The following is a 111,813-nucleotide window of genomic DNA, read 5'->3' as shown; positions in this document are numbered from 1 at the left end:
AAAGTGGCATCATTGCTTTTCCTATGCGAAGACACAAAACAGTTGTGTTGCGCTATTTCCCTCCCCCCCCCAACAACCACCTAGACCAGGCATGTCCAAACCGCGGCCATCCAGCTGTTGAGAAACTACACATCCCAGCATGCCCTGACACAGCTTTAGCATTCTCTGACAGCAAAACTGTCAGGGCATGCTGGGATATGTAGTTTCACAATAGCTGGGGGGCCGCAGTTTGGACATGCCTGACCTAGACCATGGTTTCTCAAACTCTGTCCTCAATGCACCCTATTGGTCCAGCTTTTAAGGATATCCAAGGCTGCGCCCAAAAAGTATAATCAAACTGACTGAGTCTTAAAATAAAACCTGGATTGTTAGTGTGCCTCGGACTGAGTTTTGCAACCACTGACCCTAAATGTACTTTGTGGTTCTTGGTTTCGTATTATTCCACCTTTCTAGTAACCACAAGAAATGGATTCTAAAGTAGAATAAATGCATGATCATTTTGAATGAAATACAAAATGTGTAGGAATTACACAGTAGTCCATGCTAGTTTGAAGAAAGCCCAAAAAAACCCAACCTACCACATCAAATGAGAGGACCTTGTGTTTATGGATGCCAGGATCGGGTAGAATCCCTCATCTCTGTGTTACTTTGTAGTGATAATGTAGATATTATCTTAGACCGCAAAGCTATACCTTTAAATACACTATTACCGTGGAGCCGTTAATGGCCGGTAGACTGAATACACGTGCTACGCACTTTGTACGCTATTTGCGTACAGAGTCCCGCACATGGTACGTACTTGGCGTACACGCCGCGCTGAGTGTACGGAGTACACACAGCGAGCGCACACACAATTGATAACCTTTAAACCTTGTTAATGATACAATGTAATGATATGCTTACACTTTAAACCCTTAACAGCAAAGTACTGCAACAATGTTCTATCTTAAACCTTAAGTAGCGCTGACGGTATAAAGTACCCGCAGTGCGTACACCTTATCAATGCTTATACACCTTATACAGATAAATCTACTTTAAAGCCCATGCAGGAAAGTGAAAACACAACACTGTTTCTGTAGTTGAAACCACAGGGTTCTAAGGCCACCGTGGATTTGTTCCAAAAAGGTAAACAATACAATTTATACACTACAGGCTAACAAGTAAATCTAAACAGAATGATGGCTACAGAGAATGTACATACGTGAGAATGTTTCGCAAGCGCAACCCGGCCGGTCCTCCGCTGGTCATACAGATAGCGTTTAGAGTCTTCTGACCGGCCAGGCAACAATGGTCTATTTATACACAACATGCATACACAATACAATGGTCACTGTAATCTCATTGGACACAGGGATGTGTCTCTACATTACAGAAAAGGTCATAGGTAGATTTGAACAGGTGGGCTGTGTCTTTACCCAACTGCTCTGGTGGGTGGTATCCTCGGGATTCCCGCCGCATATATAAAATACAGTTAATGTTCATATTCTACTTTTGTACATAAATATACGCTGGAACATGCGATCTTTCTCTAACGAACACCGGAATGTTACCCTCAAAATACCCTACAGCTGGATACTAGATATCACCTTCCAACCTTTATCTGACCCTTCCTATCATGCAAAGGCGAATCCCTCCGTCCAGGAACTGTTTAAACTATCAATACTCGCTGACATGGTGAAAGGGAACTATGGGTACAAAATGCACTATTTGGGTTAAATATGTAATGTTCTAATAACCCGCTACGCGCTCACAAACCCCGCCGTAAATACTCATATCATGCGCATGATCGCCGGAGCGATCCTACGCAAAATGCGGATATGTGCACGCACGGCTGACTGAGTGCACGAGCAGCGGGCATGTGTATGGGGTTAATACAAGGCATATGCATTACGATATTTTTCGACTTTGACAGTAGTCCAGCGTGGTGTTGATCACACAGTATGTAAGAGGATGCCCCTGAATGTCTAGGAGCTAGTATGGGATAAATTGTGAATGTCAAGTGCCCTCCCCATCTGCCAGCATCACTACTATTTCTGTAGTGCGAGTTGATATTGACAGGTGATCTGACCATAAACACAGACAGATGTTCTCAAACGCGGTCCTCAAGTCGCCCCAATGGTCCAGGTTTTAGGTATATCCAAGGCTTGGCACAGATGACTTAATCAAATTGACTGCTGTGCTAATACCTGGACCTTTTGGAGTGCTTTGAGGACTGCGTTTGAGAACCTCTGCACTAAGAGGTTACATCACTTTAAACAAAGGTGCCCCTGAGTTTATTGAAGCCAGGATCTGGGATAGATTCCCCATCCCTGGCCTGTCTAATGATTTCTGCAGTGCAATGGGGCAACACTATCACCAAAGAGCAACTTCTTATGGGTCCCATCATTTGAAAGGGGCTAACTGTATGGGGGATGTGAATTTTAAGTATCCTCTCATACACACTGGAACCCCTGCAGTGCTTGGGGTGGTTCCCACGTGTCCCTAAGAGTGATGGGGTTTTAGATCCTGCAGATTTGTCAGCTGCCTAGTCATACTGCGAGTCTCCCTTTCTACCCTGTCCCGTGCTTTAGATCTGGTGACTGGAGACCAGTGACGTACGCTGAAACAAGGTTGTAATGTTGCTTTCTGACACCACATAATCTTGCTGTAAGACGATGAGTAGGCTGTGGCCTTAAAGGGACACATATGGCCAGAACAAATACTCAGAAGGACTGTGACAGTTTAAATGATGGCATAAGGTTTACCAAGAAATCCTAATCCCCCCCCCTCCCCCCAAAAAAAAGCCTGCTTAGCTGCCATCACTGCTGAATCCATTGCTGCCCTGGCCTAGAGCGGACTGACATCACAAGGGGGGTTTACAATGTTCAGTCAAGTGATCATACTTCAAACTGACGGCATTTCACCAATGTTCCTGCCGGGGTTAAAGGATTGAAAGGTTCCATTGGGCATTTCTCCGACGTCCTAGTGGATGCTGGGAACTCCGTAAGGACCATGGGGAATAGACGGGCTCCGCAGGAGCCCGGGCACTCTAAAAGAAAGATTTGGTACTATCTGGTGTGCACTGGCTCCTCCCTGTATGCCCCTCCTCCAGACCTCAGTTGGATTTCTGTGCCCGGCTGAGCTGGATGCACACTAGGGGCTCTCCTGAGCCCCTAGAAAGAAAGTATATTTAGGTTTTTTATTTTACAGTGAGACCTGCTGGCAACAGACTCACTGCATCGAGGGACTAAGGGGAGAAGAAGCTAACCTACCTGCTTGCAGCTAGCTTGGGCTTCTTAGGCTACTGGACACAATTAGCTCCAGAAGGATCGACCGCAGGACCCGTCCTTGGTGTTCGTTACCGGAGCCGCGGCGCTGTCCCCCTGACAGAGCCAGAAGCATGAAGATGGTCCGGAAAATCGGCGGCAGAAGACTTCAGTCTTCACCAAGGTAGCGCACAGCACTGCAGCTGTGCGCCATTGCTCCTCATACACACTTCACACTCCGGTCACTGAGGGTGCTGGGGGGGGGGGGGGGGCGCGCCCTGAGCAGCAATAAAAACACCTTGGCTGGCAAAATAACCACAATATATAGCCCCAGAGGCTATATATGTGGTAATTACCCCTGCCAGAATCCATAAAAAAGCGGGAGAAAAGTCTGCCGAAAAAGGGGCGGAGCCATCTCCCTCAGCACACTGGCGCCATTTCTCCCTCACAGTTCCGCTGGAAGGAAGCTCCCTGGCTCTCCCCTGCAGTCTACACTACAGAAAGGGTAAAAAAAGAGAGGGGGGCCACTAAATTTAGGCGCAGTATAACTTATAGCAGCTATAAGGGGACATAATTCAGTTAGTCCCTGCATTATATAGCGCTCTGGTGTGTGCTGGCATACTCTCTCTCTGTCTCCCCAAAGGGCTTTTGTGGGGTCCTGTCTCCTTTAAGAGCATTCCCTGTGTGTGTGCGGTGTGTCGGTACGGCTGTGTCGACATGTTTGATGAGGAGGCTTATGCGGAGGCAGAGCAGATGCCTATAAATGTGATGTCACCCCCTGCGGGGCAGACACCGGAGTGGATGGACTTATGGAAGGAATTACGTGCAAGTGTCGACTCCTTACATAAAAAATTTGACGATATGCCAAATGCGGGACAGCCGGCTTCTCAGCTCGTGCCTGCCCAGACAACTCAAAGGCCATCAGGGGCTCTAAAGCGCCCACTACCTCAGATGGCAGACACGGATACTGATACCAGTGTCGACGACGATGAGTCAAATTTAATGTCCACTAGGGCCATTCGTTGCATGATTGAGGCAATGAAAGAGGTATTACACATTTCTGATATAAACCCAGGTACCTCAAAAAAGGGTATTATGTTTGGGGAGAAAAAACTACCAATAGTTTTTCCCCCATCTGAAGAATTAAATGAAGTGTGTGAAGAAGCGTGGGCTTTCCCCGATAAAAAATTGGTGATTTCAAAAAAATTACTAATGGCGTTCCCTTTCTCGCCAGAGGATAGGTCACGTTGGGAAACTCCCCCTAGGGTGGATAAAGCGCTCACACGTTTGTCAAAAAAGGTGGCACTACCGTCTCCGGATACGGCCGCCCTAAAGGAACCTGCTGATAGAAAGCTGGAGGCTATCCTGAAGTCTATATATACACACACTGGTGTTATACTGAGACCAGCTATTGCTTCAGCGTGGATGTGCAGTGCTGCTACTGCTTGGTCAGATTCCCTGTCGGAAAATATTGACACCCTAGACAGGGACACTATATTGCTAACCGTAGAGCATATAAAAGACTCAGTCTTATACATGAGAGATGCACAGAGGGAGATCTGCCGGCTGGCATCTAGAATAAGTGCATTGTCCATTTCTGCTAGGAGAGGCTTATGGACTCGGCCGTGGACAGGGGATGCAGATTCAAAAAGGCACATGGAAGTTATGCCTTATAAGGGTGAGGAGTTATTCGGGGATGGTCTCTCAGACCTTGTTTCCACAGCAACAGCTGGGAAGTCAGCATTTTTGCCCCATGTCCCCTCACAGCCTAAGAAAGCGCCGTATTATCAGGTACAGTCCTTTCGACCCCAGAAAAACAGGCGGGGAAAAGGCGGGTCCTTTCTGTCTAGAGGCAGAGGAAGGGGAAAAAAGCTGCAACAAACAGCAGGTTCCCAGGAACAAAAGTCCTCCCCCGCTTCTTCCAAATCCGCCGCATGACGGTGGGGCTCCACAGGCGGAGCCAGGTACGGTGGGGGGCCGCCTCAAAAATTTCAGCGATCAGTGCGTTCGCTCACGGGTGGATCCCTGGATCCTTCAAGTAGTATCTCAGGGGTACAAGCTGGAATTCGAGGCGTCTCCCCCCCGCCGTTTCCTCAAATCGGCCTTACCGACAACTCCCTCGGGCAGGGAGGCTGTGCTAGAGGCAATTCACAAGCTGTATTCCCAGCAGGTGATAGTCAAGGTACCCCTACTTCAACAAGGACGGGGTTACTATTCCACACTGTTTGTGGTACCGAAACCGGACGGTTCGGTGAGACCCATTTTAAATTTGAAATCCTTGAACACATACATAAAAAGATTCAAGTTCAAGATGGAATCGCTCAGGGCGGTTATTGCAAGCCTGGACGAGGGGGATTACATGGTATCCCTGGACATCAAGGATGCTTACCTGCATGTCCCCATTTACCTTCCTCACCAGGAGTACCTCAGATTTGTGGTACAGGATTGCCATTACCAATTCCAGACACTGCCGTTTGGACTGTCCACGGCACCGAGGGTGTTTACCAAGGTAATGGCAGAAATGATGATACTCCTTCGAAAAAAGGGAGTTTTAATTATCCCGTACTTGGACGATCTCCTAATAAAGGCGAGGTCCAAGGAGCAGTTGCTGGTCGGAGTAGCACTATCTCGGGAAGTGCTACAACAGCATGGCTGGATTCTAAACATTCCAAAGTCACAGCTGGTTCCTTCCACATGCCTACTGTTCCTGGGGATGGTTCTGGACACAGAACAGAAAAAAGTGTTTCTCCCGCAGGAGAAAGCCAAGGAGCTGTCATCTCTTGTCAGAGACCTCCTGAAACCAAAACGGGTATCGGTGCATCACTGCACACGAGTCCTGGGAAAAATGGTGGCTTCATATGAAGCAATTCCAATCGGCAGGTTCCATGCAAGGACCTTCCAGTGGGACCTCTTGGACAAGTGGTCGGGATCGCATCTTCAGATGCATCGACTGATAACCCTGTCTCCAAGGACCAGGGTGTCTCTACTGTGGTGGCTGCAGAGTGCTCATCTTCTAGAGGGCCGCAGATTCGGCATACAGGACTGGGTCCTGGTGACCACGGATGCCAGCCTTCGAGGCTGGGGGGCAGTCACACAGGGAAGAAATTTCCAGGGACTTTGGTCAAGTCAGGAGTCGTCCATACACATAAATATTCTGGAACTGAGGGCCATTTACAATGCCCTAAGTCAGGCAAGGCCCCTGCTTCAAAACCAGCCGGTACTGATCCAATCAGACAACATCACGGCAGTCGCCCATGTAAACCGACAGGGCGGCACAAGAAGCAGGATGGCGATGGCAGAAGCCACAAGGATTCTCCGATGGGCGGAAAATCACGTACTAGCACTGTCAGCAGTGTTCATTCCGGGAGTGGACAACTGGGAAGCAGACTTCCTCAGCAGACACGACCTACACCCGGGAGAGTGGGGACTTCATCCAGAAGTCTTCCAACTGTTGGTAAACCGTTGGGAAAGGCCACAGGTGGACATGATGGCGTCCCGCCTCAACAAAAAGCTAAAGAAATATTGCGCCAGGTCAAGGGACCCTCAGGCGATAGCTGTGGACGCTCTAGTGACACCGTGGGTGTACCAGTCGGTTTATGTGTTCCCTCCTCTGCCTCTCATACCAAAGGTACTGAGAATAATAAGGCGGCGAGGAGTAAGAACGATACTCGTGGTTCCGGATTGGCCAAGAAGAGCTTGGTACCCAGAACTTCAAGAAATGATATCAGAGGACCCATGGCCTCTACCGCTCAGACAGGATCTGCTACAGCAGGGGCCCTGTCTGTTCCAAGACTTACCGCGGCTGCGTTTGACGGCATGGCGGTTGAATTCCGGATCCTAAAGGAAAAGGGCATTCCCGGAGGAAGTCATTCCTACGCTGATAAAAGCCAGGAAAGAAGTAACCGCAAACCATTATCACCGTATTTGGCGAAAATATGTTGCGTGGTGTGAGGCCAGGAAGGCCCCTACAGAGGAATTTCAGCTGGGTCGTTTTCTGCACTTCCTACAGTCGGGAATGACTATGGGCCTAAAATTGGGTTCCATTAAGGTCCAGATTTCGGCTCTATCGATTTTCTTCCAGAAAGAACTGGCTTCACTGCTGGAAGTTCAGACTTTTGTAAAGGGAGTGCTTCATATTCAGCCCCCTTTTGTGCCTCCTGTGGCACCTTGGGATCTCAATGTGGTGTTGAGTTTCCTGAAATCACATTGGTTTGAGCCACTTAAAACTGTGGATTTGAAATATCTCACGTGGAAAGTGGTCATGTTATTGGCCTTGGCTTCGGCCAGGCGGGTGTCAGAATTGGCGGCTTTGTCATGTAAAAGCCCTTATCTGATTTTCCATATGGATAGGGCAGAATTGAGGACTCGTCCCCAGTTTCTCCCTAAGGTGGTATCAGCTTTTCACTTGAACCAACCTATTGTAGTGCCTGCGGCTACTAGGGACTTGGAAGATTCCAAGTTACTGGACGTAGTCAGGGCCTTGAAAATTTATGTTTCCAGGACGGCTGGAGTCAGGAAAACTGACTCGCTTTTTATCCTGCATGCACCCAACAAAATAGGTGCTCCTGCTTCTAAGCAGACTATTGCTCGCTGGATTTGTAGCACAATTCAGCTAGCGCATTCTGCGGCTGGTTTGCCGCATCCTAAATCAGTAAAAGCCCATTCCACAAGGAAGGTGGGCTCATCTTGGGCGGCTGCCTGAGGGGTCTCGGCTTTACAACTTTGCCGAGCTGCAACTTGGTCAGGGGCAAACACGTTTGCTAAATTCTACAAATTTGATACCCTGGCTGAGGAGGACCTTGAGTTCTCTCATTCGGTGCTGCAGAGTCATCCGCACTCTCCCGCCCGTTTGGGAGCTTTGGTATAATCCCCATGGTCCTTACGGAGTTCCCAGCATCCACTTAGGACGTCAGAGAAAATAAGATTTTACTCAGCGGTAAATCTATTTCTCGTGGTCCGTAGTGGATGCTGGGCGCCCATCCCAAGAGCGGATTGTCTGCAATACTTGAATATAGTTATTGCCTAACTAAAGGGTTATTGTTGAGCCATCTGTTGAGAGGCTCAGTTATATTTCATACTGTTAACTGGGTATAGTATCACGAGTTATACGGTGTGATTGGTGTGGCTGGTATGAGTCTTACCCGGGATTCAAAATCCTTCCTTATTGTGTCAGCTCTTCCGGGCACAGTATCCTAACTGAGGTCTGGAGGAGGGGCATAGAGGGAGGAGCCAGTGCACACCAGATAGTACCAAATCTTTCTTTTAGAGTGCCCAGTCTCCTGCGGAGCCCGTCTATTCCCCATGGTCCTTACGGAGTTCCCAGCATCCACTACGGACTACGAGAAATAGATTTACCGGTGAGTAAAATCTTATTTTGGCTGAGTGCTCATCATAAATTATGCTCCCTGATTTATATTCTCAGTCCTCATTGAGGAAATAAGGAAGGAGGAACTCTGTGTCATTCTTTGGTATTAAATAAATTAAAATGTGTTTTGTTTTGTTTTTTATCGTTGAGCACAAATCCCAATAAAGGGCGCACATTGTGGGCACACTAGCAAATGCAATGTTTGTTTTTGCTATGTAGCTAAAACAATGCCTGTGCTTCTTATATGTAGTACACAAGATGCTGGGAGGTTTGTTTGTTTTTTTTTGTGTTTTTTTTTTAAAGTGTGATTTAGAGTTGACTAGGATGTCTGCAACACATAATAATTTTGCCAAGGTGTGAAATTGTACTTTGTCGCTGGATGTTCTTAATGAGGCGCTTGCCGGTTTTCACTGGACAGTATAGAATACTACAAAAATATTCTACACATTAAAACTCTTATATATAACTTCAAATGACATCAACTGACGTGGAAGGAAATTCAAATGACATCACCTGACGTGGAAGGAAATCCAATTTCTGTTTTTCCCATGTCGTATAGAAACGTAGAATTTGTTGTCTGATAAGAACCATATGTTCAGCCATCTTGTTTAATGGATAAAGTGCTGGTATGCATGTACTTCATTGTGATAGATCTCCGCCGCCCCGTGTGGAACGCATGTGTGGACCTCATTTCCGTCACTTCCGGAGGGAGGAGATGCATGCGGCTCGGCCACGACAGGAAGCGGATGCGAGACAGCGCCCATGTGACTTCCGGTTGGCGTAAACGGAAGCACAGACGCGGCGGAACTTTGGCTTCTTTGGACATTTTTGAAATATAATGAAGTGGTGTTGTTATACAATGAGGTAGCATATTATATATGAATAGAGAGAAGTATTTTAAGGGAAGGAATTTTTGTAAGAACGGCACTGGAACGCAAACATAGCACTTCCGTTTTGAAAAACAGGAAGTGACATCATAACTAATTAATCAATTTAGTAGCTCATAAACCAGGTATAAAAGACACTACAGGATAGGAATCCTCATCCAATTCTTGAGAAAGGTTCTGTGGAACCGAAACGCGTTGTTTTTGGACTGAGGAGAAGCACATGTGAACTGGAAGTAAATCCATGCTGATAAATCTTCTGCGGTGGTGCTAGGCTAATTCAGCCCAGGACCACACCAGCTTATTTTATAAGCTAGCCCACCGCACCACAGTAAGAGGGTGAGAGCATCTTTGTGGACTAAAAAAGCACAAGTCACTTTTTTGGATTGTTCATGACCACCATGCACTTTCAGTGTTCACGTATTGTATGTTTTTAACATTAAATATTTTCATGTGATTTTATATTAATTGTTATTGAGCTACTTTTTACCACCGAAAGGACCTAGTCCCATTTCAGGGATATAGGACCCCGTCATTGGGGGCCCTCACACATCCTTACGGATTGAGCGCCAGTGACACTCTTTTCACCAGTTTTTTCTTTATGCTACATTGGGAATTGGTGTTTTTCCCCCACTGAACAGTGTGTCTGGGCAGCTCTTTTTGTTTCACTGCGCAATTCTGGTATTGTATTAATTTTCTTTTGTTGTATAAAACTGTAGTAAGGCATGCTGGTATGTGTAGGTCAACAACAGCTGGAGTGCCAAAGGTTCCCCATGGGTTAGGGTGTTAGAATTAATGTTTAGGGTGGGAGCGTCATGTTTCACATGCAATTGGTATGTATTTCATGATTTTCAAAGGGCCAAGAATAATTGCCAGATGTAACCATTTTATCTGTTGAGCACCAGTTTATGAATGTTTTGTACGGCTTTGCAGCGCTGGAAGTCAGCAGATTGTTGGTAATTCCATCTGTTGCCTATTGTCAGTGCAACTTGCCTAAGGGGGTCATGTACTAAGCAGTGATCAAAGTGGAGTAATGAGCCAGTGCAAAAGTTGCCCATGGCAACCAATCAGCATTGATGTAACATTTAGAATTTGCATACTATAAACATATACAGAGCAGCTGATTGGTTGCCATGGGCAACTTCTCCACTGGCTCACTTCTCCACTTTTATCACTGCTTAGTACATGTCCCCCTATATCACATACTCATAGTACCTCAATAAATGCAACTGGATTGGATATTCTGTTGCTGGATGCTCACAGATTGTAGATTGTATTTAATATATAACACAGTTGTCGCCAATTACCCCCAAAACCTAAAAAAAAAGTATTAAAGAAAATGTATATTTTATTGTGTTTCTTAAAATTCAATATATGGCGAGGGAAATATAACTAAATGAAATTCTGAACATAATAAGACCAGATATTATGAAAGTTTAAATAAAGTTCTCTATTTTACTTCCGTTAAAGTATAAATACTCATAAATAAGTTGTGTTTCGGTAAGTAAGCCTCTGATTACTGTATATAAATTATGAGTAAATACATTGCAGTTAAATGGGAAAATGGCCAACGTAGGTGGTGGGGATATGGCTGAGTGATGCCCTTTGAAGCCATTGTAAGTTACCAGAATGTTGAAATGGCATTTCAGCTTGTTTACCCCGTGAGGTGGTGAGGTGGTGAGCTGAAATGAGCGAAAAGTGACCCATTTGGGTGCCCAAACAGGACTTTACGGGTTATGCCCATTACTTTGGTCGGCTTTAGCTGCTTTACATGGATAAACCTGACCTCTCTGGGTACTATGTGCGCAATACAAAAAAGAACAATTGAATATCGCCCCACAATCTCACGGCACTTTAGATGAGAGTGGGCACAATATAACAATTGAATTTTGCCCTGTGGGTTTTTTTGTATGTCATAAATGTGAGGTATAGCCTCTTCCTACAGTATACATCAATTGATATAGCTATGAGTAATTTCCCCATGAAATGTTTAATGCATACTTACCTACTCTCCCGGAAGCTGCTGGAGGCTCCCGTTTTTTGGGGTAGCCCCCCGCACCCCCGGAAGAGTGGGCAGGTCTCCCGCATCCTGCTCGCACCCTAGTGATGCGAGCAGGATGGAGAGATAACCTCTCGCATTCGCGGGTCCGTCGGGTGGAGAAGGGGTTAAAATGACGCTAATCGCGTCATTTTAGCCCCGCCCCCTTCCAGCGGACCCGCGAATCGCGGCATTTCCCGATGTGGGGGCGGGGCTTAGTGATGTCACATCCCAGCCCCGCCCCCGAAGGAACCTGCAGCGTCTCCTCTCCGGGCTTCTCCCGGAGAGGAGAAAAACAATGTAGGTAAGTATGGTTTAATGATGTGTACTACTGAGGTGTCTGTGGAATGGCCCATTCATTCAAACACTCTTTCTCTCACGTCCTAGAGCAGCGGTGGCCAACCCATGGCTCTTGAGCCGCATGAGGCTCTTTCTTTATTTAAATGTGGCTCCCAACACTCTAAATCATGTGACCACAACAGATACAGAAACTGCTGCACTCCAGCCAGACATGCAGCAGCACTACAGGGACTAAAAATTGAAGGAGCCAGATACTAGAGGCAAGACACCCAATGGCAAACAGAGAACACATTAGGGGTTGCAGCAATGGCACGACTTGGTTGGGGAACTTTAGTGACATATGAGGGTGGGCTAGAGTGACACAAGGCGGAGCTGACTGGAGTGACACAGAAGGGTCCGGGCAGGAGTGACACATGGAGGAGCTGACTGGAGTGATGAAGGAGGGTGCGGGAAGTAGTGACACGTGGGAAAGCTGGCTGGAGTGACAAAGGAGGGTGGTAGCAGGAGTGACACAAGGGAGAGCTGGCTGGAGTGACATTGGGGGTGCTGGCAGGAGTGTCACATGGGGAGCTGGCTGGAGTGACATAGGAGGGTGCTGGCAGGAGTGTCACATGGGGAGCTGGCTGGAGTGACACATGGAGGAGCTGACTGGAGTGATGAAGGAGGGTGCTGGAAGTAGTGACACGTGGGAAAGCTGGCTGGAGTGATGAAGGAGGGTGCTGGAAGTAGTGACACGTGGGAAAGCTGGCTTGAGTGACATAGGAGGGTGGTAGCAGGAGTGACACAAGGGAGAGCTGGCTGGAGTGACATTGGGGGTGCTGGCAGGAGTGACATAGGAGGGTGCTAGCAGGAGTGTCATATGGGGAGCAGGCTGGAGTGACATAGGAGGGTGCTAGTAGGAGTGTCACATGGGGAGCTGGCTGGAGTGACATAGGAGGGTGCTAGCAGGAGTGTCACATGGGGAGCTGGCTGGAGTGACATAGGAGGGTGCTAGCAGGAGTGTCACATGGGGAGCTGGCTGGAGTGACATAGGAGGGTGCTAGCAGGAGTGTCACATGGGGGAACTTAAGTTTTTTTATGTGAATCTGGCTTTTTCAATTATTTTATGTGAAAGTGTTTTTTTCAATGGATCTGACTTTAATTTTATTTTATGTTGTTCTGGCTTTTTCATTGTATTTTATACCAGGGGCGTGGTCTAGCAGGCACAAGGCTACATTCCATTTTTGCATGCGCTCCTTCGGCTCGATGTCGGCTCTTTGACTTACCTAGTAAGGTTTTTTGGCTTTGTCACTGACTGGTTGGCTGTCCCTGTCCTAGAGGATGCTGGGGTCCATATTGGTACCATGGGGTATAGACGGGTCCACCAGGAGCCACTGGCACTTTAAGAGTTTAACAGTGTGGGCTGGCTCCTCCCTCTATGCCCCTCCTACCAGACTCAGTTTAGAAAATGTGCCCAGAGGAGCCGGTCTCAGCTAGGGGAGCGCTACAGAGCTTTAGAAAAGTTTATTTTAGAGGTTTTGTGTTTTTTTACAGGGAGGCTGCTGGCAACAGCCTCCCAGCATCGAGGGACTGAGGGGGGGAGCAGTGTCCACCCTGCGGGTTCTGAGCCACTTCTCCGCTGACTGGACACTGAGCTCCAGAGGGGATAGATCGCTCCCCGCCGCAGGGGGACGCTCACCCCAGCAGCATGCCATCACCCCCTTACAAAGCTGAAGTGTGAGTTATCGGCTCCCTAACAAGCAGGGAGCCGATGTGAAGATGGCGGCTACAGGGTAGGAACGCAATACTTTCCGCTTCGTGGAGCTCAGCGGTACTTAGGTGCGGCGCTGTGAGGGGCGCCCTGAGCTGGCGCCTTAACCCTACACTTACCAGAAAGCATGTCGGGGTCCGCGGATCTCAGCCAGCATTAAATCCTCAGGCAAGTATAATCTAGGAAGAGCGGGAAGACAGCGCCATTAAGGGTGCGGAGCTTCTCAGAGCGGATCCAGCAGCGTTCAGTGCCATTTTCCTGCCTGCAGACACGCTGGCAGTGGAAGAGCAGTCTCTCCAGAGCACCTCCAGCTATCTGTACAGTACCAGGAAGTTGTAGAAGGGAGGGGAGGCTGTGTAAAGACTGTCACCTATTAAGGGACACAGTCAGCGCTGGTTAAGGGTCTCCCTATACCTATATAGCGCTGTGTGTGGGTTGGCTCCAATCTCTGTGTCTCTCTGCCATTCTTGGGGGGGGGGGGGAATTCTGCCCTGTACCCTGTGTGTTTGTGTGGGGTGTACAAGCAAACATGTCTAGAGACTCTGTCTCATATGCTGCAGAGGATTTATCTTCTCAGGAAGATCCCATCCCATGTAATCAGGATTGCACTGTTGTAGCGCAGATCCCAGCTAGAGAACCAGAGTGGTTAACCTCTTTCAGGGGGTCTGTTTCTCAGATTTCTGAAAGGGTTGCAAGGACTGAGCATGCTACTCAGGTATTGCAGTCCTCTATGGCAGTATGGTCCGATACTGCTCCCTCCGGGCCCCCTGCGGTACATTCTCACAAACGTGCTCTTGCCCAGATTATGCAGGATGACACGGATACCGATTCTGACACAGCAGACAGTGATGGGGATGTGTCGAGGGGGTCGGCATCACTTGCTAAGGGGGTGCAGTTGATGATTGAGGCCATGTGGGATGTGTTACATATTTCTGACACACCTCCTGAGCAGGTTGAGGAGGCCTTTTTCACAGACAGTAAGTAAAGCCCCTCTCACCTTTCCGGCATCTAAGGAATTAAATGCTATATTTGAAAAAGCCTGGGAAAACCCGGAGAAAAAATTCCAGATCCCTAAAAGGGTTCTGGTTGCTTTTCCCTTCCCGGAAGATGATAGAAAAAAATGGGAGTCTCCGCCTATAGTTGACGCCTCTGTCTCTAGGCTGTCAAAACAGGTGGTCTTACCAGTCCCGGGATCTACTGCGTTGAAAGACCCGGAAGATCGCAAAGTGGATGCTACTCTCAAATCCATATACACTGCTTCAGGGGCTACAATGCAGCCTACTATTGCCTGTGCATGGATTTCAAAAGCTATAGCAAAGTGGTCAATCACTCTGCAGGAGGACTTGACTACGATGGATAAAGGTGATGTTGATTTATTTTTACATAACATACAGGATTCTGCAGGGTTCCTGGTAGAATCCATGAAGGATCAGGGTTCCATGGCTGCGGGGATCTCCTCCATGTCCGTCTCGGCTCGCAGGGGTCTCTGGCTGCGCCAATTGTCTCTGGACACGGAATCCAGGAAAAGTGTGGAGAGCCTATCCTATACAGGTCAGGCTCTGTTTGGGGGAGGCACTGGATGCATGGATTGCCACGGCTACAGCGGGTAAATCTCCTTTTCTCCCCTCAGCTGCACCGGCTACGAAGAAGCCTTTTACTCCCAACACGTCACAGTCCTTTCAGCCCACTAGGCCTAGAAAGAACAAGCCCTCTCACACCTTCTTTAGAGGTGGTCGTGCCAAATCCAAAAAGTCTGCTCCCACAGGTTCCCAGGACCAGAAACCTGCTTCTGGTACCTCAAAGTCCTCAGCATAACGGTGGACCGCAAAGCATGGAGGAAGTTCAGGTGGGGGAAAGACTCCGGCATTTCAGCCACGTGTGGGTGTCGTCTGGCCTGGACCCCTGGATGCAGGATATGGTGTCTCGGGGGTACAGGCTGGAGTTTCAAACTCTCCCACCTCACAGATTCTTCAAATCAGGCTTGCCGGCAGACAGAGCTATTCTACTGGACGCTATCCGAAAATTGATAGTGTCCAAGGTCATTGTTCCAGTTCCACCTCATCAGTTGACCAAGGGTTACTATTCAAACCTTTTTGTGGTTCCGAAGCCAGATGGTTCAGTAAGGCCAATTCTGAACTTGAAATCTTTGAACCCTTATCTCAGAGACTTCAAATTCAAGATGGAGACTCTGAGGGCAGTTATCTCAGGCATGACGGAGGGGGAGTTCCTGGTGTCCCTGGTTATCAAGGATACGTACCTCCATATTCCCATTTGGTCGCCGCATCAGGGTTATCTCCGGTTTGCACTGATAGACGATCACTATCAGTTTCAAGCACTGCCGTTCGGTCTCTCCACGGCACTGAGGGTCTTCACAAAGGCGATGGCAGAGATGATGGTTCTCCGCAAGCAGGGGCTGAACATAATTCCGTATCTGGATGATCTGCTGATCAAGGCATCATCCAAGGAGAAGTTGTTAAGATCCATTGCTCTCACGACGCATCTGCTCAAGGAGCACTGTTGGATTCTGAACCTTCCAAAGTCTCATCTGGAGCCGACAAGGAGGCTGTCTTTCCTGGGGATGATCCTCGACACGGAGGTGCAGAGGGTGTTTCTACCGGTGGAGACAGCGTTGGTGATTCAAACCATGGTTCGGGATGTCTTGTAGCCTGCCAGGGTGTCGGTTCATCAGTGTCATGACTGTGGTTTTGTGAACCCGGTGTTAGTGAAGTCTGTGCGGGCGACTGGAGGATTATATGAATACTACCACTGACCTGGTTTGGGAGTGTTGTGAACTCGGGGTTTCTTCCGGTGACTGGGAAGAGGAACCGCAGCAGAGATGGCCGAATCTAGGTTCTCCTCATGCAGGCTTAGGTCGGCAGACAGGAGGCACGTGTGGACGCTGAAGGTCTCCTGAAAGACAGAACTGCAAAGGTGCTGATGAATCGGTGAAGATACCAGGTACAACTGTGCTAAAGTGCACTGTTGCTTGGAGACACTGAGATGCTTGGAGAAACTAAGGTGCTAGGAGGCGCGGAGGCGCGTGGAGACACTGAGGTACTAGGAGGCACGGAAGTGCTTGGACGCACTGAGGTGCTTGGAGGTACTGGGGTGCGAAGAGACACTGGGGTGCGTAGAGACACTGGGGTGCGTAGAGACACGGAGGTGCTGGAGGCACGAGGTGCTGGAGGCACGAAGATGCTGGGGGGAACGGAGGTGCTGAGGCACGGGGTGCTGAAAGCACGGGATGCTGAAAGCACGGAGGTACTGAGTCACGGAGATACTGGAAGCACGGAGGTGCTGAGGCACGGGGTGCTGAAAGCACGGAGGTACTGAGGCACGGAGATGCTGAAAGCACGGAGGTGCTGAGGCACGGGATGCCGAAAGCACAGAGGTACTGGAAGCACGAGGTGCTGAGTCACGGAGATGCTGGAAGCACGGAGGTACTGAGGTACTGAGGCACGGAGGTACTGAGTCACGGAGATGCTGGAAGCACGGAGGTACTGAGTCACGGAGATGCTGGAAGCACGGAGGTACTGAGGCACGGAGGTACCGAGTCACGGAGATGCTGGAAGCACTGAGGTACTGAGGCACGGAGGTACTGAGTCACGGAGATGCTGGAAGCACGGAGGTACGGAGGTACTGAGGCACGGAGGTGCAGAGACACAAAAGCCACAGGGATACGGGAGCTCTGGAGATCACAACTACAACAGCAGTAAAACTGAAACACGACAGTTGTGGTTTTCAGTGGAGAATACGGAATTCAGTACTGTGCCTTTAAATTGAGAATCATGGAAATGGTGAAATCAATGGCAACACAAAAGTAAACCAAACGGTAACAAGGGAACAGAGTTTCCACAGGAACTTAGGTACAAAGATTACTTTTAGAGAGCTCAGCTTGAAGACTCACACAAAGCTGTGTGTGACACGAGGAACTGGCCCAGTTTCTAACTCAGCCTCCTGATTTATACTTCCTGGTCCTTGGTGATTGGTGAGCAGGATTAGGTGATGCAGAGAGTCTCAGGCTGGCAGAGGATTGAACAACTCAGGGTCAGGTGAACAGTCACTGTCATGTGACTACTCTAGCCAAGGCTGTGATGTAGAATGAGGCCTAGCAGGCCGAGAGAACACTGAAGCCTGAACTTCTGCAAAACACAGGATGCTTGCTTTTAGACCTAAAGTTCAGATTACTGAATTCAGCCTCACACAGGAGATCACCACAGGTGGAGCTAATTAACTATTACCTCTCAGGCAGAGAACTCAGGAAAACTCATAGTGCTGACAAGCTGTTTAACTCCGTGAGTGAAAAGACACAGGATCCAGGACAGATGGCAGGGGTAAGTCACCAAATATAAAATCTGTGCGGGCGACTGGAGGATTATATGAATACTACCACTGACCTGGTTTGGGAGTGTTGTGAACTCGGGGTTTCTTCCGGTGACTGGGAAGAGGAACCGCAGCAGAGATGGCCGAATCTAGGTTCTCCTCATGCAGGCTTAGGTCGGCAGACAGGAGGCACGTGTGGACGCTGAAGGTCTCCTGAAAGACAGAACTGCAAAGGTGCTGATGAATCAGTGAAGATACCAGGTACAACTGTGCTAAAGTGCACTGTTGCTTGGAGACACTGAGATGCTTGGAGAAACTAAGGTGCTAGGAGGCGCGGAGGTGCGTGGAGACACTGAGGTACTAGGAGGCACGGAAGTGCTTGGACGCACTGAGGTGCTTGGAGGTACTGGGGTGCGAAGAGACACTGGGGTGCGTAGAGACACGGAGGTGCTGGAGGCACGAGGTGCTGGAGGCACGAAGATGCTGGGGGGAACGGAGGTGCTGAGGCACGGGGTGCTGAAAGCACGGGATGCTGAAAGCACGGAGGTACTGAGTCACGGAGATACTGGAAGCACGGAGGTGCTGAGGCACGGGGTGCTGAAAGCACGGAGGTACTGAGTCACGGAGATGCTGAAAGCACGGAGGTGCTGAGGCACGGGATGCCGAAAGCACAGAGGTACTGGAAGCACGAGGTGCTGAGTCACGGAGATGCTGGAAGCACGGAGGTACTGAGGTACTGAGGCACGGAGGTACTGAGTCACGGAGATGCTGGAAGCACGGAGGTACTGAGTCACGGAGATGCTGGAAGCACGGAGGTACTGAGGCACGGAGGTACCGAGTCACGGAGATGCTGGAAGCACTGAGGTACTGAGGCACGGAGGTACTGAGTCACGGAGATGCTGGAAGCACGGAGGTACGGAGGTACTGAGGCACGGAGGTGCAGAGACACAAAAGCCACAGGGATACGGGAGCTCTGGAGATCACAACTACAACAGCAGTAAAACTGAAACACGACAGTTGTGGTTTTCAGTGGAGAATACGGAATTCAGTACTGTGCCTTTAAATTGAGAATCATGGAAATGGTGAAATCAATGGCAACACAAAAGTAAACCAAACGGTAACAAGGGAACAGAGTTTCCACAGGAACTTAGGTACAAAGATTACTTTTAGAGAGCTCAGCTTGAAGACTCACACAAAGCTGTGTGTGACACGAGGAACTGGCCCAGTTTCTAACTCAGCCTCCTGATTTATACTTCCTGGTCCTTGGTGATTGGTGAGCAGGATTAGGTGATGCAGAGAGTCTCAGGCTGGCAGAGGATTGAACAACTCAGGGTCAGGTGAACAGTCACTGTCATGTGACTACTCTAGCCAAGGCTGTGATGTAGAATGAGGCCTAGCAGGCCGAGAGAACACTGAAGCCTGAACTTCTGCAAAACACAGGATGCTTGCTTTTAGACCTAAAGTTCAGATTACTGAATTCAGCCTCACACAGGAGATCACCACAGGTGGAGCTAATTAACTATTACCTCTCAGGCAGAGAACTCAGGAAAACTCATAGTGCTGACAAGCTGTTTAACTCCGTGAGTGAAAAGACACAGGATCCAGGACAGATGGCAGGGGTAAGTCACCAAATATAAAATCTACAGTCAGGATTGTGACAGTATCCCCCTCTTCAAGGGTGGACTCCGGACACCCATCTTGAATCTTAGAGGAACTTGATGAATAACTTGTACACAAAGCTTCTAAAAAGTGGAAACCAGAGGGTCCAGAAACAAAATTTAAGCTGGATTCTTTAGAAGTCTTCCTGATCTTCATCTTCAGAACAGGTAGACCATCCATCATTGACAAAACTGGAATTTCCTTCATCTGAAAGGACTGAGGAATAAACTGTAGAAGGTTTCTTTCCTAGATTAGTAGTACGAGAGGATTGTGCTTTTGAAGCTAGCACTCCACTGAGGCTTAAATTAATTCTTGTTCTATAGTGAGGACTTTTCATACCGAGACCTGTAGAGTTTTTTGGTAATTCTGGATCCTCTTCATGCGTTAAAGTATAACAGGAACGAATGGGACCTCCCAGGAAAGGAGTAGAATCATGAACTGAATCAAATTCAGAGTCTGAGTCTAAGTCTATTGGAAGATACCAGTCTTCTTTGGGAGTAACTACATCCGTTTTGTAAGCTGCATTAACAAGTTCAGAATAACACAAGGAACTTGGAGTGGAATCAATGGAAACATAACCAACTCTTAAATCAACAGGCTGTTGCCTTTGTACAGTTCCCCAATTCTTGGCATCACTGAAATTCTTAAGGTATTGGTTCATCAAGGCATTATCTTGCTCAGAAAGCAAGGAGTCAAAAAACGGAGCATTGGCTGAATGTTCAGAAGACTGAGTGGAGGATGAAATTGGACTCAAGGAAACAGATGTCACTGACACATTAGACTGAGGTACACATTCAGACATTAGGTCAATAGCCTTGGTATTTTTTTTTACTTTAGATGCTACAGCAGAATTATCCCGACATTGATGAGAAAATATCCTTTCTGAAGTTGCCTCACTGGAATCCTCAAATGAGACTGAAAAGTCACTTGAAATCTCATTCTGGATGGTGATGCTAGTAATTTCCCCTGAAGCTGCGACACTCGCGTCTGCGACTGAGGCAAATGACTCTGATGACTGGATTGAGAAAGCAACATCAGTATCCTTCTCAGCAATATTAGTCTGATGTCCTTTATCCGAATCAGCAGATGGACCATTAGGTTGCTCAGACAAGCTTAGGGACAAAGCTGAGAAAACTGTACTCAGATCGGTATCCGGCTCTGTAGCACATTCAGACTTTAAGTGAGTAGCCTTGGGAATTTTCTCGACTTTGGTGGCTACAGCAGATTTATTCTGACATTGATGAGAAGATGTATTAGATTTCCCTGCAGAAGTTGTGGACTCAAAGCTGGAAGACGAGGAAACAGAATCAGAGACAGACTGAAGTCTAATTTTAGAACTAGATGGTGGAAGTCCTTTACTGGGACCAACTGACAAAAGTTCTTTACTCGGACCAATGCTTGGAATCGGTTTGAGTCCAGATGAGTTTGAACAGACTGAAACTGGAGAAATCTCTGGCTGGACGAGTAGGACTGGATTAGATCCGAGGATACTTGAATTGGCTGGAGCCAAAGGAGACTAACCAGGCTGGTCCTGGAGTATCGATGGACCAGCTGGAACCGGAACGGACTGACCAGGCAGGGCCTGGAGTATTGCTGGACCGGCAGGAGCCCCCTCTTCACGGGGCTGGGCTGAGGCAAGAGCCCCCACTTCACGGGGCTGGGCAGCACTCTGTAGACTCTCTGGCTGGGCAGCACTCTGTAGACTCTCTGGCTGGGCAGCACTCTGTAGACTCTCTGGGGCTGGACCCTTTGAACCCCTCACAGGGGCTGGAGATACGGACGCCCCTCCTGGGGCTAGACACTCTGAAGACGCCCCTCCTGGGGCTGGACACTCTGAAGACGCCCCTCCTGGGGCTGGACACTCTGAAGACGCCCCTCCTGGGGCTGGACACTGAAGACGCCCCTCCTGGGGCTGGACACTCTGAAGACGCCCCTCCTGGTGCTGGACCCTCTGAAGATGCCCCTCCTGGGGCTGGACACTCTGAAGACGCCCCTTCTGGGGCTGGACACTATGAAGACGCCCCTCCTGGGGCTGGACACTCTGAAGACGCCCCTCCTGGGGCTGAAGACATGGACTCCTCTGTGACTCTAAATGGCTTAAACATTCTTCTCTGGACACCCAACTTGGGATAAGGTCTTTTAATCACAGGATCCCAGTAATAAATTTGAGTCTCTTTCAGAGTAGCCATCTTGATACCCCCGTCAGCAGTAGCAGGATCGGCTACTGTGGATGACTTGTAGACATGAGCACTGTGATACTGAGATTTGTCACCATTCCCTGGCTTACGAAGAATGCAGTCTTTAACAAAATGACTGAAATTTCCACAGTAAAGACAGAGGTGTAGCTCCCTACGCCGCTGACGTTCAGCTTCAGAGAGTTTGGGCCGTGGATAGCTCTGATGAACAACTTTTCCTTGCACAGAGGAAGAGACTCTATTAACTGGATGGGACAAAACAGGATCAACAACGTTGGTAGTATTCCTGAAGAGATCAGGCATCACAGAAAGAATACTAGACAAAAGTTCTTGTAACTGTAATAACATCTGGAAGAAAATCTGCAGTTGGTCAGGAGTCTTAGTGCAGAAGGTCAGAGAATCTCTGGAGAAAGAATTCCGCTGCAGACACTGTGCTAATTGATGCTGAGTCGACTCCAGACCTTCCAAGCGTCCTGCAATATTGCTTAGGAGGTCCTGCGTCAGACAAACACTTTCGGCCGGGTCCATGTGGCCAGTTCCTACTGTCATGACTGTGGTTTTGTGAACCCGGTGTTAGTGAAGTCTGTGCGGGCGACTGGAGGATTATATGAATACTACCACTGACCTGGTTTGGTAGTGTTGTGAACCCGGGGTTTCTTCCGGTGACTGGGAAGAGGAACCGCAGCAGAGATGGCCGAATCTAGGTTCTCCTCATGCAGGATTAGGTCGGCAGACAGGAGGCACGTGTGGACGCTGAAGGTCTCCTGAAAGACAGAACTGGAAAGGTGCTGATGAATCAGTGAAGATACCAGGTACAACTGTGCTAAAGTGCACTGTTGCTTGGAGACACTGAGATGCTTGGAGAAACTAAGGTGCTAGGAGGCGCTTGGAGACACTGAGGTACTAGGAGGCACGGAAGTGCTTGGACACACTGAGGTGCTTGGAGGTACTGGGGTGCGTAGAGACACTGGGGTGCGTAGAGACACGGAGGTGCTGGAGGCACGAGGTGCTGAGGCACGGGATGCTGAAAGCACAGAGGCACTGGAGGCACGGAAGTGCTTGGACGCACTGAGGTGCTTGGAGGTACTGGGGTGCGTAGAGACACTGGGGTGCTTAGAGACACTGGGGTGCGTAGAGACACGGAGGTGCTGGAGGCACGAGGTGCTGGAGGCACGGGATGCTAAAAGCACAGAGGTACTGGAGGCACGGAAGTGCTTGGACGCACTGAGGTGCTTGGAGGTACTGGGGTGCGTAGAGACACTGGGGTGCGTAGAGACACTGGGGTGCGTAGAGACACTGGGGTGCGTAGAGACACGGAGGTGCTGGAGGCACGAAGATGCTGGGGGGAACGGAGGTGCTGAAAGCACGGAGGTACTGAGTCACGGAGATGCTGGAAGCACGGAGGTGCTGAGGCACGGGGTGCTGAAAGCACGGAGGTACTGAGTCACGGAGATGCTGAAAGCACGGGATGCCGAAAGCACAGAGGTACTGGAAGCACAAGGTGCTGAGTCACGGAGATGCTGGAAGCACGGAGGTACTGAGGCACGGAGGTACTGAGTCACGGAGATGCTGGAAGCACGGAGGTACTGAGTCACGGAGATGCTGGAAGCACGGAGGTACTGAGGCACGGAGGTACTGAGTCACGGAGATGCTGGAAGCACTGAGGTACGGAGGTACTGAGTCACGGAGATGCTGGAAGCACGGAGGTACTGAGGTACTGAGGCACGGAGGTACTGAGGCACGGAGGTGCAGAGACACAAAAGCCACAGGGATATGGGAGCTCTGGAGATCACAACTACAACAGCAGTAAAACTGAAACACGACAGTTGTGGTTTTCAGTGGAGAATACGGAATTCAGTACTGTGCCTTTAAATTGAGACTCATGGAAATGGTGAAATCAATGGCAACACAAAAGTAAACCAAACGGTAACAAGGGAACAGAGTTTCCACAGGAACTTAGGTACAAAGATTACCTTTAGAGAGCTCAGCTTGAAGACTCACACAAAGCTGTGTGTGACACGAGGAACTGGCCCAGTTTCTAACTCAGCCTCCTGATTTATACTTCCTGGTCCTTGGTGATTGGTGAGCAGGATTAGGTGATGCAGAGAGTCTCAGGCTGGCAGAGGATTGAACAACTCAGGGTCAGGTGAACAGTCACTGTCATGTGACTACTCTAGCCAAGGCTGTGATGTAGAATGAGGCCTAGCAGGCCGAGAGAACACTGAAGCCTGAACTTCTGCAAAACACAGGATGCTTGCTTTTAGACCTAAAGTTCAGATTACTGAATTCAGCCTCACACAGGAGATCACCACAGGTGGAGCTAATTAACTATTACCTCTCAGGCAGAGAACTCAGGAAAACTCATAGTGCTGACAAGCTGTTTAACTCCGTGAGTGAAAAGACACAGGATCCAGGACAGATGGCAGGGGTAAGTCACCAAATATAAAACCTACAGTCAGGATTGTGACAATCAGTGTATCCACCTTATGGGGAAGATGGTTGCCTCCTGGGAGGCTTTGCAGTACGGAAGGTTTCATGCTCGCTCCTTTCAACTGGATCTCTTAGACCAGTAGTTGGGATCTCACCTACACATGCACCAGAGGATACGTCTGTCTCTGAAAGCCAGGATTTCCCTCCTCTGGTGGCTACAACTACCACACCTTCTGGAGGACCGAAGGTTTGGAGTTCAGGACTGGATCCTACTAACCACAGATGCAAGTCTGGGGAGCAGTCGCTCAAGGGAAACCTTCAAAGGAAGGTGGTCGGATCAGGAGTCTCTTCTTCCGATAAACATCCTGGAGCTAAGAGCTGTATACAACGGCCTTCTTCAAGCAGCACACCTTCTACAGGATCGGGCTGTTCAAGTGCAGTTGTACAACGTGACCACAGTGGCCTACATAAACCGACAAGGCGGAACGAAGAGCAGGGCTGCAATGTCAGAGGTGTCAAAAATCCTCCTCTGGGCAGAAAGACACGCTGTAGCGATGTCAGCAATCTTCATTCTGGGAGTAAACAACTAGGAAGCGTACTTCCTCAGCAGACACGATCTCCATCCAGGAGAGTCGGGCCTCCACCCGGAGGTGTTCGAGGAGGTAACCAGTTGGTGGGGGGTTCCTCACATAGACATGATGGCATCCCGCCTCAAAAAGAAGCTGCGGAGGTACTGTTCCAGGTCGAGGGACCCACAGGCAGTGGCGGTGGACGCACTAGTAACGCCATGGGTGTTCACATCAGTGTATGTATTCTCTCCACTTCCTCTAATTTCAAGAGTTCTACAACTTGTAAAAAGAACAAGAGTTCTGGCAATCCTCATTGCTCCGGACTGGCCAAGGAGGGCTTGGTACGCGGATCTGATGGATCTACTGCTGGAAGATCCAAGGCCCCTACCTCTTCGGGAGGATCTTCTACTGCAGGGGCCGTTCGCTTCTCAAGACTTACCGCGGCTACGTTTGATGGCATGGCGGTTGAGCGCCAGATCTTAGCTCGGAAGGGTATTCCGAGCGAGGTTATTTCTACCCTGATACAGGCTAGGAAGGGGATAACATCTAAACATTACCATCGAATTTGGAAAAAATATGTGTCTTGGTGTGAATCCAAGAAATTTCCTGCGGTGGAGTTTCAACTTGGACGTTTTCTCCTTTTCCTGCAAGCAGGTGTGGCTATGGGCCTGAGATTGGGCTCCATCAAGGTCCAGATCTCAGCTTTGTCCATTTTCTTCCAAAAACAATTGGCTGTCCTCCCTGAGGGGTTAGACCTTTTTGAAAGGGGTTCTGCACATCCAGCCTCCCTTTATGGCGCCAAAGGCACCATGGGATCTTGATGTGGTGTTGCAGTTCCTGCAATCAGATTGGTTTGAGCCTCTGCAGGAGGCTGAATTCAAGTTTCTCACGTGGAAGGCGGTCACTTTGTTGGCCTTGGCTTCTGCTCGACTTGTGTCAGAATTGGGGGCTTTGTCCTGTAAAAGTCCCTATCTAGTCTTCCATGAAGATAGGGCGAAACTCAGGACTCGTCCACAGTTCCTTCCTAAGGTTGTGTCGGCTTTTCATATCAACCAACCTATTGTGGTGCCAGTGGCTACTGACTCCTCAATTTCTTCAAAGGTCTTGGATGTTGTGAGGACTTTGAGGATTTATGTGAAGAGGACTGATCGTCTCAGGAAATCTGACTCTCTGTTTGTCCTCTATGTGTCACAACTGAGGGCCTGAGCTGACGGGAGGCAGCCTCAGTTGTAGGGGCTGAGATGTACCGGAACCTGGGAGGTTGTATCAGACCCCTGGACATGTAAGTAACATGAATAATAACTGCCCGAAGGCGTGACCACGACAACTTGGATAAAAGTCAATGATGTTTATTATGACAACTCCGCAACACAGCAGCAGTAAAAGAAAACGTAAAAGTCAGCAAAGAATAAATACAGTTCCTGGGTACTACAGGATGGCAGGAGCCACAGGGCACTGGTAGTGTGAGATAGTTCTTATGATCTTCTAGATGGAAAGTCCTTACCAGGCCCGACTGTAGCAATGGAGATAACCCAGGATTGTGCCAGCTGGTGTTCCAGGAAAAGCTGGGTTGCTGAAGATAAAACAGCTGCTGTGGATACTGGCTGGAACCAGACTGTTGTTAGCACGGAGTGGATACTGGCTGGAACCAGTTAAATAATAAATGAACTTGGGAGCGATGAAATATGAACTGAAATGTAGAACTTGAGAGCGGAGAAATAATAATACCGGTGGAGAGTGGTAAAGTGTAGAAAGGACACCGGCCCTTTAAGGGAAGCTGTACTCTGCTGGAAGCTGAGCTGGGAGCAGGTAATGTTGTAGCTGGAAACAGATGAATCCACAATGGATTGGAGAGTCAGGCTACACCGCAGGTGGAATGCTGGTGCGGGTCTCTATGGTGGAAGTCTTGAGACAGGAGCTGGAACCTGGAAGACAATCACAGGAGAAAGACAAACAGGAACTAGGTTTGACAACCAAAGCACTGACGCCTTCCTTGCTCAGGCACAGTGTATTTATACCTGCAGCAAGGAAGGGATTGGCTAGGCAATTATGCAGATTAACAATACTGACAACAGATTGGAGGAAATGATCAGCTGACAGAATCCAAGATGGCTGCGCCCATGCAGACACTTGGAGGGAAGTTTGGTTTGTAATCCATGTGGTAATGAAAACAGTAATGGCGGCGCCGGCCACTGGAGACAGGAGACGCCAGGCTGACAAGTGCACATCCAACCACGCGGACACAGCGGAGGCCGCGGCTGACGTAATCGCCACTCTGACACTCTGCATGCAGAAGCTCAGGGACGGCGGCGGAGGCCGCGGGAGACGCCATGCCAGATGTAATATGGCGCTTACTGTGACAGCGTCCCAGAGTGACAGGAGAGGATACAGGAATGTACACATCAGGATAACAGATGGAATCCGGTCCTGGAGCGCTGAGCCAGCCTTAGGAGACATCTGATGGGTAAGAAATGGCGTCCAGATACCCGGATCGTGACAGCACCCCCCCCTTTAGGAGTGGCCCCAGGACACTTCTTTGGCTTTTGAGGAAACTTGGAATGGAATCTCCGGACCAAGGCAGGAGCATGGACATCAGAAGCATTGGTCCATGAACGTTCCTCAGGACCATAACCTTTCCAGTCAATAAGATATTGTAGTTGACCGTAACGGTGACGTGAGTCCAGGATCTTGGCCACTTCATACTCAACGCCTCGTTGAGTTTGGACTTTCGGAGTTGGAGGAAGTGAGGAATGAAACCGATTCAAGATCAGCGGTTTCAACAGGGAAACATGGAATGTCCTGGGTATTTTTAAGAAGGGAGGCAACTGGAGTCTGTAAGCAACAGGATTGATGACTTGTTCAATCTTGAAAGGACCGATATAGCGAGGTGCAAACTTCATACTGGGAACTCTTAACCTCAAATTCTTTGTGGATAACCATACCCGATCACCCACCTTGAGAGCAGGAACTGCTCGACGCTTCTTATCCGCAAACTTCTTGTACCTGAACGATGCCTTGAGCAGAGCTGATCGTACGCTCTTCCAGATATTGGCAAACTGATGCAAGGTGATATCCACTGCGGGAACAGAAGTTGCTGGAAGCGGTTGGAACTCAGGGACTTTAGGGTGGAATCCAAAGTTAGTGAAGAATGGTGTTGAAGCAGATGAAGAATGATACTGGTTGTTATGACAGAACTCGGCCCAGGGAAGTAATTGAACCCAGTCATCTTGAGAGGAGGACACATAGATGCGGAGGAAGGCCTCCAAGTCCTGATTCACCCTCTCGGTTTGACCATTGGTCTGAGGATGGTAAGCCGTGGAAAACTTTAGCTTGACTTGGAGGACTTGACATAAACTTCGCCAGAATTTGGCTGTGAATTGAACTCCTCGATCTGAGATAATTTCTTCAGGAAGACCGTGGAGTCGGAAGATCTCTTGTATGAATACTTGAGCCAACTTGGAAGCTGACGGAAGACCGGTGAGAGGAATGAAGTGTGCCATCTTGGTGAACCGGTCAACTACCACCCAGATGGTATTGAACTTGTTGCACATGGGTAAGTCTGTAATGAAATCCATCGACAAGTGGGTCCATGGTCGACGGGGAACGGATAGTGGAACCAGTTGCCCCGCAGGCGACTGGCGGGATACTTTATGTTGAGCACACTTTGGGCAAGATGCAATAAACTCCAAGACGTCCTTTTTCAGAGTTGGCCACCAATAAGACCTAGAGATAAACTCCAGGGTTTTTTGGATACCTGTATGTCCGGCAAAACGGGAAGCATGGGCCCAATGCATGAGCTTCTTCCTTAGCATCGGCTTCACAAAACTTTTCCCTGATGGGGGCGTAGAGTCCATCCCTACCGTGGAGAATGCCAACGGATTTATAATAGGATGCTTGTCTGAAGACTCTGACTCATTTTCTTGCTCCCATGAGCGGGAAAGGGCATCGGCCTTGCGATTCTGAGAGCCCGGACAGAACTGGAGTTTAAAGTCGAACCTGGAAAAGAAAAGTGCCCATCTGGCCTGACGAGGGTTGAGACATTGTGCGCCCTTCAGGTATAAAAGGTTCTTGTGGTCTGTAAGTATGGTGATTGAATGAGAAGCTCCCTCCAACAGATACCTCCACTCTTCTAGAGCGAGCTTGATGGCTAGCAACTCCTGGTCGCCAATGGCATAGTTGCGCTCAGCTGGGGAGAACTTCCGGGAGAAGAAACTGCAAGGGTGTAAATGGCCATCTTTAGCCCTCTGAGATAACACCGCTCCTACTCCAACGGAGGAGGCATCCACCTCTAAGATGAAAGGAGAGTCGATGTCAGGCTGTTTCAGAACAGGCGCAGAGATGAACCTTTGTTTTAAAAGATGAAATGCTTGCATGGCTTCTTCAGACCACTTGGACGGGTTAGCACCCTTCTTAGTGAAAGCAGTAATAGGCGCCACAATGGTGGAAAAGTCTCGTATAAACTTTCGGTAATAGTTGGCGAACCCTAAGAACCTCTGGACCCCTTTGAGGGTTAAGGGTACCGGCCAATTTTGGATTGCTTGTAGTTTCTCAGGATCCATCTCTAGTCCGGAACCGGACACAATGTACCCTAGAAACGGAATGGACTTGACTTCAAAGACGCATTTTTCTAATTTGCAATAGAGATGATTGACACGGAGACGGGACAGAACCTCTTTAACCCAAAAACGATGTTCCTCTAAATCGTTGGCAAAAATGAGGATATCGTCTAGATAGACCACGACATGACGGTATAGAATGTCTCTGAAGATCTCATTGACAAAATGCTGGAAGACAGCTGGAGCATTGCTCAATCCGAAGGGCATGACGAGGTACTCATAATGTCCGTCACGGGTGTTAAAGGCGGTCTTCCACTCGTCACCCTCACGGATCCGGATGAGATTGTATGCACCTCGCAAGTCCAGCTTTGTAAAGATGGTAGCTCCGCTAACTCTGTCAAAGAGCTCAGTAATCAGGGGTAAAGGATAACGGTTCTTGATGGTAATGTCGTTCAAACCTCTGTAGTCGATGCACGGCCGCAGACCACCATCTTTCTTTTTTACAAAAAAGAAGCCTGCGCCGGCTGGAGAAGAAGAAGGTCGAATGAACCCCTTTGCTAGGTTCTCTTTAATATATTCCTCCATAGAATGCGTCTCAGGCAGAGACAACGGATAAGTTCGGCCTCGAGGTGGAACCTTCCCTGGAACGAGATCAATCGGACAGTCCCATTCTCTATGAGGAGGAAGGATATCAGCAGAAGCTTTACTGAACACATCCGTGAAATCTTGATATGGAGGAGGTGGAACATCAGACGACCTGGGGGAGGAAGAACAGACAGGCAATACTTTAAACAAACATGTCTCAGCACAGGAGGAACCCCATGCCAGGATTTGCGTAGTCGTCCAATCAATTGTAGGATTGTGAAGACGGAGCCATGGAAGGCCCAGGACCACAGGATGTGTGGCTCTTGGAATCACTAAAAAAGAAATAAGTTCGGAATGAAGAACTCCCACTCTCAGACGAACTGGTAGAGTCCTTAAAGAAATAACTGCATCAAAAATTTTGCTGCCATCCACGGCAGTTAAAGAAATGGACGAAGGAAGTCTCTCGGTGGGTAGGGACCACCGTTTAACATAGGCTTCGGTAATAAAGTTCCCAGCTGCTCCGGAATCAAGGAGGGCAATGACGTTCCGGTAACGTTGAGCAACTTGAAGCGAGACTGGGAGATTACAATCTTGAGGAGATGGAGAGGAGATCATTACTCCTAGCCGGCCCTCTCCTTGGCGAGCTAGGATTTGGAGTTTCCCGGACGTTTGGGACAGGCATTAATGGTGTGAGACGGAGCTGCACAATAGAGACAGAGAAACTCGGAGAGACGTCTTCGGCGCTCAGCAGGAGTTAAACGGGAACGGCCAAGTTGCATGGGCTCATCTTTAGATGGTGACAGTTGACGAGGAGGAGGAGGAGAAGATTTTGGAGCAGATGATCTTCCACGCTCAGTTGCTCTCTCTCTGAAACGTAAATCAACTTTCGTGCAGAGTGAGATTAGCTCATCTAACTTAGAAGGTAAGTCTCTGGTAGCTAACTCATCTTTAATACGCTCAGATAAGCCATGCCAGAATGCAGCATACAGGGCCTCGTCGTTCCATGCCAGTTCGGATGCCAGGATCTGGAACTGTATCAGATATTGTCCTACAGTACGTGACCCCTGGCGTAAACGGAGAATCTCGGATGAAGCTGAGGTTACCCGGCCTGGCTCGTCGAAGATGCGCCTGAATGTTGACACGAAGGCAGTGTAGGAAGATAGCAGGGTGTCGGACCTCTCCCATAACGGTGATGCCCAATCAAGGGCTGAGCCACTGAGAAGAGAAATAATGTAGGCAATTTTTGTACGGTCACTGGGAAAATTGCCAGGTTGTAGCTCAAACTGAATCTCACACTGGTTGAGAAATCCCCTGCAGAATCTTGGAGATCCGTCAAATTTTGCTGGCGTTGGAAGATGAAGACGTGGAGCAGAAATGGGTAAGGTGGGTGGGGTTATAGCTGGAGTCACTGTGGTTGACGCACCAGACGTGCCTGATCCACGGAGAGTTGTCTGAATCCCATCCAGCCGAGTAGAGAGATCCTGGAGACAGCGGATGATGTGGCCCTGTGCAGCCTCCTGATGTTCTAGTCGGGCTGCCAGTTCTTGCATCGGCCTGGCCGCTTGATCCTGGTCTCCGGCTGGATTCATTTGGTCAGTGCTTACTGTCACAACTGAGGGCCTGAGCTGACGGGAGGCAGCCTCAGTTGTAGGGGCTGAGATGTACCGGAACCTGGGAGGTTGTATCAGACCCCTGGACATGTAAGTAACATGAATAATAACTGCCCGAAGGCGTGACCACGACAACTTGGATAAAAGTCAATGATGTTTATTATGACAACTCCGCAACACAGCAGCAGTAAAAGAAAACGTAAAAGTCAGCAAAGAATAAATACAGTTCCTGGGTACTACAGGATGGCAGGAGCCACAGGGCACTGGTAGTGTGAGATAGTTCTTATGATCTTCTAGATGGAAAGTCCTTACCAGGCCCGACTGTAGCAATGGAGATAACCCAGGATTGTGCCAGCTGGTGTTCCAGGAAAAGCTGGGTTGCTGAAGATAAAACAGCTGCTGTGGATACTGGCTGGAACCAGACTGTTGTTAGCACGGAGTGGATACTGGCTGGAACCAGTTAAATAATAAATGAACTTGGGAGCGATGAAATATGAACTGAAATGTAGAACTTGAGAGCGGAGAAATAATAATACCGGTGGAGAGTGGTAAAGTGTAGAAAGGACACCGGCCCTTTAAGGGAAGCTGTACTCTGCTGGAAGCTGAGCTGGGAGCAGGTAATGTTGTAGCTGGAAACAGATGAATCCACAATGGATTGGAGAGTCAGGCTACACCGCAGGTGGAATGCTGGTGCGGGTCTCTATGGTGGAAGTCTTGAGACAGGAGCTGGAACCTGGAAGACAATCACAGGAGAAAGACAAACAGGAACTAGGTTTGACAACCAAAGCACTGACGCCTTCCTTGCTCAGGCACAGTGTATTTATACCTGCAGCAAGGAAGGGATTGGCTAGGCAATTATGCAGATTAACAATACTGACAACAGATTGGAGGAAATGATCAGCTGACAGAATCCAAGATGGCTGCGCCCATGCAGACACTTGGAGGGAAGTTTGGTTTGTAATCCATGTGGTAATGAAAACAGTAATGGCGGCGCCGGCCACTGGAGACAGGAGACGCCAGGCTGACAAGTGCACATCCAACCACGCGGACACAGCGGAGGCCGCGGCTGACGTAATCGCCACTCTGACACTCTGCATGCAGAAGCTCAGGGACGGCGGCGGAGGCCGCGGGAGACGCCATGCCAGATGTAATATGGCGCTTACTGTGACAGCGTCCCAGAGTGACAGGAGAGGATACAGGAATGTACACATCAGGATAACAGATGGAATCCGGTCCTGGAGCGCTGAGCCAGCCTTAGGAGGCATCTGATGGGTAAGAAATGGCGTCCAGATACCCGGATCGTGACACTATGATCCCAAGAAAATTGGGTGTCCTGCTTCTAAGCAGTCGATTTCTCACTGGATCAGGTTCACCATCCAGCATGCCTATTCTACGGCAGGATTGCCATGTCCAAAATCGGTTAAGGCCCACTCTTTTTGTAAAGTGGGTTTTTCCTGGGCGGCTGCCCGGGGTGTCGACCTTACAGCTTTGCCGAGCAGCTACTTGGTCTGGTTCGAAAACGTTTGCTAAGTTTTACAAGTTCGATACTTTGGCCTCTGATGACCTCAAGTTTGGTCAAGCAGTTCTGCAGGAGCCTGCGTGCTCTCCATCCCGTTCTGGGAGCTTTGGTACATCCCCATGGTACTAATATGGACCCCAGCATCCTCTAGGACGTAAGAGAAAATAGGATTTTAATTATCTACCGGTAAATCCTTTGCTCGTAGTCCGTAGAGGATGCTGGGCGCCCGCCCAGCGCTTCTCTATCCTGCAGTGGTTATTTAGTTCAGTACTACCTGGTTCCTAGGTAAGTTCTGTGTTCGTTTCTGTTTCAGCTGTTGCTGAGTTCTCCGGCCTGTTGGCCGGATTTGCCTTGTTGTGTGAGCTGGTATGAATCTCGCCACTATCTGTGTATTTCCTTCTCTCAAAGTATGTCGTCTCCTCAGGCACAGTTTCTAGACTGAGTCTGGTAGGAGAGGCATAGAGGGAGGAGCCAACCCACACTGTTAAACTTTTAAAGTGCCAATGTCTCCTGCTCTGTGATATAGGGATGGTGAATCAACGCTCTTGTATCAATGTTTTTTATCAGTACAGGATCAGTATCTGTATGTTTAATCAAGGCATAATTATAAAAACTTTCACAGGGAATAACATCAGGGTATAGAGTATGATCTTGATCCAAGGCACCAACAGGCTAAAAGCTTTGTCTGTTCCCAGAATGCATAGCGCCGCCTCCTTTATAACCCCGCCTCCGTGCACAGGAGCTCAGTTTTGTAGTTGGTGCCTGCAGTACAGGCAGACAACGGGCAGGGCTGCTCCAGCAGCCCTCAAAAGAGCTTTTTTAAGTGAATTTTGAAGACTTCAAGGGTTGCAGCAGAGACATTGCAGCTCCATCACCTCCCCCAGCTGCGCTGTATACTCCCGCGCCCTGGTTGCCGGGTACTTACAGCGGAGGCTCCGGTTTTCTTCAATCAGGCACACACACCACCACAGCTCTCCAGGATTGCGTGGCCGCACTTTGGGAGGAGGTTAGTGGGTCCTCCAGGCGGGACCTGCTAGAAAGCGCGATCCGGCGCGGCCGGTGGGAGGCGGGTCACGTGCGCTGGCGTGGACACTGTGGCAGTACAGGGACCCCACTAGACCACCAGGGCAAGGGCACAGGTTGGTTTTACTAAAAAACGTTTGTCTATGGCCCACAGTACCCGGTGGTGAAGTCCAGCAAGGTGATAAGGCTCTAACCTGTAGCCCCTCCCCCAGCCCTAGGGCGCCATTTAGAGTAAATGTTCCCGCTGTGAAGCTGCATCTCTCTGAGTGAGTAGAAGAAGATCAGAAGACTTTAGTGACGGCTTGGAGGTACCGCACAGCGGTCGCGCTGCGCGCCATGCTCCCACACACAGCGGCACTACAGGGCGCGGGGGTGGGGGTGCGGCGCCCTGGGCAGCATGTAAATCCTTTTTAGACCTGGCAAAAGTGGTTTTTAAGTGCCTAGGCACTGAATCCGGGCCCCCGCCAGTATAAATATTGAATAAAATAGTGGGGCTGAAGCGCGCCATTGAGGGGGTGTGGCTTAGCCCTCACAGCTCTTACCAGCGCCATTTTCTCTCCACAGAGCTGCAGAGACCCTGGCCTTCCTCTCCCCTGCTGTACAAGTAACAGGGTGCAAAAAAAAAAGCGGGGGGGGGGGGGCACAGTATATTTGGTGCTATTTAATGTAATATAAAGCGCTAACAGGTCTGGGACTTTATATAAAAGTGTTCAGAACCGGGATATGCGCTGGGTTGTGAGCTGGCAAACTCCCTCTGTGTTTCTCTGACAGGCTTTACTGTGGGTCTGTCCCCTATATGCCCAGTGTGTTTGTGTGTGTCGGTGCACGTGTGTCGACATGTCTGAGGCAGAGTGCTCTTCCCAGGAGGAGACTGGATTAGGGAAAGAAACGGCTGTGGGAGTGACCCTGTCGGCACCGCCGACTCCTGATTGGGTAAATGTTCTGAGTGCTTTGAATGTGAATGTGGCTCGGTTGAATAAAAGATTGGATAAATCTGAGTCTCAAAACCAGGCATGGAAAAAATCCGTAGAGGATGTGTTGTCCCAGGTTCAGACCCCCCTCGGGGTCACAAAAGCGTTCATTTACCCAGATAGCAGATACAGATACCGAAACAGACTCTGAGTCCAGTGTCGACTATAGTGATGCCAGATTAAATCCAAAACTGGCTAAGAGCATTCAGTACATGATTGTGGCGATAAATGACGTGTTACATATCACGGAGGGCCCTGCTGTTCCTGATACAAGGGTCTGTATGTTTAAAGGAAAGAAACCTGAGGTAACGTTTCCTCCCTCTCATGAACTGAACGTGCTTTTTCAACAGGTCTGGGAAAATCCTGACAAGAAGTTTCAGATTCCCAAGAGAATTCCGGTGGCATATCCGTTCCCCTCGGGGGATAGGGAAAAGTGGGAGTCACCCCACACTGTGGACAAAGCTTTATCACGGCTGTCCAAAAAGGTGGCGCTGCAGTCCCCTGAAACGGCAGCCCTAAAGGAACCTGCGGATCGTAAGCAGGAAAATACTTTGAAATCCATTTATGTCACTACGGGTACGCTGCTCAGACCTGCCGTGGCTTCGGCATGGGTAAGTAGCGCTATTGAAAAATGGGCAGATAACTTGTCATCTGATATAGATACCCTGGACAGGGATAATGTTATTTTGACACTGGGTCATATCAGGGACGCTGCAGCCTATCTAAAGGAAGCTGCGAGGGATATTGGCCTTTTGGGATCAAGGGCCAATGCCATGGCAGTCTCAGCCAGGAGAGCATTGTGGATTCATCAATGGAATGCTGATGCGGACTCTAAGAAGGCTATGGAGTCTCTGCCGTATAAAGGTGGTGTCTTGTTTGGTGACAGCCTCACTGACCTGGTATCTACGGCTACCGTGGGAAAGTCGTCCTTTTTACCTTATGTTCCTGCACAACAAAAGAAAATGCAGCACTATCAGATGCAGTACTTTCGGCCCAATAAATACAAAAAAGGCAGAGGGACTTCCTTCCTTACTTCTAGAGGAAGAGGAAAGGGAAAAAGGTCACCGGCTGTGGCAAGTTCCCAAGAGCAGAAGTCCTCCCCGGCTGCTGCCAAATCCACTGCATGACGCTGGGGCTCCTCTGAGGGAGTCAGCAACGGTGGGGGCACGTCTCAAACTCTTCAGTCAATTCTGGGCTCGTTCGGCCCGAGTCCCATGGGTTTTAGAAATAGTGTCCCAGGGTTACCAACTAGAGTTTCAAGACGTTCCCCCCGCCGATTTTTCAAATCGGCCTTACCAGCTTCCCTTCAGGACAGGGAGGTAGTATGCAAAGCAATACAAAAATTGTGTCTAAATCAGGTCATTGTCAGGGTTCCCCTGTCGCAACAGGGAGAAGGCTTTTATTCCAGCCTGTTCGTGGACCCGAAGCCAGAAGGCTCAGTCAGACCAATCCTGAACCTCAAATCCCTCAATTTCCACCTATGGAAATTCAAATTCAAGATGGAATCTCTCCGGGCAGTGATCTCCAGTCTGGAGGAGGGGGAGTTTATGGTGTCGGTAGATATAAAGGATGCCTACTTGCATGCTCCCATTTATCCTCCACATCAGGCTTATCTGAGGTTTGCGATGCAGGATTGCCGTTTGGTCTGGCCACGGCTCCGAGAATTTTCACCAAAGTAATGGCGGAAATGATGGTTCTCCTGCGCAAGCAGGGAGTCACAATTATCCCGTACTTGGACGATCTCCTGATAAAGGCGAGATCCAAGGAGCAATTACTGCAGAACATTACGCTCTCCCTGACAATTCTGCAACAACATGGTTGGCTCCTAAACCTGCCAAAATCACAGTTGGTTCCAACAACACGGCTGTCATTCTTGGGTATGATTCTGGACACAGACTTGCAGAGAGTTTTTCTTCCAGTGGAAAAGGCTCTGGAAATTCAGAACATGGTCAAACAGATTCTGAAACCGGCAAGAGTGTCGATTCATCAATGCACTCGGTTGCTGGGGAAGATGGTGGCGGCCTATGAGGCCATTGAGTTTGGCAGATTCCATGCCAGGGTGTTTCAGTGGGACCTGTTGGACAAGTGGTCCGGGTCGCATCTGCACATGCACCGGAAAATAATCCTGTCCTCAAGGACCAGAATCTCCCTCCTGTGGTGGCTGCACAGCTCTCATCTCTTAGAGGGTCGCAGGTTCGGGATTCAGGATTGGATCCTGGTGACCACGGATGCAAGTCTCCGAGGATGGGGAGCAGTCACACAGGGGGAAAATTTCCAGGTAAAATGGTCAAGCCAGGAAGCTTGTCTGCACATAAACATTCTGGAATTAAGGGCCATTTACAACGGCATTCTGCAAGCTGAACATCTTCTTCGCGGTCTGCTCGTCTTGATTCAGTCGGACAACATAACAGCAGTGGCGTACATAAACCGCCAGGGCGGAACAAAGAGCAGAGCGGCAATGGCAGAGGCCACAAAAGTTCTCCGCTGGGCGGAAAGACATGCAAGCGCTCTGTCAGCGGTCTTCATTCCAGACGTGGACAACTGGGAAGCAGATTTCCTCAGCAGACACGATCTCCATCCAGGAGAGTGGGGTCTTCATCAAGAGGTCTTTGCAGAAGTGACAAGTCGTTGGGGAACTCCTCAAATAGACATGATGGCGTCACGCCTCAACAAGAAACTTCAGAGGTATTGTTCCAGGTCAAGGGAACCTCAAGCAATAGCAGTGGACGCCCTAGTGACACCGTGGGTGTTTCAGTCGGTCTATGTGTTCCCTCCACTTCCACTCATTCCAAAGGTGATAAGGATCATAAGAAGAACAAGGGTTCATGCGATACTCATTGTTCCAGACTGGCCAAGGAGGGCCTGGTATCCAGATCTTCAGGAATTACTCATAGGAAATCCCTGGCCTCTTCCTCTATGAGAGGACCTGTTACAGCAGGGGCCGTGCGTGTATCAAGACTTACCGTGGCTGCGTTTGACGGCATGGCAGTTGAACGCCAAATCCTAGCCCGAAAGGGTATTCCCACTGAAGTCATTCCCACACTGCTTCAGGCTAGAAAAGAAGTAACGGCGAAACATTACCACCGTATTTGGAGAAAATATGTGTCTTGGTGTGAATCCAAGAAGGCTCCTACAGAGGAATTTCAGCTGGGGCGTTTTCTCCATTTTCTGCAGGCAGGTGTGAATACGGGCCTAAAGTTAGGCTCCATTAAAGTACAAATTTCAGCCATATCAATTTTCTTTCAAAAAGAATTGGCCTCCCTTCCAGAAGTTCAGACTTTCGTGAAAGGCGTGCTGCACATTCAACCTCCCTTTGTGCCCCCAGTGGCACCATGTGATCTTAATGTGGTGTTGCAGTTCCTGCAATCTCATTGGTTTGAACCTTTACGTAAGGTTGAATTGAAATTCCTCAGTTGAAAAGTGGTCATGCTGTTGGCCTTGGCATCCGCAAGGCGGGTGTCTGAATTAGCGGCTTTGTCTCACAAAAGCCCCTATTTAATCTTCCATGCAGATAGAGCCAGTGGCAAACGCATGATTTCTGAAGGGGGGTTTCCAAATGCAATCCACAATCTCCCACTCTGCAGATCATGGAATACAGCATTAATATTTAACACTATACATGGTCTATAGTATAGGCTGTATCAAACATATTTACATAATATAAATAAGTGGCCAGGAAAAGGATAATTATATTATAATAAATAAATATACAAATATAATAGAACCAGTACTGCACTTACTAAGCACACATTCTCCCACCTCATGGTAAGGCACCTGTCTATTCTTCCTGGTAGCTACTTTCTGATCCAGATCACTGATTGAGGACTCACATCCACACACACTGCAATTTTGTAGAAGCTGCTACCACTGGGCACTTGCAGCAACTATGCTCTGTCCCTTAAACTGAATAATGTGGTGGCAGCTCTAGTAATCATATTACAATATATACCATTGCTACTATATTGTTGTCACAATTTGAGCCACTTGCCAAGAGGGGTGGGTTCTGGGCAACCGGAAACCCCCCCTGCGTTTGCCTATGAGAGCGGAGTTGAGAACTCGTCAGCAATTTCTGCCAAAAGTGGTTTCATTGTTTCACGTGAACCAGCCTATTGTGGTGCCAGTGGCTACTGAAGCCTTGGCAGATTTGAAGTCTCTCGATGTGGTCAGAGCTTTGAAAATTTATGTCGCCAGAACGGCTCAGATTAGGAAAACGGAGGCTCTGTTTGTCCTGTGGGCTCCCAACAAGATTGGGGCTCCTGCTTCCAAGCAAACTATTGCACGATGGATCTGTAATACGATTCAGCAGGCTCATTCTACGGCGGGATTGCCGTTACCGAAATCGATGAAGGCCCATTTTACCAGAAAGATGGGCGCATCCTGGGCGGCTGCCCAAGGGGTCTCAGCATTACAGCTATGCCGAACAGCTACTTGGTCGGGATCAAACACCTTTGCGAAGTTTTACAAGTTTGATACCCTGGCTGATGAGGACCTCTTGTTTGGTCAATCAGTGCTGCAGAGTCATCTGCACTCTCCCGCCCGTTCTAGAGCTTTGGTATAAACCCCATGGTTCTTGAAGCGTCCCCAGCATCCTCTAGGACATATGAGAAAATAGGATTTTAATACCTACCGGTAAATCCTTTTCTCTTAGTCCGTAGAGGATGCTGGGCGCCCATCCCAGTGCGTACTGTATCTGCAGTTATTAGTTATGGTTACACACATGTTGTGTTGCGTTAAGTCAGACTGTTGTTATTCATGCCGTTGCATGCGTTGTGTTGAATGCCATGTTGTACGGCATGTTTGTGGTGTGAGCTGGTATGTATCTCACCTTAGTTTAAATTAAATAAATCCTTTTCATCTAAATGTCCGTCTCCCTGGGCACAGTTCCTATAACTGGAGTCTGGAGGAGGGGCATAGAGGGAGGAGCCAGTTCACACCCCTTTTAAAGTCTTAAAGTGCCCATGTCTCCTGCGTATCCCGTCTATACCCCATGGTTCTTGAAGCGTCCCCAGCATCCTGTGCGGACTAAGAGAAAAGGATTTACCAGTAGGTATTAAAATCCTATTTTTTCTCTGTGATTTTCAGTCACCATATACCTCTTGAATTCTCTGTTCGTGCTAATACACTGCATAGGGGGTTCTTGTTAAGGTATTAGACTGCTGATATTGTACTAGATTGGTCGTGAATTGAGCTTTCAGGTATGTCAGCTACAAGGAGCGACGGAGCTGGGGCTAATCCCACAGTGCGTGGTGATAACACTGCAGACACAGTAGAGGAAAACATAGCAGCAGAGGGTTCTGGTTCTGGGAGTTCCCTACCTCCCAGTGGGACCGTAGCAACAGGGTTCATAGTGACCCACCTTGGGCTACTTTCTCCGCGTTATTAAGTACGCTGGTAACTAGACTTACGCCCCCTCACGTGCCGGTACAACCGCATATTGTCCCTGTGGTTAATCCGCCATGGGCAGATCAACTGAACCACTCATTGGCTAAACAGAAATCTAACCCTCGACCCGCCTAAGACCAATTGGTCCTCTAAGCGGGCCATTACTTCCTCACAATCCACCCACGTCCCAGACACCTCGTCTGATGAGGATGGCGTGTATACTGACCCCACAGACTGATCCAGATACTTCTGGTGGGGAAACTGTCTCACAGGTGGATGTTCCTGACTTATTGGAGGCTATCAGACTGATTCTTCAAATTACTGATGACCCGGAGCCTGATGCTACCTCTAAGAAACCGTACAGGTTTAAACGTCAGAAGGTCGTTGTGGCCGGAGAGACCCCCAGCCCACGTGGACAATGGCCGCTGCGGCACTGAAGGGGTTAACCCTCGTGCGCGGCGCCATATTAAGGGACAATGGGTGCTTGGCGTCACTGTTAAACGTACTTACGGCGCTGGGCGCGGACTGTTTAAAAGTTTATTTGGTGATGTGTTTTGACATGTCATGTGTAGTGCTCTGTGCACAATTGCAGGAATGCATGTTTAACTGTATTTGTTTTATATTCAAGATATGGTCAGCTGTATCTTAAAGGGGAAAGTGCACTTACTATAGATGTCTGAGTGGTCATCTCCTGTCAGTAGGAAGTGGCATGCTGCTGGCCCTGTCCTGGCAGAGAGGTGTGGATGACAAGGCCTTTTGGTGTGTAGGTACCTTAGAGTGGGATGTTGCTGACGGGGAATCTCCTTATCCCATATGTGAAGTGGTTCTGGGCTTGGAACCTGTTTCATGTAATGATTTAGTTGATATACGAACCCTGAATGGCAGATACAGGAAGGAAGACTGTTTGATGTGTTGTATGGCCTTTCCTGTTGTGGTCCCGGACACTGGGTTTGCCTGAAGATGTGAATGACCAGAAACATTTGTATTTTGAAGCTATGTGATAAATTTATCAATAGTGAATGTTAATCTGATACCAAACGTTGTCTGGGTGACAGGAAGGAGGATATTGTTTTTGCACTTACTGACATCCTTGTAAAATGTAATTTATTTATATTTTGTGCAATAACCTGATTGGTTGGAGAAGACAGGGAGGGCTTACCCCCCTGTGGTACTGTGTGGAAATTTGACATAAAAAGGAGGCCTGCGTGCCTCCAGATTGGTAGTTGTACCATCTTTATTCTGCTGGAACATCTTGCTGTATGCTGTTGCCCCTAGCAATAGGGAAGAGTCTTTTTTAAGGCTATTATTGAGCAAATAAACATCTCATCTGCCTCAAGAAGATTGCTTCATCTTGTGACCTACAGGGTTATGCCAAACATAGCCCCGTCCTCCGGCTGTCCAGGGAAGCACCTAACGTCTCCAAGTTCCGCCTTCCGCCAGCTACCGGTAGAGGCCTAGCAAGTGGCTAGTGGGGATTCGTCAACACCACACAGGTGTGGTAAGGCAGTACGTCGGCACATACAGAGCAGAACCGTGGTTCCAAATGCCACGGCAGGTTAGGAGTTTGGTGGTGGCAGCATAAATCCGCCCACAGCGCAGTGGGTGGAGTCAGTAACAGGCGGTTACTGACGGTAAGCGGGAATCCTTATGTGGTCAGGCCTCGTGTGACCTGACCCTCCATTCTGTGCGCAGGAGACGGGACGCGAAAGCGGCGAGTGCTTTCGTACGGGACCGTCCTGTCACAGAAATTTTTGGCATAGCGGTGGGATAATCCCAGGCGGCTTCTCATCACCCGATTGGAGAAGCCGAGTTACTCAGGGGAGGAGTAACTGCAGTGCAGGAGAACGCACAAGATGGCGGAATTCAGCGGAATGTCCAAGGATGATCTGGAGATCGTGTGCCAGGAGAAAGGTGTGGATATCCCTTTCATCGCGTCCAGAAGCGTCATGAAGGCGGCGCTCATGAGCGTGGATGAGTCCCATCGGGCGGAGGTGGAAAGCACTGACGGCGTCAGCATCGCAGAGGACGGCCCAACAGTGGACCTTCATAAGGAACCGGTGAGACCCACAAGCCCCGCCCTCTCTCACAGCAGCAATGTTTCCCAGCAATCCCTAGCAGGGCCAGGATCCCAACGTCCCAGGGGGGGCGGCCCGGATACCCTAGCAGATCGGCTAGCGGAATTGGGGGAAAGGGCAACGGAGCAAGAACGCATGCTTGTCATTCGGATGTGGCATGCGGAGCGGGCACCACAGGCCGTGGTACCCCGGGAGATGTTGTCAGCTGTTGTACACAGATCAGGACGCATTTAGTTTGCCAAGTTTGCAGACAGTGATGGGGACATTGATGGACATTTACAAGTTTTTGAAAGGACTTGTAAACTACACGATTTACCCAAGTCGGAGTCGGTGAGACACCTTGTGCCCACTCTGCATGGAGAGGCCTTGGAGGCCTATCGAGGAGTGACCACGGAGGACTGTGGGGACTACGACGAAGTCTCACGGGCCCTCCTCCAGCGATTCTTCATCACTCCAGAGTCTTACAGGAAGAAGTTCAGAGACTTGCCCAAGAATCCTAGCAGCACCCATGAGCAGTTCGCCACCCAGCTGCGGCAGTATGTGGTGAAGTGGGTGAAGGATTCTGAAGCCACTACATGGGACGCACTGATCGACCTGATCTGCAGGGAGCAGTTCTACCGCAGGTGCGCCCCAGAAGTGAAGGAGTGGGTGCTAGACCGGGAGCCACCCAGCTTAAAGATGGCTGCCCAGTTAGCAGACAAGTATGTGGCAATTCGGCCACAGGGGCAGAAGCGCCCCGCCAGCAGCCAGCTCCAAAAGACTGTACCATCAGGGGGACACCCCTCTTCAGCTCATCGCCCCCCAAAGCAAGCATCTTCCAACTCGGGTGCTCTTGGCCAGCAACCGCACCGCAGCGTCCCTGCAACTGATCAGAGATCATCAGTGCCACGACTGGAGAAGAAGTGCTACGGCTGTGGGAAAATCGGACATCTGAGGATGAACTGTCCTGCATCCCAAGCACCCCAGACTCGTGCCCCAAATCCGAGTGCTGGAGCCCGGCTTGCTTGTTTGACGAGTGGAGATGAGCCTACAGAGACTGTTCCCCCTCCAGTCAGTCCGATGGAGTGTGGCGAGAGACAGGTGCACTCTGCAGAGAGGGTCACCTGCATGGCCAAACAGCCCCTACATAATATGTGGAGGCACCTGCAGCCGGTCCACGTGGGATCCCTGCAGGGGGAAGGCCTAAGAGACTCTGGGGCCTCAATCAATCATTGTGGTGAGCCCCCATCTTATAGATCCTGCTGCAGTATTGCAGGGTTGCACTGCCAAGGTCACCCTGGCAGATGGAACAGAGAAAGAGGTTCCCATGGCAAGAGTCTACCTGGACTGGGGAGCTGGACCAGAGTTGCGAGAAGTTGCCGTCATGGATGGTCTCCCAACTGATGTGGTCCTAGGAAATGACCTGGGTGGTGGGATCGTCACCACGTTTGCTGGCGCCATTCCCCGGAGTCAAGTTCCACAACCACCGTTGACATCAGCTACTCCAGCACAGCCCAGCCCAGAGGAAAAGACTACAGCTGCTAGACAACTGCCAGCACAGCCAACCACAGCATCAACCAGCCCAGAGGAAAAGATTACAGTGGCTAGATCGGCACATCGACCCCGCATGACTTTTGCCTCTGGTATGCCTACGTCCCCTAGCAACGCAGAGGATGTCGGTTCCAGCTCGTTTGATCCTGTGGGGGTGCCCAATGATGCTCCTGTACCCAAGTGGTTTGCCAACTCCGGCGGTGAGTATGAGAAACCACACTGACTTTTCCATGACTGACCCCTACCAGACTGACCCTAGTAGTCCCCACCTAGATCCCCCTGTAGAGTGTCCCAATTTAGGAGAGATTGAGGGCCACAGGCAGGAGTTTAGGGAGGCTCAACTCTCTGACCCATCCCCGAAAGGCATGAGGCGCCACTCTGGCAGCGGCCTTGACAGGGTTGGGGCAGGAAGTTTGACCTGGCGGGAAGGGTTAAGGTACAGGGTAGACAGGAAAGTGGGAGGGGATAGACCAGATAGGGAATGTGTCCAACTGGTCCCCCAAGGGAACTTTCCTGCGCAACTGGTGTCGGTTGCCAGCAAAACCCCTTTGGGCAGTAACCCTGAGATAGACCGTACCCTGAAGTGCCTGACACAGTGCTTACCCTGGTCTGGAATGTCGGATGACGCCCAGACCAACTGTAAGGCTGGTGCCATGCGTTGGCAGCTGGGGCACTCCAGCGGTTGTGTTGTCTCTGGGCCTCTGCCCATAGGGGAACCCTTGCAGCAAGTTGCTGTGGACATAGCAGGTCCCCTGCCTGTGCGCAGTAGATCGGGGAAGACACGCAGCCTCCCTGTAGTGGATGCCACACAGGATCCAGAGGCTGGTGGTCTAGCCGCCATCACTGTGGCACAGGTAGCGGACGAGGAGGAAGAAGTAGGCCTAGGTGACAGGGTAGGTTTCCCGAGTCATAGGTCGACAGAGGAGGATTGGAGGGCAGGTCTGACAGTTAGGGCAGACAGTTGCCGGATAGGAATGACGGAGGTGCAGTGCCTGGGGCACTATGTGGGAGGAGACAGGGGTAGGCCCAAACCAGAGGGGGTGGAGGCAACCAGAGGCTGTCCCCGACCCACATTACCCAGACCGGTACTGACCTTAGAACCTGTAAGGCCCTACGGACACGTTGTCATTGACTTTAGTCCTGTAGTGAACCCCTTGACAGAGATGGCTAGGAAGGGCATTCCCAAGTCAGTGGACTTTGCACCCGCTTGCGAGTTGGCATTCCAGTCATTGAAGGAGGCTCGAGTACCCGCTCCAGTGCTGATGACGCACATTCTTGACCAGGACTGTGTGTTACGAACTACTGCGCCACTGCACGGACTGGGAGCAGTACCGAGCCAGAAAGAGCCGGATGGACAGGAGCACCCTGTGGCCTATTTGAGCAGAAAGCTGCTACCGCGGGAGGTGGGGTATGCCACAATTGAAAAGGAGTGTTTGGCTATTGTTTGGGCTGTGAAGAAGCTTCAGCCCTATTTGTATGGCCGCCATTTTACGGTGGTAATAGACCACAATCCATTACGGTGGCTCCAGCACACCACGGGGGAAAACGGCAGACTGTTGCGGTGGAGCCTTGCTCTTCAGGTTTATGACTTTCATATTATCCACAAGCAAGGCAAGGCTCATAGCAATGCGGATGGACTGTCACGTCAGGAGGAGCCTGAACCCCCAAAGAACTCCCGGTAACCCCATTAAGGACTGCGGGACGAGGGAACAAATCGTTGGGACATGGGTCCCTGGTTGACCCGCTTGAATGGGGGGGGGGGGGGGGAGTGTGGCCGGAGAGACCCCAGCCCACGTGGACAATGGCCGCTGCGGCACTGAAGGGGTTAACCCTCGTGCCCGGCGCCATATTAAGGGACAATGGGCGCTTGGCGTCACTGTTAAACGTACTTACGGCGCTGGGCGCGGACTGTTTAAAAGTTTATTTGGTGATGTGTTTTGACATGTCATGTGTAGTGCTCGGTGCACAATTGCAGGAATGCATGTTTAACTGTATTTGTTTTATATTCAAGATATGGTCAGCTGTATCTTAAAGGGGAAAGTGCACTTACTATAGATGTCTGAGTGGTCATCTCCTGTCAGTAGGAAGTGGCATGCTGATGGCCCTGTCCTGGCAGAGAGGTGTGGATGACAAGGCCTTTTGGTGTGTAGGTACCTTAGAGAGGGATGTTGCTGACGGGGAATCTCCTTATCCCATATGTGAAGTGGTTCTGGGCTTGGAACCTGTTTCATGTAATGGTTTAGTTGATATACGAACCCTGAATGGCAGATGCAGGAAGGAAGACTGTTTGATGTGTTGTATGGCCTTTCCTGTTGTGGTCCCGGACACTGGGTTTGCCTGAAGATGTGAATGACCAGAAACATTTGTATTTTGAAGCTATGTGATAAATTTATCAATAGTGAATGTTAATCTGATACCAAACGTTGTCTGGGTGACAGGAAGGAGGATATTGTTTTTGCACTTACTGACATCCTTGTAAAATGTAATTTATTTATATTTTGTGCGATAACCTGATTGGTTGGTGAACACAGGGAGGGCTTACCCCCCTGTGGTACTGTGTGGAAATTTGACATAAAAAGGAGGCCTGCGTGCCTCCAGATTGGTAGTTGTACCATCTTTATTCTGCTGGAACATCTTGCTGTATGCTGTTGCCCCTAGCAATAGGGAAGAGTCTTTTTTAAGGCTATTATTGAGCAAATAAACATCTCATCTGCCTCAAGAAGATTGCTTCATCTTGTGACCTACAGGGTTATGCCAAACATAGCCCCGTCCTCCGGCTGTCCAGGGAAGCACCTAACGTCTCCAAGTTCCGCCTTCCGCCAGCTACCGGTAGAGGCCTAGCAAGTGGCTAGTGGGGATTCGTCAACACCACACAGGTGTGGTAAGGCAGTACGTCGGCACATACACAGCAGAACCGTGGTTCCAAATGCCACGGCAGGTTAGGAGTTTGGTGGTGGCAGCATAAACCCGCCCACAGCGCAGTGGGTGGAGTCAGTAACAGGCGGTTACTGACGGTAAGCGGGAATCCCCTATGTGGTCAGGCCTTGTGTGACCTGACCCTCCATTCTGTGCGCAGGAGACGGGACGCGAAAGCGGCGAGTGCTTTCGTACGGGACCGTCCTGTCACAGAAATTTTTGGCATAGCGGTGGGATAATCCCAGGCGGCTTTTCATCACCCGATTGGAGAAGCCGAGTTACTCAGGGGAGGAGTAACTGCAGCGCAGGAGAACGCACAAGATGGCGGAATTCAGCGGAATGTCCAAGGATGATCTGGAGATCGTGTGCCAGGAGAAGGGTGTGGATATCCCTTTCAACTCGTCCAGAAGCGTCATGAAGGCGGCGCTCATGAGCGTGGATGAGTCCCATCAGGCGGAGGTGGAAAGCACTGACGGCGTCAGCATCGCAGAGGACGGCCCAACAGTGGACCTTCGTAAGGAACCGGTGAGACCCACAAGCCCCGCCCTCTCTCACAGCAGCAATGTTTCCCAGCAATCCCTAGCAGGGCCAGGATCCCAACGTCCCAGGGGGGGCGGCCCGGATACCCTAGCAGATCGGCTAGCGGAATTGGGGGAAAGGGCAACGGAGCAAGAACGCATGCTTGTCATTCGGATGTGGCATGCGGAGCGGGCACCACAGGCCGTGGTACCCCGGGAGCCGTTGTCAGCTGTTGTATACAGATCAGGACGCATTCAGTTTGCCAAGTTTGCAGACAGTGATGGGGACATTGATGGACATTTACAAGTTTTTGAAAGGACTTGTAAACTACACGATTTACCCAAGTCGGAGTGGGTGAGACACCTTGTGCCCACTCTGCATGGAGAGGCCTTGGAGGCCTATCGAGGAGTGGCCACGGAGGACTGTGGGGACTACGACGAAGTCTCACGGGCCCTCCTCCAGCGATTCTTCATCACTCCAGAGTCTTACAGGAAGAAGTTCAGAGACTTGCCTAAGAATCCTAGCAGCACCCATGAGCAGTTCGCCACCCAGCTGGGGCAGTATGTGGTGAAGTGGGTGAAGGATTCTGAAGCCACTATATGGGACGCACTGATCGACCTGATCTGCAGGGAGCAGTTCTACCGCAGGTGCGCCCCAGAAGTGAAGGAGTGGGTGCTAGACCGGGAGCCACCCAGCTTAAAGATGGCTGCCCAGTTAGCAGACAAGTATGTGGCAATTCGGCCACAGGGGCAGAAGCGCCCCGCCAGCAACCAGCTCCAAAAGACTGTACCATCAGGGGGACACCCCTCTTCAGCTCATCGCCCCCCAAAGCAAGCATCTTCCAACTCGGGTGCTCTTGGCCAGCAACCGCACCGCAGCGTCCCTGCAACTGATCAGAGATCATCAGTGCCACGACTGGAGAAGAAGTGCTACGGCTGTGGGAAAATCGGACATCTGAGGATGAACTGTCCTGCATCCCAAGCACCCCAGACTCGTGCCCCAAATCCGAGTGCTGGAGCCCGGCTTGCTTGTTTGACGAGTGGAGATGAGCCTACAGAGACTGTTCCCCCTCCAGTCAGTCCGATGGAGTGTGGCGAGAGACAGGTGCACTCTGCAGAGAGGGTCACCTGCATGGCCAAACAGCCCCTACATAATATGTGGAGGCACCTGCAGCCGGTCCACGTGGGATCCCTGCATGGGGAAGGCCTAAGAGACTCTGGGGCCTCAATCAATCATTGTGGTGAGCCCCCATCTTATAGATCCTGCTGCAGTATTGCAGGGTTGCACTGTTAAGGTCACCCTGGCAGATGGAACAGAGAAAGAGGTTCCCATGGCAAGAGTCTACCTGGACTGGGGAGCTGGACCAGAGTTGCGAGAAGTTGCCGTCATGGATGGTCTCCCAACTGATGTGGTCCTAGGAAATGACCTGGGTGGTGGGATCGTCACCACGTTTGCTGGCGCCATTCCCCGGAGTCAAGTTCCACAACCACCGTTGACATCAGCTACTCCAGCACAGCCCAGCCCAGAGGAAAAGACTACAGCTGCTAGACAACTGCCAGCACAGCCAACCACAGCATCAACCAGCCCAGAGGAAAAGATTACAGTGGCTAGATCGGCACATCGACCCCGCATGACTTTTGCCTCTGGTATGCCTACGTCCCCTAGCAACGCAGAGGATGTCGGTTCCAGCTCGTTTGATCCTGTGGGGGTGCCCAATGATGCTCCTGTACCCAAGTGGTTTGCCAACTCCGGCGGTGAGTATGAGAAACCACACTGACTTTTCCATGACTGACCCCTACCAGACTAACCCTAGTAGTCCCCACCTAGATCCCCCTGTAGAGTGTCCCAATTTAGGAGAGATTGAGGGCCACAGGCAGGAGTTTAGGGAGGCTCAACTCTCTGACCCATCCCCGAAAGGCATGAGGCGCCACTCTGGCAGCGGCCTTGACAGGGTTGGGGCAGGAAGTTTGACCTGGCGGGAAGGGTTAAGGTACAGGGTAGACAGGAAAGTGGGAGGGGATAGACCAGATAGGGAATGTGTCCAACTGGTCCCCCCAGGGAACTTTCCTGCGCAACCGGTGTCGGTTGCCAGCAAAACCCCTTTGGGCAGTAACCCTGAGATAGACCGTACCCTGAAGTGCCTGACACAGTGCTTACCCTGGTCTGGAATGTCGGATGACGCCCAGACCAACTGTAAGGCTGGTGCCATGCGTTGGCAGCTGGGGCACTCCAGCGGTTGTGTTATCTCTGGGCCTCTGCCCATAGGGGAACCCTTGCAGCAAGTTGCTGTGGACATAGCAGGTCCCCTGCCTGTGCGCAGTAGATCGGGGAAAGACACGCAGCCTCCCTGTAGTGGATGCCACACAGGATCCAGAGGCTGGTGGTCTGGCCGCCATCACTGTGGCACAGGTTGCGGACGAGGAGGAAGGAGTAGGCCTAGGTGACAGGGTAGGTTTCCCGAGTCATAGGTCGACAGAGGAGGATTGGAGGGCAGGTCTGACAGTTAGGGCAGACAGTTGCCGGATAGGAATGACGGAGGTGCAGTGCCTGGGGCACTATGTGGGAGGAGACAGGGGTAGGCCCAAACCAGAGGGGGTGGAGGCAACCAGAGGCTGTCCCCGACCCACATCACCCAGACCGGTACTGACCTTAGAACCTGTAAGGCCCTACGGACACGTTGTCATTGACTTTAGTCCTGTAGTGAACCCCTTGACAGAGATGGCTAGGAAGGGCATTCCCAAGTCAGTGGACTTTGCACCCGCTTGCGAGTTGGCATTCCAGTCATTGAAGGAGGCTCGGGTACCCGCTCCAGTGCTGATGGCGCACATTCTTGACCAGGATTGTGTGTTACGAACTACTGTGCCACTGCACGGACTGGGAGCAGTACCGAGCCAGAAAGAGCCGGATGGACAGGAGCACCCTGTGGCCTATTTGAGCAGAAAGCTGCTACCGCGGGAGGTGGGGTATGCCACAATTGAAAAGGAGTGTTTGGCTATTGTTTGGGCTGTGAAGAAGCTTCAGCCCTATTTGTATGGCCGCCATTTTACGGTGCTAACGGACCACAATCCATTACGGTGGCTCCAGCACACCACGGGGGAAAACAGCAGACTGTTGCGGTGGAGCCTTGCTCTTCAGGTTTATGACTTTCATATTATCCACAAGCAAGGCAAGGCTCATAGCAATGCGGATGGATTGTCACGTCAGGAGGAGCCTGAACCCCCAAAGAACTCCCGGTAACCCCATTAAGGACTGCGGGACCAGGGACCAAATCGTTGGGACATGGGTCCCTGGTTGACCTGCTTGAATGGGGGGGGGGGGAGTGTGGCCGGAAAGACCCCAGCCCACGTGGACAATGGCCGCTGCGGCACTGAAGGGGTTAACCCTCGTGCCCGGTGCCATATTAAGGGACAATAGGCGCTTGGCGTCACTGTTAAACGTACTTACGGCGCTGGGCGCGGACTGTTTAAAAGTTTGTTTGGTGATGTGTTTTAACATGTCATGTGTAGTGCTCTGTGCACAATTGCAGGAATGCATGTTTAACTGTATTTGTTTTATATTCAAGATATGGTCAGCTGTATCTTAAAGGGGAAAGTGCACTTACTATAGATGTCTTAGTGGTCATCTCCTGTCAGTAGGAAGTGGCATGCTGATGGCCCTGTCCTGGCAGAGAGGTGTGGATGACAAGGCCTTTTGGTGTGTAGGTACCTTAGAGAGGGATGTTGCTGACGGGGAATCTCCTTATCCCATATGTGAAGTGGTTCTGGGCTTGGAACCTGTTTCATGTAATGATTTAGTTGATATACGAACCATGAATGGCAGATGCAGGAAGGAAGACTGTTTGATGTGTTGTATGGCCTTTCCTGTTGTGGTCCCGGACACTGGGTTTGCCTGAAGATGTGAATGACCAGAAACATTTGTATTTTTAAGCTATGTGATAAATTTATCAATAGTGAATGTTAATCTGATACCAAACGTTGTCTGGGTGACAGGAAGGAGGATATTGTTTTTGCACTTACTGACATCCTTGTAAAATGTAATTTATTTATATTTTGTGCAATAACCTGATTGGTTGGAGAACACAGGGAGGGCTTACCCCCCTGTGGTACTGTGTGGAAATTTGACATAAAAAGGAGGCCTGCGTGCCTCCAGATTGGTAGTTGTACCATCTTTATTCTGCTGGAACATCTTGCTGTATGCTGTTGCCCCTAGCAATAGGGAAGAGTCTTTTTTAAGGCTATTATTGAGCAAATAAACATCTCATCTGCCTCAAGAAGATTGCTTCATCTTGTGACCTACAGGGTTATGCCAAACATAGCCCCGTCCTCCGGCTGTCCAGGGAAGCACCTAACGTCTCCAAGTTCCGCCTTCCGCCAGCTACCGGTAGAGGCCTAGCAAGTGGCTAGTGGGGATTCGTCAACACCACACAGGTGTGGTAAGGCAGTACGTCGGCACATACAGAGCAGAACCGTTGTTCCAAACGCCGCGGCAGGTTAGGAGTTTGGTGGTGGCAGCATAAACCCGCCCACAGCGCAGTGGGTGGAGTCAGTAATAGGCGGTTACTGACGGTAAGCGGGAATCCCCTATGTGGTCAGGCCTCGTGTGACCTGACCCTCCATTCTGTGCGCAGGAGACGGGACGCGAAAGCGGCGAGTGCTTTCGTACGGGACCGTCCTGTCACAGTCGTTAAACAAGTTTTACCTCACTTTGACCATTTAGCTGACATACGTCAGGAGTCCTGGGAAAACCCAGGAAAGAAATTCACACCTCACAAGAAGATGCTGGCTCGTTACCCCATCGCTGCGGAGCTAAGTAAAACTTGGGAAACACCCCCGCCAGTGGATTCGCAAGTGGCGCGGCTGGTGGTATCCTCAGCTCTGCCTGTAACTACCGTCACTTCTCTGAAAGAACCGACGGATAAGCGTGTGGAGGGTTGCTTGAAGGCGATTTACACCCACGCAGGAGCTGTACATCGGCCCACTATTGCAGCGACATGGGCTGCAGATGCTATTGAAGCGTGGGCTCAGGAGGTGTCTCTCATATATTGTCACAACATCTTATTACATTAAGGAGGCAGCTTCTGATGCTGGTGTTCTGGCGGCCAAGGCTTCTACTATGCCCATTTTGGCTCGCCGGATCCTATGGCTACGGTCCTGGTCTGTGGACCTGGACTCTAAGAAAACCCTGCAGGTGCTTCCTTTTAAGGGAGATATTCTTTTTGGAGAGGACCTCAACAAGATAGTGGCTGACTTAGCTTCTGCTAAAACAGAGTGTCTACCTAGTACTGCTCCTTTGGTGCCGAAGGTTAAGAGTACTTCCTTTCGCTCCTTTCGTCCTGCAGGTAAAGCAAAAGGTCAGGAGTACCTGAAACAGGTCCGCACTTCCAAAACCACTAAGCCCAAACCTAAACGTGCCTGGGCTACCCGTCAGCCTGCTTCCAAAACTGACAAGCCTGCTGCATGATGGGGTGGGCTTCCCTCTGGGGGATCCCAGAGTGGGAGGCCGACTTCTATGGTTTAACCAGGAATGGTTGAAGACCACTTCCGATGCCTGGTTACGGGAAGTCGTCACTCGAGGTTACGCCATATCCTTCAAGAATCGTCCCCCTCATCGATTTTGCCTGACAGACGTCCCTCCGGATCAGGTGAAGGCAAAAACTTAATTTGGTGGTACAGTCCCTCCTGGACACAAGAGTGGTAGTACCAGTGCCTCTGGCTCAGAGAGGCAAGGGGTACTATTCACCGCTGTTCCTAGTCCCGAAACCGAATGGGTCCTCTCGGCCCATTCTCAACCTCAAGTCCTTGAACAGATTTGTGAGAGTCTCCAAGTTTCGTATGGAAACTCTTCGCTCTATTGTTCTGGCCTTGGAGCCTGGGGATTATATGGTCTCCCTGGACATACAGGATGCTTACCTGCATATTCCTATTGCAATGTCGCATCAGCAGTACCTGAGGTTTGCTGTGGGCAACCTCCATTATCAATTTCGGGCTTTACCTTTTGGTTTGACCACGGCCCCGCGTGTCTTCACAAAGGTCATGGCGGTAATGACGGCTGTACTTCGCCGTCAAGGGGTCAGGATCCTCCCGTATCTGGACGACTTGTTGATCCTGGCAAATTCCCCAGAAATTCTCCTACATCATCTGGATCTGACGCTCCAGTTTTTGCAAGCCTACTGGTGGCTCATCAACTGGAAGAAGTGTTCCCTGGTCCCTGCTCAGAGCATGGTGCACCTAGGGACATTGTTGGACACTCACAACCAGAGGTTGTTCTTGTCTCAGAAGAAGGTCCTGAAACTTCAGGACAGGATTCGATGCTTCCTATCTCGTCCGCAAGTGTCGCTACACTCGGCGATGCAAGTGCAAGGTCTCATGGTGTCGGCTTTCGACATGGTGGAGTACGCTCAATTCCATTCCCGCCCTCTACAGAAACTGATTCTAGCCAAGTGGCTCACTGGATCAGGACTCACATGATCTTGTCTCCGGAAGTCCGTCTGTCACTGAACTGGTGGCTGCAGAACCATCGATTGAGCAGGGGTCTTCCCTTCTGGATCTCCAGCTAGGTCCTCCTGACGACGGATGCCAGTCTGAGAGGTTGGGGCGCGGTGTTGGAGCAATACTCCCTTTTGGGTCGGTGGACCAAGGAGGAGTCTCTCCTCCCAATAAACATTCTGGAACTGCGGGCGGTGTTCAACGCTCTGAACCTGGCCCAGCAATTAATACAGAACAGACCTATTCAGGTACAGTTGGACAACGCCACTATGGTGGCGTACATAAAATCATCAAGGCGGCACTCAAAGCCGCTTGGCAATGAGGGAAGTTTCAAGGATTCTTCAGTTGGCGGAACGCCATCTGCCGGCCACCATCTGCAGTGTTCATTCCGGGGGTCCTAAACTGGGAAGCGGACTTCCTCAGTCGTCAGGACGTACACGCCGGATAGTGGAGCCTCAATCCAGAAGTATTTTAACTCCTAGTGGACAAGTGGGGTCTCCCAGATGTAGACCTGATGGCGTCTCGACACAATCACAAGGTTCCGGTCTTCGGAGCAAGAACAAGGGATCCTCAAGCAGCGTTCGTGGACGCATTGGCAATTCCATGGAACTTTCGGCTGCCATACTTGTTCCCTCTGGTGTCACTTCTGCCCAGGGTAATAAGAAAGTTCAAGCAAGAAGGAGGACTCCTGCTTCTGATTGCCCCAGCATGGCCCAGATGGCATTGGTTCTCAGACCTTCAGGGTCTCTCGTTAGAGCGTCCCTTTCTACTTCCACAGCGCCCAGACCTCCTCGTTCAGGGCCCTTGTGTATATCAGGATTTGGCCCGATTGGCTTTGACGGCATGGCTCTTGAAGCTTCGGTTCTAAGGGCCAAAGGATTTTCTGAGGTGGTCATTCAAACCATGTTGAAGGCCCGGAAACCAGCATTTGCTCTGATTTTACCATAGGGTCTGGAATTCCTACTTTGCTTGGTGCGCGGATAACAATCATGATGCTTACAAGTTTAGTACGGCCAAACTTGTAACTTGTAAGCATCATGTGCCTGGACAGTGCCTGGACTTGGGCCTTCGTCTGGCCTCCCTCAAGGTTCATATTTCTGCCTTGTCGGTTTGGTTTCAGAGAAAAATTGCGACTCTGCCTGATGTTCATACATTCACTCAGGGTTTGTTACGGATTCAACCTCCTTACGTCCCGCCTGTGGCTCCTTGGGATTTGTCGGTGGTTCTGGAGGCAGTGCAAGAATCTCCGTTTGAGCCTATTGAATCTGCAGACCTTAAGTGGCTTTCTCTTAAGGTATTGTTTCTGCTGGCTATTGCCTCTGCTAGACGGGTATCGGATTTGGGAGCCTTGTCGTGTAGGTCCCCCTATCTGATTTTTCACCGTGACCGGGCGGTTCTTAGAACATGTCCGGGTATCTACCTAAGGTGGTGTCTTCTTTCCACCTTAATCAGGAGATTGTGGTTCCGGCCTTTGTTTCTCCTGGTTTGTCTTCCAAAGAACGGTCTTTGGATGTGGTTCGGGCTCTCCGTATCTATGTGAAGAGAACAGCTTCTGTTAGAAAGTCTGAATCTCTCTTTGTACTGTTTGGTTTTCACAAACGTGGCTGGCCTGCTCACAAGCAGACCTTGGCCAGGTGGATTAGAATGGTGATTGCACATGCTTATGTACAGGCTGGTCGTCCAGCTCCTGCTACTATCAAGGCCCATTCTACTTGGTCAGTTGGACCTTCTTGGGCGGCCTGCTGTGGTGCGACACTTGAACAATTGTGCAAGGCGACGACGTGGTCCTCAGTGAACACGTTCATAAGCTTCTATGCCTTCGATTCTGCCGCCTCCCAGGATGCTTCCTTTAGACGCCGGGTTCTTGTGCCCGCTGCAGTGCGTCCCCATAACGAACTGCTTTAGGACATCCCCGATGTTATTCCCTGTGGAACCCCAGTGGAGATTTATGGTAAAAACTTACCTTTGTTAAATCTCTTTTTGCGAGGTACACTGGTTTCCACAGGGCGCCCACCCTGACGCACTTAGCTTCTTTGGGTTTGTATGGCATTAGCCGCTGACACCTTCTCCTTTCGTGACAATGTGGTGTATGTGGCTACTAACTGTTGTCGTCTCTTTTACCTGCTACTGCATTGGACTAGTTAACAAAATTGAGCTCCTGTGCATGGAGGCGGGGTTATAGAGGAGGCGGCGCTATGCATTCTGGGAACAGTCAAAGCTTTTAGCCTGTTGGTGCCTCGGATCAAGATCCTAATCTAAACCCCAATGTTATTCCCTGTGGAACCCAGTGTACCTCGCAGAAAGAGATTTAACAAAGGTAAGTTCTTACCATAAATCTCCTTTATTCATTGATCATTTCCAGATTTAAAATTGTTTACACCCGCTGTTGGCATGTTATGGAAAGGTAACACAAAAGAAAAGGCAATGCCTGTGCAGTAACATTGAAGACCCCAGGGAATTGGTAAAAGAACATCGGGGCCAGTTGCATGATTTTTGGATTTATTCGATTGATACATCACACTTCTAGGATCGATCAAAAAAATGAATATTAACCCGCCCCTACAAATAATAGTGTATCTAACTCAGGCCACTTATACATAGCGAAACGCGTGTCATTTCAGGAAAGATGCAGCAAGTGGCGTGCTATGCACCCTTATGCCTTTAAGATGAGAATTTCTGAATTTATGCAGTTTGACTACCCTATTACCCGTTCCTCTGTTCTCTGTGAGAGCCCCACTACTTGTATATATGGCCTGAGGTAGATATAACCTTGGAGAGGACTGACACTGTGTTTGACTGAATGAGCTATTATGTCTCAGCTGCACACATCACCATTTCCTATGGCAGCCCAACATTGCAGCTTGTCAGACACATATCTGTGGCATGGGTGCAAATTAAGTGCTGGCAAAGTAGTTAAAACGCAAGCCATCATTTGGAACAGAATGGACTCCATAGGATGATAAAACATTATACTTGGTCACTGCGGTATGGTTGATTTTCATATAGTTGCTGGAATAAAAAGTTTTAATGGTCAATTATGGTTTAAGTCGCCCTATACTATTATTATAACAGTAATACAGCTTCATAATCAATAATTGGGCATTCTGCCCACAGCAAACATGGCTGCCAGTGTCGCTACCCGTGTCCCAAGCAGTAGCCCTGGAACTGGTAGTATACTGGCCGGCAGGAAGGCTCTTTGACAGATCGTCACGTCACGTGTTATCATCCTGGAGTCATGTGACTCCCCTGTACGGAAGAAGGAAAGATGGCGGCTTATCTGCAGTGGCGGCGCTTTATTTTCTTCGAGAAAGAGTCCGTACGGCTGCCCGGGGAGGGAGGGAAGCCCCTGACCCTGCCGCCAGGGCTCACCGTCTGCGACTCCGGCCGGGGCAGCCTGCTCTTCGGGGATATCCTTGGCTACTGTCTTACTGAGTCATTTATGGGCTTTAATTATGTGGATAGTAACTGTAATAAGAAATGGTAGTACTTACTGTTAATAGTGGTAGGACAGTGTCCGGGCTGGCTGGCTGGCTGGCTGACTGTCTGTCTATCTATCTGTATGTATGTATGTATGTATGTGTGTATATATATATATATATATATATATATATATATATATATATATATATATATATATATATATATATAATTTGCAAGTTGATTCGGCACTCCCATACAAAAGTTCAGCTGCCTGCGTGCCTTGTATAATTTATGTAGAATCCAAGTGTTTTCTGCATACAGCAGAACACAAAACACGGCACTGCAGGATCTGGTTCAGCAATCAATATTTACTCCTTCCACGTTTCGGGGACTCGCACCCCGTCTTGGATTATATATATATATATATATATATATATATATATATATATATATATATATAAATCTAGCTGCAAGACGTGCATGACATGGGGTACGCTAACATACTGTAATTTAAACTCGCCATGTACCCTAGCATAAGTACATAAGCGCTGCACCACCGGAGAAGTGTATCATTGCTGTTTGTGCAATGCACCTGTGCCATAATTATTGTTATTGGCAGAGCCAGACATTTTGTACAGGTTGGTTCTAAATCGGAGTGGGAGAAGGGACCTTCTGATGTCACTAGGGGAGGAGACATGGCAGAACAGGGTACCCGAAAAATACGCTCACCACACTTCGGGCTTTGATTACTAAAGGTAATAGTTGGTGGCGTGGATAGTAGAGGAACTATCCTGCTGGCCTAGCTCCTCCCACTTGTGTCGTGCCTCCTCCCCCTGACGTAAAAGGTCCCTTAGGCCACTTGAATCTAGCATCTACTCTTTTGTACATTACTATATACTGTATATGTTGGTGTAGCTCGTGTGCCTCTAGCTCTGTGTCTGTCTATATGGCCTCTGCATCAGAGAGAGTAGCTTTGTGCTTCATGTGTAATTTAGGACGGTCTGCCTGGGCTTTGTTATGTAGATCTGCCAGCGATTTGTAGACTTAAGGGCCCTACACTATTGGTGATTTGGCTGATTTTGATGACCAATGATATTATCGTTTGCCGATTTTTTTATTTTTTTTAAATTTATTTATTCTCCCCCCCACACAATTTTATATATACACACTGAACAAGTTTTATGTCCGATTTGGACGATATGACATTACATTGCATCGATATCGTCCAAATTGGCTTGCATGAATAAACGATGAACGACTGCGGGGACGCACATCATTCATCGTTGATGCATCCACACTGAATGATTTATCGTTCATATCGTCCTTTATTATTACTAAGTGTGTAGGGCCCTTTAGTTCCTCTAACAGTTCCTAGTGATGGACAAGGTGAACAAGCCACACTCAGGTGAAACGCGCGTCTATTTGTGGTACGGTGGTCTCGGTCTGTGCATGGGCTGGACCCCCAGATTGCTCCTGGTATTTGTATCTGGAATTATTGCTTTAATGTTTTTATTTCAGTCCACTGTGTCTGAGTAGATAACATATTAATGGTTCTGCACTATTTCATGTGAAGCTGGTGTATCTCATGTCTGTTCATATGCATGTGATCTAACGCTATAACCTCTGCACATCCTTATATTATGCCACCTACCTCTCTAACTGCTTCCTGACGTTGGACTGTCATTGTGGGGCCAGCCTACTGTCTCCCTGCACTAGATTACACTACCAGAGGTGATAGAGGTGGTGCAATATTGCAAAGCAGATCCAGTCTTCTTTCCTTATTTCTATCGGAGTTTGGCTGTCCCCCTACACGCTCTCACTCAGCTGTTCACTGCTAGGATAGCGCACATATGAAAAGCAGAAGTGGGGTGTCAACTGCATGGACTCTAATATCTGCATTCTTTAGGTCATTCTGACCATATATTTACGCACAAAAAAAAATCATAATGATTTGAATTGAGGTGTTTAATCTTATGTCATTGTAGCATCACTGTTATGTGCGCAAAAGGTGATACTGTTACACGAATATGAGGTTAGCCATCACAGAGTGAATGGTACTAGTCAAGGTGGTTACTCACACCTGCAGGGTGCTTTGAGATTCATTGGGGTATATGCAATTCACGGCAATTTTTCGCCGTTTTTTAATTCGACTAAATTCGCCAGGTGAATTCCGGAAGGTGGCTTCCGGAATTCACCATATTCAATGAAAAACGGATTCGCCAGAATCGCGGGCGAAAATTGGCGGATTTTGCCGCGATTTTAAAAAACGGGAAAAAACGGGAAAAACCCGAAAAAAAAATGGCGTGGGGTCCCCCCTCCAAAGCATAACCAGCCTCGGGCTCTTCGAGCTGGTCCTGGTTCTAAAAATGCAGGGGAAAAATTGGGCAGGGATCCCCCGTATTTTTAAAACCAGCACCGGGCTCTGCGCCTGGTGCTGGTGCCAAAAATACGGGGGACAAAAAGAGTAGGGGTCCCCCGTATTTTTAACACCAGCATCGGGCTCCACTAGCTGGACAGATAATGCCACAGCCGGGGGTCACTTTTATGCCATGCCCTGCGGCCGTGGCATAAATATCCAACTAGTCACCCCTGGCCGGGGTACCCTGGGGGAGTGGGGACCCCTTCAATCAAGGGGTCCCCCCCCCCAGCCACCCAAGGGCCAGGGGTGAAGCCCGAGGCTGTCCCCCCCCCATCCAATGGGCTGCGGATGGGGGGGCTGATAGCCTTTTGTGATAATAAAAAGATATTGTTTTTTCCAGTAGTACTACAAGTCCCAGCAAGCCTCCCCCGCAAGCTGGTACTTGGAGAACCACAAGTACCAGCATGCGGGAGAAAAACGGGCCCGCTGGTACCTGTAGTACTACTGGGAAAAAAATACCCCCAAAAAAACAGGACACACACACCGTGACAGTAAAACTTTATTACACACTACCGACACACACATACTTACCTATGTTGACACGCCGACTGCCACGGTCTCCGACGATCCGAGGGTACCTGTGAAAAAATGATACTCGCCTTCCAGCGTCCAGAGATAAATCCACGTCCAGAGAGATAAATCCACGTACTTGTAAAAAAAAAAAAGAAAACGCAAATACCCGCTCCATACCGGACTAGAAAGGGGTCCAATGCTTTCACATCAGACCCCTTTCTCCCGAATGCCGGGACATCACGTGACTCCTGTCACTGAAGTCCCTTCAGTCAATCAGGAAGCGCTACTTCCGTGGCGCTCACCTGATTGGCTGTGCGCTGTCTGTACTGTGACAGCACATCGCAAAGCCGCTCCATTACTTTCAATGGTGGGAACTTTGCGGGTAGCGGTGGGGTCACCCGCCGGTCAGCCGCTGACCGGCGGGTGACCTTACCGCTAGCCACTAAGTTCCCACCATTGAAAGTAATGGAGCGGCTTTGCGATGTGCTGTCACAGTACAGACAGCGCACAGCCAATCAGGTGAGCGCAACGAAGTTGCGCTTCCTGATTGGCTTAGAGACCTTTCTGTGACAGCTGTCACTGACAGGTCTCATTCGTGGAAAGATGTCCCATGTGTCAGCATGGGACCCCTTTCAGTCCGGCATGGAGCGGGTGTTCGGTTTGTTTTTTTGCCAAGTACGTGGATTTATCTCTGGACCATGGCTGAGGTGAGTATATTGATCTTTTCTTTTCAGGTATCCGTGGATTCTACATGGAGAAGAGGACCGATGTCGGCGTGTGAACATAGGTAAGTATGTGTGTGTCGACGTATGAAATAAAGTTTTACTGTCGACGGTGTGTGTGTCCTGTTTTTATTTGGGTATTTTTTCCCCAGTAGTACTACAGGTACCAGCGGGCCCGTTTTTCTCCCGCATGCTGGTACTTGTGGTTCTCCAAGTACCAGCTTGCGGGGGAGGCTTGCTGGGACTTGTAGTACTACTGGAAAAAACAATATCTTTTTATTATCACAAAAGGCTATCAGCCCCCCCATCCGCAGCCCATTGGATGGGGGGGGACAGCCTCGGGCTTCACCCCTGGCCCTTGGGTGGCTGGGGGGGGGGACCCCTTGATTGAAGGGGTCCCCACTCCCCCAGGGTACCCCGGCCAGGGGTGACTAGTTGGATATTTAATGCCACGGCCGCAGGGCACGGCATAAAAGTGACCCCCGGCTGTGGCATTATCTGTCCAGCTAGTGGAGCCCGATGCTGGTGTTAAAAATACGGGGGACCCCTACTCTTTTTGTCCCCCGTATTTTTGGCACCAGCACCAGGCGCAGAGCCCGGTGCTGGTTTTAAAAATACGGGGGATCCCCTGTCAATTTTTCCCCCGCATTTTTAGAACCAGGACCAGCTCGAAGAGCCCGAGGCTGGTTATGCTTTGGAGGGGGGACCCCACGCCATTTTTTTTTATGATTTCACCGTTCCAGCATAAAAAAAAAAAAAAATATTTTAAAAAATATATAAATAATATTTGTGCCTCCAAAAAAAAAAAAAAAAAAAGTACCTAATCCCTTCTAATATAAATAGATCTGCTATTCCCCCTAAAAAAAACACAAAAAAAAACATGTTTAAATTTTTTTTATTTGTTTTCACCCTCCAAAGTGTGGCGGATTGAAAATGACGAATTTGCTGTCTAAAAGCACTGCTGTCGAATTTCCAAACTTGAATTGAATATGCTTTGGTCGAATTGCAGCACTTGTATCATTGCAGAAAAGTCGAATTTGCAAAAATTCGAATTTCAAAAAGTCGAATTTTGAAAGTCCGTTTTTTGGTCGGAAAGCACTGAATTGCATAGGCGATTTTTTTTTTTGGTCGAAAATGACCCGAAATTCGACAATTTCGGGAATTCGACCGCAATTGCATATACCCCATTGTATTTACTGCAGCTTAATAATACCCCTTTCACACCGCCTGAAGCGGGTCGCACCTGGGAGCCTGACACTGGAACTTCCAGGGTGCGACTTGCCTCAGCCACCTTTCACACCGCAGTCAGCAGCCCGTCATATTGCCGGGTTGCTGACATCAGTGGTGACGGCGCTTGGAGATCACATGATCTTCAGGCGCCGCCCGTACATAGAGAGTGAATGGGAAACGGGTCGCTTCGACACGGCTCCCGTTCACACCACACAGTGATCTGGGTTGAACACGTGTCACTCGACCCAGTATTTCAACCCCGGCACCCTTTCACACCACACATGAACACGGGTTTTGCGCGTTCATGTGCGATAAACTCGTGTTCATAGGTGGCGGTGTGAAGGGGGTATTATTTGTCTGGATATGTCATCTTATACCCCTTTAACACCGCACAAATAACCCGGTATCGACCTGGCATATTGCTGGGTTGACACGGGTCGGTGTGCGGTGTGAAAGGGCCATGGTCGAAATCCCAGGTCACCTGACCCGGTAATTCAACCCGGGATTAAAGCAGTGTTATTCCTGGGTTGAATACCAGGTCAGTGGCAGCGTGAATAGGTTCCCGGGTCGATATGACCCGGGACCCGTTCACTACAATAAAGAGAGGTGGCGCAGAGATGAGCTCATCTCCCATCGCCGCCCCCGCTGCCGGCTCCGACCCCCCGCCGCTATGGCAACCTGCCCGGCATATTGCCGGGTCAGGGAAGCCTGCTGTAGGGTCCAATGCCGGATCGCACCCGGGAAGGACCCGTTTCCAATTACCGGGTGGGATCTGGCATTGGCTGTGTGATAGGGGTATTACTGATGTAAATGGACAGATATCTACTGCATATACAATTATCCTACCCTACCATGGGTGAGTATTTGAGACATTCTCTCTGGTCCATCTGCCTTTTATTGTTTGTATTGATGATCAGGAATCTCTCATTCAGAAGATATTTTTGCGGATTACAAATACCATTAAGAATGTGCTTCCCACTGACACACGGAGCTGAGTGCTTTACTCAGACTCACAGGAAAATAGGACTCTGTCTCCACTCTGTATATTTGCTGTCAGTAGTGGAAACTCATGTATACCTTATTCAAATGTAAATGTTTTTAGGTGACTTCAGGAGGGTGGATAGAAGATTATTTGAGACACAAGAAACTTTTTTTTAAATGAGCATTTATTAAAAGTTACATTTTAATACATACGTATGTATGTACGTACGTACGTACGTACGTACGTACGTACGTACATACTATACATACATTAAAAGGGGTTATGGTCATTAGGTTGACCACTATTGGTCGACATGCATTAGGTCGACATGGAAAAAGGTAAACATGCGTTTTTTAAATTTTTTGAATTTTTACTTTTTCATACTTTACGATCCACATGGACTACGATTGGGAATAGTAACCTGCCTAACCCCATTAAAAGTGCCCCAGCGAAAGAGTTCTTTCTTTTCCTTTGTAGTACTATACACATGACTCTTGGGAGCCCTACCAGCCAGAAATATTCTAATTGAAAGGGATTTATGCATGTGTGTATGTTTCTTTAAACATCATATAGATGCAAATTAAGTTTCTGTGCAGGATCCTTTTTGCTTCTGTTGCCAGTTCCTAGTGATGCCCAGTTTGGTTGCCGTGTTTGGGATCCTAGACCGGTGATGAATTTGTTGCTAGGCAGAGACGAGAGTGGTGTGTGTGTGTGTGTGTGACCAGCTGACTGGGCCCTGGGCTAAGTCGTCAGCTGTTTGAGCGTATGAACAGTGCCAGTAGGATAAATAAGATACAGGGTCCAGCTGGTAATTGGCGCACATCCACTCCATGTCATGGAGATACATTAATTGCAGAAATGTGTCCGGGGACCAGGTCTAAAGTCCGTAGGGAAATGGGTCGTTGGATAGACACAACTTAGGTCGACCATGGAAGGTCGACATGGACAATAGGTCGACATGGTCAGGTTGACATGTATTAAGTCGACAGGTCAAAAGGTTGACATGGGTTTTTTGACTGTTTTTGGCGTAGTTTTCTTCGTAAAGTGACCGGGAAGCCCAATTAGTGCACCGTGTCCCCTCGCATGGCTCACTTCACTCGCCATGCTTCGGGCAAAGTGCCTCGCGCCGCTACCGCAGCGCTCGGCACAGGTTACTATTCCCAATCGTAGTCCGTGTGGATCGTAAAGTATGAAAAAAATCTAAAAAATGGGGAAAAAAAGTGAAAAACTCATGTCGACCTCTTGATATGTCGACCTTCAGTGGTTGACCTAAGCTGTGTCGACCTAACGACCGTATTCCGTCCGTAGTTACCAGCGTTTGAATAAGAGGCAGTTGGGTGGGTTTGCAGATGATGTTTGTGGTGGTCTGGAGTGTGTTTATATGGGGTAATCCCCCCCCCCCCCCCCCCAATTATAAAATTGCCATTTTCTCTATCAGATAAGAAATAGCGACCGGATTATGACCTCCTTTTCTGACTGTACCCTTAGCACTGCTGCCTCACAGTGCCGGGGGCATGGATTCTATTCTGACCAGGGCGCCATCTGCGTTCGGTTCATATGTACTTGCCAAGTGTACTCGGTGTCTTTCATGTTCTCCAGATTCCTCCTACAGTCCACTAACATTCTTGTAGGTTGATGTTAGTTTGTGGTTAAGAATTAGACTGTTAGCTCCATGCAGGGATGATGAGGGTTTGAACATTCTTTGTGACCTTAAATGGATCATCAAAAGGTTAAATGTTAACATTAAAATTGTACCCCAGTGTGATGTGTAAGTGACGTCTTTAACTGAGAATCAGATATGACAGGACAAATCTGGTTCCTCCCTCGTTCCCTTCAGCTCAACTCATTCCAGGCTTACAAACTACGTGTCACCCACCTTCATCAACTTAAACAGCACAATATCCTTGTTTCTGTAGGAGAGGATGAGGAGGGTGTGAATCCTGTGGTAAGTTTTGTTTGTTCTGTTTTCTTGTAGGATGATATTGCATAAACTGTTGCGTTAAGAAATGTTACCTATATTCATTACCACATCAGATACACGTGTACTGGGGGGGTATTACCATTTAATCAAGTTATACCGCTTTTCTACCAAAGTCAAGGGTCTGACCTGGGATTTGGAACACTGTTCCAAGCTGGGTCTGACCTGGGACTTATCCCATTCCCATTGTGGCACCGATCTGGGATAATCCTGGGTTGCCACCGTGAACGCTCCACATAGGTGCAGTGTCGGCGCTTGGAGATGACGTCATCTCTAAGTGCCGAAAAACGCCATATCTCCCCTGAATGCCAGATTGGACCGGTGACCTGCAGTGGGTGAAGGGGTGTCTGTTGTCACAGCTGTCACTGGGGAGACTGGCAGGGAGAGACTACAGCCTCCCCATGTGAAGTGAGGATGGGGTAAAAAACGGAATGGTCCAGACCATATGGGGAGGCTGTAATCTTTCCCTCCTTGGTGACAGCGGTCACAGACTTGGGTCGTTAGGTCGACCACTATTGGTTGATATGCAGTAGTTCGACATGAAAAAAAGTCGACATGAGTTTAAAAAAAAAAAAAAAGTGCAGTTTTCTTCGTCTAGTTACCGGGAACCCCAATATGTGTACCGCGTCCCATTGCTCGGCACAGGTTACTATTCCCAATTGTAGTCCACGTGGATCATAAAGTAGGAAAAATGGAAACAATTGAAAAACTCATGTCGACCTAGAAACCCTGGCGACCTACTGCATGTCGACCAATAGTGGTCGACCTAATGACTGTCGACCTAACGACCGGTTCCCTTTTTATTTTAACCTTTATTTTTCATATTTCTGCTGCGGGGTACACTGGGCTCCACAAGGATTGGACAATGGGGTGTAGAGTAGGATCTTGATCCGAGGCACCAACAGGCTCAAAGCTTTGACTGTTCCCAGAATGCACAGCGCCGCCTCCTCTATAACCCCGCTTCCCTGCACAGGAGCTCAGTTTTGTAAGTTGGTGCTGCATTAAGCAGGCACTTAACAGAGGGGCTGCTTCAGGCAGCCCTAAGAAAAGCTTTTTATGAGGTAAAAAGTGAAGACTTCAAGGGCAGCAGTGGTGGTAAATGTCTTGTGACATTCACTGCTGCAGCTCCAGCTCTCCCCAGCGGCGCTGTACACTCCCGAGCCCTGGTTGCCGGGTACCTACAGTGGAGGCTCCGGTTTTCTTCATGTTAGACACGCACGGCTGGGGCTCTCCAGGATCGCGTGGCCGCGCTTCGGGAGGTGGTAAGTGGGTCCCGCTTACGGGACTCGGTCTTTATCGCGATCCAGCGCGGTCAGTGGGAAGCGGGCCGCGCGCGCTGGCGGTGGACACTGTGGATACAGGCTATCCCACTAGATCACCAGGGCATGGGCGCAGGTCAGGCTTTCTCTCTAAACCAATTCTTATATCGCCCACAGTACCCGGTGGTTTTGCCAGCAGAGGGGATAAGACTTAGACCGGAAGCCCCTCCCCCAGCCCCAGGGCGCCATTTCCAGCAAGTGTTCCCGCCCTGGAGCTGCATCTCTGTCTTTTCCTCACTCCCTGTCAGTGTCTGCGGCGCCATTATCCCTCAGCTCACTGTTCCTGGGACTGCTTGGGCAAATCCTCCTATGTAAAGCCGCCTGGTTGTCAGTGCTGTGACTTTACATGACACTTAAGTATTCTATCTGCCTTTTTTAGTCAGTGTTAGTAAGAAAGAGTGCACTTAGTCAGGGTTTTATAGTACAATTACCCTGTGATATACATCCAGTTCTTACTGTGTACTGTTATATCTATTGTTATATAGCTGTGTAAGCTAGTCCAGTGCAGTATTATTGTCAGTAATAACCTCTGCATTGTACAAAGGGGGTAATTCCAAGTTGATCGCAGCAGGAATTTTTTTTAGCAGTTGTGCAAAACCATGTGCACTACAGGGGAGGCATAACATGTGCAGAGAGAGTTAGATTTGGGTGGGTTATTTTATTTCTGTGCAGGGTAAATACTGGCTGCTTTATTTTTTCACTGCAATTTAGATTGCAGATTGAACTCACCACACCCAAATCTAACTCTCTCTGCACATGTTATATCTGCCTCCCCTGCAGTGCACATGGTTTTGCCCAACTGCTAAAAAAAATCCTGCTGCGATCAACTTGGAATTACCCCCAAACTGTGACTATTTGTGTGTGCATTAATAGCTGAGTGTTGTCCATTTTGTGTCTTTCACTCAACTTGCTATCCCTATATTCTATAACCTGAGGGGGCTTGGTGCGTCAGGTTTTATCTAATATAGGATTTTCACAAAGATATACTGTATTACGTATTTTTCTCTGTGATTTAGTCACCATATCTCTCCTTTATCTCTGCTGGTGCTGACTACACTGCGCAGGGGTTTGGGTTTAGAGGTATAGTGCTGCTGATAATTGTACTGTGTTACCTCATACTGCAAGTATATCATGTCTGCTTCTGAGGGTAACGATTCTGGGGCTGAACACACTGCAGGTGTTGCTGAAGCCACAGATCCATATGAGGAGAATATAGCAGCTGTGGGCTCTAGTTGTGGGGGGCTCTTTGCCCCCCAGTGGGACTGTGGCAACGGAGGCACATACTGACCCACCGTGGGCCGCTTTTTCCACGCTTCTGCATACGCTAGTTCATAAACCTACACCCCCTATGGGACCCCCAATGCTGGTACAACCGTATGTGGTCCCTGCAGCTAACTCTCCGTGGGCGGACGATTTATCTGCTCAGTTAAAGAAGTTGAACCAGTCCCTGACTACTAATAAGTCTGACCATCGCTCGCCTAAGTCCAAGAGGTCCTCGAAGCGAGCGCTTGTCTCCTCACAATCCACTGCTGTCACTGACACCTCGTCTGATGAAGACGGCCCATATACTGACCCCACAGGTTCTGACTCAGATACAGCTGATGGGGAGGGTAGTTCACATGTGGATGTTCTTGATCTTGTGGAGGCTATTAAGTTAATTCTACAGATTACGGATGATCCCGAGCCATCCGTCCCTCCTAAGAAACCAGATGGGTTCAAGCGTCAGAAGGTGGTTAAACAAGTTTTACCTCACTCTGACCACCTAATGGATATACGTCAGGAACCCTGGGAAAACCCGGGTATGAAGTTTGTGCCTCACAAGAAAATGATGGCTCTCTATCCCCTCGCGCCCGAGCTGTCTAAGAATTGGGAAACGCCTCCTCCAGTGGACTCACATGTGGCTAGGATGGTGGTTTCCTCAGCTCTGCCTGTCACTACCGTCACGTCTCTAAAAGAGCCTACGGATAAGCGTGTGGAGGGTTGTCTGAAAGCGATTTACACCCTCACGGGTGCTGCACAAAGGCCCACTATTGCAGCTACATGGGCTGCCGAGGCTATTGAAGCGTGGGCCTTGGAGTTAGATACTGAAATCTCCTCAGACCATGCTAAACAATGCTTGTCATATATTGTCACAGCTTCTCGCTCTATTAATTAGGCGGCTTCCGATGCCGGTATCCTAGCAGCCAAGGCCTCTACTACGTCAGTCCTGGCTCGCCGGATATTGTGGCTGAGATCCTGGTCTGTGGATCTGGACTCTAGAAAAACCCTGGAGGTACTCCCTTTCAAGGGAGATATTCTGTTTGGGGAGGATTTAAATAAGATAGTGGCTGACTTGGCTACTGCCAAAACTGCCTGTCTACCAAATACCGCTCCTTCTGTGTCGAAGGCTAAAGGTACGTCCTTTCGCCCTTCAGGTAAAGCAAAAGGTCAGGTGTACCACAAGCAGGCCCGCACTTCCAAACCTGGTAAGCCGAAGCCCAAAAGAGCCTGGGCTGCCCGTCAGCCAGCTTCCAAGACCGATAAGCCTGCCGCATGACGGGGCGGGCCTCCCCCTGGGGGATCCCAGGGTGGGGGGCCGGCTTCTAGGGTATACCCAGGAATGGTTGAAGACCACTTCAGATGCCTGGGTACGGGAAGTCGTCACTCGAGGTTACGCCATAGCCTTCAAAAACCGACCCCCTCATCGATTTTGCCAGACAGACGTCCCGCCGGACCAGACAAAGGCAAACACTCTGCATTTGGTGGTACAGACCCTCCTGGATACAGAAGTCGTAGTACAGGTGCCTCTTGCTCAGAGGGGCCAGGGGTACTATTCTCCGCTGTTTCTAGTCCCGAAACCGAATGGGTCCTCCCGGCCCATTCTCAACCTCAAGGCATTGAACAGGTTTGTAAAGGTTTCCAGGTTCCGTATGGAAACCCTTCGCTCTATAGTTCTGGCCTTGGAACCTGGGGACTACATGGTCTCCCTGGATATACAGGATGCTTACCTGCATATTCATATAGCAGCGTCACATCGGCAATACCTGAGGTTCGCTATTGGCAACCTTCATTACCAGTTTCAGGCATTACCTTTTGGTTTGACAACGGCTCCGCGAGTCTTCACCAAAGTAATGGCGGTGATGACGGTGGTACTCCGCCGTCAAGGGGTCAGGATACTGCCGTACCTGGACGACTTGTTAATCCTGGCAAATTCCCCAGAACTTCTCCTGTGTCATCTGGATATGACGGTCCGGTTTCTACAAGCCCACGGGTGGCTCATCAACTGGAAGAAATCCTCCCTGGTCCCTGCTCAGAGCATGGTGCACCTGGGAGCGCTATTGGACACTCACAACCAGCGGTTGTTCTTCTCTCGGGAGAAAGTCCTGAAGCTTCAGGACAGGATTCGTTGCTTCCTTTCTCGTCCACAAGTGTCGATACATTCGGCAATGCAGGTGCTGGGCCTCATGGTGTCAGCATTCGACATGGTGGAGTATGCTCAATTCCATTCTCGCCCCCTCCAGAGGCTGATTCTAGCCAAGTGGGACGGCCTGCCCCACCGGATCAGGTCTCACATGATCTCATTGACTCCGGAGGTCCGTCTGTCGCTACTTTGGTGGCTCCGGGACCAACAGTTGTGCAGGGGCCATCCCTTCTGGATATCCAACTGGGTCCTGTTGACGACAGAGGCCAGTCTAAGAGGTTGGGGCGCGGTGCTGGAGCAACACTCCCTTCAGGGTCGGTGGACCAAGGAGTAGTCTCTCCTCTCGATCAACATTCTGGAATTGCGGGCGGTCTTCAATGCGTTGAACCTGGCCCAGCATTTAATTCAGAACCGTCCTGTTCAAATACAGTCGGACAACGCCACCACTGTGGCTTAAATAAATCATCATCAAGGCTGCACTCGAAGCCGTTCAGCAATGAAGGAAGTCTCACGGATTCTACGTTGGGCGGAACGCCATCTACCGGCCATATCGTCAATCTTCATTCCGGGAGTCCTAAATTGGGAAGCTGACTTTCTCAGTCGTCAGGACGTGCATGCCGGCGAGTGGAGCCTCCATCCAGAAGTGTTTCAACTCCTAGTGGAAAAGTGAGGTCTTCCAGATGTAGATCTGATGGCGTCTCGACACAATCACAAGGTACCGGTCTTCGGAGCAAGAACAATGGATCCTCAAGCAGCATTTGTGGATGCGCTGGCGGTGCCGTGGAGGTTTAGGCTGCCGTACGTGTTCCCTCCGGTGTCACTCCTACCCAGGGTAATTCGGAAGTTCAAGCAAGAAAAAGGAAATCTGCTTCTCATAGCTCCGGCGTGGCCCAGACGGCACTGGTTCTCAGACCTGCAAGGCCTATCGTCAGAGCGTCCACTTCTGCTTCCACAACACCCAGACCTCCTCGTTCAGGGCCCCTGTGTCTACTAGGACCTAGCCCGGCTGTCTTTGACGGCGTGGCTTTTGAAGCTTCCGTCTTGAGGGCTAAGGGTTTTTCTGAAGAGGTCATTAAAAGTATGTTGTGGGCCCGGAAACCGGCTTCTGCTCGGATTTACTATAGGGTCTGGCATTCCTACTTTGTTTGGTGCGCATCTAATAATTATGACGCTTCCAAGTTTAGTACAGCCAAACTTTTGGCTTTTCTGCAGCAGGGCCTAGATTTAGGCCTGCGTCTGGCCTCCCTCAAGGTTCATATTTCTGCCTTGTTGGTGTGGTTTCAGAGAAAAATTGCGACTTTACCTGATGATCATACTTTCACTCAGGGTGTGTTGCGTATCCAACCTCCCTATGTCCCGCCTGTGGCTCCTTGGGACTTGTCGATGGTTTTGGAGGCGTTGCAGGAGCCTCCGTTTTAACCCCTGGGTTCAGCTGACCTAAAGTGGCTTTCCCCTAAGGTGGTGTTCTTGCTGGCTATTGCCTCTGCTAGAAGAGTGTCGGATCTGGGTGCCTTGTCTTGTAGTTCCCCATATCTGATTTTTCACCGTGACCGGGCGGTTCTTAGGACTCGTCCTGGATATTTACCTAAGGTGGTTTCTTCGTTCCACCTTAATCAGGAGATTGTGGTTCCGGCCCTTGTCTCTCCTGATCTGTCTCCCAAAGAGAGGTCTTTGGATGTGGTACGGGCTCTCCATATCTATGTGAAGAGAACTGCTTCTGTTCGAAAATCTGATTCTCTCTTTGTTTTGTTTGGATTTCACAAACGTGGCTGGCCTGCTCACAAGCAGACCCTGGCCAGGTGGATTAGAATGGTGATTGCGCATGCTTATGTGAAGGCTGGTCTGTCAGCTCCTGTTCACATTACGGCCCATTCTACTCGGTCTGTTGGACCTTCTTGGGCGGCCCAACGTGGTGCGACCCTTGACCAATTGTGCAAAGCGGCTACGTGGTCCTCAGTGAACACGTTCATTAGGTTCTATGCCTTCGATACCGCCGCTTCCCAGGATGCTTCCTTTGGATGCCGGGTTCTTGTGTTCGCTACAGTGCATCCCCTCCCATAAGGAACTGCTTTAGGACATCCCCATTGTCCAATCCTTGTGGAGCCGAGTGTACCCCGCAGCAGAAAATTATATTTATGGTAAGAACTTACCTTTGTTAAATCTCTTTCTGCGAGGTACACTGGGCTCCACAAGGCGCCCACCCTGACGCACTTAGCTTCTTTGGGTTGGTATGGCATTAGCCGCAGACACTTTTCCTGTCGTGAGAGTGTGATGTATGTGGCTACTAACCGTTGTCGTCTCTTTTCCTGCTACTGCATTGGGCTGGTTAACTAAAAACTGAGCTCCTGTGCACAGAGGCGGGGTTATAGAGGAGGCGGCGCTGTGCATTCTGGGAACAGTCAAAGCTTTGAGCCTGTTGGTGCCTCGGATCAAGATCCTACTCTACACCCCATTGTCCAATCCTTGTGGAGCCCAGTGTACCTCGCAGAAAGAGATTTAACAAAGGTAAGTTCTTACCATAAATCTCGTTTTTGTCAGGTGAAGGTTTGGAACTTGGAGAAGCGGGATGGGGGTACCCCACTATGCACTAGAATCTTTCCTGCCATTCCTGGCAATAAGCCCACTGTAGTATCCTGCATCACTGTTCATGAAAACCTCAACTTCATGGCTATTGGTAAGTGTTGCATGAATCGCTGTGATGTGGAACACCTAGGACTATATTTATTGCAGCTCAGGCTGGATAAATGCATCGCTCCAGATAATGCGGAGTTAGGGGTATATTTACTAAAGTGTGGGCTTATAGAAGTGGTGATGTTGCCCATAGCAACCAATCAATCAAATTCTACTTATTTCTCTAGCACCTTCTTGAAGCTCTGGGTTCAAATCAGCGGATGGGACGTTGTCATCTTTGTATAAGAGCACTGTGTATTGCTGCCAGTCTATCCAGACGCATGGTATAGCAGCAGGATGGATCCAGCTGAAAGCAATGTATTACATTTTGCTATGCTTACTGTTGTTCAGCAGATCACAGCTATACAGTAGGCTTATGTGTGTTATCTTTGACGATCCCTCATGCCATCTGCCCTCTAGACGTCAAGTGCCAATCAACTATTCGGTTTGAGCACTGATGCATGTGACCAAATCGGATCTATACCCTATAGCCCAGTGCTTTGGCCAAGAGACGCAATCTGCCAGCACTAGTATGTATATTTTCTGATTGGGGGGGATTCAGTGCAAGTACGGTAGCGAAACGTGGCTTATTTTGCCACACACCCTGATGAGGTGTTGGGGAACATCAGTGATTTTGCTGCCTGTGAGGTGCCAGGTTTCTGACAGCACTTTACTGAGAATTGACCCTTTAGAGCAGTAAGAGAGATTAAGCATACTGTATGAGGATGAATAAATTGCTTTTTAAAAGACATGTCAGCAGTGTGGACATGTATTATTTATAATGCACATGTTGCAGATATGCGCTGTAGTACTGTTAACCGTAAAAAAAGGTATATAGTAAAGTTCCCTTATAAATTGGCATAGCTGGAGAATTGTGATAAAACCTGTGATCTTGGCATGATATTACTGAATCTGAAACGGATTTTAAAAAATCTATTCAAAATATACTTTCACAGATAAGGTAGTTACTTTACATGCACATACACTGTAAATAGAATGATCAGGCATCACAGTTATTAAACCACAGCTATATTTTAACCATAATCTTTTGTTTTTCTGTTTTTTAAACATTGTTTTTTATTAAAGAAAAACATAGTTGTCATGTAATTGGGGGGTACAGAACGAAGAGAAAGGGGAAAAAAACATTAGGGGAGCCAGGTACAATAACAACAGTGATGACAGCACCCAGTTAACCGGTTACTAAATAAGCAACATGAGCATACAAGACATTTCTAATATAAGGAATAGATGACATTCACAAATAATCACATAGTAAGAGGGGGAGAGGTCAATGGGAGTACTGTAAATAGGAGAGTGACCCAGTTTTTCCCTATATAGGGTACATTTAATTTTAATAATATACTGATAGTATTCTAGATCTAAACACATTAAAGCCAGTTAAAATATGAGAGGAGACCAGTGTTCCAGTGCGAAATAAGTGGCTGCCATTGACTATATTTGTCCCAAACATACATATTTACTAAAATAACAGGATACATGAAAGTCCGTTTTGAATATTTGGCCATGACTGGCCTCTTGCGGCTCATGTTGCTTGGTGCTGTTGGTAACACATGGCAATGTCTCTGTGACGCTATCTGTCCGGCTGCTCCCACTTCTAACACCATTTGCTGTTGCTCCAGTGAAGCCTTGCAATAGACTGCTTGGTAATGGGACAGTTGGTATTCACTGCATTTAGATATATTTTTCCAATAACTTATATAAGTTGTAATTTGTTGTCACAGTCTGTGCATTTCACAGCAAGCTGCTTTCCCACTAGTTTAGCATTTTGAAGATGTGCAGAAACAGGTACTTACTATTTGGATTGATGGAAAGGCATTTCTGTGCTCGCAGTACTAAAAGAAAACCCTAGAAGATATTTTGTGCAAATATTAGCTTTCATTAGAACTATTAGTGACCTATGTACACGTGTTGACAGTGTGACAGAGTAGTGTAACCTGTGTGATCATCAGACGTGTGCCATGTCAGAGTGGTACAACCTGTATGACCATGTGCCATGTAGGGGCGTAAGTACAGGAGACAAAGGGACCACCTCTGGGCACGCTGATCTCCTCCTTTGCTCCAGGATCTGCCTTATACGTCCCAGAGCAGAAATAATCAGGGAGCCCAGCGGGCATGTTCCCCGGTCCTCCCTCTCCCTGTCTGGGTGCTGCTGGGTCGGTGAAGTGAATGTGGAGATTTAACGTAATCTGCAGGAGACAGGGCCCCTCCCACACCAGTCAGCATCTATGGGGAGAGACTTCCTCTTAAGCGCACAGTATCCCCCCACCCCAACACCCCCCCTCCCTTCCCTCCTTGCAGCCGTACAGGGGGGCACAGGAGTGCCATGGCCCCCTTAGCAGATGACCTGGACTGGTCCTTCTAACAAGCCGGGCCCAGTTAATTAGTACCCCCCCACCATCTACTCTCCCCTAGAAGGAGTGTGTGTCTGGGTGCTGCTGGGACAGGGTGTTGGTAGTGAATGCGAATGGAGGTGGGTGAGCACCAACTACTATCTCTCCTCCAGGCTCCTAGTATGAATTTAGCCCCTGGTGCCATATACAGAGTGGTACATCCTGTATGACCATCAGATGGGCCTCAGACTGATAAAGCAGAAGCAACATAGTGTCACTACAATAATACTAAAATAAGTCTGGATGCATTGTCTTGCGTTGTGTTTGCAGGAATGTTCCCACAAAGTGCATTTCCTGTGTCTTGTGTCTCCTTCACCTCTCCTTACTTTCTTTATCCCTCATGTCTTAGGATTTGCAGATGGAAGTGTTGTCTTAACGAAGGGCGATATAACTCGTGACAGGCATAGTAAGACTCAGATTCTGCAGGAGGGGAGTTATCCCGTCACAGGCATGGCCTTCAGGCAAACTGGCAAGACTACCCATCTCTTTGTGGTCACAACAGAGAGTGTGCGGGTAAGCCCTGTAGCTTGTGGTTTATTAGCTGATCGAATGCTCAGTCACTGGCTATTTGGACCTCCAGGGTTCTATTAGCCTGGTCTGTGATCTCCTAGGTTTTATTTTCATTAGAGTCCTTTTGCATCCCTTGCAGGCATATGAGCTGACCCAGAAGGATTACCCATACACAGAGTTGGATTCTCACGGCTGCGGGCTGCGCTGCTCAGCCTTGACGGACCCATCTCAAGACATGCAGTTTGTAGTGGCGGGTAATGAATGTGTGTATCTGTACCAGCCAGATGAGAGAGGGCCCTGCTTTGCTTTTGAAGGGCAGAAGCTGATTGTGCACTGGTATCGGGGTTACCTGATAATTGTATCAAGAGACAGGTATGGCGACCGATGGGAATCCCCATGCATTCCACCAATATCTTGATTTTATGTGTTGCATGCATTTTAATTCTCAAACAGTTGCAGCTGAGATTGTCCAATGCTTCCTTCCCATCAACCACCAGTTTCTTACACTCACAGATCAGATTTTGCTGGGCGTGCGGGAGATGGCCATGCAGCTGATAGACAGACGCTGACTATATATGACCTGGGAAACAAGTTTATCGCATACAGCTGTGTGCTGACAGAGGTGGTGGATGTTTTGGCAGAGTGGGGATCTCTCTATGTGCTGACAAGGGACGGTCTCCTGCATGCCTTACATGAGAAGGACACACAGACCAAACTAGAGGTACTGTAAGTGTTTGGGGACGGAAAGATTGAGGGGGATATTCAATCTCAGTCGCATCCTCTCCGATGGAGAGAATCCGACACTTCAGTATAAAGTAGTGGCCATTTTTTTCCCCTTTCCCCTCCCATTCTGACCATTCATTTCCGCCCTCTCTTATGGGGGGGTGAGCAAAGATTCCGCTCATTCATGTGTTTTTCGACTTGTCGGAATTTTTGACAGGTCGGAAAAACGGCACTTCAGTTGAATGTTGAAGTGTCGGAAAGTTCAGATTAACGACTGAAAGTGCCGTCTTTCAGCCCTGTCGGAACTTCCGACTGTAATTGAATATCCCTGTATGTTGGCATTCACATGTTAATATAATGCGTGTTATGTGGGAAGGAGGATCGTTGCGGGTTATGTGGGAAGGAGGATCGTTGCGTGTTATGTGAGAAGGAGGATCGTGTGTTTCTGGTTGTACCCCCACCATAGCGATGCAGGAAGAAATAAGCAAGTTCCCTCCTTTAATTACCTGCAGTGTTCACAGTCACACACCACGCACGGTTCAGAAGAAACCTCACGCATATTTGAATCTGCTCCTTGCAAATGATCCTCGTTTTCTTTTTGATATGTTGTGACGCTGCAGTAGGACACAGAGCACTGTGAAAATTGCACATACACTGTGTGCACAGAAGTAAATATGGATATTTGCCTGTAAGCATCTATGTGGCCGCACCATCCCTGTCCATCCGCCTCACTATACCTAGTGCGAGAGTACCATCAGAAATTTGAGCGATCTCTGCATAGCCCACATTCAGCTCTCTCACCCAGGACACAGCCTCGCTCAGTTTATCCTACAGGTGAATCCCATGTTGCATCGCCTGTACTTGCCCATAGATGCATATGTCTGGGTGCAGAGGATGCACAGTCCTAACAATTGCAAACTCCATCCACAGAACAGACCTGTCTGCAGCTCTGCATTCGCTCCTAAGATTAGCCATCAACGCTAACAATTATATATGTAGAAGTGACAGAATTATGCCGTTGCTCTGTCAGAAGTGTCGCTTCCACTAAAATATATATTATATATATATATATATATATATATATATATATATAAAATTATGTTTGGAAACATTATGTAGAGTAAATGTTGCGTTCTGCTGTGGTATCAGTGTATTTTGTTGTGTCCGTATAGATGCTCTTTAAGAAGAATCTTTATGTGATGGCCATTTCTCTGGCCAAGGGTCAGCATCTGGACAGCGATGGATTATCCGAGATCTTCCGCCAGTACGGAGACCACTTATACTGTAAAGGGGATCATGACGGGGCTATCCAGCAGTATATCCGGTATGTCTGATTTGTGGTACCTGACCCAAGTGTCACCTGCTTACGGCACGGATTGAATTTGGAGATTAATGATAATTAGCACTGTTTAGGTGGTAGGCAGCGGGTGCTTATGTGAGGTTAATTATCATTAATGTGTAATGGGCCCTACACATTAGCCGATCCGCCGCCGAGCTGCCCGACGGCGGATACGGGCGACCCGGCGGCGGGGGGGGCAGTGACGGGGGGAGTAAAGTTATAGGCCCTACACACTGGCCGACATCACTGCACGATATGAACGATCTCGTTCATTAATGAACGAGATAACGTTCATATCGTGCAGTGTGGAGGCACCAGCGATTAACGAGGTGCGGCCCTGCGCCCGTTCATCGCTGGTGCCCCATTGGCTGTGCATGCAGGCCAATATGGACGAGATCGTCCATATTTGCCTGCAGTACCCCCCTTCCCCCTGCAGCCGGGTCACCCGTCGGCCGTATCCGCCGTCGGGCAGCTCGGCAGCGGATCGGCCATTGTGTAGCGCCCTTTACTTCACTCCCCCCGTCACACGGCTCCATAGAAATGCGGCAAATATGGACGAGATCGTCCATATTGGCCTGCATGCACAGCCGACGGGACACCAGCGATGAACGAGCGCGGGGCCGCGCATCGTTCATCGCTGGAGCCTCCACACTGCACGATATGAACGTTATCTCGTTCATTAATGAACAAGACCGTTCATATCGTGCAGTGATGTCGGCCAGTGTGTAGGGCCTATTAGGCAGAGGCTCCAAAACGTGGTCCTCAAGGCACCCCAACAGTCCAGGTTTTAAGGATATCCATGCTTAGGCACTGGTGACTTAATTAATACCTCACTCAGCTTGATTGTATCGTATGTGCACAAGTACAGCCTAATAAATATATAGTATATTCTATGCGCCTTGAGTCCTATTGGAGACAGAGCGCTATATAAATAAAATTATCATATGTAACATGGAATCTCCTCAGATTTTCACATGGTAATACATTGCTTGACTTTCAGTCTATATCTCAGTATAGTATAATTTTGTATAGATTGTAATTAAGCCATCCAAACCCTATATGTACCTGTCGTTTCTTATATTATGCAGTATTTTAGGGGTCTGGGACTCCAGGTCGGCAACAAAAAGGTCGACACACCTTAGGTCGACGCCAGTTGGTCGACACACCTTAGGTCGACATGGACAAAGGTCGACATGAGGTTTTTTTATGTTTTTTTGGTGTTGTTTTCTTCGTAGCGTGACCGGGAACCCCAATTAGTGCACCGCGTCCCCTCGCATGGCTCGCTTCGCCCGCCATGCTTCGGGCATGGTGCCTTCGCTCCGCTTCGCTCGGCACAGATTACCGTTCCAATCGTAGTCCACATGGATCGTTAAGTATGAAAAAGTTCCAAAAAAGAAAAAAATTGTGAAAAACTCATGTCGACCTTTTTCCGTGTCGACCTTGTTCCTATCGACCTTTTGCCCATGTCGACCTAAGGTGTGTCGACCAATTGGTGGCGACCTAAGGTGTGTCGACCTTTTTGTTGTCGACCTGGAGTCCGGATACCGTATTTTAGTACCCCTTAGGTAATAATCATGTTACTGTGCTACTTTGTTTTCCATAGGTTTATCCCTCAGTATTCTTAAGTAGCAGTCATGCAATTACAGCCATCAGTGGGGAATGTTATGGCATTACTTTACTTACCATGTATCTATGTTGTTGCAGTTTGTTGCTATGTTACATCCACAGGCTAGAGGACCCATAGCTAGTGTGTCAGAAAAGCTGCTGTTATATACAGTTTAAAGAACGTTTCAGATAGTCTTTCTTTTATGTCTCTGGTAATTATTTGAACTTCCTTAATGTCCTGCTAAAGAAACCAACCTTTCCCCCCTCAGACAGTCTTGCATTCTCAATGGCTCCCCAGTATTCACCAGATCCACTTTTTTTTTTTATCTCAATAGGACAATTGGCAAGTTAGAGCCTTCCTATGTCATCCGGAAATTTCTCGATGCCCAGAGGATACACAATCTGACAGCATACCTCCAAGCCCTGCATCTTCAGTCTCTGGCCAACGCAGACCACACCACTCTCCTGCTGAACTGCTACACTAAGCTGAAGGACAGTGCCCACCTGGAGGAATTCATCAAGGTGAGCAAAATTGTCTTATTACTGATCATATGTCTAGTAGTTCTTAACTCCATCTTGTGTTGCTTCAAATAAATTGAGTTGTATTTTCTTGCTCGTTTCATTGTGGTGCACCAAGGACATAGATCCTGAAGCTAATATTCTAGGATATAAGGACACCCGCCCTTGGCCCACCCCAACTGTCACATTAGTCCTGCTATGGGGATCTGATAATCTCGCATTGTTACTGGCACGATAATACATGGCTTCCTTGTTTTGTAGATTTGCACGCAAAAAAAGTAATTGAATTGTTTTTGTATTTCTGTCCTCAGGCGAGTGAAGATGAGGTACATTTTGATGTGGAAATAGCAATCAAGGTTCTTCGTCAGGCTGGATACCATTCCCATGCCCTCTACTTGGCAGAGAAGCATGCCCATCATGAATGGTACTTGAAGATTCAGCTGGAAGACATTAAGGTGACCTCATTGTCACATCTAGGAAGACAATACTCGGCAACAAGGCTTTATATTTATAGTGCACCACGTTTACTTGACTGTCTTCTATTACAGAACTTCCAAGAAGCTCTAAGATACATTGGCCGCCTTCCATTTCCTCAGGCTGAGAGTAATATGAAGTGTTATGGGAAAATCCTCATGTCTCATGTGCCCAATGAAACAACCCAGCTATTGAATGATCTGTGCACCAGCTTACCCCAGCATGGAGAAGGGAAGCGGGTGAGATGCTCCATGAAATGTATTTGTGTATGGTAGAGAAATCTGTGGCATGTATAACATAATGTCACAGGTGTTCTATTGTTACCCTTTAACCTATCTTCTTCCCTAAATCTTCTTACTTATCCATTCATCTATTACCCTTCTCATGTAGGCCAACCCTGAGGAGTTCATCCCCATTTTTGCTAACAATCCCTGTGAACTGAAGACCTTTCTAGAGCATATGACACGTGTGCAGAGCGATTCCCCACAGGGAGTGTATGACACCTTGCTGGAGTTACGTTTACAGAACTGGGCACACGAGAAAGACCCGCAAGTAAGTTCTGGCCCTCTAGAAACCTGGTGCTGGTCTGTGTTGTCTGGTGCACAGGGTGCCCCCAAATGACACTGCATGTTTTTGTGTACTTCTCAAGATCTGCCTTGGGTCTTGACATGCTAAATGATTAGTGGGTGACGCTAATCTTTCATGTGCATCTTAATGGATTTTTTTAACCTCCTCCATGGCAGATATAATAGAGTTAATCCACCCCTCTAGCGTCAGGACGGGAAAGAAGACACATTCTGATGTATTCGACTTACTTGATGATGGCTCAGCTTCAGCCTCTGATGAATCCAATTTAATACATGTTCAATAAGCAATCGATTAAAGAATAAAACAGTGCATATTTATGAACATAAGAAACACAAGTACAAGAATCACTTTTTCAGGGGTCAAATAAAAATCAATTTCCCCATATTAGGTTTATTAAAGGGTCGTCGGGGAAGTATGGAAACACCCAGAGAAATGCCTCAACAGGCTAGCTTGGGTGTACTCCTTTTCTTTTAATCAGGCTAAGGACAGAGACGCACTGGCCAAAGGTAGGTAGAGCAAGCGCTAGACCAGGGCTGGCCAAACCGGTCCTCGAGATCTACCAACAGTTAGGAATGAATGCAGCACATCTTAATTAGTAATGACTACACCTGTGCACCAGCTAGGTGGTCTGGAAAATGTGAACTGTTGGTAGATCTCGAGGACTGCCTTGGCCAGCTCTGCGCTAGACTGTCCAGGAGAACAGTCATCCCCCCTGAAAATCTTTAAAGATAGGATTGATACAACTGGAGGGGGAGATGCAAAAGTTTCATGCTGTAGGTGGAGCAGCTATCCTGAGGATATGTTAAATAGCCAAGAAAAATGTATGCAAAAGATGGGTTTAAAAGATGCAAGGTGCTTAATTGTGCAAGATCGGCAGATAGGAAGGTCATCTTCTATGCAATGGGACTAACCACAAGGATTATGGCGTGTTTTGTGGCCAGGACTGCAGGGGGCCCGACACCCAGTCCTCTGGGCCTCCCCCTCTTATCGGCACTGCCTGGGACTCCGCTACCTATACTACAACAGTGGCATGTGATGCCGTCACTCACTTCAGCAAAGGATGGTGGCCACCAGCTGGAGTTATCTGAGCTTCCCTTACAGGTGTTGGCAGGTCCCCTGGGATGTGGCTGGTGGCCCTGTTACTTCAGCAACAGTGGGTGCACCGTCACTGTGCTGCAGTCAGAGACCAGCAGTTGCAACAAGCAGCTGATCTTGTAAATTGTGGTAAGTGGATAGGAGTCCTAGGGGTATATTTACTAACGTGCAGATTGTAGCTATGATCTTCTAGAATATGCTAGATAAATAAGTAGATTCTGATTGGTTGCTATGGACAGCATCTCCGCTTCTATAAACACTCACTTTAGTAAATGAGCCACCCTAGTGTCTGGTGGCAGCTGTGCAGTAACAGAGGCTGCACTTAGCGCTTCTCCAACAGTGCAGCAGTGTGCTGCTCCGGCCAGGGGGCCCCCTTAGTGAAGGGGAAACCTGGGATACTGTAAGGTTAGTGCAAATGCAGATACTAGGGCCGACTGCTACTCTCATAATTGGAGAGCTGGCGGTGGCACAGTCACCAAGATGCAGCCAAATCTGAATACAGGTAGATGTTCCCATGGATTTCCGATCAATGAGGGACATTCCGTGTTGATCGCTCGCTAGCAACTTTTTGCAGCGCTGCGATCAGGTCAAAACTCTGCAAAACTGCGCATGCGTATGCACAGCAATGCGCAGGCACGTCGTACAGGTACAACGCGGATCGTTGCTGAGTGATGGATTTAACAAAGAATCCATTCGCACAGCCGATAGTAAGAAGATTGACAGGAAGAGGGCGTTTATGGGTGTCAACTGACCGTTTTCTGGGAGTGTTTGGAAAAACGCAGGCGTGTCCAAGCGTTTGCAGGGCGGGTGTCTGACGTCAATTCCGGGCAAGAACATGCTGAAGTGATCGCAAGGGATGAGTAAGTTCAGACCTACTCAGAAACTGCACAAACTGTTTTTGTAGTGCTCAGCTGCAAAAGCGTTCGCACACTTACAAAGCTAAAATACACTCCCCAGTGGGCGGCGACTATGCGTTTGCATGGCTGCAAAAAGTTGGTAGCGAGCGATCAACTCGGAATGGGCCCCAATGAAAGTGTATGCGGTTTATTGTACACTTGCCTGTTGGAGCAGGAAGGTTTGTATTGGGGGCTTACCACTCTATCGTCTATTTAGATGCCAGATTTACATTTCTGTAGCTTGAAATGTTTTCTCTTTCATCCACTAGGGGACACTGGAGTCTTATACAGTAGGGGTGTGAAGCTTGCAACCGGAGGTGTGGCACAATCTACAATTAGCATTGTCTGCACAGCCGGCTCCTCCCCCTTCACATCCCTTATCCCTCAGTTTGAAAAATTGTGCCTAGGAGGTACAAGCACAGAAAGGAGCTCCTGCTCCATATCAAAAATGAGACTGAGTCAACCTAATGAAAAGGGGGACAAAAGTCTTATGAATAGAGAGACAATGGTCCCTAATAAAGGGGATCTGCATCTCTTTACAGGAGATCCAGAGCAGGCAGAGTGAGTACTGGTTGTACAAAAGGGGCCCTAGTTTAACAGTACCTGCAGGCTGCACATTTCTCCCAATGGCAGAGAGTAACCAACTGCTGCCGTGTCCCTCTCCTCCCTAACACTGCTGTCCTCCCTTTCAGAAAAAGGGATTATTCCTCCCGGCTCCCAGCTTATGCAAAGACGCGGCAGCAGCGTTCAGACCAGCGTGTCCCCTGTTTGCCCCCCTCCCTCCTCCAGCTCATACACAGTGCGCTCAGCAGCAGCGCGGGATAATCAAAGCAGCCGCAGCCCTCCAATACTCGCCCCGTCCACCGATGGCACACGCGGCGAGAGATACACAGTGCGCTTAGCACAGCGGCGCAGGAGACTTCCAGCCTCCCAGTAAAGTAAAGCATGTAACTCCGCGCTCACCAAGGCCGGGGGAGAGTGTTACATATGCGGCGGAGGGTGACTCTCAGTAGAGGCGTCTCACTGTGGGACGCGCTGCAAGGTCAGGGCAGAGCCGCAACGACGGGCGCTCCAACGTTTACAGACGTGGAGCAGTTTAGCAAACAAGCAGGGGACAGTAAGGGGGCTCCAGCGGCCACAGAGCGCTGGTGGAGGTTAAATGATGTTTCTTACGTTTTTCAATGGCTGACATTTTTATAGAAATAAAAGGCGCCAAACCTAGATAACAGATCACGCCCCTCTTTGTGGGGACATGATAAAAAATGTAACCAGTCAAAACAGAGGGAGGGATCTTATTTAAAATAGATGACTTGCTCCCTCTACTGATAAGAAATCTAGCCAGTTAAAAGTGATGGTAGGGTAATTGCTCCCTCTTCTGGTGAATAGTTGTCTCTGCTGCAAAGGATCCTCCAGTATTTTAATCAGGCATTTTATGCTTTTATATTTTCAAGGACTTCTATTTAAAAGATCCTGAGAAAATAAAAGGAAGCGACTGAACATCAACCCCGATCATCAAAGCTGAATCACAGTTGGGTGTGCGAGGGTTGTAAGAAAGCTGGTGTAATCATATATTTTTTGTAAATTTTTTTGTTTTTAGCAATATATATATTTAGATAACCCAGCCAGGTAAGGTTTACCTTTGCTTCCACCATCCATACGGTCTTTCTCTTCCTAATTTAAAGGGTGAAAGTACCGGTGAGTGTTCGGTATGTGTGTGTGCGCTGTTTCAGTTTAAAGCACCAGCCTAGAACACTAGAACAGATTACGTTTGCACAAAATGTAATATGAACGTTAAAAGCTCTGGGGTGTGCGATCCAGATTGTAAATGACAAAGACGCTCAACTCGAGAGCTGTACTCCATCTGGTTTATGGGAACATGCCAGGATATTTTCAGATGGCGGAATCCCACAAACAGCATTCAAAATGAGCTGTGGGATCTTTTTCCAAGAAAATGGAGGAAGTTTCAAAAAGATCAAATTAACCCCACCTACACAGGCAGTTTAAGAAAAATGTCCGTAAGGCGGTTATGAGACCCCTCCACATCCTACAGGAGGAGTGGGAAGGTTTTGGTAATTGAAGTCCTAAACTTCAAAGAGAAAGAAGTTAAGGAACCAGAGAGGTTTGATTTATCGAATTAAAATCAGATGGGTGTAGCATGGAAGCAGCCCGATAAATGCTTTCACGTTCCAGGGCAGACTGGTTAGTTCAGTTGGTAGAGTGCAGGTTCTACACTATCTAGACCTGTCGTAAGCTATTTTACCTATACAAATGGAAGGTAAATTACTTGAAACTATTTGGGACAGCAGGTGCATCACAGGCCTACAATATCAGTACTTGGGTAAACAAGGACATAGTAGCATAGACTGGATATATTGTACAGGCTATTGAAAGGAGAATAGCCAAAAGGACATTGCTCACCTAGCGGAGCATATCCGAGAGTCGGCTACATATATGCGCCAGGCTTCAAAGGTAGCTAGCAAAATAGCGTCACACATCGGTATCTGCCATATCGGTTAGACGGATTATGTGACTCAGAGAATGACAGATGGACTCTGACTCCAAGAAAGTTGTAGAGGCTTTTCTCTTTGGGGGAGAAAGGTTAGTTGGCCCGTAGTTTGACGAGGGATTTCACATACAAAACAGACGAGTACCTCTCCATAGGTTAGAATTGGTTACTCAGGTCGAGTGGTAATTCATTTAGAGTCCTTTCGAGTCACACTAGGACAATCTCGTGGAATCAGAGGTAGAGATCGTTCCCAGAAACCAAAATGCAAGACCTCAAGCTGGCTGATAGAACCGGGGCATGACGGTCTCCCAGCTCACCTGGGGTTCTCCTGGTGGATGCAAAGGTGGTTAGATAACTTGTCAATCGCCATCACAGTCAGTTCTTTACTACAAGGTTGCCTCGGTGCCCTCAGAAGGAGAAGGCATTACACAGGTAATTCGGGAATTACCACACAAAGGTAATTCTGCCAGTCCCGGATTCTCGAGGACAAACAAGGTTTTCTTCAAATCGTTTGCCCGACCTAAGGCAGGACGGGTCGGTCAGACCAATCCTCAATTTAACAGTTTTATTCCAGTTTTTAACGGTTTCCAGATTCAAAATGAAATCAATCCAGTCGGTTATAGCAAGGAAGAGTTCAGGGTGTCTATGGACATGAAGGATGCATACCTTCAGGTTCCAATTTGGACCCCTCACCAAGCCTACTTGCGTTTTGCACGGAAAAAAAAAAGAAAATAAATCACTACCAGTTCAAGGTAAATAAGGGTCGCAGGTTTAAGAGCGTTTGGTACTACGATAGTACCTTACCTGGAGATCTGCTGATCATGGCCCCTTTGCAGGAACAGCTGATCTAAGATGCTCAGATGGCTCATCAACTTCTTAATCAACTTGGCTGGATTGTCGCCTTCAGGAAATCCAACCTGCTACCGACGCAGAGGATTCAGTTTCTAGGTCTCATATTGAACTCCTTACAATTGAGGAGGTCTGTACCAAAGAACAACATCCAGGGCATAAGGAAGCTGGTGGATCAGGTATTAAGAAACCAAACGGGGTCCTTACATCTATGAGTACAGCTTCTCGGGAAGATGGTGGCATCTTTCGAGACCCTACAGTACGGCCGTCTTGACTCCAGACCTTTCCAAGGCCTCATTGCTCAGGGAACAGATTCGCACGGGCCTCTAAATCAGACTCGGGCAGTCAGGTACAGGTCCGTACCTCGCTAATTTGGTGGTCATTGCACAAGAAATCTCGGAGCAGACAGGAGATTCGGTATTTAGAATTGGAAGACCCTTACAACGGATGCCAGTCTCAGAGTTTGGGGTGCCATTCTAGTGGAACATCAGTTTCAGGGCAGTTGGACGCCACAAGAGAGCGTTCTACCCATAAATATTTTCAGACTGAGAGCAGTTTACAATGCGCTTCCCTTAGCCGGAAACCTAGTCATGGGTCAACACGTAAAGACAAGGTCACGACGTCGGCTTACATAAACCGTCAAGGTGGAACAAAGAGCAGGAGGGCGTTAAACGAGGCCACAAAGATCCTGTTGTGGGCAGAAACGCGAAACGTCATCCTCTCGGCAGTGTTCATTCCAGGGTGGAGCACTGGAAAGCAGATTATCTCAGTTGCCAGGACATGCATCCGGTAGAGTGGTGCCTACATCCACGAATTTTCGACAGGGTGGTAAGGATATGGGGTCTACCTCAAGTGGACCTAATGGCGTCTCGGCAAAACCATCAGCTGCCCGGATATGTGTCCAGGACAAGCGATCCAGCAGCAGAAGGAGTGGACGCATTGAAACTTCCTTGGTGTTACGGAAGGGTTTACATTTTTCCACCTTCCCCTCTCATACCCAGGGTTCTGAAAAGGGTGAAACGAGATTGAGTGTGGGCAATTCTATTCCCACCAGATTGGCCCCGCAGGAGTTGGTACTCAGACATGCGGGGGTTACTAGCGGAGGATACTGGGCGGTTACCTCAGAGGGAGGACCTGCTGTCTCAGGGACCTTTCCTACCTCCAGACTTCAACAGGCTGCGTTTAATGACGTGGCTACTGAAACTCGAATCTTAAGAAACAGAGGAATACCAAGAACGGCCTTTCCTATGATAATTGCCGCTAGGAAGCCGGTCACAGCCATGCACTACTACAGGATTTGGAAGAAGTACATAGTCTGGTGTAAGGAACGTGGGTGGAATTCGTCGAACCTCCACTTATCCAGACTTCTACTTTTCCTTCAGGACGGTCTAGATGGAGGACTGCGACTGGGCTCCCTGAAGTTTCAAATTTCGGGGCTCTCCATCCTATTTCAACAGCGGTTAGCATCCTTGCAAGGGGTTCCAACCATTTTCCAGGGGGTTCTGAGGATACAACTCCCTTTTTCATTCTCCCACTGCGCGTGGGACTTAACTTTGGTGTTGGACTTTTTTGAGATCACCAACTTTTGAGCCGTTAGCAAGAACAGACCTGAGATATTTCTCTTAGAGGGTTGCGTTATTACTTGTCTTGGCTTCGGCCAGGAGGGTTTCTGAGTTGGGAGCATATCGTGTAAGAGTCCCTTTTTAATTTTTCATGTGGATAGGGCAGAACTTCGTACAAGAGCAGATTTCTTTCCTAAGGTTATTTCGGGGTTTCACATAAACCGGCCACTGGTGATACCATTTTTCCAGGGACTCGCAGATGGGGACGTGTCCTTGGATGTTGTCCGAGCTTTGCGGATATACGTACAAGTTACGTCCTTCAGAAAGTCGGACCATTTGTTTGTTCTTTATGATGGGCCAAAGAAGGGTGGGCCAACATCTAAGCAGTCTTGGTCTAGCTGGATTGGACTGGCCATTCGGCAAGCTTATATTTCCTGTGGAAAACAGGTTCCGGTTCAGACGGGTGCTCATACCACCAGCTCAGTGCGTGCCTCATGGGCGGCTGCCAGAGGTGCTTCCTTTACTCAACTTTGCAGAGCGGCGATGTGGTCCTCAGTCCACACGTTCGCGAACTTTTACAAGTTTGGTAACTTTGCGTCCGGAGACTCGAAGTTTGGACGTTTAGTTTTGCAGGCCACTGACAGCACTCCCTCCCTGGGGGATAACTTTGGGACGTCCCCTACTGTATAAGACTCCAGTGTCCCCTAGTGGATGAAAGAGAAAAGAGGATTTTGGTACTTACCGATAAATCAATTTCTCTGAATCCTCTAGGGTACACTGGACGCCCGCCTCGGTGCTGTCAACCTGCTGTGTTCAAAGTTCTTGTGTTAAACAGTTCGTACAAACAGCGTTACTTATTCGGTTAAGAGTTCTTGGCCGCTGTTTGATATGTTGTACGGTTCGGTTCCTCGCCAGGTGCTCTAGTATCATGTCCTATTCTCTCAGTCAAATTTTCCAAACTGAGGGATGTGAAGGGGGAGGAGCCGGCTGTGCAGACAATGCTAATTTTAGATTGTGCCACTCCTCCGGTTGCAAGCTTCACACCCCTACTGTATAAGACTCCAGTGTCCCATAGAGGATTCAGAGAAATGGATTTATCGGTAAGTACCAAAATCCTCTCTCTACTTTTTATCAGGCAAAGCAGCAGCTCCAGAATGACGCCATGACTCTGCTGAAGAGCGGTCGCTTCAAGAACGTGTTTGACAAAGCGCTGGTCCTGTGCCAGATGCACAACTTTCAGAAAGGAGTGCTGTATCTGTATGAGCAAGGCAAACTGTGAGTGTACGGGGTAATGACTTGGCATGGACTTCTGTTCCTGATTATATCTGCAGGGGCATGTAGTATATGGGTGTCTTTGACTGTCTATTGTTTCCCATTTCTGTTAGTTTCCAGCAGATCATGCATTACCACATGCAGAACGATCAGTACCAGGAGGTGATCGAGGCCTGCAAGCAGTATGGGGAGCAAGAGAGCTGCCTGTGGGAGCAAGCACTTAGTTATTTTGCTCGCAAGGAGGAAGACTGCAAAGAACACATTGCCACAGTACTGAGGCATATTGAGAGCAAAAACCTTATGCCTCCACTGTTGGGTGCGTCCCTCACACTGCTTTTCACTCATGGATATGTTTGTAATCATGTAATTGCTGGTATACTGAGAAGCATCCATGCTTGAGGCTAGTTATGAAGAAGTAACTGTAAACTTGACCTGACAATGTCGTTTTCTCTTTAATTCAGTTTGGGGGACACTGCTAACCTTGCCGTGTAGAGGGCATTGTTGTAGGAATGTCCATTACTTGTAAAACGTCATGCCTCATAGGAATGGATATCTTTCTTTGCTTCATTGCTTCTCCGGTAGGGGGTTTTAGGTGTTTGCTTGGGGATAACTGATGTGCTATAGATAACAGAGCGCTTGTTTATATGTGAACGCACACCTGTTGGGGAAAAAAAAATTGGTTAAGTAGTCTTTTCTGTCAGCCACTAGGGCACAATTTCAAGACCGTGGGGTGATGACGGTGGCTTACAGGGAGCTGGGACTATAATCCAAGAAGGGAAACAGGCTCCTCCCCCATCATCCCTCAGTTTTGAATTTGTGCCGAGAGAGCCGGTCTCTGCTGACTGAGCTCCAGCTCAGTCTATATTTACTTTCATTTATTTTAATTAGCTTTTTTATTCATGGGACTTAGTTCCCTCAGCCTCAGGAACCCTTCGCCACTTATATGAGAGGAGTGGGGTCCGGGATACACACTAGCAGCGTCAAGCTGCACAAGGAGGACGGCGCTTAACCTGAGAGGCACTGTTCCTCCCAAGACAGCCGCATCCTGAGGCTCCGGTTGGGTGAGTGAGCCTCCTTGTGTGATGCACTGTGCGGTGCCCGCATTCAGCGCAGCGGCGTAACTTGGGTGCAGCCAAAAGCTGATTTTAATTGTGTAAGGCACCCACTCAAAATGGCGCTTAGGGACCTGGTTGAGATAGGTGCCTGTGCATAGGGGACGGAGTTGGCAAGTTTTTAAACGGGCAATCACAGAAAATGGCACCTTCCTCAGCCAGGCAGCTCATGAATAGCAACAATGTTTCTTCTCTCCTCAGGAATCCGTATGGTCAGCAGAGACAGGTGCACATTCCATCAGACTGCCAGAAACCTGAAAGCCTGCACATAAAATACAGGCTGGTGGCAGAGGGAGTTAGAATGGGGGAGTAGTACAAATATTATACCTCCCTATATCCCTCTATCTGTATTATTGAGAGTGCTGGTGTGAATTGTATGTGTCTCCACTCTGTCCGTCACAATGGCAGACAAGGGACAAGCTAATAAGGCATCACAAAAACTATTTATCTGTGCTAAGTGTGAGGAAAAAAAAGTTCACACAGACGATTCCTCCCTGTGTGAAGCATGATGTGCTTCAGAGGTTACGTTAGTTAATCCGTCCCAAGACGCTAACTTGATCCCCTGGGCGGTAGCGCTCACAGGAACCATCTCTCAATTACATAATGAGGTGTCTTCTTTACGTAAGACTGTTAAGGAGATTCCTCAAAATGATGTACTTTCTATTGCTACAGAACCACCCTGGGTGGCAGGTCTTCTCTCTCAGGACGAAGCTGAAGAGGATGATCGTGACTTGGGTGAAATTACTGACCCAGACGAAGAAGTTCCACAGGCTTTTTTCTCAAGGGGTTGAACCTCTTATTTTAGCTATAAGATAAGTTTTGAACACTTCCGAGACTATGACACCGGATTCACCATATACTGCTTTATTTGATAGAAAGCAGCGTTCATCGGTCACTTATACTTTTTCCAAGAAACTGGATGATCAGCTGACAGAGGCTTGGAAACACACGGACAAGCGGTTTAAGATGCCTAAAACTTTTCAAAGTATTTATCCATTTCCATCAGCTATGATGGATAAATGGGAAATGTTACCTCAAGTGGACTTCTCTCTATCCAGGTTGTCCAAAAAGACTGCATTACCTGTTCTGGGAGCAACTTAGTTGAAAGACCCGTCTGACCGGAAGCTGAACACCATGTTGAAGTCAATCTATTTGGCTGCAGGTGTCTCACTTAGACCAACCTTGGTGAGTTCCTGGGTGAACAAGGCAGTGTAGCATTGGGCCACTAAATTGATAAAGGACTTACAAGAGGGAGTTCCGTTAGAAGAAGTATTGATCTTAGCGGAGCATATTAAGGAATCTGCTATATACCTAGGAGAAGCGGCTAGAGATATCTGACAAGTTAACTCGAGAATCTCAGCAGCAACTATTGCAGCCAGAAGAGTTCTTTGGTTTCGGTCATGGCAAGTTGACACGGAGTCAAAAAGAGCGGCGGAAGCACTTCCGTTTACAGGTGATATTCTTTTTGGAAATGAACTAGACTTATTAATTTCTCAGGCTACGAGTTGTAAATCTACCTTTTTAACAACCCTTCCGCCACCACCTAAGCGCTCTTATACTGGAATTTCCTTTCGGTCCACTCAGCCTTTGAGAGTACGCGAAAGAGCTACACCCTTGCGAGTTAGAGGTCGCGGCAAGCAACAGTTGCTGCTCATCGTCAAAACCCAAAGCCTGCAGGAAAGACAGTGGCATGACGGTCTCCTCTCCCACTGTGGCCCAAGTACGGCGGGAGCACGGCTTCAAAACTTTCAGGATGCCTGGTTCAAGATATCGGACAATGCGTGGATTTGCAATATCATCTCCCAAGGGTACAAGTTAGATTTCTAATTTTTGCCGCCAAAGAAAACGTTTGGCCCTTCAAGGTGCAATACCGTCCTTGGTAGAATTGGCTGTGTTAATGCCAGTACCACTGCTTCAATGAAAGAAGGGTTACTATTCCAATCTTTTCGTACTACCAAAACCAGACTGTACTGTATGATCAATTCTGAATCTGAAATCGTTAAATCAGTTTCTGTCTTATTACCGGTTCAAGATGGAGTCACTCAACTCGGTGATCTCGAGCCTGGAACCCAAGGAATTTATGATATCTCTGGACATTAAGGATGCATATCTCCACATTCCGATATGGGAACCACACCAAGCGTTTTCTCAGGTTCGCGATTCAACGGGATCATTTTCAGTTCAGAGCCTTACCAATCGGTCTGTCCACAGCCCTCAGGTGGTTTACCAAGGTCATGTTTGTGTTGATTGCTCACCTCAGATCATTGAAAGTCACAATAATACCATACCTAGATGACCTCCTCCTCAAAGCTCCATCAGATCTCATTCTACAGGAGCATGCTCTATTAACATACAATGTGATAGTGGAACACTGATGGATAATCAATTATCAGAAATCCAACCTTCAGCTGTCACAGTGTATCCAGTTTCTCGGTGTGATCCTGGACACCAACGTCCATAAAGTTTTTTTTCTGCCTCAAAACAAAGCTCTGGGTATACAGAAACTGGTCCAAGCTGTCCTCAAGCCAAGGCTGGTATCAGTCCATTTATGCATTCGTTTGCTTGGGGAAATGGTAGCAGCTTTTGAAACTCTGGAGTTCGGCCATTTTCATTCACATCCTTTCCAGCTGGATCTGTTACATCAATGGTCGGGGTCACAACTACACCTTCAACAGTTAGTTCGACTGACTCCAGAGACGCGACTTTCACTTCTTTGGTGGCTCCAACTGCACAAGCTCACTGCGGGCAGGCGGTTCGGTGTATGGAACAGGACACTCCTAACGACGGATGCCACCATCAGGGGATGGGGCGCGGTTGTGTTACACTTCCATCTTCAAGGCCATTGGTCTCCACAGGAATCACTGTTGCCAATAAGTGTGTTGGAACTGAGAGCGATCTACAATGTACTGGTAAAAGCTACCCAAGTTCTTCGATCCAAGGCGGTAAAGGTTCAATTGGACAACGTGACTGCTGTAGCGTACAAAAACAAGCAGGGAGGAGTTTGCATTTGCAAAGTGATGCGAGAGGTGACACGCATTCTCCAGTGGGCCTAACGCAATGCTGTAGTCCTCTCAGCAGTATTCGTTCCAGGAGTAGACAATTTGTAAGTAGACTACCTCAGCCGCCAGGATCTACATCCGGGAGAATGGGCACTTCACCCAGAGGTGTTCGACGACCTGACACAGTGCTGGAGGTGTCCAGAGGTGGATCTCATGGCATCCTGTCTCAGTCAGCTTCCTCGATACATCTCCAGAACACGGGATCCTCAGGCGGAAGCTGTAGACACTCTTGCCGTGATTTGGCCGTACAACCTAGTATACGTGTTTCTGCCGTTTCCTCTATTGTCTCGATTCTCAAGAGAATCAAACGGGAGTCAATCACGGTGATCTTGGTAGCACCAGATTTGCCTTGGAGAGCTTGGTTTTCAGACCTGCGCCTTCTGCTAGCGGACAATCCTTGGCCTCTACCTTTGCGAACGGATCTACTCCAACAAGGGCCCTTCGTGTATCCAGGTTTACCACAACTACGTTTAATGGGATGGCTCTTGAGGCAGACATTCTAAAATGCAAATGGATTCCGGAATGTGTGATCTCCACGGTGTTGCGTGCATGAAAACTGCAGCCCATTACCATCGCATCTGGTGTTCTTATATCTCTTGGTGTGACCGAAAAGGGTTTCAAACAGATTACTTTCGTCTCTTATGGTTCTTGCTCTTTCTTCAGGCAGGTTTAGATTCCGGACTTCGTCTAGGATCCCTGAAAGTCCAGGTATCTGCCTTATCGCTTTTCTTACAGAGACGCCTGGCACTCCTACCGGATGTGCAAACTTTCCTACAATGGGTCTTTCGGGTACAACTCCCGTTTTGTTCCCTCTACAGCTCCTTGGGACTTGAATCTGGTGCTGGATTATCTGCAGTCACCCTGTTTTGAGGAAGAAGCAGATATTAACGTTGATGGTAACTTTGGGACGTTCCCATGGTCTTGAAGTTGTGCCAGTGTCCCCTAGTGTCTGACAGAAAAAGGATAAATCCATTTTTCGGAAGCTATAGGGGACACTGGCCGCCCGCCCGTCGCTGTTCTGTTGCCTTCATTGTTGTTCTGTTCTGTTTGATTGTTATGTGCTCGCTTCCCTCGTATAGTTCTGTTCTCTTGTTCCCGTCTCCTCTCAGCTAATTCATAACTGAGGGATGATGAGGGATAGAGGGGGAGGAGCCGGAGCCGGTTTCACTTCTGGGATTATTTCAAGTGCCAGCTCCCTGTAAACCGCCATCATCACCCCACGGTCTTGAAGTTGTGCCAGTGTCCCCTATGGCTTCCAAAAAGGGATTTATCGGTAAGTACCAAAATCCTCCTTTTTTTTTTGTTTACAGCTCTTTTGAGTGACAAGTTTTGAGAGTCCACAGCTCGTAACCTGAAGGGTTCCAATGTAATGCCGTTGATGGGGAGCGCAAACAGTACTCACCGCCGCTAACTCTCCCTATCTCTGTATCTGTATGGTAAGCGGTTCCCGGCTGAGTATATGAGCGGTTCATATGTGGACTCTCAAAACTTGTCACTCAAAAGAACCGTAAACAAAAACTATTTAACCAATTTATTTTTTTTCAATAGGTGTGCGTTCACATAAACAAGCGCTCTGTTATCTTTAGCACTATACAAATAATCTTGTTCAGAGCCGCTATTATTAAAACTTCCACCTACAGCACAGACATATATTACTTATATACGGGTAACTGATGTATTTCACATGTTCCAAATGCCTTTCTAAATTACCTCATGGATGTGATGTGTGGCTTATGAGACGTAGGACCACTTGTTAGTCTTGGTGGAGTTAGCCTTAGTTAAGATGTTGCACTCCGTCACAGAAATTATGAGATTGTCACGGCGCCTTGGAGTTAAATAACCAAATTCTCTTTCCCATTGTAAATCCAGCAGTAGCTCCACCCCCTCAGGAACTTTTCTCTTAGTGGGTTCCTGAAAAACTATCAATAGTCCGGGATTCTCTCCAGGTCTGTTCTTTGGAAAAGGATTTTGTCAGGGAGTCTTACTCACTGGAAAGCTACTTAGTGTATGGGATCTGATAGGGTCCACTTTATTGGGAGCTCCAATTCTGAACCATCCTAAGAGGAGAGAGTGAAGTCTAGAGGACCCAGTTTGTAAGGAGCTCACAGGATGGGAGGATGACTTCTCTAGTGTTTGGGAGTTAACCTTTTATTTATTTTTTTTTTATTTTTTTTACAAGCAAGTGGACAGATTCTGGGTGGGATCTTTACTATGTCAACCATCCATGCCAGCAAGAAAAGTTTCTGTTCTCCGTGATATCTTCTGATACAAGCAAACTGTACCTTTCGTCTCCTGACCTATGTACAGCTCAAGCATTGGCCCAGCATAGTGCATTATTTGCCTGTCTCCTCTTGGACACCTGATGTCCGTCTTTTGCCAAAGCAGTGTTTCTGGCCGTTCAGAAACAGGTGAAATTTCTGATATGTTGCAGATGGGTATCGGTGTTCTATTGCATGAAGCTAATGGGTCGAATAGTAACTTGTGTCAAAGTGGTATAATATGCCTGTGTCCACTCTTGGACCTTCCAAATCAAAGTATTAGCCATGTCGTCATGGCCTAACCTTTGCAGTCCCTTCTGTAGTGGCTGTGGAGATAAAATCTCAGCAAGGATTTCTGTTGTCCTTCTGGAATTGCACCATTGTGACCACAGATACTGGTCTGCGGGAAATTGTTATCAGTGGTCCCTGAACCTTTGCCTGCAGGGCCTTTGGTCCATAGATGAGGAAAAGCTACCTATACACTTTCTCACGCTCAGAACAGGGCTAAATGCCCTGCTCAAGTTCAGTTCCTCTTTAGGCTGACCCATTTGTAATCAGTTGGACAGTGCCATGTCTGTGGCATACATAACTGACCAAGGAGGGGACCAGGAACCATTTAGTAGTGAAGGAAGCGGTCAAGATAGTTCACTGAGCTGAATGTTCTGTCCTGGCAATTTCTGCTGTATTCATCCTGTGGGTGGATGATTTGGGGAGGCTGATCTTTGTCTGGCATGCCATTTATCCTGGTGAGTAGTCCCTCCAACCAGAAAGTTGAAAGGTGGGGTCAGCCAGAGGGTGACATTATGGCTCATCGGCTGAACCACAAGGTATTTTGGTAGTGCAAGAACAAGACATTCCCACTTGATGTCCTCACAGTCCCATGGAACTGCTGGCTAGTGTATTTTTTTTTTTCTTTGATCCCCATGCTTCCTCAGGGACTTTTGAAGGCAATTGAAAGGGTGTTCCAGTAATTCTGGTAGTACTGGACAGGCCAGGAAGTTTATGAGATGCCAATATTCTGGGCATGACAGTAGAAACTTGTTGGAGGCTGCCTCTGATAGAAGACCTTCTAAATTATATTCCATTTTGATATCAGGGTTTACCTTGTCTGGCTTTAATGGCATGTCTGTTGAGACTGTAATTCTACGAGCTAAGGGGGCTGTTTGAGAAGGTCATTAAGACCATGATAAGGGCCATTTAGCCAGTCTGCTCAAAAACTTGCCATAGGGTGGGGAAACCTACATCAGTTGGTTTGAGAGAAAAGTCATTCTGAAAGCTGTTCCGTGGGACTTCAACTTGTTCCTTTTGGTGTTACAGATCTAGTCGTTTGAGCCATTTGAATCCATTTTGTTTTCAGTTCATCAGTGGTAAGTTGTCTATCTACTCCTAGCATTTCGTTCCAACCCAAGAATGTGTCTAAATTCCATCTGAATCAAGACATTATACTCCTTTCTCTGGGACAAATGTTTCTATTTCCTGGATTTGGTAAGCGCATTTATGTAAGTAGATTGACTTCCTTGCCTAGGACAGAAAACCTTCTTATTCTTGAAGACACACAAAAGAGAGGTTGGCTTGTATCGAAAAGGAAGGTGTATAGTTGGATTATGGATGAAATATGTCTAGAGGAAACTAGAAACCATTTAAGCCCACTCTACCAGTTCGGTGAGCGTCTCCTGAGCTGTGTGGTGAAGAGAATCCTGGTCTTCCATTGATTCCTTTTTCAAATTCTACTGGCTCACTGTTATTTATGTAGCGCATACATATTCCACAGCGCTTTTACATGGAATATTTTTAACAAACATTCACATACGTCCCTGCACCAATGGAGCTTACATTCCATATTGGAAACTGGTGCACCTGGAGGAAACGTACACAATCATGAGTACATACCTACTCCACACAGATGAGCCATGACTAGAAATTAACCTCATGACCTCAGCGCTGTAAGGCTATAATGTTAACCCCTGCACCAGCCATTCTAATGAAGCCACTTTTGGGACAGTAAGTTTTGCATGCAGCAGTTTCTGAGCCTCCTCTTTCCTTGGGGCAGCTTCTAAATGTTCCCATGGCTAAGTGTGTCCTCCTAAGGTGAATGAAAGATAATAGAGGGTTTTGATGCCATTAAATACATTCTCCAGCTATTTGGGAGGCACTAGGTTCCCACCAATTTTTTGGAGTAGTGTTCTCATTTTCTTGCTTAGTTTGGTGTTATCCTATGGGCTTTGTAAGTCTGTAAATTGAGCTCTGATTGGTTGAGGCTGTAGAGGGGAGGAGACATACAATTAACGCTTATACCTACAACCTTGCCCTTAACACCCTAAATACTGCAGTGTCCCCCACATTGATCCAGATAATTGGATTTACCAGTAAGTACAAAAAATCCTGTTTTAGAGGAGATAACACTGAGATACATCTCCTTCTCTGTCGGGCTGTGTTGTGGTATAACCCTCCCATATACCCCTCTCACATCTCCAATGCCGGATCCCACTAGGGAATTGGAAATGGGTCCTTCCCAGGAGGGATCCAGCATTGTAGACTATCTTCTGGCTTCCCGACCCGGCAAAATGCCGGGTTGGTTGCCATTGTGGTGGGGGGGGGGGCGGTGCAAGCGGCGCTGGGAGATGAGTTCATCTCCGCGTCGCCTCTCCCTATACTATGAATGGGTACCGGATCGCATTGAACCGGCAACCCATTCACACTGCGCCTGACCCAGTATTCAACCCAGGAATACATTTTTTTAATTAGCCAGTGCATTAATGCCTTACCTCAAGGATACTAAGATACTTCCCGTATCTAGCTGTGTTTTGCCCTCATCGTCTCTTGTATATTCTTTTGAATTGCACCTTCATAAATTGCGCTCATTTTGCTTTTTAGCTTTTTCTGTGCTCTTCAGCCATGTACAGTGTTTTGTATTGTCAGGCAGAGTTGATTATTTCTGATTCTAGTTTATTGGGTAACCAGTTGATAGGTCGATAATCAATAGGTTGACCCCATGTGGTCAACAGGTACAAAAGGTTGACAGTGCTTAGGTTGAAAGGTACAAAAGGTTGACAGGTTGAAATGATCGACACACACATGGTCGTCACAAGGTTTTTGTTTGTTTGTTCAACTTTTTCATACTTTACCATCCATGTGGACTACGATTGGGAATAGTAACCTGTGCCGAGCGCAGCACTTTGGGCGAAGCCGTACACTAATTGGGGTTCCATGTGGGTTAATGTTCAAAATGACACCCAAAAAAAATGGTGTCAACATTTTGTGTAAACCATTTCCATGTCAACCTTTTGTATCTGTCGACCTTTTCAAGTGGTTACCTTTTACATGTCAACCTATTGACGCTGTCTACCTAATACTAGTTGACCTAATGACCCATTCCCATTTATTGCCCTTGAATGTGACAATGTGTGCAGCACCCTCTGAATTATATCCAGTTGTCTCCAGAGAGCAGCTCTGTCACCTTCCCTAACAACAATAACTAACTCTGACAACTGTGATGACATAAGTACTTGGATGAAAGTCATAGAAGGAGTTAGAATAATAAAGCACTCCATTTAGTAATAGTGGTCAAAATCGTCCAAATACAAAAAGGTGTTTCATGCTTTAGGCCACATTTTGCTAAAATCCTTTAACACCGTGTAAATGTGTAAAGCTCTGTCTTCCTTCTCTTCACCTTCTCTTACTATTCAGTCCCAAGACTTAAGATGACCTTTCATCGATCTAATGTATGACATACAGGGTTAAAATGAAATATTCAGTCTTGCCATGACTTTCATCTGTGGCGCTCTCTATAATTTTGGGTCATTTCCTACCCATAACAAGCAACAATTGCCCATCAGCCAGTTACTAAAGAAAAGCCTGCTGGTTCAGATAAAGGATGTGACTGACGTTATCATGTTACAGTGGTGCAGACCCTGGCTCATAACTCCACAGCCACGCTCTCGGTGATCAGAGACTACCTGATCAACAAAATGCAGAAGCTGAGCCAGCAGACGGAGGAAGATGAGAAGACAGTTAATCAGTACAGGGAGGATACGGCCCGCATCCGGCGGGAGATCCATGAGCTGCGCAACAGGTGAGAGAGGTGAACGTTATTGGTATGTTTGTGTCTTACCTTATCATCCACCTAGGAGTCCTCACATTCCCCCTCCCCTACCTGCATATTCTCCACATTACCTATTATACACCCTGTATATTATAGCTTAGGCACTGTGCTATGCTTTTATGTCTCCAGCTTTGATGCTGTACTACGCTGCTATGCTTCCTTTCTTTTCCCTGTCCCCTCTACATTTATATGTGCTCCACCCCCATCTTATGGCACTGTGGATATTTGTGGGGCCTTATAAATAAACTATAATAATAATAATAATTCTGGCCTAAGGAAGTGTAGCATCCGTATGAGATCTGTAGGCAGAATCGGGGAGCCGCTAGGTTCCGCTGTGTGCATTTCCCGTTATTACATTTGCTTATTGCTGCTCATGCCTCTAGATATGCTTCTTGAATCTGTCCCTTAGTACAGGTATGGTGCAGGAGTCCTGTAACATTGCAGACATCATGCATATCAACAGTGGCGTAACTAGAAATTTTTCTCCCCCAAGCCAAAAATTTGTTCGGCGCCCGTCCCCCCCCCCCATCCCCCATAATTGGCACCATTAAAGGTAAAAATGTGCGCGCGCCGCAAAATAGGGTGTGTGGCTTCGTTGGGATGGGCGTGGCTTCACATAAAGGGGCGTGGCATTGCAGGAAAAGACTACGTTATACCCCAACCTGCACGCCCAGACGTTGGCCACCACAGGGAAGAAAAATAATCCTGATTCATGCCCCTTACATTATTTGTCATTTTTCCTCCTTGTAATAATGCCCAGTATACATTATGCCACATACTGCAATGGCCCTTAGACATTATGCCACACACAATAATGCACATGACACAATATGCACACACCATAATGCCCCCGACACATTATGCCACACACCGTAATGCCCCCAACACATTATGACAGGAATCGCAATGCCCGTTATACATTATGCTACACACTGCAATGCCCCTGATACATTATACCACATACCACAATGCCCGTGATATAGTATACAACACACCGTAATGCCTGACACATTATGACAGGAATCGCAATGCCCGTTATACATTATGCTACACACTGCAATGCCCCTGATACATTATACAACAATGCCCGTGATATAGTATACAACACACCGTAATGCCTGATACATTATGACACACTCCGCAATGTCCGTGATACATTATGCCACACACTGCAATGCCCGTTATATATTATGCCACACTGCAATGACCCTGAGACATTATACCACATACCACAATGCCCGTGATATAGTATGCCACACACCGTAATGCCTGTGACACATTATGACACACACCGCAATGTCCGTGATACATTATGCCACACACCGTAATGCCCATTACACATTAAGTCCTACAGTAAGGCTTCTAATTACTTTTAAATTACCTGCTCGTTGCCAGGGATTTCATGCACTGGGTGTCATGCTCGTTGCCAGGGGTTTCATGCACTGAGTGTCATGCTCGTTGCCAGGGGTTTCATGCTCTTGGTTCCATGCACGGTGCCAGGGGTTTTCATGCTCAGGATGTCATGCTCGTTGCCAGGGGGTATCATGCACTGGGTGTCATGCTCGTTGCCAGGTGTTTCATGCACTGGGTGTCATGCTCGTTGCCAAGGGTTTCATGCACTGGGTGTCATGCTCGTTGCTAGGGGGTAGTGCTTGTTGCTAGGGCTGTGCTCCCAGTGCCACATATGTCCCCAGTGCCAGATATTACCCCACGGTGCCAGGTACTCACATGACACCAGTGCACAATATAGCCCCCCCCCCCCCTGTGTGCCAGGTACACATATACCCCCCCAGTGCCACATATGCCCCCCATTGCCAGATATTCCTCCTCAGTGCCACATATGCCCCCAGTGCCAGATATTCCCCCACAGTGCCACATATGCCCCCAGTGCCAGATATTCCCCCCCAGTGCCACATATGCCCCCAGTGCCAGATCCCCCCCCCCCCCAGTGCAACATATGCCCCCAGTGCCAGATATCCCCCCCCCCAGTGCCAGATATGCTCCCAGTGCCAGATCCCCCCCCCCAGTGCCACATATGCCCCCATTGCCAGATATTCCCCCCAGTGCCACATATGCCCCCATTGCCAGATATTCCCCCCAGTGCCACATATGCCCCCAGTGCCAGATTTCCTCCCCCCCCCCCCCAGTGCCACATATGCCCCCAGTGCCAGATTCCCCCCCCCCCCAGTGCCACATATGCCCCCAGTGCCAGATATTGCCCCCCAGTGCCATATATGCCCCCTCAGTGCGTGCCCCTCCCCCGCCGCCGCCGCTCCCCCGCTGGTTTGTGTTGGAGGGACACGGAGGGCACAGCGCGCGCCTCTCCTGTGTCCCTCCTGCATCATCTCCGGCGGCCGCGGGTCTAATAGAGGAAGTGCCGGTTCGTGAGCCAATCAGAGCTCACGAACGGCACTTCGTTTATTAGACCTGCGGCCGCCGGAGATGATGCAGGAGGGACACAGGAGAGGCGCGCGCTGTGCCCTCCGTGTCCCTCCAACACAGCAGGGAGGGTTAGTAGGAGCAGATTGACATGCGGACGAGCATGTCAATCTGTGCTAAATCAGTGGCGCCCTCGCCCCCAAGCCACCGCGAGGACTGCGGGGGCAGTAGTTACGCCACTGCATATCAATATAATTAACTCTCCAGTCTCGGGTCTCTTAATGCCGGATCCCGTGCAACCTATTTACCTAAATTACTAATGTACATACCTTATTCAGTAATGGCATTATACCCCTGGCATAGGGAACGTTGTCCTGTTGGGGCATACAGCTCCCAGCATACTATTGGTAACTAGCTGAATACATTTGCCACAGGCATATCTGACCCTGTTGACTAGTAGGAAGCCACCGGTAATAATGTGTGGAACGGATTCACGTAGGGGCCGGGATGTAATGAAGTCGGAGTTGGGCGGCCTTGTACGTGATCACTCAAATGTCTGAGTTCGGCCGACGTCCCACACTGCTGCCAAACTCTGACTTCAATACATCCCGCCGAGGAAATGAGTTTCTCCACACTATTCTTGTTAAAGGTCATACTTGGTTCTGAGTATAAGTAAAGGTCTAACCGTCTCGTTGTCGGATACGCTATGCAGTGCTCCTAGTAGCAGAGCCTTTACCATAGAGCTTGTGCTTGGCATTCAGCCCAGGTTTTATGTCAGTGGATTATATACCTTACACTGGTATAGCCGTACTGAACGCTGTAGTGGAGACTGTAGCCTCAGATGTACAGTGGAACAGTCTCCTGGTATAGGATGTTGAGGAGAAGACCTATAGCATTCATTTCTCCCGCTGTCTACTACAGGTATGAAGGCTTTGTATACCTTTTCTGTGTGTCTGGCCGTGAGTGCTATGTTACTGTGCTTGTACATAGCTGTAATCTGTACCATACAGTAATTATACTGCATGTAGTTATTGCGGATGCCTTTATTTGGCCAAGCGGTGGTAAACTCGTGTCTAGATGATGATCCTGCCTGTTGTGTGACCCTTTGTGTCTATGCCATCTTCCTTTTGGCTTCATGGAAGCAGAGAATGAAATAGATGTTTTCTGGGAGTTCCTTCTTCCAAGCTGTCCATAATCTAGATAAGAGTCCCACATCTGAATAAATGGAAGTTTTATACAGGGGAAAAAAAACATAACTGCAAGACTGGTATGTTCATACATGTTATTGATCGCTGCTTTCCTCCCCATCCCATCCCTTAAGCCCCAAAATCTTCCAGAAGACTAAATGCAGTATCTGCAGCAGTTCCCTGGAGCTGCCCTCGGTGCACTTCCTGTGTGGCCACTCCTTCCACCAGCACTGCTTTGAGAGTTACGCAGAGAGCGACTCTGACTGCCCCACCTGCCTGCCTGAGAACCGCCAGGTGCTTGATATGATCAGGGCACAGGAGGAAAAGAAGGATCTGTATGACCAATTCCAGCACCAGGTCAGTATAACACCACCCAGTTTTATGATTGGTCATTCCATACAGTAGATAGCTATTACACTTCAGCACGGTGAGCAATTGCCAGAAAGTATTCCTTATAACGGTAACCTCCTGCCAGACTCCAGCCAGTGTTAAACATTTTATTACCAGTATACACCAGAAAGCAAAAGCCTAAAACTGTAGCGTAATGCGCTACTTTTGGTGCAACTCGAAGTGCAACCACAGGAATACAAGGGACCTAGAGCTTATTCGTAGAGTGGAAAATGATACTGGGACTTGTTACCTACAGATAGTATTCATTCACAAGTGTGTCTCTGTATCGGGATGATGTCATCTTAAGGGGCGTGGCTTACAAAGTACATTAATGAGGACCAAAAATATCTGTTTGGGAAAAAATATTTCAAAGTTTATTGCCAGTATGTATCACATAATCCCCAGTGTACAGTGCTGCAAGGTGTATGCTTCTGCTTTATAATAATAATATTCTGCCATTGTCCACACCCTGTGTCATGTTGTGATTTTATCTTTCCCCATCAGTGTCGCTCTGTTTCATTTCTTTACGATCCCTTTCAGGGACATTGAGGTTATATTATGCCTTCAGGAGTGTGGACGTTTGTGTGGCATCTCTATACCCTGTGCCCTCAGGGACCCAGTTTTATTGTCTTGGAGTGTGAGGGTTCTTCTGCTTTGTTGCTGATGCAGCATGAGTTTTATTTCTGTATAATGCTTGTGGGTTTTCTACAGAGTGTCCACCAGGCCAAGAGATGCGGCTGGAGATGCCATAAGCGCTAACGCCATTATTGGACCCCCTCTCCTGATGCTGGAGCCTCCTGGGGTAGCGGAGTAGTCATATCCATAAAGGGGTACTAATCCCAGGGTGGACTTGGGCTGGCTTATCCTATAAAAGGAGCTACCTGTCCTCATTGCCACTCTGATGATGGACAGGCTCGTTCTGCTGCCATTTGAGCAGCCTACCGGCCTGAGAATCATCTTGAGTTCTACGAGTCTCCTTACTCCATTTTACGATCAGTGCCAAATCCCTATCTGGCCCATCCCGCAGGTGGATTGTCAATTACAAGAAGTCAAAGTTGACTTTCCAGTATATGATCTTCCACGGGCTTCTGTACAACCCCAGGCAGCAGGTGTTTTTGCCATAGTACTTCTTACTCTCATTACAGATTGGCTTCACTCAAGGGAATTTCACATTGTACTCATTTCGAAGGGGAACGAGTTTCTCCTTTGTCTGCCAGGTTATCCATCTGTCCCCACGGGTACATCAATCACTAATCTGCTGGTTTTGGAGGTTTAAATGAAGTTAAACTATTATTGTCTACATGAAACAAGTTGACATGGTAACCCCCTCCTTACACTAGGCCTTGGATCGTTGTAATTTAAGATATAGTTCCACTATTGTCTTTTTTATTTTTTTCCCCTTTTCTCTAGATAAAATGCTCAAATGATGGGTTCAGCGTGGTCGCAGAGTACTTTGGCCGAGGTGTCTTCAACAAACTGACACTGATAACGGATGCCCCCACTGGAAGAATGGGGACGGCGAAAGATACCGGATTACAGCGAGAGCTCCTGATCAACACTAGGAGAAATGTTTAATCCAGACACAACGCTCACCAAGGAAGTCAATAATTGGATAATGGAATAAGAATCACAGGGAAAAGTCCAGTGATCAGATTTTATTTCATGATGCAAACTGTGGGATAAAGGTGTCTCTCCTATTTCAGTCACAAGAAACTGGTTACTGTTGTTAATCAGTCTGATCTACAATCCTCATTAGAAGGAAGAGATTTCCCAATACTGCATGTGAGAACGGGGTGGCCATTGCTCTGTCGGCGTAACATGTACATACAGAAGTGTTAGACTAAGGTTTGGCATTACATTGCACCAGGGACGGATCTAGACTTTTCTTTAGGGGGGGCGGTTTACGGTTTAATCTTGACTCCTCCCTCTACAGTCCCAACTCCTCCCATCTGCAATCCTAACTACTCCTCTCTCAATTCTGACTGAACTTTTTGAGTGAGACTGAGATAGAGCTTTATGATTGTTCTATGTACATGTGACTGTGCTATGGGGTAATTGTATTTATTAGCCCTAGTACCCACACACCAGCAAGTGAGGGGCAAATGCTCTGTAACCTTTTGCTCTCCTGGCTCCTCTGAGCTGCTGTGGTATACGTTGCAGCACATCGTTCTGCCTCAGGCTCTCCTGGGAGAGCTCTCTTCTGCTCAAAAGTGGGCGTGGCTATGACTGTGTTAGGGGGGGGGGGGGCGGTCGCCCCCTTCGCCCCCCCCCCCCCCTAGATCCGGCCCTGCATTGCACAGCTGTTCTCTGGTCAGTAAAAGATCTACTTCTGGTCTTTGTGTTCATTACTATTTACAGTGGGATTCATACGTTCAATCCAGTCCGTTCTTTTTTGTGAACTGAATTGCTGACTGTTTCTTTTACTGTACAGTAAAGATATTAAACTTCAATTGAGTGCCAGATATAATTATATTAATATATTTTGGATAGTCTTTATTACATGATATACTGCACAGAGAAGGAACCTTGTACGGTGGGAGGAGCATAAGACCAGTGGGGGTGCCGCTAAGAGGTCGGGCACTGCAAGCTGCCCAGGCATGACATATCGGAAATCAGGAACGGCTGGCTGTAGGCTATCATGGCAAATGTGATTATGGGGGAGGTTTATCAAAACGTAGAGATAAAGGGCACAATTCAGGCCTGATCGCTGTTGTGCGAAATCGTACAGCAGCCGTTTATCGAATGACTGCGTATGCACCACAATGCGCAGGCGTGTCGCCAGACAGCGACAGGATGGTGCGAAAATTCAGATCGCACGGGTGTTCGCAAGGTGACTGACAGGAAGCAGGCGTTTGTGGGTGGTAACTGGCTGTTTTCTGGGAGTGCCAGGAAAAACGCAGGTGTGCACAAGCGTTTTCAGGGTGGGTGTGTGACGTTAGCTCCGGACCCGATCAGCCCGTTTGTATCGCACTGTAGGAATAAGTCCTGGGCTGCGTACAGACTGAAAAAGTCATTTGATGGTGAGTCAGTTGTGAACAGATTTGCAGATGTCCGCTGTCTGGCGGAATTTTTGCACGCCGTACACATGCATTCTCACACTGTCACTGTCTATGGGTGGCCGTTATCTGATCACAGACTGCTGCAAAAACGCACAGCAGCGATCAGGTCTGAATCGTGCCCCAAGTACTAACAAATCAGATTTTGTAATTTTTCAAATCTAGCCTGTAAAATAAGTTGTAGCTGATTGGTTAGTACTTTTTCTCTCTCCATGGTTTGATAAATCTCCCCCTGTATTTTAATTTAAATATGTTTTCCAACAAAACATACAGGGATATTGTACACAACCAGAAAAAACGTTCCATGTTCTAATGCAGAATAAAGACTCTGTAAATACTACCACTTCTGCTTCTTCAGATGTTACTTATCAGTGATGGGGTTACAGGGATTGGGAATGAAATGCTGGCAGTCGGAACACACCCCGGTTACAGGGTCACCAGATTTGTCATTTGATGGATGTATAACAGAAGAGTATTCCAGACAAATACTTCTTACAGAATAACGAGTCAGCATCACCTTACCTGGGGGACACAAGCCATGAGGTTTCCACAATCCCGTAGATGCAAAGAGAAATTAGAAAGGAGTCACAGCAACAAAGAGAAAGGAGAGGACAAATGGGGCCAAATCCTATCCTGGGAAACTCCATCTGGCCCATATTTGGTGTAAGTAGCAATGGTGCCATCTCTTCAAGCAGCAGAATGTTGGCAAGTATAAATTAATACTGCCTTACTTGTCCTGGATGTTATCACTACCTGTCCCCATGCCATGTAAGCTATGGAAGATGGGGGTTATGCACATATTACTGATTTCAGAGAGGAACTTAAAACTTAAGTGTGTACAGTGTGATGTGCAGGTGCTGGGCAGCAGTGTACAGTGTAGTGTGCAGGTGCTGGGCAGCAGTGTACAGTGTATTGTGCAGGTGCTGGGCAGCAGTGTAGTGTGCAGGTGCTGGGCAGCAGTGTACAGTGTGATGTGCAGGTGCTGGGCAGCAGTGTACAGTGTAGTGTGCAGGTGCTGGGCAGCAGTGTACAGTGTAGTGTGCAGGTGCTGGGCAGCAGTGTAGTGTGCAGGTGCTGGGCAGCAGTGTACAGTGTAGTGTGCAGGTACTGGGCAGCAGTGTACAGTGTAGTGTGCAGGTGCTGGGCAGCAGTGTACTGTGTAGTGTGCAGGTGCTGGGCAGCAGTGTACAGTGTAGTGTGCAGGTGCTGGGCAGCAGTGTACAGTGTAGTGTGCAGGTGCTGGGCGGCAGTGTACAGTGTAATGTGCAGGTGCTGGGCAGTGGTGTGCTAGCGCTGGGCGGCAGTGTAGTGTGCAAGCGCTGGGCAGCAGTGTACAGTGCGGTGGTGTACAGGCGCTGGGCGGCAGTGTACAGTGCGGTGGTGTACAGGCGCTGGGCGGCAGTGTACAGGGCGGTGGTGTGCAGGCGCTGGGCGGCAGTGTACAGGGCGGTGTGCAGGCGCTGGGCGGCAGTGTACAGTGTGGTGTGCAGGCGCTGGGCGGCAGTGTACAGTGTAATGTGCAGGTGCTGGGCGGCAGTGTACAGTGTAATGTGCAGGTGCTGGGCGGCAGTGTACAGTGTAATGTGCAGGTGCTGGGCAGTGGTGTGCTAGCGCTGGGCGGCAGTGTAGTGTGCAAGCGCTGGGCAGCAGTGTACAGTGCGGTGGTGTACAGGCGCTGGGCAGCAGTGTACAGGGCGGTGTGCAGGCGCTGGGCGGCAGTGTACAGGGCGGTGTGCAGGCGCTGGGCGGCAGTGTGCAGGCGCTGGGCGGCAGTGTACAGGGCGGTGTGCAGGCGCTGGGCGGCAGTGTACAGGGCAGTGTACAGGGCGGTGTGCAGGCGCTGGGTGGCAGTGTGGTGTGCAGGCGCTGGACATGTCTTAGTTATTGATCTGTACAAATGAGAAGAGGAACTTCTTTAGTGCGTCTATAACACATTTACTCTGCAGCCCTGCCCAAAGGGGGGAAAAAAAAACCTGAAATACCAGCAACCTGCAGAACAGTCCTATAACCACCTAATCAGAATTTCACACTGCTGTCTGGCAAGTATGTGCAACCATACAAGGGATTGGTAGGGGGATCCTGACATTTGGGTGCTGGCTGTCAAAATACGGACAGCGGCATCCCAATGTTTAAAATAGACATACACTAACTAAGCTAACCCTAATCCGTAACCCCCTAACCCTTCCGTGCGGTGCCTAACCCTAACCTTCTCCCCACAGCCTAAACCTTAATCCCCCCATCATTCCCCACGGCTTATCTCTACGGCAGCCCGTGTAATCTTCGTTCTGGATTCCGGCGGTCAGGAGTCTGGTGAGGGGATAGTGCTCAATGTTGGGAGTGAGAATTGTGATTCCGGCATCGCCATTTCAAGTGCCACGATACCGTCCGACAAGCCATCTAAGCCTAATTGTCTAAATGACCACGGTTTACACCAAACATATTTGTACAATAATTAAAATATTGCCTCTTTTTTGAAGAGTGGATGTTTAAATCTTCCCTTTGAGATTACTCTCACTTTGCAGCTGTTGCAAAGATGACTATTGTGGTCCCTACGTCTTCTCCTCTTCTTTCTTCATCTCATATTTCTCATGAGATATTTATTTTATTCTTTGCGTCTTCACAGAAACAAAAGGGATAAACTAAACCAGAAAGATCTAGTGCATTAACCTTTATTACGTACAACGGGTTCTCGGCACCAGTCCCCAAGTACCTCAACAGGTAATGGTTGTGGCTCTCATTAATTATGCACAGGAGAGCTGATCTATTTTACTGTGTCAGTAATTATCCCACCTGCTTCCACAGAAATTCTCAAAAACATGATCTGTTGGAGATGCTTGAGGTTTGGAGATTGGAACCAGGTAACCACTGCCCCAGAGGCATGCCTCACCACTTTTCTGGTCCAGGCTGTATTGGATCTCCCAGGACAGCAGGATATTCACTTTTGAAAGTTAAATCCATTTCGATTTACCGTGGTAGGTGTTGGATCAAGCCTCATTCCAACTTATGCTAACTTTGTTGAAAGTAATGTTGTTTACGCAAACTCTGCTCTGATCTGGAATACCTGCAAGACTCTTCTTAGACTGGTGTTATTCTATTAATAAACTCTTATTAAAATATTTAACAGATGTAGGGAGTTGGAGCAGAAATGCTATGATCTGCAGTGTTCATATGAGGCCTCTAGATTGATCCATAATAATGAACAGTTTTTCTTCAACTATGAAAGACACTGGAGAATACCATGGGGTGTAGTTGTACTGACGGAGACTAGGCTCTATAACTTTTCAGGGCAGTCCAGGCTCCTCCTCCTCAATAACCCGCCACCTGCACGGGTCCGGATGTTTTTTTTTCTCCGGCTGGGTCCACCGGTTATCCACAGGATAACATTGGGATATGCCGGAGTGACAGCGGAAATGGCACCAAACAGTCACAAGCTTTCTGGCCTCCCAGGATGCATCGGGCTCCTCCATATAATCCCGCCTACCGACTCAGTCAAATCAGTTTTTTGTTTGGTGCGGCAGGAGCCGGACCATGGTCACAGGGCTGCTGTTAAGGCAACCCTAAGCTTTTGTTATTTTATGTTTTATAGTCTTACTATGTTTTGAGTGATCTTTCCTAACAGCGTCTTAAACGCATGCTGGAAAGAGTCGCTCCAACAACTCCCCACCGGGTCGCAACAACGCTTACCCCCGGGTATTAGTGTTGTCTCGACGGGCGTCTGTGTCGGATGTTCTAGCAGGTCCAGCAGAAGTAACCAGGCTGTGGCCGGAGCATGGGGAGAAAGTAAGGCATCGATTCCACTTACTAGAGGAATTCGGACACAGCCGCACTGTATTGGAGGAGACTACAAACAGTGGCTGATGCGCCGCCACTCTTAAGTTCTCCAGGGATCATAGGTGCCAGGACTAGGCTGAGGCCGCGATCCTTGGAGTTTGTCAGCAGGGGGAGTCAGACGCTCTCCTGGTCGCCCCTCCCCCCAGTTCATGACCAGTTTCCGTGCGTCTCCCGTCCATGAACTGATGACCTCACTTCCGTCTCAGGCGCTACCACGAGGGTACTCGGTCGCAGCTTAGACGCTGCGGTTGTGTACGCTAGGGGACCCCGTGATCGGGTCGCAGACAGGTGCGTCTGCACAGACTCATCGTTCCCTGAGCGTCTGGGTCCGTTATTTAGCGGCTGTGTCTTTTATCAGTTACCATAGCTGCAGTGTACACCAGTAGCGTCTGAATCCACTCGGCGTCTTTCGGATGTGTTGATCGATTCTGGAAGTGGGGTGAGTCTCCCTGTATCCCACTCCAACTGAGTAAGGGTATACAGTACTAGGGCCCTCATTCCGAGTTGTTCGCTCGCTAGCTGCTTTTAGCAGCATTGCACACGCTAAGACGCCGCCCTCTGGGAGTGTATTTTAGCATAGCAGAATTGCGAACGAAAGATTAGCAGAATTGCGAATAGAAATTTCTTAGCAGTTTCTGAGTAGCTCCAGACTTACTCCTACATTGCGATCAGTTCAGTCAGTTTCGTTCCTGGTTTGACGTCACAAACGCACCCAGCGTTCGCCCAGACACTCCCCCGTTTCTTCAGACACTCCCGCGTTTTTCCCAGAAACGCCAGCGTTTTTTCGCACACTCCCAGAAAACGGCCAGTTTCCGCCCAGAAACACCCACTTCCTGTCAATCACACTACGATCACCAGAACAATGAAAAAGCTTTGTTATGCCGTGAGTAAAATACTTAACTTTTGTGTAAAATAACTGAGCGCATGCGCTCTGCGAACCTTGCGCATGCGCAGTAAGCGACTAATCGCAGTATAGCGAAAATCGGCAACGAGCGAACAACTCGGAATGACCCCCTAAATTTCTTTCTACTTGTTAGTATGAATAGTTAATTTTGGTACACAATGCATACGAGACCTGTACAGTACTGTTGTTTTCTGCATAACATGTCTGAAAAAACTTGTTGTAATAGCTGTTTAAAAACAGAAGTGCAGTAATTGTAATCCTGCATACTAGAAAAGTATTCTGTGGTTGATTATATTCTCATATCACAATGTCTAATAATTAACATGTGACTGACTGCTAGTGTGATTGCTGACTTTTATAAGTTTGTCAGTATTGTTTCTGAACCTCAATTCAGGTGCACGGATTGTGGTCAGATTGATATCACTTCTATATCTATATAGGTGATTTTCAATCACAAAGAGTGTAACTTTGGTAAAGACAGATTATCATGTCTGTGAGCGGCAAAAGTGACGAGGTCACTTTATATGGGGCTCCTACACCCTTAACATGCTTATCTTGTAAAATAGGGATTTTGGATGGAATAGCCCAGTATGTTACTTATGAG

General features: G+C 48.5%; 1 protein-coding gene across 1 annotated transcript; it reads left to right on the top strand.

Moving 5' to 3' along the window:
• The first annotated feature begins 57,129 nt into the window (after positions 1–57,129).
• VPS11 (VPS11 core subunit of CORVET and HOPS complexes) lies at positions 57,130–106,817 on the top strand. Its single transcript, XM_063943470.1, has 16 exons — positions 57,130–57,340; positions 65,016–65,160; positions 72,451–72,586; positions 75,343–75,506; positions 75,643–75,875; positions 76,017–76,224; positions 77,399–77,550; positions 79,506–79,692; positions 80,001–80,144; positions 80,238–80,402; positions 80,554–80,715; positions 88,795–88,934; positions 89,045–89,247; positions 99,261–99,432; positions 103,163–103,385; positions 104,829–106,817. Exons 1-16 carry the CDS (start codon positions 57,195–57,197, stop codon positions 104,991–104,993), a joined length of 2,745 nt encoding a protein of 914 aa, XP_063799540.1. The 5' UTR covers positions 57,130–57,194; the 3' UTR covers positions 104,994–106,817.
• The last annotated feature ends 4,996 nt before the right edge of the window (positions 106,818–111,813 follow it).

This window comes from Pseudophryne corroboree, chromosome 10 (assembly GCF_028390025.1).
Source record: "Pseudophryne corroboree isolate aPseCor3 chromosome 10, aPseCor3.hap2, whole genome shotgun sequence".
In the NCBI taxonomy this organism is placed as follows: Eukaryota; Metazoa; Chordata; class Amphibia; order Anura; family Myobatrachidae; genus Pseudophryne; species Pseudophryne corroboree.
Note: the sequence above shows the minus strand (reverse complement) of the source record. Positions and strands in the feature narration are given on the sequence as shown.

Excerpts from the sequence above, each read along its gene's own strand:
- VPS11 (XM_063943470.1), top strand. The coding sequence starts at position 57,195 with ATGGCGGCTTATCTGCAGTGGCGGCGCTTTATTTTCTTCGAGAAAGAG. Across the intron at positions 72,587-75,342 it reads CCTCAACTTCATGGCTATTG|GATTTGCAGATGGAAGTGTT; the intron begins GTAAGTGTTGCA and ends CTCATGTCTTAG. Across the intron at positions 77,551-79,505 it reads GCTATCCAGCAGTATATCCG|GACAATTGGCAAGTTAGAGC; the intron begins GTATGTCTGATT and ends TTATCTCAATAG.